This window comes from Carassius carassius, chromosome 35 (assembly GCF_963082965.1).
Source record: "Carassius carassius chromosome 35, fCarCar2.1, whole genome shotgun sequence".
Lineage (NCBI taxonomy): Eukaryota > Metazoa > Chordata > Actinopteri > Cypriniformes > Cyprinidae > Carassius > Carassius carassius.
Window position 1 is genome coordinate 4581993 of NC_081789.1, and position 144179 is coordinate 4726171.

At 39.7% G+C, this 144179-nt stretch overlaps 1 protein-coding gene and 1 pseudogene across 2 annotated transcripts; both read left to right on the forward strand.

The window, feature by feature from the left end:
• The first annotated feature begins 8692 nt into the window (after nucleotides 1–8692).
• Nucleotides 8693–15745, forward strand: LOC132115667 (phospholipid scramblase 2-like; annotated as a pseudogene).
• A 21081-nt stretch (nucleotides 15746–36826) lies between these two features.
• On the forward strand, nucleotides 36827–78024 carry plod2 (procollagen-lysine, 2-oxoglutarate 5-dioxygenase 2). 2 transcript variants are annotated; one of them, XM_059524304.1, is made up of 20 exons: nucleotides 36827–37199; nucleotides 52563–52654; nucleotides 52758–52894; nucleotides 54749–54912; nucleotides 57138–57250; nucleotides 57646–57709; nucleotides 58045–58142; nucleotides 60494–60595; nucleotides 63487–63612; nucleotides 63708–63829; nucleotides 65294–65398; nucleotides 66502–66627; nucleotides 66926–67067; nucleotides 68613–68675; nucleotides 69809–69922; nucleotides 70187–70252; nucleotides 72570–72674; nucleotides 74878–75024; nucleotides 76356–76481; nucleotides 76565–78024. In XM_059524304.1, exons 1-20 carry the CDS (start codon nucleotides 37103–37105, stop codon nucleotides 76718–76720), a joined length of 2265 nt encoding a protein of 754 aa, XP_059380287.1. In that variant the 5' UTR covers nucleotides 36827–37102; the 3' UTR covers nucleotides 76721–78024. The 2 variants fall into 2 exon arrangements, with proteins under 2 accessions (XP_059380287.1, XP_059380288.1); XM_059524305.1 differs by lacking the exon at nucleotides 68613–68675.
• Nucleotides 78025–144179: the final 66155 nt, after the last annotated feature.

A 144179-nucleotide genomic window follows, 5' to 3' on the forward strand; every position in this document is an offset into this window, starting at 1 on the left:
AGTTAAAGCATAGCCAGCCCCTGGGTGTGACAGATTTGGCGTAGTCGGCAGGGTTTCCACCTCGAGTTGAGTAACCAAGGTCGTCCAATGACCGACAACGCGGGGCTTTCAGCCCAACCCCGTGCCATGCCCGTTTTTATGGGGAGCCCCTGGATTCAAAAATATGGGGGGACAGAATCCGAGGTACGATTGTCTGAATGGAAGGCTCAACTAGAGTACTTGGCCGACCTACAGGGCCTTAGTGCAGCCCAGCGGCTTCAATTTGTGTTAAACTCCCTGGATGGAGAAGCGCGGCGAGAGGTGCATGCCGCCCCCGAAGCCGTTAGAGCCAACGCCCAAACCGTGTTCCAGTTCCTCACTGAACAGTATGGTGACCACACCCCCGTAGCTGTCCTTCGCTCCCAGTTCTTCAATTGTAAGCAGGGCCCCCGCCAACCGATTAGAGCTTTCGCCCTGAGGTTGCGAGAGCAATTCGCCCGACTACAGACCCGTCGGGACCACGGGTTGGGAGATGGAGAGACTCTATTGCGGGACCAGTTTCTTCTGGGGTTGAAGGAGGGTCCGGTGAGACAGAGCCTACGTATCCAGTTTCGAAGGGACCCGGGTCTTACGTTCGAAGATCTGAAGAAAGAGGCACTGGCCCTGGAAGGTGATGAGACTGAGGTGAGTGGTTCCCCAGTGTGTGCGGTTGTCAGTGAAGTAGCACCAGCACAACCCGGAGGCCCTGACTGGAAGCAAGCACTGAAGGCTGAACTTTTGAAAGATGTCCGCGATCAGATGTCTGAACTGTCTAAAGCCCTCGTAGGAGAATTGCGCCAAGGACGGGCGCGGGAGGAACCACGGCCGGCGCCCCGAGACCGAGTGTACTCAGAGGGAGGCCGAGAGCCGTTCAGGCGCCCGAACCACTTTAACCGGCCCCGTTTCGAATGGGACGAGCAAGGGCGACCCATCTGTAACCGCTGTGGCAAACCAGGTCACTATAGCCGTCAGTGTGGGCCCCGCAGGGCGTCAGAAGGGGGTTTTTAGGTCGGCCGGCCACTGTGGGTCGTGTGGCCGGGACCCCTCGAGAAGACCCTGGAAGAGGATATGGCTCTAGGAGCCAGATGATTGGGCGTAGCCCCGTGGCGAAGGTGAGAGTGTGCGGCAAGGAGATTCAATGCCTGGTAGACACAGGCTCCCAAGTGACGTTGTTTGCTGAGAGTTTATCCGAAGAAGTGTTTGGGAAACAAGGGGCACCAGGGGCGGAGGCCCCCTGGCTTACTCTGAAGGGCGCAAACGGCCTCGACATCCCATATATTGGCTACCGATTGACGGACCTAGAGGTTCACGGAGTGATGGTCCCCCAGAAAGGTGTGATTATCGTGCAAGACCATTGTCTGGGTGCACATCGAGCCCTGTTGGGCATGAATGTCCTCGCTGATTGCTGGGAAGAGCTATTTCGGGCTAGGCCCGTATCGAAGATACCACCTGCAGAGAGGCCCAAGTGGGAGTGTGTGGTAGCTGACTGTCGAAGGGTGCAAATGAGCCAAGTCCGCAGGGAACAGGAAGAGGTAGGAAGAGTGATGTGTCGTTTTGCTTTGTCTGTCCCCGCAAAAAGTGAGGCTGTTGTGTGGGCGCGAGTACCGCCCCGAAGAGCGGGCCCAGAAGAGTGGGTGCTGGTGGAGCCCCATGTGGATTGTCCACAAGTGGAAGTGGCACGAGGATTATCGACGGTCCGGCGGGGGAGAGTCCCCGTGAGGATACGGAATGTACATCCATACGCGGTGCAACTACATCGGCACCAACGATTAGCCCGTCTGACAACGGTTACATCCCACCAAGTAAGGGAAGAGAGGGATATTAGTTTTCGTCAGGTGTGCCCCACTGTCATCGAGGTGGCCCTGACACAAGTAGACACCCCATGGGGTGGTATGGAGAGGAGTGTGCCGAGCCACCTGGCGGGTGAGTCGTTACAAGGGGAGGATTTAGAGCAAGCACAGACACAGAAGTTACAGGCCCTCCTTCGGAGATGGCAGCATGTGTTCGCCACCCACGACGAAGACTACGGATGCACCCAGGTGGTACAACATCATATACCTACCGGGGATGCAGGGCCCAGCCGGGAGAGGTATCGCCCAATTCCGCCCACTTTGTATACCGAGGTACGTACACTCCTGCAAGGCATGCTGAAGCAAGGAGTTGTTAGGGAAAGCAGCAGCCCGTGGGCGGCCCCCATAGTGCTGGTGCAAAAGAAGACGGGGGCTTGGAGATTCTGCGTGGACTACCGTAAGCTGAACCTCGTGACTAAGAAAGACGCTTTCCCTTTGCCACGGGTCGAAGATTCGCTTGCCAGCCTCACGCAGTCGGCATGGTACTCTACCCTAGATTTGGCCAGTGGCTACTGGCAGGTGCAGGTGGCCGAAGCAGACCGGGAGAAGACTGCCTTTACAACCCCGTTTGGACTATTTGAATGGGACCGGATGCCTTTCGGGCTCTGTAACGCTCCGGCCACCTTCCAGCGGCTGATGCAGCGGTGCTTGGGAGGTCAGTTAATGGAGTCAGTATTAGTTTACCTGGATGATGTGATTGTCTACTCCCCAGATTTTGATTTACACCTGAGGCACCTCGAGGAAGTCTTTCGGGCCATGGAGAAGTACGGATTGAAACTACAGCCCAATAAGTGTCACTTACTACGGAGAGAAGTCAACTTTCTGGGCCACGTGGTCAGTGCGGCTGGAGTGTCCGTAGATCCTGGAAAGGTATCGGCCGTGAAGGACTGGAAGGCCCCGAGGACAGTGAGGCAAGTGCGATCCTTTTTAGGATTTGTGGGATACTATAGGCGTTTCATAAAGGACTTTTCAAAAATTGCTAAACCCCTTAATCAGTTGCTGGTTGGCACAGGTCGTAACCGGGGCCGGGGGTCGCCCAACGTAGACTGGGATGCAAATTGTGAGTCGGCGTTCCAGACATTGAAGCAGGAGCTGCTACAGGCCCCTATCTTGGCATACGCAGATTTCACAAAACCATTCCTTTTGTATACAGATGCCAGCAATCTCGGGCTGGGAGCGGTGTTGGCTCAACGGCAGGACGGAGTTGAGAGGGTCATCGCGTACGCCAGCCGGAGCCTCCACCCAGCCGAGAGGAACGATGCGAACTATAGTTCTTTCAAATTGGAGCTGCTGGCGTTGAAGTGGGCCCTAAGTGAGAAATTTAAAGACTACCTCTGGGGTGCCAAGGTGACGATCATTACAGACAATAACCCATTAGTACACTTACAGACGGCGAAGCTGGGAGCCGTGGAGCAGCGGTGGGTGGCCCAACTGGCCAACTTTGACTATCAACTACAGTACCGACCAGGGCGTGAACACACGAACGCGGACGTCCTCTCAAGGCTGCCCGAAGCGGAAAGCCCCGGAGGGGCCAGCCCGGAGGAGGGCTATATGGTAGGAGCAGTAGAGGCACCAGGCAGCAGACAAGAGGCCGTGCCTGAGAACTGGGGATGGGATCCCCGTCGGTGGAGGGAGAGACAGGCCAGGGATCAAGATGTGCGGCTGGTAAGAGAATGGCTGGAACAGGGCCGACGGCTGACGCCAGCGGAGAGGTTAGCCCAGACGGATACTGGGAGGAGGCTGCTGGGGCAATGGGACAGGCTGGAGCTGAGAGAGGGCGTTTTGTGCAGAAGGGTCAGTGACCCGAAGTTGGGCGAAGAAGTACGCCAGATCGTGGTACCCGCAGATGAGGTAACGGCTTTAGTTTCGGCGTACCACAACCAGTTGGGGCATCAGGGACAGGAGAGGACCGTGTCCCTGCTTAGGAGATTCTTCTTTTGGCCCGGGCTAGAGGCATCGGTGCACGCCCTAATTCAAGCTTGCCCGAGATGCATATTGTTTAAGTCCAGACGGGAGGTCCGAGCGCCAATGGTACCCATCCATGCGAAGGCCCCCCTTCATATCATGGCTATGGACTTCTTGACACTGGGCCGACCACGAGATCGCTACCAGAACATCTTGGTAATAACGGATTTGTTCACAAAGTACGTTTGGGCTATCCCCACCCTCGACCAGACTGCAACCACCACCGCTACAGTTTTATGGCGGGCCGTCTTCCAGACGTTCGGATGCCCGGAGTTTCTGCACTCCGATCAAGGAGCCAACTTTGAGTCCAGGGTAATTAGAGAACTATGCCAGTTGTACGGTTGCACGAAAACTCACACCACTTCGTATCATCCTCAGGGGAACGGCGGCTGTGAGAGATTCAATCAGACCCTATTGGGGCTGCTGGGGACCTTGGACCAACAACGGCAGGACGATTGGGTGAGTGCCTTGCCAAACCTCCTACAGGCCTATAACAACAGTATACATAGTACTACGGGTTACGCTCCCACTTACCTGATGTTTGGCAGACACATACGAATGCCTACTGACCTGGTCCTAGGAGTGATAGCCGACCAAGAGGAAGCAAGTGTAACGGAGTGGGTGGGGCGCCATCACCAGCGCTTGCATTTCGCCTACGAGCAGGTGTCGAAAAGGATACAGACGGCAGGAGAGAAAAGTAAGCGGTTGTATGATCGGACTGCTAGAGAAGCCCCTCTACTGCCAGGAGAGAGGGTGTTGGTGAGAGATAATCGGCGGCAGGGGAAGGGGAAACTGAGTGACCGTTGGGAGGCCACCCCTTATGTAGTCTGCCGGCAGCAGAGGCCGGGGCAGCCGGTCTATACCATCCGGCCAGAAGGGAAGTCAGGCCCCGACCGTGTGGTGCACCGGAACATGATTCGCCCATGCCCTAACTACCCTGAAGCCGTGGAAGAAGTCCCCACGGAACCTGTACCAGCGGCCCCCTGGATTGAAGGTTGGGCTGTGGTACCAGGGAGACCCGTGGTGGCACCACCCCCGATCGCCCCGAGAGAACCAGAAGCAGCCCCTGAACAAGCTGAGCCCGATTCACCAGTGAGACGATCCCAGCGAGAGAACCGAGGCCGACCCCCTGCCCGCTATGGGGAGTGGACAGCCCGAGGACGTTCTAGGGACTAGAACGGATTGGCGGGGGAGGATGTCACAAGGTGACGATCTTTAGGGGCGGAACCAAAATTCGGGAAGTTTGGTTCCGCCCGGAAGCGTTTCCGCCCGGACCGGAAAAACAGAACACCGGAACTTCCGGTAGCGCCGTAAGAAGGAAAATCAGGGAATTCGATGCACCTGTGCCTAGTTAGGGACAGCGGTTGGTGATTGGAGGATACGCTGGACAAGGCAGTACTTAAGGCCAAGTTATTTCCCAGTCTGGGAAGCTCTTTTTGGTGTGTGTGAAGCACTGGGTTGTGCCCGTCTTGGTACGCTGCTGGTAGCTGTCTAACTCTCTCTCTCCCTCAGGCTGGAATTGTATGATTGTGAAGACATCGCGAACCTTAAAGGTTGAGAAGTGAACAGATTATACGGCGAACTGAGACGACGTGAAAAAGGGGATTGGAAGTGGCATTGATGTGAGTACTAAGAGCCAGTCGAAAGTGCCCTGTATATTGACCTGGCGTTGTGTAGATCTCTCCAGGAGGAGGAGGGCGGCCCTACCCCTAATATAGTGTGGTGGGAGAGCCGAAGGAATACTTATTGAAGTAGTCACAACGACGACATCACTAGCTAGGCCGCATATTCCATCGCCAGATCCGAACCAAGCGAAGTGAAGGAAGACGGGTGTCCTTTCCGTACACTGAGTGTGGTGGGTGAGTCTTCGTGCTGTGAAAACCTATAATTTTGACGTGGTGCTGTATATTGCTGTGGGCTGCTGTGTATTGCCGTGTGTCCTGTCAGATAAACCCCCGCCTTCACGCACTTCGGCGTGGGAGGACAAGGAGATTGCTGGTCCTAGCCTAGTTCAGTACAGTATATGTTGTGAGCGTGCTTCAGATCTCCGGAGATAGCACGGTACGCTGTGTCCAGCCCAGAGGTGAAAGCCATCCAAAGCAGAGTAACTGTGTTTTGTGTCCAAGTTGATACCTGTGGAGAGGAAAGGAAAGAGAGTGAGTAACACAAGGAGAAACAGAGGAAACCTGTACTTACAGTGCGCTGTGTTCAGCCCAGAGGTGAGAGCCATTCAAAGCAAACTAACTGTGCTATTGTGCCCAAGTTGATACCTGTGGAGAGAAAAGGAGAGAGAGAGTGAATAACACGAGGAGGAATAGAGCGAACCCTGTACTTACAGTACGCTGTGTCCAGCCCAGAGGTGAAAGCCATCCAAAGCAGAGTAACTGTGTTTTGTGTCCAAGTTGATACCTGTGGAGAGGAAAGGAAAGAGAGTGAGTAACACAAGGAGAAACAGAGGAAACCTGTACTTACAGTGCGCTGTGTTCAGCCCAGAGGTGAGAGCCATTCAAAGCAAACTAACGGTGCTATTGTGCCCAAGTTGATATCTGTGGAGAGAAAAGGAGAGAGAGGGAATAACACGAGGAGGAATAGAGCGAACCCTGTACTTACAGTACGCTGTGTCCAGCCCAGAGGTGAGAGCCATTTAAAGCAAACTAACTGTGCTATTGTGCCCAAGTTGATACCTGTGGAGAGAAAAGGAGAGAGAGGTGAATAACACGAGGAGGAATAGAGCGAGCCCTGTACTTACAGTACGCTGTGTCCAGCCCAGAGGTGAGAGCCATTCAAAGCAAACTAACTGTGCTATTGTGCCCAAGTTGATACCTGTGGAGAGAAAAGGAGAGAGAGAGTGAATAACACGAGGAGGAATAGAGCGAACCCTGTACTTACAGTACGCTGTGTCCAGCGAAGAGGTGAGAGCCATTCAAAGCAAACTAACTGTGCTATTGTGCCCAAGTTGATATCTGTGGAGAGAAAAGGAGAGAGAGTGGGTAACACGAGGAGAGACTGAGGAAACCTGCACTTACGCCGCTGCCTGTGGAGAAAGAGAAAGCGAGTGAGCACCCAAGGAACGAACTGTGTGAACCAGTACTTACTGTGAGCTGTAATCAGCGAAGAGGTGAGAGCAAAACCAAGCTGAACTAACTGTGCCTGTGTGTCCCAGCCGTTGCCTGTGGAGAAAGAGAAAGCGAGTGAGCACCCAAGGAACGAACTGTGTGAACCAGTACTTACTGTGAGCTGTAATCAGCGAAGAGGTGAGAGCAAAACCAAGCTGAATTAACTGTGCCTGTGTGTCCCAGCCGTTGCCTGTGGAGAAAGAGAAAGAGCCCGTTGCCTGTGGAGGAAGAGAAAGCGAGTGAGCACCCAAGGAACGAACTGTGTGAACCAGTACTTACTGTGAGCTGTAATCAGCGAAGAGGTGAGAGCAAAACCAAGCTGAACTAACTGTGCCTGTGTGTCCCAGCCGTTGCCTGTGGAGAAAGAGAAAGCGAGTGAGCACCCAAGGAACGAACTGTGTGAACCAGTACTTACTGTGAGCTGTAATCAGCGAAGAGGTGAGAGCAAAACCAAGCTGAATTAACTGTGCCTGTGTGTCCCAGCCGTTGCCTGTGGAGAAAGAGAAAGAGCCCGTTGCCTGTGGAGGAAGAGAAAGAGAGTGAGCACCTCGAGAACGAACTGTGTGAACCAGTACTTACCGTGAGCTGTATTCAGCGAAGAGGAGGAAGAAGGAGGGCGCTACGGATACCTAAGACTCAGGCCGGGGCCCGAGTCCCACGCCCCGGATCCCCGTGGCCCCCTTGCTCCCTGACCTCTTCCCGGCCATAGCCCATCTGGAGGGCCGAGTCAGAGTTTAGTTTTAATTGCCCTTTCCCTATTCCCCAAGCTATTTTTAAATATTTAAATAAAGATTGTTTTATCACTTACTTGTTCTCGTGTTGTTTGGCCATTGGGTCGGGTTTGGGGACCTCCTCGAGGTGGAAGTTGAGAAGGGGTGTGGCTTAGTTAAAGCATAGCCAGCCCCTGGGTGTGACATAGCGACGATGTAAATAATAGTTTCAGTCTGCAGTGCAGAGATCTTCATTAATTAAAATGAAAGTTTGTGATATCACGATGAAGTAAGACAAGTAACAGCTTTTAAAGGGAGTTTGCATATGTGAAATTGAATTTATACAACAGTTTTATACATTTTTGATTTCATACAAAAGTTAATATTAAGTGACTTACATTTTAGGAACATTGTTGTCTGATTGTAGGCTACTCTATTTTATCCATGAAAATTATTTCAAATTCACAGCTGTGCCGATGTGCATCTCCAAGCAAACACAGGCTGTTTCATTTATGAATGAATCTCCATTTTTGAACAAATTTAGTGAGTCAATGAGTCAATGACCCATTCATACAGACAGTCACTTCAGCCGTTTGAGCGAATCAATTGGATGAATGATTCAGTGACAAAAACTATGGGGCGCCGTTTGTAAAGCGGCTCACGCTGAAAATAACAGCAACATTTTGTCACATTTAGCTTCAAACAATGTTTAAAAAACTGGTATGAATTTTTGACTGTCACATTTTAGCACATTTACAACATTATTTGTCAACTTAGAGATATTTTAAATAGTTAAATATTAAATGTTTCTCTCAGGTACATCACCAGTGTAAGCTTCACGATGAATACTAATGCATCGCTCTTACCAACGTAGTTCATAGTTATAATAAAAATTTATCTTGGCCTCATCTAGTTATTTTGGGAAAAACGCTCTCCTCTACATTTCATTTGTACAAAATTATTTGCGATGCTAAAATTTCATTGACCAATATACAAATCTTTCTTGTCTTCACCACAAGGAAAAGGCAGCCATGCAGCTTATGAATATGTACTGTATATGGTTCCCAATCCAGGAATACCAGGTTGTCCACCAGGATTAGAGTACTTGACACAGGTTAGTTCATTTGCAGACTTTAAAGGCCTCAGTTAACATTTTAAATGATCAAATTCATGTTTGGACGGCTCACCAGAAGAAAGCCTGTTCTAAAAAAACAAAACAAAAAATATGGCAGCACAGTTTAGGTTTGACAAATGTTTAGTTGAATAATTTAATAACTAATGACAGACAAAGCAGAATCCCAGTTTAACAAAAAAACAATTATATTGAATTTATTCTATGTCTTGTGATTATTTACATATCTAATTGCCCATGGTTTAATTGGAGATGTGTCATACCAGCATCACTATGAATGCAAACTGAATTGTTTTAATTAATTAGCAAATAGGTTATAATGAAAAGCAAAGATGTCTGAAATGCATATAGTATCTAAATCTTAGACGCACTGCATTAAAAAAAAAAAAAAACACTGGGATTCTGAATTTTTATTTTTTATTTCATATTACATATAGCTCATGCATCATCATCATCATCATCATCATCATATTTAATTCTGCACATACTAAACTAATTTCTAAATGTCACAATTTAAAAAGTAAATGTATCTTGCCATATGCAATATGTATCTATAATTAAAACACATATTTATTTATTTACTTTCCCTTAGGTAGATCAACTTCTTATCAAACAGAAAGTTGAGCTTATTGAAGGTATGCATAACAGTGTATTACAGGCATATCGGGTGCCGTTTGTAAAGCTGCTCATGCTGAAAATAACAGCAACATTTTGTCACATTTAGCTTCAAACAATGTTTAAAAAACTGGTATGAATTTTTGACGGTCACATTTTAGCACATTTACAACAATATTTGTCAACTTTGAGTTATTTTAAATAGTTAGATATAAATATTAAATGTTACACCTAAATGTTAAATGTTAAATGTAAATCTAAATGTTAAATCTAAATGTTAAATATAAAATCTAAATGTTAAATCTAAATGTTAAATCTAAATCTAAATGTTAAATATAAATTTAAATCTAAATGTTAAATATAAATGTTAAATCTACATCTAAATGTTCAATCTAAATGTAAAATCTAAATGTAAAATCTAAATCTAAATGTTGAATCTAAATGTTTCGGTTAAAAACTAAATATTTAGGTAATATGCAAATTCAAAATGCCGGAAGTGCCAAAATAAAAGCTCGATGAGGTCAGTGTGTGTTTATAGCATCGTGTTAAATAAGGAACGAATAAAAATCATCTCATCCGAGGAAATTGACTCTTGGACATGGATTATCTTGATAATGACTACCTAAAATAATAACCACATTTGGAGAAACTGTATTTGAAGAGTACGCTAGTGTATGTAGATATTAATGTTAGGGAACAATGTGAGTGATGTGTACGTTTAGTAGGAAAACATATTATCTGATCCACACTCCGGAACAGAAGAGGGCGGTATTGCGCCAATAAGCTGGATGCCAACCGCCGTTAAACTGGAAAGAAGACGAATATGACGGCTTGCTGTGAGTTACAATGGTGAGAATATATTTTTTTTCACGAAATAATTATTTAAATTTAAGAGTACAAGTTATTTTCATACAGTGGTATTGATTTTGGAGTTAATAATCTATTAAATCTAAGGTGTAAAGTCAGCAACATATAAGCAAAAGGTGTAAAGACGCTATCCTCCGGTTTCACAGGCAAGACTAATTGAGCCATGGCCTGATCCTGGCTTAATCTAAACCCTGTTTGTTACTTACATAATATAGCATATTTGTGATTGTGCTGTAAAAACACGTTTTATAATGAATAACTAACAGGGGAGCTCCATTAAGTACACGACTCAAAAGTGGATTTACATAAACCATATATACATCTTGAAGACTATTACTAAATGTCTATCATCTGACAGGATAGTCTTTGATAAGTATTGCAGGTGAGCACATTTAACAGACATGAAACATGCATCTGAGTTCACTCATTGTTGTCAACACTGCTTTAGATGAGTGTAAGTCATGTAATCAAACAAATCTACGTACAGTAACTAAACACAGGTTATCTATTTTATTTGTCCATTTGCAATATTGATAATTTTAGGAACATTTGTTTTGGATAAAAAGCGAGTTACATCATTTACTAACTCAACATGCAGATGCAGTATATCACAGATAAATCACAGAGGAGACTGACTCTTGTCTGGATGTTTCAGGAACAGATTATGTTTATCTGCTGTAGAGTGACTGATGAAGGAATGCTGCCATCAAAGGATTTGTGTAAGTACACTACAAAAATAAATGAAACATTTTAATTAGTGTAATTTCAAAGAGTTATAACAGCACTTTTCTTATTGTTGATTTCTGTGCATTTGCTGCAGATATTTTGTGGTGGAGCAGGACCTGCAAGGAAAGGGGAAAAAAAGAAATACCTGAAACAAAAGAATAAAGTAATGACTTTTTGTATTGTGTGTGTGTGTGTGTATTTGTGTAGGTTATGAAAATGTCTGCAGACTGGTGTGTGCACTGAGGATGGAGAAGTCCACTGCAGCATCCGAAAATGGTCCAGAGATATGGATGAGATGCTCCATCACTCCAGCTCTCACCAGCTCTCATCAGGACCAGATGCTGCTGTGGTCTCTTCCTCATCGGTGGCCCCAGAGCAGCGAGAGCATATAGAGAAAGACAAAAAGACACTGAGGATTTGATTTTGGTAAAGTTTGTTCTGCTGGTTTCTGTTTATACAATGAAGGCTGATTTTCAGAAGCTTCAAAAAGCATCATCAAAAATTGTGATGGAGATTTTATCTGAAGTCATTGACAGTGCTCTTATTACAGGGGCCTACAATCCTCTGATCGACCTGGAGAAAAGAGCCGTGCTCACAGACATACTGCTGGTTTTGAACCAGTTCAGTGGTTTAGCCCACTACAACAATAATAGATTAATGCATGTACTTGTAAAATATGTGTAAATGTTTTAAAGGTAGTGGTGCTCGTGGAGAGCAGGCACACGATTGTTTGGAGCAAACACAGCAGTCAGATTGTCCTGCACCTGTTCTTCTGCTCTTGCTTCAAGGTTGTGTGGTTGAGAGAGTCGACATCATGGTCTTCCTCATCCTGTTGCTCAACGACATCCCCGTTGAGAAGAGTGAGACTGTGAAGCACAGCACAGCAGCAGAATTGGCACAGCTGTGTTGAGATGATAGTAAGATGTGGGGTTCACCATCTGTAAATACATGATTGTTAGAACAGTAAGTTTGAATGAAGCTTTGTTTCATGTGTTGTTGACTTGTACATGTATGCATTTATTGTGATGCTAAATTTTATACATTATTTTAATCATTTAGACATGTTTTTTGTTGTCAGTAAATAAAATATAAATATTTTATCTATTCATGTATTAATTGCTGACTGAAAACTGATGCATTCACATCAACTGCATTAGTGTATATTCAAGTATAGCCACGAAGACATATGTCACGACAGAAAACACATTTTGCTTCTTTTACTAAAATGTAATTTTAAGGAAAAAAATGTATATAATTATTGGTTGGCATTTATCATCATTATTGCATGTAAGTGTTGGGGTGGGCAAAGGATGCAGTTCATTATGGGGTAATCTTCATTTTTGAGTAGTAATACTTACATTTTTAGAGTATAAAATCATCATTCTTCTCCAAAGGTGAGATCTTCGAGCAGCTGTTCGACGTGTGCAGACATTGCAGAGTCGCTGAGAGAAACTGTACTGGACTGTGGAGTTAGTGATGCTGTGAAGTGGTACTGCACCTGTACCTCTTTTTATTATTATTGCCAAACTTATAACATAAAAGATCAGGGTAAGACGGTTGTATTTAACAATAACAATCATAACGCCATACAACTGTAAATAAAAATGTAACGTGTTCATCATATGAGATCCTATACAAGAAAAAAAAATCACATAAAATAATTGAAAAAAATATTATAGAGATAACGATTTGGGGTTTTCTAATTTTATAAAAAAAAAATCACATTAGTGGAGTTAAAAATATAAAAACTACAGGAGCATTGAGCAGCAAAGAGCGCCCTCTCGTGGCTGTAGACGGTCATGTTTTTTCTTGGTTCATGTCAAATTAATTTTGATAAGTCGCAGGACCAGCCAAACTATGAAAAAAGTGCGACTTATAGTCAGGAAAATACGGTACATTATCACAATTATCCATGTCCAAGAGTCAATTTCCTCGGATGAGATGATTTTTATTCGTTCCTTATTTAACAGATGCTATATACACACACACTGACCTCATCGAGCTTTTATTTTGGCACTTCCGGCATTTTGAATTTGCATATTAGCTAAATATTTAGTTTCACCCGAAACATTTAGATTCAACGTTTAGATTTAGATTTAACATTTAGATTTAACATTTAGATTTAACATTTAGATTTAGATTTAATATTTAGATTTAACATTTAGATTTAGATTTAACATTTATATTTAACATTTAGATTTATATTTAACATTTAAATTTAACATTTAGATTTAGATTTAACATTTAGATTTAGCATTTAGATTTAACATTTAACATTTAGGTTTAACATTTAATATTTATATTAAACTATTTAAAATATCTCTAAGTTGACAAATATTGTTGTAAATGTGCTAAAAAGTGACCTCATTCATACCGTTTTTTTTTTACATTGTTTGAAGCTAAATGTGACAAAACGTTGTCTGCTATTTTCAGCGTGAGCAGCTTTACAAACGGCGCCCGATACAGGCAGACCTATTTTTGCCCACATATAAATATGTATTATGTAATGAATACGATCTGTATGGTTTATGCAGTTTTGGCAGGCTTCGAGAGCAACAATAAATTTGAGATCCGTAACTCCATGGGTCAGAACGTGTTTTACGCGGTGGAGAACGACTGTCTCACCCGTCAGTGCTGCGGCCCCACAGCGATCCTTCACCATCCGTGTCCTGGATAGCTTCGGACAGGAAATCATCACAGTCAGCCGTCCTCTCAAATGCACGTCCTGCTTCTTCCCATGTTGTCTGCAAGAGGTGATCTGCCTGGATGGCAAAAAACAGCTCTGAAAAGTTCTGGTTCTAGTTTTAGCTCTGAGAAATACATAATTTGCAGAGAAAATAGAGTATTTATGATTAAAGGGGCAATTTTGTTTATACCTTATTTTTCCTGTCTCAGCTGGAGATCCAGGCTCCTACAGGAAACACAGTGGGATATGTTCTACAGCAGTGGCACCCTTTCCTCCCCAAGTTCACCATAGAGAACGATCAGCAAGAGCCTGTTCTGAAGCTCCAGGGGCCGTTCTGTGCCTGGAGCTGCCTGCCAGATGTGGACTTTGAGGTATGACATCTCCAGCACCTTGTTATCAAATGGTCACAGACAACAACAACTGCTAACTCTCACTGAAAATGAATGGCTTTGTTGCTGTATCACACAGCCCTTAATTCCCTTGAAAGCTTTGTGAGCAGCCGGTGAGCTGAGACTGATGTTTTATCAAAAACAAAACTTATTATACTTCACATAAAGAACATAAAGCCTTTTTTATACCCTATTTTCAGCATTATTTTCAATTAGCTACATGGTCTTTTCAAATTCTTTTTTACTCTAATATGAAAAATAGCAATGATTTGCAATGTATTTATACAGTATACTATTTGTTGTGTCCTTTATTTATAGTTTTTATGTACTGCTTTTATCTCACAGTTTTTCCCCCTCCTAAACTCATAAACTCACAACTGGAAGACATAAACTCTAAAAACTAAAAATAAGCAAACAAAAACACCATACACTCACTTTTTTATTTATTGCAATTCCAAGTTAATATTGCACAATTTTGCCATTTGTATCTTGCAATTCTGACTTTTTTCTCTGAATTATGAATGAATATCTTGCAATTGTTTTTTTTTTTTTTCTTTTGCTACAGAATTAAAATAAAAAGAATAATAATAATAAAAAAAAAACTCTTACAATCAAAGAAAAAAAAGAAAAAAAGAAAGAGTTGTTACATATACATTCAGAATTGGAAGAACAAAGTGAGAATTGTTTCTTCTCCGAATTCTAAATTTAAATCTCACAGTTCTGTTTGCAATTCTGCCAGTATTGTGAGATATATAGTGTTAATCACTTTTTTACTGATATTTTTCTCAATACCTTTTTTTGTGACACAGTTGTTACAACTTATGGGACAATGTGGTTAGTTGTCATGAACATACTACAGATATTACATAAATTAATAATAATGATGACTATAATAGTTACAATAATCTGTTATATGATTAAACCATAGACAACCATTATTCTTTGCGTTGGACTTCTGTAGAATATGTCAGTAATAAGTGATTAATAATTCAGTTCTGTTAAAACAATAGCATTTAACTGGAGAGCCTCAGATTTGATTTTTTTTTTTTTTTACGTCTACTGGCTATTCGGTTCTTTCTATAAATGGCCACCAGGGGGAACTGTTGTTGAGCGGATGCAATATTTCAAGTAAATATTAAGCATGGATCTGCATTGACTTATTAGTTGTTTACATGTTATCATGCCCCCTTGAAGATTCTGACCATGGATGATGTCAGCATTGGAAAGATCAGCAAACAGTGGGCAGGACTTCTCTGGGAGGTATTCACAGATTCAGACAACTTTGGGATCCAGCTCCCCATGGATCTTGATGTGAGAATGAAGGCAGTGATGATCGGAGCCTGCTTTCTCATTGTGAGTACAGAGAATATGGTTTGACAGTATAGCTTATAAATTACATATTTGATTGATTTTTATTTTTTTCAGGACTTCATGTTTTTTGAGACAAATAACTAGTTGCAACGCAGACGGTGTTGTAACTGTGGAAACGAGTGAAAATAGAAGATGTTAACCCTTGCACATCATAAATCTGTGAAATTCAATGTGAATATGAAGCCAGCAGTGTAGAAGAACGGTGATTTTAGAGACTGTGAAGAAGCTTCCGGTGTGTGTTCAACTGGTTATGCTGATTAAAGCACAATATGTGTTTTTTGTTGTTGTTGTTGTATTTTTTTTTCTATCTGTAACAAATTACTATAACTAATTAATACCACAAATTGCTAAATTATACATATACAGTACAGACCAAAAGTTTGGACACACCTTCTCATTCAAAGAGTTTTCTTTATTTTCATGACTATGGAAATTGTAGAGTAATGAAGGCATCAAAACTATGAATTAAAACATGTGGAATTATATATGGAATTATTTACATAACAAAAAAGTGTGAAACAACTGAAAATATGTCATATTCTAGGTTCTTCAAAGTAACCACCTTTTGCTTTGATTACTGCTTTGCACACTCTTGGCATTCTCTTGATGAGCTTCAAGAGGTAGTCACCTGAAATGGTCTTCCAACAGTCTTGAAGGAGTTCCCCGAGAGATGCTTAGCACTTGTTGGCCCTTTTGCCTTCTGTCTGCGGTCCAGCTTACCCCTAAACCATCTCGATTGGGTTCAGGTCCGGTGACTGTGGAGGCCAGGTCATCTGGCGCAGCACCCCATCACTCTCCTTCTTGGTCAAATAGCCCTTGATGCCTTCAGTGTGACTCTACAATTTTCATAGTCATGAAAATAAAGAAAACTCTTTGAATGAGAAGGTGTGTCCAAACTTTTGGTCTGTACTATATATATATATATATATATATATATATATATATATATATATATATATATATATATATATATATACATGATTAGTTATTTATTGTGTGATTTACTTAGCTTATATATTGTTTGTTTGTTTTATTCTAGTGTTTGATAGAGCTTTACATTTTGTAATACTCAGTGTCTCCAGAAGAGGGCAATGTTGATCTTTAAATACACGCAAAATCTTCACCGTTTTAGATCCTTAAGTGATTTAGGTTTGCAATTTAAACATATCTACTGTAAATGATGCTTCATGAATACCTGTTATAGTTATAGTAATGTTTGACTAACACAAAATACATTTTTACCATGAAATTTTATCAGGAATTATATATATATATATATATATATATATATATATATATATATATATATATATATATATATATATATATATATATATATATATATTTTTTTTTTTTTTGACAAATTACTAATGCCAGTGCTATGTTATCTAGTGCAAAATAATTTTATATACTGCACGTTTGTCTAATCATTGTTTAGGCAATGCACTGTTATTTGTCTTGCCTCTAGTTATAAACCAACATGCTTTGATTGTATTTGTCTTTAAACCAAAAAAAGAAAAGAAAAGAAAAGAAAAGAAAAAATAAACCACAAAATCATGTCTTGCATAAACCCTTAACTAGACAGGGATATTTGGTGGAAACTGAACTTTTCTCCTCCAGCTACAGTCAACAAGTCAGCAATAATGCTTCCTAAAGAGCTGTGAGTTATGAATGATGATGAAAGAGAACATGGCTTTATGTCATACAAAAGCTGTTTATAGGTTTGAGAAGATTTGATATTTGTAGCATTTAGCAGAGAGTGTTCAGTCAAGCATGCCATGAGTCTAGCTCGGGCTTTGAGCTGACCTCGGCTTGTGAAGAAATTAACATTTTAAAACCGTATTAGCGTGATGGAAACACATGAGGCACTGAACTCTGATCTGGAATGCAATAAAGAGAATTATTTAGCTGAGGATTCAGTCCTCCTTGGCTCTAATATTCAGTTCTCATCCTGTGTCCTACAGGATAATGCCAAGCACATCAAAGCAAATACTGCGCATATGCCATTCATTATGTATTAATGCTTGTTTTTTAATAGAATTATATTGAGTTGGAAACTAGAAAGTCTATAACGGCATCCACTGTTTCTGGAAACTATTAGAATTAACTGTTTATCCCAAATGAAACATCCATCATCATTTACTCACACTTATAGTTTTCTAAATCTATTATTTCCTTTATGAAACGCAAAACAAGATTGAGCTGTTCTCAGTGAATGTAGAAAAAAGCATCATTGATTTATTTTACAATGAACATTTTGCTGAACAGCTGGCTTTCACCGAATAGAGAAGAGCAGCTTAGATATTTTATTGTAAATATCTCCTGTTTGTGTTCCAGAGTAGAAAGGAACTCGTATGAAGACTGAGGGCAAATGATGACAACACTGCAGACAGGTAGTTTTACTGTAATGTTCTATTACAATGTTATCTGTACTGTTTCTTTGTACCAAATGCTATTTTATAGTCCATTACACTTCCATGTATATTTAATCACCAATGTCTATGGGACACTGGGAGCTTATATTCACTTGTAAGAACTGCTTTCAGGGAGCAAAATTAATTTAGACTTGATGAAATAATATCGTCTCTTTTGGAAAGATTTTTGGAGGATCAGCTGTAGCAGTCTTGTTATTAAAAGGAAGAGTTTTCAAGTCAATCAGATCAACTTGCCTTTATGGTTTCCTCAAAATAACAAGACTGGACAGAGCCAAACCAGTCTGCCAAGTCGGATGCTGACGTGAAGGTTTCCTCATGGATGCTCCTGTGGAATAGGGGTGAAGCTTGGTCTGTGTGCACTATATTCATTTACAAGACTTCGAAAGAATGGATTATAATAGATCAGGTAGCATTACAGGCCAGTGTTGCAATGCTTTACCACAATCCGCTACGAGGAACAAAAAATCAGATGACTGATTGAAGCAACCCTGCGCCCTTTGAAGGGCCTGCCTTTTTTCGGTAAACAGTATTTATTTCTGGCTACAGGAGCTTTCCAAAGAATATACCAAAACCTGTGTTAGGACCAGTATGTAATCATATGCAATGACCCAGATTTTATGATTTGAACATTTATCTTTATAACTGAATCATCAAAGCTTTGAGAGCCATTTAGTACTTTTTTGAAGGAAAACTTGCGCTCTCCTTCTCTGCATGACGCCAACACTTTTAGATTTTTGGACGAGGAGTAATGTATACAAAGTCCTGCAGCTGTACCAGATTCTCCTGTGCTGGGAGAATGGTCCAAATAAATCATTAATCATGGAATGTGCCAAACCTTAAGAGCGGGCTTGGGTTGAAACAGCTAAATGTTTTGTTAATCTGCGATCGGTGTGAGAAGAACATATCTGGCTTGTGTCTCCTCTCGTGTGTTATGACAGTGAAAGAAAATAGTCCCTGCAGGACGTGTCATGTACTCTCATATAGAACCTAGCAGAAGATTTTCTGTTGGTTCTGGAATAATCCTTAACCAATATATAAACCCCTAAATCAAATTAAATTGGTTGATAAGAATGTTGTTTAGGCCTCAAAGAAAAGTCTTTCAAAGGAGGAATATCATTCCAATACCAAAAAAATAAAAAAATTGATCCAGGAATGCCTCCTACTAGCTACATCTTGGTAACCCACCCAAAACAATATGTGACCCTGAAGCACAAAACCAGTCATAAGTCACTGGGGTATATTTGAAGCAATAGCCAAAAATAGATTGTATGGGTCAAAATAAATAAATAAATTATATATATATATAAATAAATAAATAAATAAATTATATATATATATATATATATATATATATATATATATATATATATATATAATATATATATATATATATATATATAATATATATACGTACACACACACAAACCCAATTCCAAAAAAGTTGGGGCACTGTACAAATTGTGAGTAAAAAAGGAATGGAATAATTTTCAAATCTCATAAACTTATAATTTATTCACAATAGAATATAGATAACATATCAAATGTTGAAAAAGAGACATTTTGAAATGTCATGCCAAATATTGGCTCATTTTGGATTTCATGAGAGCTTCACATTCCATTCCAAGTTGGGACAGCTAGCAATAAGAGACCGGAAAAGTTAAACATACATATAAGGAACAGCTGGAGGACCAATTTGCAACTTATTAGGTCAATTGGCAACATGATTGGGTATAAAAAGAGCCTCTCAGAGTGGCAGTGTCTCTCAGAAGTCAAGATGGGCAGAGGATCACCGATTCCCCCAATGCTGCGGCGAAAACTAGTGGAGCAATATCAGAATGGAGTTTCTCAGAGAAAAGATTCAGAGAATCTGGAACAATCTCTGCGTAATGGTCAAGGCCGGAAAACCATACTGGATACCCCATGATCTTCGGGCCCTAAGACGGCACTGCATCACATACAGGAATGCTACTGTAATGGAAATCACAACATGAGCTCAGGAATATTTCCAGAACATTGTCCATTTCCAAAACATTGTCAGTGAACACAATCCACCGTGCCATTAGCCATTGCCGGCTAAAACTCTATAGGTCAAAAAAAGAAGCCATATCTAAACATGATCCTGAAGCACAGGCATTTTCTCTGGGCCAAGGCTCATTTAAAATGGACTGTCAGGGGCGTGTCAAGAGCATTTTCAGTGTGGGGGGGGCATGCTGGGGCACTGCCTCCAAATGGGATGGCCGCCAGTGACCAAAAAAAAAAAAAAAGCTAAATTCTACAGTATAATAGGCTACGTAAATCCTAATGTTTTTTTGTTATTTTTTTAACTTGAATAAAGTTACTTGTAAACAAATGCAGTAATAAAGCATATTTTTGATTTAGTTTTTTGTCATCCCTGTATATATCCATTAAGTTAAATTTGAGAATAAATCATTTTTTTCTTTTTTTTTATTTGAAAGAAACTCCCTATATCTTTACTTCTTTTCATGGCTTGGCACTGCTGTCTTCCCTGCCTTCAAAAGAAACACTTATGTGTGTCTGTTATTGTCAATCTCAAAAAAAAAAAAATTCTAATTGTGAATGAAATGCACAGAATGCATCCATGTAATTTCACGTGTACTGTAAATAACTAAGTTAGGCCTCACAATTTAACTGACTATCTCACTGACTTACTCTCATGCATTAACAAGTAACGTGTCACCGACTATTATTATTATGGAACATTCTGTGCATATTATCATTTGGTGCAATCTTGCTATGTGGTCACTGTCACAAAATAAACTGATACAAAATATTCAAGTCAACATGACTGTTTATTGTTTATGCTTTTATATGCTTTTATTGTGTTTTATTAAATGTTGACTGAACATTCGATTGAAATCAACCACGCGAGCCAACGCGAGCAGAGCCAGACGGGGTAAAAACATTGATCTGAGAAAACCATACAAACATATTAAACCATACATGAAAGGTTACCTTACCAGCTCTTTGTTTGGTGTCTTGTGATGTGTCATTCTTGAATGACGAATCTTTAAATTAAAAAAAATAAATTAAAATTAAAATTTAAGCATTTAGCAGACGCTTTTATCCAAAGCAACTTACAGTGCGTTCAAGCTATCAATTTTTACATATTATGTGTTCCCAGGAATCGAACCCCCAACCTTGCGCTTGATAGCGCAGTGCCAACTACCAATTGAGCTACAGGAACACAGTGTGACTAGGCAAGAACGAGTCGTCTCTATGACGGCGATATCACTTTGATTGTTTTTTTTTGTTGTTGTTTTTTTTTTTTTACAGTGGATTCTAATCTTCAAAAATTACCTTGTTGTATGATTTATGTCTTTTGAGTTCACCCTTCAGATTAGACTATAGAACTGTAGTGTTACTTGTTTATTAGGATTCAAAGTGACCAATTTGTCAAGTCTGTCTAGGAAAAGCAATTATTATACCGGCAAACTAAAATTTTGATTAAAAATTAAACTAGGCTATAAATACTTGGATTATTATTGTAGTGTGATCAACGTTTGCGTAAGTACTAGATGTGTTGGGGAAGTAACACGTAACATTTTAATTACATCTTGCTAAAATGAACGAAATGACTCGAAAAAAGATTCGTTCATTTTGCTGAACACGACTCAAAAGTACGAGTCGGTATAATGATCCGAACTTCCCATCACTAGTGTCTCGACTTCCCACACTTGATAAAGTAAAAGTCCAAGATCGCATTGAGCGTTGTTTCTCTGACGACGCTGCACTTCTTTGAATCGCGAACTTCAGTAGAGTCTAGAGTCTATAGACTGATTGGCCATAAAATGAACCAATCACAAGACATCTTATGGGGGGGCACCTGGGGTGGCCAATCGAATTTCAGGGGGGGCTGGTGCCCCCTCTGGCCACCAAACTGTTCTGTGGTCAGACAAATCAAAATTTGAAGTTCATTTTGATAAACTGGAACACCATTCATCCGGACTAAAGAGGACTAAAGAGAGTTGTTATCAGCGCTCAGTTCAGAATCCTGCATCTCTGATAGTATTACACATCTGGAAAGGCACCATCAATGCTTAAAACATATATCCAAGTTCTAGAACAACATATGCTCCCATCCAGATGCCGTCTCTTTCAGGGAAGACCTTGCATTTTCCAACATGACAATGCCAGACCACATACTACATAAATTACAACATCATGGCTGCGTAGAAGAAGGATCTGGTACTGAAATGGCCAGCTTGCAGTCCAGATCTTTCACCCATAGAAAACATTTGGTGCATCATAAAGCGGTGTAACACTCTTGTTTTGTCACATATATAAAAGGAAAGGGATCCATTCAACCCGAGAGTAGAGAAGAATATATTTAAAGGTTTAAACACCCATAACAGCACCAATATCAACAAAACATAAAAAAAAAAGAAAATTTGCATCTTGTTAGAGCATTTAAGCCCAACCACAACATGTTGAGTTAAATCATAAATAAAGTCCATTTCTCACAACTCCCACATAGTCAGGTAAGTAATGAGTATCTCACCACATTCCGACAGTTAAATTGGAAATCCACAAAAGTTCAAAATACAGTGCCCCAAACCATAACCAAACATCAGTCCAAATAAGCAAAGTCCTGATGCAGTGTCCTTGTTCGTCAAAGGAGGCCTAAAGAAAACCCTACTGAGCTGTAGAACCAAAAAGGTTCCTCATAATAGGGTCTCATGCATTACCAAGTTGAGCAAACACTCAAAGCCATGCCAGTACCTCTACCAAACAGTTTTACTCGTCTCTCTTAAAAGGATAGCCTTCCTTTCAGAAACCTCCCTAGAATCCCCTTGAGGTGGGGAGAAGCATTACAGTATATGACATGTAACAGCTTTTCAGAACTGTTACAGAGGAAGATGCGACAAAGAAGACCTAAGAGCAACTAAAAGCCTGTATTGGACAAGAATGGGACAACATTCCTATTCCTAAACTTGAGCAACTTGTCTCCTCAGTCCCTAGACATTTGCAGACTGTTATAAAAAGAAGAGGAGATGCCACACATTGGTAAACATGGCCTTGTCCCAACTTTTTTGAGATGTGTTGATGCCATGAAATTTAAAAGCAACTTATTTTACCAATAAAATTATACATTTTCTCAGTTTAAACATTTGATATTTCATCTAAGTTAGAAAAACATTTGTTAAATATAAGTTTTTGTTTTTAAAAGTAATGACCAAGTGGCCAGCGGCAGACAATGAGCTGATCATGTCCTATGTTTGATCAAATTACCCTTCTCAAAACATCACGAGTTGCCTTAAATAAAATCTAGATATACTGAAGCATATAACAATGTTTAGACTTTAAGCCTGCGCTATAATAAATGTGCGCTATATATCAAAGGTTGTACGGAGAGTGGAAGCTAAAGCACGCTTTGCAGTACATGTAGGCACCAGCACCACCAATTGCATTTATTTCTTTTTTTTCAGTGCAAACAACTTAAAATAGCTTACGCCGTAATTTTTGCTCATACAGGTAAGAGTAATACATCATTTGGAACTGTAAAGGGTGTACTTGTTTTTGTGTGAACTCACAATAACAACAAAATGTTGTGCTTTTATAAAATAAAAAAACAAACATGATTCGCTTTCTGCCGTCTTATCTTGAACAGGAGCGCTTTACAAAAATTAATCGAAATTCAGTGAATACATGCCTCAGAGACATGATAAATATATCTATAGAAAGCTATAAATTACCACTTAATGAAATAAATCAAATATAAATATGATTTAATTTTAATCATAATTCGTAAAGATGCACTTTGGAAAAGCCTAAAACTGGCCAGAGGCCTGGCCTGCGTCTGAACTATGATGTGAAAATTGTCCCCAAAGCCAATGGACTGAAATGCAGGGATCTAGGCAGAATAGATCTGCTACTCTGCTGCTGCAGCAGAGCAAGTACTGAGGCTCACTATTACAAATACATCCACAATATGCTGCTGTATGTAAGAAATACTGCTACTGCACAAATAACATATGTGAAATAACCTCATAGCATACATTAATCACCCTTTAGCAGATCTATACAGGTGGAGCTGGGGAAGGTAGAGGGATTCTAAAGGGCACTGCAACTACTAAAGCAAGCACTAGCCAAATGTTTAAATGTTGTGCATCAAGCTCATTGGCTACTGATATAAAAATAACCAATCAGCTGTGCCATGTGATGATGTAATTATATCATATTTAGTTTGACCTATCAGAATGCTACATTTAATATTTCACACCAGAATTTTGGATATACTGTTTTACTTTCACTTAAATATTATTTTAGCAAGATATACAGCACTTAGTAAGTTCATAATACCCATACTGTGACTTAAGTATGATTTCTCTGTTCCTTTTATTCTGAACAGTTCTGATACGGTGAATAAGAGACTCATACTTCAAAGCTTAATAAAACCCAATGTATAAATTGCTTTTATCTTTAAATGAAGACATTTTGACTATCCTAATTAATACTTTATATCAGAACACCCCTACACAAGAGTGGGACATTCACATTACCTCAGCTTCAGATTGGGTTCTTTGCTTTAATGACAATGCACTCTAAAAGTTTGATTTCATACTAAAACAGACATTTGTCTTATTCAAATGTCATGTAAGTACATTGACTTCACTCCACATCTATACATGTTAATTGGACTGCAATTGGCCTCGCCCTTGTGAGTGTGTTCTGAAACACAGACAGCAAGCAAATCCTCAAACATTTGATTACACATTGTGTCACGTCTATTTGGAAAGACTGATGAAGACTAGCTTGACTATGCAAAAATCCACTGCAGCCCAGTTATTACCTCCTCAGTGAAAAAGAACACTCCATGAAAGTGTCACATTTCAACACTCTGTTATGACCATGTGTAGCTATTTTACATTTCGCCAAACTGGTAGTGAAGTCGTTTGAATTTCTATGATCTCATTTGTATGTTTTTGTACAATCTGCTGAACCCCCACTAGTGGTTAGTTTTAGGAGTGGCGTTGGGGTGTTAGAGCTTCATGCTTAATTTTGGTAACCCTTTATTTTATCTTGTCATTAATACACACTACATGTACTTACTGTTATATTAACAATACATTATGCATAATAACATGCAAGTAACCCTAATCTGAACCCTAACATACAGTGTTAACATGCAGTGCTAAGAACTTCATTTGGACAACTTTAAAGGCCATTTTCTCAATATTCAGAATTATCAAATTCCAGATATTAAAATAGTTGTATCTCGGCCAAATATTTTCCTATCCTAACAAACCCTTTATCAATGGAAAGCTTATTTATTCAGCTTTAAGATAATGTATAAATCTGTTTTGCAAAACTGACCCTCATTAATTGTTTTGTGGTCCAGCGTCACATTTTACATTTTGGCAAATTGTTGGTGAATATTGTATTTATTTGTTGTTGTTTTTTTTTTTTTTGGTAAACATTTGTAAACTTTTCTATGATTTCATATAGGATCTGCTCATTACCCAGTGAAGGTTAGGTTTAGGAATGGTTAAGGTGTTTGAACTTTTTTTTTGTTTTGTACAAATCAAATCATAATCAAAAATTATACAAAATCACAGAATTGTAGAAAAAAAAGAAAAAAAAAGTTTTCTCATCATTTTAGGTAGGTCAGAGTGTATACCCATGTACTCTAATCAAACCTACAGGAGAAACATGTTGTGTTGGTTCATAGAACAACTTTTATGCCTAAACAACAGTCCCAACTTCTTCTCAAACATCAATACTTAAAATTAATGGGAAAAGGTGAAAAGAATGTTCAAAAAATACCCTGGGTTTTTGCTTTGTTTTCATATTGATGTGCTCTCTCTACAGTCATCATTCAATATATTTAGGCATATTTCCAATGCTTTTATTGTTTTCTGTAGAACTTTCTCATGAGACTGGGTTGGTCAGCGGATATACATCCAGGCAATCTAATTGAAACCTCCTGGATACACATATTGTGTTGGCTCATATAGTAAATATATGTAGTTAATTAATATTACTCAGTATTTTAATGTATAATTGCACTGTAACAAGGACAACATCCTTTGAAAACAATGTTTTGTAAAATAGTTAAATTTTTTCATGAGATTAGTTTTGTCAGAGATTTTATATAACATACTCTATATGTACTCTAATCCAATACCTCCTAGAGAAACTTGTCTGGTAGATTCTAGAACAACTTTTCTGCCAAAACAACAGTACCAACCACTTTCCAAACCCCAATCACTATGCTTACAATCAGTGAGAAATAGATTAATAAGAAAGTTGTTGTAAAAATCTGGTTTATATGAGTGCTGTTCTATGACCAACAAGGATACTGATCCAGAAACATGTCTTATTTGACAGAATCATGCTATTCAAGGAGATATATTTCATCAATCGAGAACATCATAGTTCACATTTGATCTATGATACAATGAATTATAGTACTGTGCTTCAAATTAACACAGCCTAACACATCTATAACTTCCCTAAGAAAATGCTTTTCACAATAGACTAACAGCAGAGTTAATAGGTTATATAGTGCCATGGCTTCATCATCCAGTATGTATTTGCACGTCAATCAGGCTACTATGGGCTTCACTCTTGTATGCATGCTCTGCAAGACAGACTGGCATGAAAATCCTTCAATCATCTGATTACACGTTATGTCAAGTTTATTTAGCCAGACAGATGAAACTATAGCTAAACTACACAAAAAAACCACAGCAGCGCAATTATAACTGTGCATTCAAACCTCCTCATTGAAAGAGAACATTCCCTGAAGTGTCAAAGCCAACATAGTACCATGGCCACTCATAAAAATTTGAACATTTTGGCAAATTGGTGGTGAATTCATATGAATTTCTGTGATCTCATTTGTATGTTTTCATAAGATCTGCTGGTTGAGGGTAAGGTTTAGGTAGGTTGACCGCATGTTCTCTTTTTCCTGGATATGCCCTGGCCGGGATTTTTAAGTTGCCTAAAATGTCTGCGTTTTGGCTTTGCTGAAACTACTTTTCAGCCATTACATCCAACAAGTATGAAAGCAATAGGAAAACAAAGCCAAAACCTGAACATTTTAGACAATTTAGAAATAGTGTTCAGGGCATGTATGGGAAAAAGACAATATATGTCACTCAATGCAAGTGACCAAGAACATAGTAGTCTGGGTTTGAGTGCACTTCATTCATTCATGCATAAATAATACGTACATACATGCACACAACATGTAAAATAAATAAATAAATAAATTGTTTTTTTCCAAATCCGAGTCCAAGTACATTAATTATAATAGTATTATCCTTCAAATTAATACAACTTAACACATCCAATACTTTTCTCATTAAATTAATTTCCACAATAGACTAACAGACCTAAATTGTACCTGGCTTCACCCAACTTGTACATAATTGGCCTCAACGTTGTAAGCATGGTCTGAAAGACAGACATGCTTGCATATCCTTCAGACATTTGATTAAGCGTTGTGTCATATTTAGAAAGCCAGATGAAAACTAGCTTGACTGTGCAAAAAATCTGTGTTTGGATAGACAGATAAACCTACAGTATAGTTTGACTACACAAAAAACCCACTGCAGCCCAGTTAGCACCTCAGTGAAAGAGAACATTCCATGAAAGTGTCATATACCCTTTATCATGACCAATCATAACTATTTGTGACTCTGGAGCACAAAATCAGTCTTAAGTCACTGGGGTATATTTGTGGCAATAGCCAAAAATACATTTGCATGGGTCAAAATAACTCTTCAAAATGATTAGGACATTAAGAAAAGATCATGTTCCATGAAGATATTTAGTAAATTACCTACTGTAAATATATCATATATCAAAACTTACTTTTTGATTATTAACATGCATTGATAGAAATTAATTTGGACAATTTTAAAGGCAATTTTCTCAATATTCAGAATTATCAAATTCCAGATATTAAAATAGTTGTATCTCGGCCAAATATTGTCCTATCCTAACAAACCCTTTATCAATGAAAAGCTTATTTATTCAGCTTTAAGATAATGTATAAATCTGTTTTGCAAAACTGACCCTCATTAATTGTTTTGTGGTCCAGAGTCACATTTTACATTTTGGCAAATTGTTGGTGAATATTTTATTTATTTATTTATTTATTTTGTGTTTTGTTTTTTTGGTAAACATTTGTAAACTTTTCTATGATTTCATATAGGATCTGCTCATTACCCAGTGAAGGTTAGGTCTAGGAATGGTTAAGGTGTTTGAACTTTTTTTTTGTTTTGTACAAATCATAATCAAAAATTATTCGAAATCACAGATTTGTAGAAAAAATAAGAAAAAAAAGTTTTCTCATCATTTTAGGTAGGTCAGAGTGTATACCCATGTACTCTAATCAAACCTACAGGAGAAACATGTTGTGTTGGTTCATAGAACAACTTTTATGCCTAAACAACAGTCCCAACTTCTTCTCAAACATCAATACTTAAAATTAATGGGAATAGGTGGAAAGAATGTTCAAAAAATACCCTGGGTTTTTGCTTTGTTTTCATATTGATGTGCTCTCTCTACAGTCATCATTCAATATATTTAGGCATATTTCCAATGCTTTTATTGTTTTCTGTAGAACTTTCTCATGAGACTGGGTTGGTCAGCGGATATACATCCAGGCAATCTAATTGAAACCTCCTGGATACACATATTGTGTTGGCTCTAGAACAACTTTGCTTCCAATACAAATATTTCTCAAACCCTGTGTTCTTATGTCCCCAATCTTCACCCTGTTTAGAAAAAAATATGGTTTATAAGAATGCTGTTCCAAAAAAAAACTGATGCTGATCCAACAACGTCCCACTTCACAGTAAGCCCCCAGAGAAATATGCTTAAATGACTAAGTCTACATTAGGTCGGAGATACAGTAAATGATAGTATCATTCTTCAAAAAATTATATAACCTAACACATCCATCACTTTTCTCATTAAATGAATTCAATGATAGACAACACTAGCCGATACTAAAATACCTGAACACCCCTACACAAGAACAAGAGATTCTTATTTACCTCAGCTCCAGATACTTTGTGCACTTTACCTTGATTTATAGAGTTCAGCTGAAGCACACAAATCAGAAATGACGGCAGTGTGAGTTTTTTTATTTTTTTTTACTTAAGTGCAATTTGCTGTAGAAACAACATACTGTATGGAATTTCCTGTATCTGTATGTGAAGACCACACAGTCAAACAGAGGTCCTACAAACATCTGTGCAAACAGTGCTTGGAGATAGTCTCCAGTGGAATGGTACATTGAAAACTGGCTCTAGATACAGTGCAGCTGAATGAAAACTGCAAGGTTTAGTCATCCACTCCAGCTGCGTTATTGTTCAGAGTTAGCGAATGCTGTGGCGGGACTCTCATCTTGGGTCTCGTCCACATGTGATGTGCTCCCCTGAGATTTTCTCAGATATACATGGAATTGACCATACAGTTCCTGCTTATAATGCACATTCCTCCCAAGGCTTGTCCTCTCTTTTTCCTCCTGGAAATGGAGATGGTCAGGGTGTATAAATATATCCGAGCATCTTATTTCAGACTGGCCTCTCTAATGATCACTTTTGGTATTATTCTATTGAGAGACTTCTCATGAAGCTTACCCTGTATAATTAAACTTAAAATGAAGAAGTCTCCCAGAGGACAACTAAAGTCATCCAGTGGAGCCCCTCCTTGGACCCACCAAGTTTTCATTCCTTTATAACCATCTCCTTGGTCAAACTTATTGTTCCATTGTGCGTCCATGTCTCGTACTATCACTGAAATGTATAGTTTACCAAATCCATATGACTTTCTTTATTCGTTTACCAAAGAAACACTAAATTAGTCCATAGGAACGTTCATTGATTGAAAGCCGTTTAATGTCAAATGACAGCTTTATTTCAGGAAAATTAAATTATTCAAACATTTAGTATGAAGACTTTGCTTTAGGTTTGATGTCAACGATATTGTAAAAATAGTCAAATAGTACCAATATTTTTAATTATGGGTGAAAAAAGTACAAACTTTTAAAAAGAGAACTCATTGAAGAAATAATATACTTTAATATATATACCTGTACCTACGTGTGAACCGAATGGAAGTGTGATTTTTTTTTTTTTTTTTTTTATCCACTTAAGAAAGACTAAAATATATATGCAATTTTATATTTACTTCTATTGTCAGTGAAATATGGTTAGAGTGTACAACCGAATACTGGCCTTTTATTTAGCTGATATACTATTATCTGTAATTAAAGGTTTTATCAAAAGAAAATAGATTTTGAGGATACTACAAGTGCGCATCCAATACAATTAAGCAGGCTTCTTTTACTTCACAAGGGTAGTCTTTTAATACAAATTAAGTTTCTGCCATGTGTGGCCAATCAGACTCCATATATTCCAACCTATATTCTTCCTTTCCAAAAGTCTGTGACCAACACTGCTATATCATTGTCTTCAATGTCGCAAATGGCACCACTGTGGATGCATAGATTGCCCCCTTTCCACCATATGAATGATGGGTTCTTGAGGATGCTTAGACAAGAAGACAAATGTGTTTTCCTGGAGGTCAAGCTTTCTTCCTGATTTTGGCTGAAATGTGGGATTTCCCGTCTTAACTTCACTCAAACCAGTGCACAGATGTGGAAATGAGGTGGTCAGACTGAAAGCGCATGGTCTGTCAGAGGCATTGGTCTTCTGTTGTTGCCAGTTTGTAATTAACACAAAGTGGCACGACCAAAGGCACGCATTTGAAACAAAAAGCTATTATTGGAAGTAATTATAGTAAGGGATTCATCAGGTCCATGAGATCATGTCGTTGTGGATGGTTGACTCGTCATCATAATCAAGAAACCATTCGCCAGGCCTGCCAGTACCACAGAAAGACACTTATATGTATTTTTGGTTTTCTCCATGCACATGGGAAAAAGAACTAGGTGGGCTAAAGCTTTTAGGTAGTCTTACTGAATGATTCGAGACAAAGGGTCCAAAGGTCTGTTAAAGTGCTTAGTCCTGATTCATTTATTGGTTGTACTACTGCCTGACTCTGTCAACCACATCAAAATTCACTTGACATTTTTGAAGAATGGAAATATAGATGGAGATTCATGACTGCGTTCATTGCCTGCAGACTTTGACATCGCTTTAAACTGATGTCTTTGCCTTTCAAGGAAATTACGACAAGAAACACTTAACATTTATTTTCTTCCTCCTGTTTGGGGGATCTTGTGCATCATCAGATATCGGGAGGAAAAGAAACCATCATTTTTGTCTGCAATACAGGAAAATAAACAAATAAATAAAAATAAATAGGGCTTATCTCACAAAAACATGTTAAAGGTAAAATTTAATCCAAAAATAATATCATGGTGCTTTGCATTCAGACTTTATCTTCATGTCAATTATGCACATATTTCCCCAAATTATTTTTTGTATGTAATACTCATTACTATGAAATGTTACGAAATAATATTAATATACACTTATAATATATATTATTGTAATGATGGTCCACTGAACGTGACTTGGACAACAATATGACACAATAAAAACCCAAGTTACAATTATATTAGATTTTTCTGAAATAGATACATACTATATATGTGTGTTTGTGTGTATATATATATATATATATATATATATATATATATATATATATATATATATATTGTGAGCCGTGTCCCGGGCACCTATCAGCGTCGCCCTGGCAACGGAGGAGATCCACCTGCACACAATCACAACGGGCTGATCGGTCCCAGCTGAAGACGCTCAAAGGGTGACTACAAAAGCTGCACCCAAGAAGACACGGGTGAGAAAGCTCTCCAGAAGATCGCCAGCTAATGTTGTGTCTCTTATCTCTCCAGAAAGCGAGTGACCGACCAGCCCGCCACCTGAGCACCGGACACCGATTCCCCTTGCACTCAGTCGGCAGGCAAACAGGATCACGAAGCACCGAGGACGAGCACCGGACACTTCTGGCACCTTCACGTTCACAACCACTAATAAATACACCCTCCGGGGCTTTAAACTTTCACTACAGCCTGCCGTGTGATTCTTCAGCCCGCGACACTGGTGGAGAATGCAGGCAAACTGCTGAAGAATCACCGGCGTCACCACTCCAGTTACTCACCGGTTTGTTTGTTTTTTGTGTTCCCTTCTCTGTGTTTCGTCAGGCGGTGACTCCTCCCCCAGCCATGGAGGAACTCCTTAAACACTTGACGGAGATCAGTATTCGACAGCAGCAAATTGTGGAACATATGGTCTCAGGTCGCCGCACTCGCCGCCACCTCTCCCGTAGTTGTTGACATCAGCCCCCAACTGTCGGCCGCCCAGAGGACGGAGCTCCAACATCTGGTCGGTCAATTCTCTGATGTGTTCTCTCCACGTCCCGGGCGGACCCGCATACTCCAGCACGACGTACGCACACCTCCAGGGACCATTGTGCGGCAGCGGGCCTACCGAATCCCGGAGGCCCAGCGACACGCCGTCGAAAGGGAGGTTCAGGAGATGTTGAAGTTGGGAATCATCGAGCCCTCCCGCAGTCCCTGGTCCAGTCCCATAGTCATGGTCCCAAAACCGGACGGCACCCTCCGGTTCTGTAACGACTTCCGCCGCCTTAACGAGGTCTCCGAGTTTGATGGATACCCGATGCCCCGTGTCGACGAGCTGCTTGAGCAGCTGGGGAGAGCCCGGTTCATTTCCACGCTTGACCTCACCAAAGGCTACTGGCAGGTACCGTTAACAGAACCCACCAAAGCAAAGACCGCCTTCTCCACTCCCAGTGGCCACTGGCAGTACCGGGTTCTCCCCTTCGGGCTGCACGGAGCTCCAGCCACGTTCCAACGGATGATGGACATCTTGCTGAGACCCCATCAGGCTTATGCAGCGGCCTACATCGATGATGTCGTCATCCACTCGGAGACCTGGGAGGACCACCTGGAGCGGCTCCGGAGGGTGCTTCTCGAAATGCGGCGGGCTGGGCTCACCGCCAATCCCAAGAAATGCCACTTGGCTCTACCTGAAGCAAAATACCTCGATTTCTGGGTGGGCCGGGGTCTGATCCGTCCGCAGGAAGGAAAAGTGGCAGCCATTCTCTCGGCCCCGAGGCCCACCTCCAAGAAGCAGGTACGGGCCTTTTTGGGATTGGCAGTCCTGGAGCTGAAGTATTATCTCCTGGGACGGAAATTCACTCTCATCACCGATCACGCCCCTTTGCAATGGATGGCCCGGGCGAAAGATACCAATGCCCGGGTGACGGGGTGGTTCCTGACGCTCCAGGACTTCCACTCCGACGTGCGGCATCGAGCTGGAGCCACCAACACCAATGCGGATGGACTCTCCCGCCTGTGGACAGCTTTCGCAGGTCTGTCAGGTTTGATTCCCCCCCAGCCCCCACTTCCCTACTCGCCCGAGGGACCAGGTCGACGCTTAGGGGGGGGGGGGGGGGGGGGGGGGGTAGTGTGAGCCGTGTCCCGGGCACCTATCAGCGTCGCCCTGGCAGCGGAGGAGATCCACCTGCACACAATCACCGCGGGCTGATCGGTCCCAGCTTAAGACGCTCAAAGGGCGACTACAAAAGCTGCACCCGAGAAGACATGGGTGAGAAAGCTCTCCAGAAGATCGCCAGCTAATGTTGTGTCTCTTATCTCTCCAGGAAACGAGTGACACTTCTGGCACCTTCACGTTCACAACCACTAATAAATACACCCTCCGGGGCTTTAAACTTTCACTACAGCCTGCCGTGAGATTCTTCAGCCCGCGACAAATATATATACATACATGTGTGTTTATTATAAATAATACATATAAACAATACACATAGATGTATTATGTAAACAAAAAGTGTTAAGATATGATTAACAACGATTCATATTTTGACAGCACTAATTATATTATATTATGTTATATTATAAAATCATATAATAATCCATTAAGACAAGACTAAAGGTTATTACAATGTAAAAACAATCTCACACTGTATATTTGACTTCCCACGCAAAACACATGCAATTTAAATTCTAACATCTATATTGACTCCCAGTAAATAACTAAGACCAGATGTGGTAGATGAATGCAAAGCCAGTGTGTTTCTCACTGTATAATACAGATTTGCTTTCAGATGTTTATGTCAGTAGCCCCATCTTCCATCCCCAGACACATCCCAACGAACCCCTCTGTCTCACAATGCTGTGAAATGTCAAGGGATGTATTGAGTCTGCTTTATTTGTCATTCCTTCCTTCTATCATTTATCTCCTTGTGCTCTATCTGCCTTGACAAAGACTGAAACAAGTCCTCTTAATGGACCACACAGAACTGTGAACCTCTGGTGAACCTTTATTTTGAGTATTTGCACTGCTCATGGCTACACATGCATGATTGAAACTGAATCTTGTAAAAAGAATGAATGGGAATACATTGGCCTCAGTGACATTCATCAGTGGTTATTAAGAGTGTTGGACGTGAACCAGATTACCACATTATAACACTGTGTGCAACAACACCATATGTCTGAAAGATGGAGTCCACAATAAAATCCATAAATTGCATGGTCAAGATCCAACTCTGCCATATAGTTTTTGTTTGGCATGAAGGATCTTTCTTTTTAATGTACTGCAGTGTCATTGTGGTATAATAAATGGAGCTCAATTTATATGCCTGCAGGGAAAATTATATATATATATATATATATATATATATATATATATATATATATATATATATAATTATTTTTTTTAATCCAGCAGTAATCAAGCGGTCAGTTGATGTATGTGGGCAGCATCAATATGCTTGTTTTTCCAAGTCGGGAATTTTTGACATCAGTTGTTTTAATATTATTTCATTAAAACACCATTTAGTGCATTCACTAAGTTTATTACTCTGTTTCCTTGTGGGGGCTGTTAACTGGTTCTCATAATGCAAGTAGTATATATATATATATATATATATATATATATATATATATATATATATATATATATTGTGACGCGTGTTCCGAGCTCTCATCAGCGTCGCCCTGGAAACAGAGCAGGCACACCTGCACCTGCTCATTACGGGCTCAGCGGTCACACCTGCAGCACATCAGGGATGGGCTTTATAAGCAGCGTCGACGAACACAGAGGTGAGAGATGTCTCCAAAAGACTCGGCTAACAATTCTCTGTGTTTCCCTCCAGACAGCAGCTTGTGACCGCCAGCCCACAAAGGACACGGACTTCACGGACCCACACAGCACTGCGCACCAAAGGAGAAGAGAAGGCAGAGCCCCGAGCACCGGAACCCCCTCACGTTGGCTATTTCCCCCTTCACCATCACAATAAAATCCACCCTTCGGGGAACTTACCTTGATCCTCATGTCGTGTGCTTCACCCCGTCACACTGGTGGAGAATGCGGGCATTGCAGTGAAGAAGTCACCGACCAGGATCCCACTACATCACAATTTACTTGGTTGGTTGACGCACACCTTGCAGACATACCTGCGCCTACTCATCATGGGCTGAGCGGCCACACCTGCGTGCCATAAGCCGCTACAAATATAAAGCCCGCAAGCGGGCACAGAGGTGAGAGATGTCTCCATGAGAATCGGCTAACATTGTCTTTTCCCTCTGCCCTAGAAAGCAACGTGTGACCGCCAGCCCCAAAACCACAGGAGAGCACGGACCCACATTGCACTAGAGCACTCTCAAGACAAGATGCCGAGCACCAAACACACAAACCACCCCACAGCATTGCCAGTTTCTCACAGATTCCTTTAATAAAATCCACCCTTCGGGGAACTTACCCTCCTTCTCTTGTCGTGTCCTATATATAATATAATAATTATAGTCATAGTTATTAAATATCACAAACACATATTTGATTTTGTTTTTAAAATAAGCTGAAAACAACTGTAACCTCTTCCCTTTAGAGGACATCTCAAAAGGTGGGCTGATCTTAGCAATTTTATCCACAAAGTTTATATATATATATATTTATGTGTGTGTGTGTGTGTGTGCTCTTGTTTTTGTGACATATCAGGACACAACTCTGTATAATGACATGGGTATGACACAGATATTACAAGGAGAGGGTGACTTATGAGGACATAACCCATGTCCCCATTTTTCAAAACGCTTAAAAATCATACAGAATGAGTTTTTTTTTTTTTTTTTTTTTGAGAAAGTAAATGCACAAGTTTCCTGTGAGGGTTAGGTGTAGGGTTGGTGTAGGGCCATAGAATATACAGTTTGTACAGTAAAAAACCATTACGGCTATGGGATGTCCCCACTTTTCACAAAAACAAATGTGTGTGTGTGTGTGTGCATGTATAAACTCTTTTTGCTAAGTATGTCTAAAACACACATTTGTTTTTGTTTACTTCTGTTTACTTCCACACTTAAATAAAAATAAAAATAAAGAGCCAATGATTTATTTCGACCGTAAATGTAACCCTTTTATATTTCAATTAAAGCATTATTATATGTTTATTATTTTTTTCTCATAATGTTTCTCCCATGTTAGCTGCTCCCCACAATGTAGATGATTTCACGTTTTATGGTCTTTGTGGGGACATCTGGTGCTAACAATGTATGAAAACCCCCAACCACCACACACAGTACAGGTGTTTTTTCTTTTTTTTTATGATGATTCCCCCATTCTATTGGTAGATTGCACTAATCTTTGTTTTAGAAACAAACATACTTAGATTTATACATTTTCCTCAGTTCGTTTTCTTCAAAATATGGTCAAAGTGGTCAAAAAGTGCAATAGGTTTTAATAGACTTAATTTTAGCTAATTTTCAATTTTAGCGTGAAAGTCTCTCTCTCTCTCTCTCTCTCTCTCTCTCTCTCTCTCTCTCTCTCTCTCTCTCTCCTCTTACAGTGAAAGCAGCGCGTGAGTCTGGGTGTGAATGAGGGCGGTGCAGGGGGCATTATTTGAGCTCGTGTTTGAGGACTGCAGGAGGAGGGGTGCTCAAACACAGCTGTACTTGTTCAATCACACTCACTCCTGTCTCCCTGTCTGGGAAACATCGAGGGCACCATCACAGTCAGTTCGTTCTTAAGGGACTAATAAACACATTTATTACTACTGAATTTCACTAGAAATTACTATACTTAGGTGATCTACTAGAGAGCTTTTATTGCTGACCACGGGGGTTTCCAGGACTCCCCGCGCACTGACCAGCAGAACCACACAAAACTTCGCAAACTTTTTCGTTCCCATCGTCTCCGAGGACTTCACCAAAGCGGCGATGGAACATCCTTGGTGCTTTTACGCGTTTATTTTAACGCTGATGTCCTGTGTTCATTGTTCCCAGAGCATCGAGAGAAATAAGGCTATTCCAGCAGGTAAGAGTCCGTTACATTGGGACGCAGACTCTGCTGCGTCATTCACACTGAGCGCGGCGCGACGCGACGCAACTAGTCTAGAACGCTCACGTTATATAAAATAGCCTAATTATGAAACGGTTAACTATTTTGACGATGACACTTATGTATCTTTAATAACCCTTTAAATCATTAACCAATCAATAATTTAGCTTTCACATATATATATATAAGCTTAACATATAGAAGAAAAATAAAAATATAGAAGGAAAAAAATCCATGCTATTTCAATTTGAATGAACATTAATAATCTTTAATATTTGAAAACTAGGCTACTGTAAAATGTTACCTTTCAGTTAGGGATAGCAGAGCTACAGTCACATGGGGAAGTTGTCAGTAGGGGACATTTTAAGACATTTTTGTTTGTGTGTGAATTCTGAAAACTGAGATTCAATGTCATACTTCTGTAAAAAATATTTTCAGTAACGAGTGAACACTTCATTGACATATATGAAACAAATCGTCTGTTGGAACAAGTTTTGACTTTAATTATAATCTCTGTTGACCTTAAACAAGTTTAAGGTGTTTCTTGTGTGTTTCATAATTGTTTTACTCTATACATTTAACTGAAAAACCATAATAGGCTGTTTAATGGTAGGTTACCTCATAGAGTGTTACAATATGCATCACTCATGCAATAATGTTCATTATTTATTTAGTTAATCAGTTAGTAGCCCATACTTTAAGTCTTGTGTCTATATATATATATATATATATATATATATATATAAAAGACTTTCATAAATAATCCACTCTGGGAAATATTGACTGGAGAAAAAAAGTGTGACAACTTGCCCCGGATTCCCCTACAGTACACCTTGCTTCTTGTTGGGACGTGAGGAATGTCAGATAGACCTTTTTTCACACAGTCTTGCTGTTTGGGAACTTGTGCCTGTGAGATTTAACACTATGCTGTCCAATCTACAGTTCTTATAGTCGTGTAGTGCAATAACTAAAATGTAATAAAATTGTAATGCACACAGTTAATGCACACCCTAATGAGTTAAGCATTTCTTTGAAGCATAGAAACTTTTTTAAATTACTTTCTGGATTACATTAGGTTGTACAGTAATTTGTTTGTGATGGTAAAAACATTTACAGCCTAAAACGTGTTTATTAAATAATTAAAAGACATATGGTTTGTGAACAGTTGCTTGTGCCTTTTTAGTTACTGTACAGGGATACTGTCTGGGTCATAATTCACAATATAATCAAGCAATGCTAATTTTCATGTGTCATTTCCTTGACATCAAATGTCAGTTAGTCTCTAAGCATTACATGTAGATCAAGCTGTGACAGAACTTTATTGCAAGCTTTACTAATGAATTCCCGTCTGAGAAGAATCTTTCTAGAAAGGTCACTGGGTAAAACTTTCCAAAAGCAAAACCCCAAAGTGCAGCCATGTGTCACACTTGAGAACTGTACGACTGTGGTTTCACACAGATGGAGGGCAAAGGTGTGTATTTTGTATTTATAGGCTATCTGTGAGGCAGAAACATCTGGCGTTTAGTATAACACAACTAAAGCACTGTTTTCAAGAAGTTAATATTCTGTTTCACATTTAAAGCATTTGAAGGTGTTTCAATACAAATCAATGAGCCTTGACACCTTAAGTATCATCCATTGTCATAGCAAAAAAAAAGAAGAAGACTTTTCACACAATCTATTTTATAAATATGAAGCTTGTATTGTTCATCATGGACAGATGCCCAGTAATTTCAAAATTTCAGTATTCGGTACCGATACCAATGAAAATCCACGGTTCTCGGTACCAGTTTCGGTACCAAAAGCAAAACACAAAAATATTCTAATAAAAAAAAGAAAAAACTTTTTATCACTAAAAATAAAACCAATACCAATCTTTCATACTTATTTACAATTATGTTTAAAGTTTTTCTACAAGTGATATAATTATGAAAAACAGTAAACAAGTTTCACCCAAATTTAATTTGTCTTTTAATTAATGAAATGTAAACATTTAAATTTTAAACATGGAAAACATTTTTGTGATTTATTTATTTAAAAAATAAAGTTTTATGAATTTTTTCCACTGTAGTAGCAGTATCACATACATTGTACTAAATAATAGTAATATGTAGCACAGTGCCTTTGTGAAAAAAATGAACTTTTATTTTGACGGGCTACCTTTATTTTGACACTGGTTTTACTCAAATGAAACGGTAAAATGCTTGTGAAGTGACTCAGAACAGTTCTGGTGATGTAGTTTATGTATTTATGTCCTCATTGAGACGGCAGATGCTGAAATTACTGCAAGCGTCACGCGCTTGAGTCTATGTAGTAAACAAACCATTCATTCGTTCACACAGAGACGCGCAGAACCTGCAGGATTCATATTTCGACCAACTTTTGCGGCTTAACATTTAAAGATAATGGTCCATACGGAGATTTGATTAATTTATGCTAACTTTGACACATTCCGTGATTGTCCATATTAAAATGTAAGTTTCATTATCATGACTGGATTTTGAGATTCCGTCAGCGTTTTCTGCCTCGCGGAAATCATAGCGCTGTGTGCGTCAAGAACCGGGTTGAGCGGGTACTTGGTACCACCGGTACTTAAAGAAACCTGTTACCGTCACATTTTCATTTTTTTAGTACCGACTTGGTACCGAAGTACCGGGTCTTTTGACAACACTAATGCCCAGCATGAAATACCATTTGTGACATATTTTACTTCCATAATCAAAAACAATTTTGAGTGAAACCAGAAAGAGTGGGACTTAATTTAATCAATCAGGCTACCCAGGCTCGCTGGAAATGCGTGACACTTCCTACATTTCTGCAAAGCAAAACAACAGTTCTACATACAAATTGCTGCAGTTTCCGGTTGAAATGAACATCAGAGGCAGGAAAACTCTGACAACATTTATTCCTCTTCACACAGATTATGATTTACAAGGCCAGAGATCTATTTAAGCAAAGCCTAAGTTTCGCACAATATATTGAAGAATATTATGTTATGACCTCAAAATGATTTAAAAATGTTATACTTTTGATGTTATCATCACATATAAAGCTTCCATGTATGGTATTTCCAACACAGAAGCACTCCTGTATGAATCCTGTGAAACTATGGTTCGACAAAACACCTCAACCTGCGCTAAAACTTAAATGTTAAAATAGATAAAATAGCACAGTTGCATCAATGCTTCTGCATTTGTTAATACTGTCAGGTAGGTTTAGGGTTGGGTTTTGTGTAGGGGGTTATGTTATTTTCCAACATGATAGAACATTGACATTTAGTGACACTCCCTGAACATATGAATTCTGCATCGCAACACGTTGCTGAAGAAACCTACCTGGTCTCAAGGCAAAAACTTACCTGTACCAATAAGTACATATCACTGCAGTTTTCAAAAGAAATGAACACTAGAGGCAGTAAAACACCAACACCTTTTATTCCTTTCCACACAAATTTACAGAGTTTCAATTAATAAAGCATAATTTTTGCACAATTACTTGAAGAATATTATGTTATGACTTCAAAACTATTTTAATACGCTGGGAGATTTGAAAACTGATGCTTTTGAATTTCAGCCTCACACTTATCCATCTTCATATCTATGGGTTTTCAAATAGGTAGGTTTGTTCGGTAGCTATTGCAGTACAGAGATGTACTTGAGAGGTGAGGAGCTCCATTTCAAATCCCATGTAACTATGGTTTGACAAAATACTTCAAATCTGCATATGTATAAGTAAGTTCAAATGGCACGGCTGCATCAACAAATGTTTTTTTTTTTTTTTTATATATCAGTTTTGCAGGTTTAGGGTTGGGTTTTGTATAGGGCATATTTCCAACACAATAGAGCATTAACTTTTAGTGACACTTCCCGGATATTTTACTTCTGACACAATACATACCAGAAGCCAGGTAATAAAAATACAGCAATCATACCTATATCAATGTAATAAAAACTTGCCAGGGTTCATGTATTGAACCCGTGTTTTAGTGCCACTCAGTGGACATTTCTCTTTGAAACTATGGCGAAACGTGCAGTAAGTTATGTAAAAACGGTGTTGCAGAAAAGTACCCAGAGGCACGTATTTTTATGAGACCAGGTTGGAAAAAATGCAATAAAAACACTACAACATGCATCGGTACCTACATAATAAAAATGTGGTCACAGTCATGCAATGAACACATTTTAGGACCAGTAACTGGACATTGCACTTTAAAACTATCGCAAAAAATGCAGCAATGTATGTAATATCGTAATACACGTATTTCCAATGAGCATGGACTGTGATCTGAAATTGGATTGGATTGACAATTAGAGGGGTGTGGCTGAAAAATAAGAGGGCTTGATGACATCAGACAAAAGGTAAGTTGTTTTAGAAATGTAGCACGTTTACAAAAATTTACATTTTGATTTGGTATTACGTCCACTGATGAATCACAAGAAATAACACTATCTTTTATGTTGACTTTAAACTCTACCACGTAGCATACGCTGTCGATTAAACCACTGACACATACCGGTCTCAAGAAATGCGGCTGTAATGTCCAAATTTAAGGTGCAGAGCAGATTAAAATCTAAATGGGTTTCTTAATTGACCCTGATTTGAGGTTTGGTGTACCTTTGTGCACAGTAATTAAGCTAGAGTCATTAACAGTTGGTATCTAGATGATGCATGCTGTCCTGAACACAGGGGAAGCTATAGAAAGAAAAATACATGCCTTTATGTAGACAGAAAGGGAGTAAACGGCACAGGAAATGTCTGGCGTTTGCGGCATGACATCACCCAGTCTTTAAACCTATCCGTCAGCCCGAATATCCTAGAAACTGAAGTGTTTAAATGTGAACAATCTGCCTCGTGTCTCTTGAGGTCGTCTCTACTCAAATGCCTGTGGGAGACCTATCACCTCCTGTGAGTTTTCAATGTCCACCCACGTTTAGACTTGTGTGAACCCTTCACAATGAAACATTGGCCTGTGAGTTGAACTGCAGTTTAAGATTTACGACTTCCGAGTCCCAGTAAAAGAGAACATATATGCTTGTCTATAGTGTTGACTGCTGGACCTGGCAGCCCTAGACTGTAATTGGCCTTGTGCAACATGGTGTCAGTCAACCGCACACTTGATTAAAGAAGTCTGTTTTATATAAGCAATTTAGATGGATGTCGGCTGTGTTTGTCAAACCGTTAAATAGTTATCCGAGCCAAAAGACAAAAAGACAAAAGTACAGTTGTGTAGTCACATCAAAACTTTGTGCCACAACCCTTTGTTCTCTAGCCTGTGGTTTTACTTATTCTCTAATCAAGTTAAATAACAAGGCGACAGAGCGAACTTATCATCCATAGTGGTTCTCACTTAGTCCTTCTCTTAAAAACTGATCACTTATAACACACACTATGTGGTGATGACGTAGAAGGACTATTTGAGAAACACTGTGGATGAGTTCACTCTGACGCCTTTTTATTATTTCCATGCACACCGCACTATAATGTGATGCATGCAAAATACATAGTTTTTGCATATTAAGGTATTTCATTGCCCTTTAATAAGTAATCTGAATGGCCTATATATGTGCAATATTTTAAAAGAGTCCTCACTAACTGAGTTTAACGCCACAGTTATGTTAGAAAGCATCTCATTCTTGTTTCTGATGTGGTGCGTCGGTCTCGCCATGGGGAGCACGGTCCGGAGCGCTGTATGACTAAAGCATCAGTTCAATTCAACTTTAATGCAAATATATGAACTTACCTGTTTGGAATACTTTATATTTAAAGTGTTAGTTCTTGTCCAATATTAGTGTTAAACTGTTGGACTTTAAATTAAATCTACTATTGATTTTCACCATTGACTGATTTTGCAGAACATTTAGATTAATAACTTCTGTGCTCAGATGCGGCAAATTTGTCACAGGACACATGACCGCTGCTTCTGACTATATATGAACTAGCAGTTTTAAATACAGTATTTTTATATTTAACGTTAGTTTATCAGTATGCCTGAAAGTATATTTTTTCGCTTATTGGTGATGGGCTCTATCTCGTGCACCTGCGCGGTTTAAAACACCAAATAGTTATTCCATGACAAGATAAAAGCGTCTTTCTCTTGCTCTACCCATGTATGATAATATACTGTATCGTCGATCTCACGGGCTGACGATATGACGATCTGAAAATTGACCATATCGCCCAACACTAATGTACATCACCTTAATTAGCCATCCAATTTAAGGTATCATTCATATCTGTACCGTGTGGTCCGGGACGAGTTGCTGGTCAAAACTTGGCAAAACCCATGGCGATGTGAATTCACTTCTGGGAATTTTCAGTCAACGGAAAAGTTGAGGAAAGCTCAGTTGTATGCAAATGAGGATCTGGACAACAGCAAATTTCTGTGATGTACATGACATGTGTAATGTTAATACTCATGTATATTTCGTTCATTTTTTCAAATATAACACTTGAACACTCTTTTATGTCTGATCTAAAACCCAACTGTCCTCATGTTTTGCCACAAATAGCAATCACGAGTAAATTTGCTTTCATCTTTGCAGGACTGTAATATGAAGAGTGTACAAAGTAACAGATCTGTAGCAATAGCAGGAAGGTGCATAGCCAATATAAACACACAGATATCTATTTGTATATTATGCAATCCATGACTAAACTTGCGTCATCGTTTTCAAAAGCCTCAGTTTTCACAGTCCACACTACAACATGAAAACTGTGTTTTCAAATGTTTCCGCTTTGGAGAGCATTTTCAAAATGCTCAGATTTCCTTGATTAAAAATGCTGTCTCAGTGTGGATGGAAGGCCAAAAGGGAGAGAAAAAAAGATGCGTTTTCAAACGAAAACATATTAGTGTGGACAAGGGACATAATCCCACTATCATCTGCCTCCACCTATCTCCATCTATGTTGTGCCTCTCCCCAGGTGAGGTGCCTTTCTGCCAGCTCTGATGTCACTTTCCTGCTCCAGGTGATCTTTGGTCTTCCTTGTCTTCTCTTACCATGTGGTGTCTAAGTGCCACTTTCATAATATGGTGCTGGTCCATTATTAATACATGTCCAAGCCATATCATCCATATGCGCTTGAGCTCAACCGCCACACTTTGACACTTTGTTCTTCTGTATAGCTCTACTTTTGAAATTCTCTCGGGACAGAAAATACCACATGTTGTTTTCTCAAGCAAGAGTTTTAAGAGATCTGCTTGAAGCAGATCGCTGTTCCTATGCCTGTACCAAACTGTAACCAGCAACAGCCACTATTACGAGAAAAACCATGTCGTTTTTAGGTTAGCATCCTGTGTCATTACATACTGTTTTTGGTTGGTATAGATGTCTTTGGTCGGAGTTGTGCTTATATTTCACTCGATCCTGGCCAGGTGGGTCCACATGTTTGGTTGAGATGACAGCATTCACACATATAAGTGTACATTACTAACAGAATAATCACACCAGAGTTTGTTTTAATCAAACCAAACGTGCGAAATCTAAATAAAGTTTAAGAATATCCAACAGTGATAGCTTACCATTGTTTTTCATATCCTTATTCAACCCCTATAATTGTGTGCGGTCTCCAAAACAGGTTACGAGGATTTCCAGAATCAGACTGAAGCTGTTCTTGAGTTTGGCTTTGGCATTCCAACTCCAAGTCAACTCTCAACTCTGCTCAGCACAGGAAGTGACTACAGTAATTGAAAGCATTAGATGACGGCAGGCACAGTTTTGGTGATGTCAACCCAGTGACCCCCTTTTATTTATTTGTTCTTCAAACTTGTGATTGTTTTTCCAGCCAAGGGGAAATAAATAAGAGTTACTGGTAAGTTAAATCCTCAACTGAACTATTGTGGCCAAGCCCATGTTAAACCAGATGCTTATGACATCATGCAATGTTCCATTCTAGAGGCATTTACAGCTGCACTAGAGGGGAGTAATCGACACACAACCCCTCTTGCTAGTGTACTGCTAGATTCGCTGCTTATAGACACAGGGGCATGTTTAAACAATCAAGGAAATTTCCGAGCCCTAAGAGAAAAAGCTTTTCTATTTTAGTTGCGGACAGCTGAAATAATGTCTGACTACAATAGCCCCACCACCCTTTTCCCCTCAGTTTGTTCTGTGCACAGCCTTCAAATTTGGTTTCTGGTCCCTAAATGATAACACATTTGCCAGTCACCTGGCTTCAGGCAGAAATATTTAGAAAGGGTAATGGAATATCTGCATGTCTGTGTTTACATACAAGTATCTCGTTGTCGAATCCCAGCTATCTGTGGTTACATGAATTCTTCCGATCTGACATCAGCCTTTGTTTTCTCAGTGTAATGAGGCATAAGTCTGAGCTCTAAATATTTGTGTGTATATATGTTCTGGCAGTTGATTTTGGTGATTTTGGTTGGGATTGTGTTAACACGTACATGTTAAGCGGGCAGAACAGGGTATTCCCTACACCAATTCGGAAGTGCTGGTCGGCTGGAGAAACACAGTGACATACTTACGGTATGAATGAATGGGCACTGTGGTAGAGTCTGGCTTTTGAGGGATCAGACCGCCTAATGAGGTCAGTTATGTGACTCAGTAGAGTTTTCATGCTTCCCAGAACTGCCTTAAGTGAGAACGCCTCTTTTACTATCTGTCTTATTTGCTGCTGTTACTCGGTCTACTTGTTTAAACTGACTTGGTTTGAAATAGATTTAGTTGATGTTTTAGGTTTGGCTTAATTAAAAAAAAAAAAATTACAAATCCTCAACTGTTATTATAACTATTATTGCACCATCCTATTGCACCATCTTGAGCACAAATTTGACTTACTGCACTACAAAGTCAAATTTTGTGCTCAGGATGGTGCAATAATAGTTATAATAACAGTTGAGTATTTGTATTTTTTTTGTAATATATATATATATATATATATATATGTGTGTGTGTGTGACCCTGGAACACAAAACCAGTCTTAAGTTGCTGGGGTATATTTTTAGCAATAGCCAAAAAAAAAAAAAATGGGTCAGAATTATCAATTGTTATTTTATGCCAAAAATCATTATTAAGTAAAGATCATGTTCCATGAAGATATTTTGTCAATTTCATAGTGTAAATAAATCAAAATGTTTTTTTTTTTATTAGTAATTACATTGCCAAGAACTATATTTGGACAACTTAAAAGGCGATTTTCTCAATATTTAGATTTTTTTTTTAACACTCAGATTCCAGATTTTCAAGTTGTATCTCAATCATGTCCAAACCTAATAATAAACCACAATACATCAATAAATCAATCGAAAGCTTATTTATTCAGCTTTCACATGATGTATAAATCTTAATTTCGAAAAAGTTACACTTAAAACTGGTTTTGTGGTCCAGGGTCACACACACACACACACACACACACACACACACACACACACAATATTAACTTTTAAACAATAATAATAACATGTCAATTTAAAGGCCTGTTCTTCTGCAATAAATGCTAAAATTCCAGTCCTGAGACCTTTTTGAATGTAAAATTTTCCCTGCAATGTAATAACTTCAAATCAAAATTAGATTTGTTTAATTAACTTTTATTTAGGTGTATATGATAGTAGTTTTCCGCAATCATTTGCATGACTGTACTTATCTTGGAATTAAGCCTAAGCAGACACTGGGACTCATTGAAAAATGCTCATGCTCATTGAAAAAAACAATATATATAAAATACACACACACACTCACAAAGACAAATCTGCACTATTTGGCCATGTGTTGGCCATGTGTATTTTGTGACATTTTATATTGTTTACAGTATCAGCAGTTCATTAAATTATGATGAAACAATGGAGAAAAACATCATAAATGTGTAGAAGCACTGGGTAGTCAAGAATTCTACATTTTAAAGAGCCACTTTAATTGCCTGCATTTTAATTGTGGAGTGATGTTCCACAGTCCCAGATAAAGAAGTAGCCTGCATTATTCTCCACAATCAAGCAATCAAAACTAAGCTTAACAGATGGGAAATGACACTATGCGGACAGTAATTTATTTATTCTTTACAGGATGCTATTAGTAAGTACAATTCATTCTTAGTTCATTCCCCAGTATGATTTACCCACCTGATGTATGTTGATTCTCCAGAGCCAACCAAAAAAAAGTGTGAAAGGCCATGTTATTGTAGGCTGAGAGCTTTCTTAAACACACTCTGTCTCTAGAGCCCCAAGCATTACTTGGAAGATAAGCTGAGGGGGCCACAGAGTAAACAAAATGTGTTCTCTAGTTTCCCAGTCATATCGTTGAGAAAACAGTTTCTTTAAGGGGGAGTCTTTCTCTTTTTCTTTGACTCTGAGTCTCCCACTGAAACTTGAGTGTTCTGTGTGGTAGAAGTTCTGAGTGTATCACGGTGGCCTTCTAGTGCAGTGTGAGAGTTTATAGAGACGGCCCTGACTGTGCGCAAGGAACACTTTTAAAGCACCACTCTGAGAAAAGAAACAGCTTGCCTGTCAGAAGCAGCATTCCTCTGGACCTCAGCAGTTCACACCGATCTGTCAAACACTGTCTCCTCAGGTAGGCCCAGCCTATGTGGTACATACAAAATAGCCATCTTTTAATAGTCCAAACAGCTTTTTTTCCCACAATTTTTTGCTTCAGCTCTAAAAACAGTGTTCCATACATCAAGGGGCGGAAAATTAAATTCTTCAGAGTATTGGACACTGACCTCTCTGTCTACACTGAATGTCTGCTTGCACTACTTTAAGCACAATCTGTAGACTCCATTAACACACATTATTGCCCTATAGGGTGCACACTCCCATAATATGATTACTCTGGTTTTGTAATTCTTTCTGTTTTACATGTAGTCTACATGAATCAAAGAAAATGCATCCTAACAGAGTGCTTTTTCACAGTTGCTTAACATTATTACATGCTGTGCAGTAGCATGGTTTCTGTCTTTGAGAAGATATTTTAGAACCACTAATCATGTCTTCCTCAGTTCCTGTGAAGCTTACTTTCACTATATGGCAGATATTAAAGACCCATCAAGAGATATTAATCATTATTTACAATTTTAAAAGCTTTTGAGAGAAAAATAGGAGAAACAGCTTATTATCTTATTATCTCATAAGTTAGAAATTATATTTGGGGATGTGAAACCCCTGACAATAGAAGTATGGTCACATTACACAAATGGGCAAAAAAGATCAATTGTCTATTGCCAATAGTTTAGTAATTTATGAAGCACAGTTCACAGAGGTCACTTTCAAACCAAGCAGATTTCTGCTGCTTACAGTGACATGACTAATGCAGAATATGCACGGGGACATCTTCCACTCTCAAGAAAAATTGCCATCACACGAATTTCCATCCAAATGACTCAATTTTGACTGTAAAAATTTGCCAAGTAACAGTTAATGTGACCATACTTTAAGTATTGTACATGAAACTCCCCATTAATGATGTTTTTTCTAAGTGATCAAACGTTTTATTTTTACATGACTAGTAAGTAACCATCCAGAACCACTCAGAAATGCCCTATACCAGAACCAAGGATCCACCTAGAACACCCTATTAGCAACTAGAAGACCTGAGCAATCACCTTTCAACCCCCCAAAAAACAACAAGAACAACTTTGAAACCACATATCAATGCAAAGACCTCTCTACAACAGCAGGAGAAATGGCACAAGACATAAGACAAATCTTCTTGGCAAATCCTGTATTTGAGCTGAGTGGAATGTCTAAGTCACCTGCTGATCTTCACATCATTGCAGACGGTGCCGTTCGACCATCACAGCATGAGTTGTGCATCATCACATACAGTACTTGTGTGTATATTTGTAGCCATAGCAACTGATTCTCTCTAAGTTTGGTATCCTGGATCCAGCTCTCAATCTCTGTAGCACAGCACAAAAGACTACAGTGCCTAGAGTAAGGTTTACAGTTTTTTGCTGTTATCTTAATATCTCAAGCAAAGTTTAGGTTATTTGTGGGTCAAACAAATTAGTGGGTTTTTTTGTTGGCCTTAAGGGAAGACTAAAGAGAGAGAATTTAACATCCACCCCCTGATTGCCCACACTCATCCATTATGCAAATGTTTCAAGACATGTTGGGTAATAGTCTCCAAATTCTGCAAAAGAGTGGCTTTTTAGATTTTATAGCCATGATTGAATAGAGTCAGATGGATATTATGTTGTGATTGATTATACACTGGAATGGATTAGTGTGAAACTTTATTATAAGTACAAGGAGAAAATATTGAAAGAATCATGCCAGCTGCAGAATCACCAGTCCCGAGGTGTAATAAATTCATGATTGGCAAAGAATGGTGTATGTAAAAGAAAAAAACATTGGCGTGTTCTGGAAATAATGACATCTGGATGTTGGTTCTGACCAAGAAACATCTTGTTCAAACATGCAACCATTGATTTATCTGAGATTTATCCTACAGATCCCAGAGGAAAATGGAAAAAGGTTTGCTCTCTCAAAGCCTTAAAAATGCCATGAAGATCTTAGTTATGTTTCATTCAAGTATCAGTATTGTCTAAGATAATTCTTCTTAAACCCCATAAGAGAAATAAAACAGATACAAATTAGACACTTTTTGGGATAAAGGAAGAATATGGAGCTAAATAATAATAATAATGTGACTAACATAGCCAAGATTATTTGGTTTTGCAAGAATTTAATAAGAAATGTTTGAGTTAATATTGAGATATTTTAATAGAAAGATCAATTTTGAGTTTACTGGGGTCTTGAGCAAGTCACCATTCGATCACTATTTAATTGCTGTTAGAGAAATAACTAAGATAAAGAGATTTTTTTTCTTGCTTATGGGATTTTACAATGATTAAAGACACTTCAGATTTTCTTTACAATGACCCGTGATGTAACCATTGAAAAAGAACTAGATGAAGCCTTGCAGATATCACATTTCAGAGTAGCGGTCCAGACACATCATTGTTTGGATTCCCCAGATGTTATTTTAAACCCAACCTGCTCACAGAAAGGGGCTTTCTCAGACAACAAGGCTCAATGAAACCTGAGCATTTATAGGATGCCGTGTGCATGTACACATGTCATGACCGGCATGACTCTCTAGCGGCCTTCTGTTGAATATAACATTATGGTCTAAGCATCCAGATGTGCAGATTATACATTTACAGCATGTTACAGAACAGCCTGAGAGGAACCAGGGCCTTTTTGTCTGGAACGTAGACAAAAATCAGATGGATTGCAATGAAACACAATAAAGTCTCCAAGGGTTTCAGGCTTTTCTTAAGAAGTCCTCACCCATTGTAATGTGTTCAGACGAATTATGATTCATTTTCTGGCCCTTTTCTTATACATTGGCTCATATTGTATATATGCTTCCATGGAAGCCTTGCAGTTTTTTCAAATTTTTTAGTGCAGACTGTGGAGGTAATTCAGTCAGTCAGAAGGTGCTGGACCCCTTAAAAGTAAATGGCCTGGTCAGTGCTGATAGCCTTGTGGACAATGCACAGATATATAGAGCTGTTGTGCTTTGGGCGTCCTGAGTTTGAGTTCCAGCTTATGGACCTTTACCATTGTTGTCCCCCATATCTCTCCCACTTTGCTTACTGTCTAGCAAATAAATCTTAAAAAAAGTATAAGTCAGTTTTGATTTTTTTAAGCCGATCATTTGCGTTATAATGCTAGTGATTTATCATAGTGCAAACATATGACTATTGAATGCTGATAAGACCTTAGAGCCACAGAATTCAAGCCAAAGGAAACAGGGACTATGGAAAAAACTCCCTAAAATTGTTTGGTAAGGTGAAGAAAAAACATTGCAACAGAATGCAGCACAATCATTCAAGTGTTGATGTTCCAACTTCAATAAATGGGCTGGTTTAAACCTATAACCCTAAAATTTTCTCATGGGATCGAAAATACAGTATTTTCAGTAAGCTATTTTCTTTAAGCGTGAAAATCTTTGTGGTTTTTAAGTTAGTGTAAGCATGAAGTTGAAGCTGAGTTTACTTCAGTATTCTGATGTATTTCCAAGTGAAACAGAATATTCAATGAGAAGAAACAAAGGGCAGGGGGATTGATTTTTGTGCACCTCCTCACTATTTCTTGCTCACACAGACCGACGGTTGGACAGAGGGGTAAGGGTGTTCTGTCTAAGAAATCAAATTGTAATTAGGCTTTTTTATTATTATTTGTTAACACAATATTTCCATTCTTGGCTCAGAAAATACAGAGTTCTAGCACTTTATTCTGAAATGGTTTAGTTGCCATTTCATGAGGTGAGAAATCCTGTTGCCCCCGCCATAACTCCCCATTTTATTGCTGAATGTGTAATAATGTGTTCCATTCCAAAATGAATAAGGCAAAGACGCTGACCTTCCCATTCAACCCAATTTCCACCAGAGATATTTAGAAACCTTCCCACGTTGTTCCTACCATAGATAAAACAAGTTTCAGTGTTTACTTTGTGAGTGGTAAAATAGTTTCTTCTAACCCAGTTTAGTGGGCAAAGATCACCTAAATCACCTGAAAGGCAAATATCGTGTGACAAATCACTCTGATGCCTCTGGAATTTACTTTTACATGTAGATCAAAGCATTTTTCTGAAGGCCACAGCATCATATGCAAAATCAATTGAGGATTTATTCTACATGCTTGCCATTTGTTTGCATTCTTTCAATTGTAAAACCTACACTGTGTTAAGAGAGTTAGAGGATGAACACGCATCCTGATATTTTATTTTTTTCTTAAGTTTACTTAAGATTTCTCTGGGGCTGATTTCCAAACCCTAGTAATGACGAATGACTGAAGTTACCCAGCCCTTCACACCCCAATCTGTAATTTATTTTCCCACACTGCTCTACTAGAGGGTCTGTACCTGCTCACTGGCATGTCCAGCGGAAATGTAGTTGCCGCTTGCGAAACTAAGACCCTCTTCTGCTCACTAACCATCAGCACCACTGTTACCACCATCATATGTAACACTACTACTCAATATATGTCCAGCCAAAACCATTTCAAATCATGGTGATTTTAACTTTACTGTGCATTTATTCTCACAAGAGGAAGGGATGAACTTTTGGGATTCAGTTTTGTGAGTGTTGACATAGGTTTGAGGTTTGGTTTGGAGTAATAAGATACCCTCTACTTCATACTGTAGGCCAAAGGGGACGTATATATTTTGGTAAAGAGGCTCTTTAGGGAATGGCAGGGTTTTGGTCAACTTAAAGAATCCTAGATATCTTAAGATTTTTGAGGAATACAGTCTAGGAATAGTAGTGTTTCTACACTTCCACCCCCCACACTTAGAAAAAGGTCATACTGTTTTATTTTGCTAGATGTCCTTTTTTTTCTAACATAAACTTTTTATTTCTCAATTTTCTTGTCACCAGAAAAACTGCTTGTACTTACTGTTGCAACACAGGAGACTGATGGCTTCCACCGCTTCATGCAGTCAGCAAACTACTTCAAATTCAATGTGAAGGTAAGGTCACACTCTCTTCTCACTAGGTAGATGCTTCATTTCTTCAAGCTTTATGTAGTATGTTGATTGAGATGCTGTTTGAACTGATATATACTGAACACAGGTGCTGGGGATGGGAGAGGAGTGGAAGGGGGGGGGTGTGGGTCGATCCATTGGTGGAGGTCAGAAGGTTCGACTACTAAAGGAAGCCATGGAGTCTCTGGCTGACCAAGAGGACTTGGTGATCTTATTTGTGGACAGGTAATGTGCTTGGCAAGGGTCTTTTGGGGGGTAATATTAACTGGACATATTGTAATAATATTAACTGGCCATAAAGCTGGTTTCTTTTAACAGTTTAATGGGTTTCTAGAGGTTTAAGAAACTTTTCAGATGGTTAGGTTCTCAGAGTCCAACCATGTGTAAATTATTAAAATTACATCATGAAGCACTTTTTTTTTTCTCAGGATGCTCAGCCAATAATTCATGTCCTACTTTATATAAGGTACTTTACTATGTGATAAAATGCACTTATTGGGTACATAGTTTTTTTTTTGTTTTGTTTTTTTACATATATTTACTTTTACAATGAATTACATCTGTTATTAATTTATGTAATTACATGTATAGTTACACTCTGTACCCATCTTTTACACCTTAACCCACCCTTAAACCTAACCATACCACAAACCTTTCCCTAACCTTACCCTTGTCCCGCCTCAATATCAGCAAAAGCATTTTGCAATACAACATAACCACAGTAAGTTCACTGTGCATATTTTATGTAAGTACATAGTAGTTACAGCCACATAATATAAAATGGGACACGATTTAATTTGTGAAAATCCCCTTAAATAGCATCAGATTGACTGTACTGTAAAAATAGTGGTCCACATACACGAGAGAAAAATAACCATTATGCATTTCTCTATATGGGGACTAGGTGTGAATAGACTAATTTGCTACAAAATACTTTTTGGTAATGACCTGCAATTCTATAGTATATATAGTTTAGATATATAGTTAAAATGACTGGCTAAATGCATAGCTTTGTGCAATATAAATCAACTATAACAAATGTGCCGTGGGTTTAAATGCATGACAATTTTTTAACAGCCTCGGTGGGAGAAATCTTACAAATTGTTTGTTCAACAATTTTGTAGACCTACCTTTATAACCACCGCTCTTGCTGAAATAGTGGCTTTTCACTCAATTTATGCTAATCAACCATAATAAATGGCCTGTTATTTAACTTCATCATTCAAGGGAAAATATGGCATGTCAATTTATAATGAAAGTGTTTGCGAGAGGGTTTCTTTGTCATGCAGGTCTAGGTGTGTTCTACAGAAATGAGTGATTATTATGACCACAAAGTAGAAAAAAAGATTAGTGTTTGAAGTTAACTTCACACGTACCTATCACATACAGTGCTGTTTTATCAAGGGGTCATTTATATAAAACACCTCAAATCTAATCAAAACCTCATTGCAGAACTATCTAAAATATGAAGGAGCTATTTATACACACCCATATCTAGAATTACACATGTGTAGGTCCTAAACAGCTTAGAGTTCAGAAAGTTCAGAATACAGAAAGTTCAGAATAACAATATTCACTGATGTAAGACAGACATAGTTATCCTTATGTATAGCCTAAACACATAGGTAAGAAGCTAGCAAATCAGAGTTCAGGGTCTCTGAAATATCTTTTACAGTAATATTTCCTTTAGAGGTGTAGTTCAGACCATTTTGCCACATTAAAGTGGTGTCACATATTCCAGAGATGGATTCTAAGTCATGCTAGAAAAATGGAAATGACTTGTGTGCACAGGTGCTCACCAGACGGGAGGAAACCATGGTGCCTCCCTCACAGTTTACTTCCTCTGATGACATTTATAGTTACTAACGTTACCAGGCATATTAATAGTGTCTGAAATAGAAGACCTAAATGCCTACAAAATGCCCTGCCCTCACTTACAGGAGTTCAGTTAAACTATACATTAAATGATTAAATAAACTGGACGGGGATTAGCAAACATTGTTTGTATGTCAAATTTTAAAAAAAAAAAAACTGCTGATTGGTTGAAAAGCCTATTTACTTCTCTTTTTCCCTCTTTAGTTATGACTTAATCTTTGCTGGTGGACCTGAAGAGATTTTCAGAAAGTTCCAGCAGACCAATCATAAGCTGGTGTTTGCTGCTGAGGGAATCATCTGGCCAGATCCTCTACTGGCAGAGAAGTATCCTTTTGTCCGCAGTGGGAAACGCTTTCTTAACTCTGGAGGTGCGTAAAAATAGGAAATACCAACTGTATAAAATGTTATGTTTTGATGTGAAAGTCACTTCACAGTTACACATCAAGGCTTTGCAGACCCAAAGCCATTTTAAACAAAGCCAGATTTAAACTCATACAGTTCAGTTAAATTGGATTTCCACAGCTCTCATATTGTATCAAAACATGTATATGCACTATTTTACACTGATTATGTATAAAAACCCCAAAAAGGTTTCTAGCATTCATTTTTTCTTGAAAGTTAGAAACATCTATGGTCACTTGAATAAAGTGTTTAAGGTACAAGTTTGTGATGAATGGGTCTACATGTTCAATGGGCTAAAAAAAAAGAGATAAGTATTACAAATTTGAGTTTACTTGATATTTGCATATAACAGGTCATACACATTTTGTAAAGCAAGTTATTTAAACAGTTAGAATGTATATAATAAGCTACCTGAATCTGGTTTAAGGACACTGGTATGTCAGAATGTGTACACTTAATGTGTAAATTGGTTTAGTCTGTAAACATGCTATTTGTTCTTCACATTTACTGCATTTGGGAGGTCATTCTTTACGAATTCGACTCAGGCAGCATATCACTGGTATAGGTCATGGCCAGCTGCCATATTAGCCGTATCATCACAGCGCAGTTTGCACCAGACATTTCTGTGTGGGTTTGTTTTGTCTGGTAGGTCTGGAAGGACAAACGGCGGAATTTCATTATCGCTACAATAAGATAGAGGAAATGTTTTCTGTGTAAACTGGCAAGTGGCGGTCACTCACCCTGTGGAATTTCCTGAGGGCCACCAGGCATAGTGCACTATTCATTCAGGGGTCTTCATGAATAGCGCTTTCATTTGAGTGTGTACGTGTGCATCCATCCATCTTACCCAGTCTCTCTGTTGAAGAACAGTAATGTCAGCCCCTCTTTCACTCAAAAACCCTGTGGTCATCTCTCGTCTAAACTCTGAAGTCCTGGTCCGTCTATTTTAATCTGGCCAATTACTGCTTTGACTGCGGTGGTCACTTTGTCTTGTGTAGTGTCCTGTCAGGGCGTTGAGTCTATGTTATTAACAGGGCAAGATTGTTTGTTTTGGACTTCCTGTTCGATAGCCTGTACATCCAAAATTGAAGGTTGGTCTTATCCCTTCGGCTGCTCCGTAGATTGTGGTGGCTACTGTTTTGTTTCAGTTGGACCAGAATTGTCATGTGGATCAGTGTGTTTGTGGAAATAAGAATGACTGCACGGCACGGCCCGTCTCTTTCCGATCATCCCTTGCTTTGCCCAAATTCAAATTTGTTGAAGGTAGCGTTGTTTTGATCAGTGGGAAAAACATTCTGGATTCTAGATTAAAACCACATGCCATAATGCCTTACATCTGGCTTTAGTTTTTCCTTTGAACCTGGGCATTATGTCAAAGGGATTTACTTTATTGCACTGTAATAAAACAAGATTTGTGTCACCACATCTGAGGTGACCGCCTTCAGACTAAGACGATCTGCTAATTTAGCGAATGAACTAACATTTAAATCATTCTTGCCTGAAAAGATGCCTTGTTTATCTTCGTCTTGCTTTTAGGCGGACGGATAATTCTAGATGTCCAGTAAAATCACATTTGAGATGTGATAGTGGTTGTGAACAGATTGGCACTGTCCATAATTCCTACTGCAGCCTCTGGAAAAAGTGTTGAAGATGGCTTTTGGATCAGCTTATGAATGTAGGCTATAGAAAAAGGTTATTAGGAGTTAAAAATGTAATAGTCTAGGGTGGTAACCTAACATAGCTCCTAATTACTGCCAAATGATGGTATCTAGGGCGCCAAGCCCTACAATTTCCATCTGTGGTCAGAGCTTCAGGAAAATGATGAGAAATCCGTATGCAGGTTGCTACAGAAACACAGAGAGCAAGCACATAGCTGAGGTCCTATATTGATTACAGTCCTCTATCATGACTAGATGTAGGAAGTCTGTGCCATCTGAGGTTAGACAAGGCCACACAACACTTGTTACTTGTAGGTCAGATACTTCTGCCAGACTTTTCCCTCTGGAAAAGCACCAGAATTGTGAGATTTAACGTTTTTAGAGGAGACGTAATTGAAATTGGCACTATTGTATTCAGACATACCACAATGTCAACGCTTCACATAGTCTTTTAAATCCTATACTTTCTTTTACAACACACAGCCTGTAAAATAAAATAAAAATAAAAAAAAACATTACAATGTCTTTCACAGGCCTTATCGGGTATGCTCCATACATTCAGAAGATTGTGAACCAGTGGGACCTTCATGATAATGATGATGATCAACTGTTCTACACAAAGATCTATGTGGATCCACTTCAGAGGGTAAGTAAAAAAAAAAAAAAATCCTTTCATAATTTATTCACTCTCAAATTGGTCCATACCTATATGAGTTTCTTTCTTCTTTTGAGAACAAAATAAGATATTCTGAAGAATGAAGAAGGATTTTGGATTGAAATGGGTTTGGAACAATGAAGATGCATAAATGATGACAAAATTTTTATTTTGGGGGAACTATTCCCTTAAGAAACTCTGTGAGAACATAAAATGTGCTTGCGACTTGACCACATGCACTTATAAAACGCCTACAAATGTATCATACCACTCAAACACAGCAAACAAACCGGGTAAAAATACACAACTATAAACAGTTTACACAGAGACAAAGGTCACACGGTCACTTTTACACAAACACTGCTGTATTCTGTTCTTTATTTTAGGAAAGACTTAATATGACCTTGGACCACAAGTGTGAGATTTTCCAGAATTTGAATGGAGCTGTGGGTGAGTCAATCCAAGATGGTGTATAAAGTTTGCTAAAAAACATTCATTTTTCATATATTGCATCATGCATAGCTGATGAATAAATGGTTGTCAGAGTTTGATTTAGATTTTGCATCATAACAATTTTGGTTTTGGCATCACTAATACTAGGGATTTGAATAAATCCATAAATGTAACTCATCTCTTTTTGTGCCACAGACTCGAGTAACGCCTCTAATCATGTGGCATAGTTGAGAAGAGGTCTAGTCTCAGGGCCCAGGCTTACAATTAAACACTCAAAAGAATTAGACAGATGTACTGAATCTAAGACTGCACAAATCTATTTCTGAATTTAGATGAAGTTCTCCTAAAGTTTGGAACGGAGCGTGTGCGAGTGAGAAACACAGTCTACAATAGTCTTCCAGTCATCATCCATGGAAATGTGAACACCAAGGTAAATGTCTTCCTTCTATTCATGTCAGTAAAAAATGGGGACAGTGTGGAAAAAAAGGCATTTTTCTATTCAGACATCTTTTAATACATACTGAGGTCCTGGGTGTCCTCTGAATTTAGGTTTAATGGGGTTTTCAGTTGAACATTGGTTCAACTGTGGCACTCGGTGGACTGATCCAAATAAAAGCATGTTTAATCATTGTCACAGATACTGTAGGTAAAACATATGTCTGTCAGTAGTAGAACTTACATATTTGTACGTCTAAATTGTATGGGCATTCAAGTCATACATTCCGCATTTATTCAGTTTAATTTAAACAGAAAAATTCTGTCTTCCAACTTCCCTCATGTTGCGCAAAACTGATAGTATTTTCCATTAAAAATACATTGAGTTACTTTCAAAATGATGTCCCAGACTGTAATTATAGTTTGTGATAAATACTAGACAGTACTTCAGCCAAAAATCTTGCAGTCATTGCCCAGCTGTATTTGTTAAACTGTAGAGTTTGAGATTTTAGCTGGATGTCTGGGAGATAATGTAATCTCACTCAGACCCAGAGCTTTTCCTTGTGCACCTCATTGACAGATTAAACAAACACAGCACTGTGTGGAGTCATCTTCTCCTAATACGCAACCATCTGTGTTGTTTCTAATAAATAATCATCCACCCAGAGCTCACTCTTAAGCTCTATGATTAATTCAAGCTGCCTTGTATCCATCCCTAAGATCTTTCAGGGTCTTTAACATGCCCTGGGGATTACACATGTTCTCGTAAATACTCAAACAAGGTCCAATAAAAGTAACAAGGCTTGAAGATACACAGTAGTAGCTTATGACCAGAATGCAAAGCCAGTGGATTGGTTTATGGCTTCTCTTCATTTGGAATCAGTGAGCAACTCCTGTTTTCTGTTAGTATTGTTCAACCAATTGACCTCAGAACACTTGAGATGATGACCCACATCTCTAAGGGGTTCTCAGTCTTAGCAGCTATAAACTATAAACGTTAAACTATCTCAAACTATCTAACATGGATGAACCTGGGATGAATTAGAAACACAGCTGGATAACATCTGTAATGTGGTTGAGACTGGATCGAATTGAAGAACCCCTCCTTTCTATTGCAGTCTAACTTCCTGTAATCGAAAGCAGCATGACAAAAGAGTGTACAGCTGTCCTGGCAAAATCTGGATCCAACAACCAGTCAACAAATTAACAAGGAATACAGACTTGTCTTCCAGGAATCAAAAACTGGAACAAGTACAGGCAAATTATGGTGCAATATACCTTCAAAATATTAATTCATAAACATATGGAATGGGGCGGCAGTGGCTCAGTGGTTCATGTAGGTTGTCTACAAACCGGAAGGTGGGTGGTTCAATCCCCGGCTCCACCTGACCAAGTTTTGAGGTGTCCTTGAGCAAGACATCTAACCCCAGCTGCTCCCGACGAGCTGGATGGCGTCTTGAATGGCACCGCAGTCGGTGTGTGAATGGGTGAATGTGAGGCAACTTGTAAAGCGCTTTGGATGCCCATGTGGTCTGTTGAAAGCGCTATATAAATGCAGTCCATTTACCATTTACCATATGATATATGTACGACTTTTTTGGAGAGAAGTGCTAAATTATCTTGTCATTGTGTCTTGCCATACTCCCTTAGTTTTACAGTTCATGACAGTAGTCTTCTCTTCTGTATGACAAATATACAGTACTTTAAAGGTAACTATAGCAAATGATTGTTGGTGTAAATAATATTTGATGTGGTGTCCCATGGGCTTCACAGAGGGTGGGTTGCTGTAAAGTGCACAACTTTATCACATCAAAGTAAATATTTAAGGTTTACTTTTTCAGCAAAATTTGAGGCAACCTGTTTATGGTTACAAGTAAATTTGTTTCACTGTCCTGATCTAAGATAAAACATAGTTGTTTCCCATAAGCCAAAACGCTTTTGCAAGAACAACAACATCATTCCCTTCGGAACGTTTATTGCTCGATCTGTCACACTATTTAAATACAAAATGAACATCAATGCAAAATGTTCCTCCCTGCGACGTTGTCCTGTAAATTCTCAATTGAGATAAAGTAACAGATCAGCAGTGATTATAGTTCTTTTGGTTTGTTGTCCTGACCAAAATTTGATTTAACTACTCCAAGCTGGGATGGAGTATGGGTGTACATTTCCTATCTTGGATCATAAATCATCATCTCGACCTTGTAGAATAAATATTTTAAAGGTTCTTTTTAATGTTTTAGATTATTATTATTATTATTATTATTATTATTATTATTATAATTGAATAGTACTATAAAAATAAATACATACCTAAATTGTATTTTTTTTCTCTCTCTCCCACAGATATACTTCAATTACTTGTCCAACTACATCCCCAATGTGTGGAATTATGAGCAAGGCTGTACCATCTGTGACCAAGACATGGTGGATTTGTCTCAGCTTAAAGTGAGTCATCCAACGAAAGCAACAGTAGCTGTTTTTGTTCCCTTTTTCTCTCAGCACCAGAAAGTTATATCTTAAAATTGTCATTTAAAACAATGAAACATTTCCAGCTCTATTAATACATGCCTCTATATGCTGAGTGAACAACTAGCTATTCCTAGTTTTATACATTCCTTAAATTATAAATGCCCTTGAGGATCCACTTGAGGAAGAGGAAGTTGTGCACTGCTGTGGTGCAGGAAATGGCTTTTGGTTTTAGGACGGTTTCACTTACTGGGGTGATGCTGTCATCCAGACCACTCTTTAGCGGGTGGCTCAGTGTGGGGTTTTATCCACAGGGTAACTTCAAGTGGTTGTCCTGAAAATTTGTTGTAGGGTTCAGCTAAGATTGGCAAAAAGGGCATTTACTTCTTTCCAATAAGCTTGAGTTACAGATGATAATACTGACACATTTATCAGCATTTGATAACAGACTGCTAAGGTTTTCTGAGAGGATTTCTAGAATGTTATGAAGTTTGCGGTGAAATGCAGCAATGGATATTTTCTTTCATATCAAGATTGAATGCAACTGTATCAGTGAGTTTTCATTTCATGTCGACATATTTAGGTTGGTTGCTCGTTGACATTGCAAGAAGCTTTTTAGGTTGATCTGTGTAGGTGCTCAATAGCCCCAACCAAAAGATCTGGATATGTCTTGGACCATCTGTCACAAATCTATAGAATTTTTAGACTGTTTTATGGTCCTCCAGGCAGAAATCATAAGTCTAGTCACTTAGAAAACTATAAGAGCATCAGTCCCCATCAGTCTGCATGGTATGAGATGATCTATCCACAGTACAATCAGTGCAGGGCTGCATTTATCAAAAGTATTGTGAGATAAGCTGATCATATAGAAACCACTGGAGACAATGGATCTACCATCTACTGTACTTAGGCTTATTATGCTTTTGGGAAATGCAGCTCAGGATAGTAAGACCAGCTACCTTATTTCCTATCAATAAGCATCAATTAGGAGGTTATTTAGGGAAAAAGTGTTACCAAACAATGCAATTGAAAAGTAGAGTAGTATAACTTTTTTTTTCTTTGTCTGGTCTGGAAATATAAATAAATAAATAAATAAATATATATATATATATATATACTATATTTGTCACAGTGTCTGGGTTGTGTCCCTGGGTTTCCACTAGATGTCCCCCTTTCTCACGGTGTCTGTCACCTTATCACTTCCTGTTCCCTTATTTGGTCACCTTCCTCCTTGTTGAGTAATTGATTGTTCCCCACCTGTCTCCTGTTCCCTCATTATCCTTCTGTGTATTTATACCCGGTCTGTCTGAGTCTGTGTTACGGAGTCCTTGTTTAATGTTAATGTTAATTCATGTCCGTCGCCTTGCCTTGCCTTGCCTTGCCTTGCCTTGTCTTCGTGTTTTGTTTATGTTTGGATTTGTTGGATATTGACCCCTGCCTGGACTGTTTATTCTTTGGATTGCCCCTTTAATAAATACATACCTGCAATTGGTTCTCTCTCCTGTGTGCTCTGTAACACCGATTGTGACAATATTTTATATTAAAGAACTATTGGACGAGAACTTTTTCAATTCAGTCATTGCTAGTACCTCAGATGACTGGTCAAGCAAAACAACAAGCCTTTTTTAACACATCAGACACATTTGGTTTGTTTCTAGGTAGCACTGAAAATGGTGATGAGACGAAGCCCAGAGTCTGTTGTTTGTCAGGACGAGGGAGTGGTTGGGTCGTACCACTCTCATCTGCTCAGTGGTTTTGGGTTGGTTCTTGAAGAAGGGAAAAGTTTTTAGAATCTCACACTGCATATACTGAGGTTGAAAGGCCCCAGTTAAAGGAAACTGTACCGGTCTAGACTCCGCAGAATCCCCTGGGTCTCCTGTTTAGTCCCTGCTCTTCTGTCAGTAACAATTTAAAGACTTCTGGCTCGATTCTAGGACACTCCCATCAGAAACCCAGAGCCAAGGTCGGAACTGGGAAATTACATGGTGCCACTCAGGTCCCGTTTCATCTAGTGAGCTGTGTAGACTGGTAAAGAACCACAAAAGTAGTGGTGACAGATCTATATAACCTTAAGCTCAGTGTCATGGGAAAGAAACTTTTACATTTCCAGACCTCCAGCAGCGCTTCTTGCAATGTAAAAATTAGGCTGGATGGTATATTATTTTGCTATATCATTTTAACCATGGTAGATAATATATTCGTTATCCTATATTCATATTATTCACATGTGAGAGAGAAACAATAATGTGAAAATACAGAGCAAAAACACAAATAAGTCAAGAAAAGGAAAACCTTGATATTAAGGGATGTTACGGAATTTTACATTTGTATATTAACTATTTTACTAGTTCGGTTTTGCAGTTCATGTGTAGTTCATCCATTCAGAATTAAGAGCTTTATACTATTTGTTTTTATACTCTTGAGTTTTTGGTGTTTCATTTTAGTGTAACATAATGTTTCACAGTTTTTGCTGGACAGAAAATAATATTAGATTAATTATCTTTCATTTATCAAATGAATTCACTGCATTATAAAAATTAAAAAAAAATCACTACAACAGGATTATTAAGTATGTATGTATTAGTGTACTAGCCATCCATCCAGGATGTTTCCTTGACTTCGGCCCAAGACACTGGGATAGGATCCAGCATCTCCATGACCTTACTAAAATAGTTACTAAAATAGACAGTAAATAATATTCTCAGCAAAATATTTATATATTGTAATACACAATTACTTTGCAATACAAATACTCTTACTGTGATATGTTTTGGAAGTGTATCACCCACCCTTAGTGAAAACATTGTGATTAACTCAAACGCATGAAAAAATTGTAATATTTGACTAGGCTTTTCTCTCTATCTAAACAGGAATTTCCACAAGTGACTGTTGGTATATACATTGAGCAGCCAACTCCATTCCTGCCAGAGTTTCTGGAGAGGCTCCTGAGTCTAGATTATCCCAAAGATAAACTGAATGTCTTTGTTCATAACAGTGTGAGTGTCTAGCTGACAAAGCAATGAGAACCATTTGATATTTTGGATTTTATTGTCTGTCTTTGACCTTGCTTGTTCCACATCTTGTTCTTCAGGAGGTTTACCATGAGAAGCACATACAGAAGTTTTGGGAAGAGAACAAGGATGTATTCCGCAGTTTTAAAGTTGTTGGCCCCGAGGAGAACTTAACTCAAGGAGAAGCAAGGAACATGGGAATGTAAGCTTCCCTTTAATTTCAGAGTAACTCTCGAAAATATGCAAATAATGAAGTAAATTACAATGCAAATGTGAGTAATTCAAGCTCTAATTTGCTCCTGATCACAGATAGACGCAAACCCTTGCCACATGTCTGCAAACTTTTCAGCTCCTTACAAATAAAAACACATAGACAACATCCGACTCACCACAAAGCAGTAAATCTGCCTCTCTGATAGCAATGTACCAAGAAAATACAGAAGAAGTGAACCCTTCTATTTGCTTTTAGTTTAGCACTCCCCAAAAGACTGCTGCTGTCTCCAAGATTCCCATCCCAGCTCCAAAACTAATCTGCTTGCACATTCCTGCTTTCATACAGTTACCATAAAAGCTATCACAACCTCAAACCAAGTGACATCTATAAACAAATGCTGCTAGATATGCTCATTTGACTTTTCTGAGCAATTTTTTTTTAAAACTACCTTTAACTAGCTGGTTCTAATAGTAATTGTTGCTGCTTGTTTAACTCTTTCCCATTGATGAGTTGTCTCGTCATTTAGAAGACAACGCTTCCCCGCCATTGACAAGTTTTTACAGCTTTTCGTATTTTCACTGTTATACACTCGAGGGCACTATTACACATCTTCTGAATGAGTACAAAACCCTCCTGAACGAAAACACACTTGAACAGGAAAGAAAATCTAGTGATCTCTTATGTAAACAGATGCATATGATATATATTGCAATCATCAACAATAAACAGCGAATATAAATGAAAACTATAATGTTACAGAGTAAAAAGATGATCCAGGAAGTGGTATATGGTTGCGCAAGCTTTGGAAGTGTTGACGGAAGTGATTTACTGGATTTATGCTTTGATAATTGTACTGAATATTATACAGATGTAGTTTTTGATAAAAATATTAAACTTCAGTACATGATTGTTGGATTGTTGATGAGTTTTGCACAGACAAGTTTAAATAACTGACGTCCATTAGCTTTTAGTGGATGTATTTTGTCATATACTATCACATATTTAGGGCTGCCCTACAGGATATGCAGTAAACACATAGTTTATCTATCTCATCCTGGTGCTGTTTTCTTGCTGCATGTCTGTGTTTGGCATCAGTGGCTGTTGACATGGTGATTTCACTTAAGTTGTTTGTCTTGATTACTTGGTCCAAAAAATGCTGGTTTGGTTCCTGCAAATATTCAAATATTTAACAAAGATTCAAAGAATGATACTCAGAGGAACATCATATTGCTCATATATTGGTATTTAACTGTTCTACCTTATTTGTCTGAGTCTGACCGTTATTATTCAGGTCTCTGACATTTGAATGCAGTTTGTTACATTCCAGAAAAAAAATGAAAAAAGAAAGTTCTGCAGAATTAGCTCAATTCAGTCTTACTGCTGTTCACCAGAAACAACATTGCCCTGAATTTTGCTATAATTAATATTGACAATCTTACTATTTTCTAACAGGGATTTGTGCCGGAAGGATCTTTCTTGTGATAATTACTTCAGCATTGATGCAGATGTGATGCTCACCAACCGACAGACCCTAAAACTTCTCATTGAGCAAAACAGGTAGATTCCTTTTAATCAATGCCGAGCATTTCAATGCTTTGGAATCTTCCACAGTAACCGTTTTGTCTGAGGGAACAGACTTGTGCTAAAGCCACTCTAAAGCTAAAATCACTCAAGGTTTAAAAATAAGCACGGGTGGCTTCCTGTTTTCCCATGGTGCATAGAAACGGTCTGCTCTATATCGCATGTACTTTTATAATGCCACTGGACTTTAAATAAGAAACAAGGCTGAACTCAGTCACATTTAACGTGACAACCTTAAGCGCTCTGTCGCATGACTATGGAGGAAGCCCTTTTTCAGATATTTTAAGAAGGCTTGGGAACTCTTTCTGCTGGCCTCTGGCTTGTGGAGTGAAATCGTATTGGGGAACTGTAGAAATGTGGAATTTTACTTTCTTGCTCTCACATTGTTGACCAACACTATAATTTCCACTAATGTGTTTTGAATGACATGTTTACCTCAGTAAAGTGATATTCTGTATGCTTGTTGAGTTTAAGGTCACAAAAGAGGTGAAGATCTTGACTGTGTTACTTCAGGGTCACTCTCAAGATTATAGGAACAATACCATATAAAACTGCGCTCATGTGCCTGAATAAAAGGATGCCCTCTTCACAACCTGACAAGAATATATTATTACATGGATCATGGTAACCACTTATGTACCATAAACTTTAAACCAATCCATCCATCCCACCTATTTTCCACAAAACTTATCATCTGTAGGGTCACAGGGATGCTGGAGTCTTTCCCAGCATCTCAGGCTACAGTCAGGGGACATTCTGAATGGATGGCCAGTGCACTATAGGGCTAACACACAGACACACCTATTGGGGGGATTGTGAGGGAAATGAAAGCAGCCATAGGAAACACAGGAGAACATGCAAACATCCTGGAAACTTACTTCAGTACAAACTACAGCAAATCTAAACACGTTTTGTGTTTTGTGGTTATCAAATAGCATCATCACATTTTATTTTCTATAATTGTAGTCTTTTTGTGGTGGCAAAAAAAATCTGCATTATTTCTTGCATAATAGGCCTATCATAGTGCATTTATGGACTGTTGCTGATTTTTGTACTGATTTTTCCTTTTTCCGCATTAGAAAAATAATTGGCCCTCTTGTCACCCGTCATGGAAAATTGTGGTCCAACTTTTGGGGAGCCTTGAGCCTAGATGGTTATTATGCGAGGTCTGAGGACTACATTGACATCGTGCAAGGAAAGCGTGTGTGAGTGTCTTGGAGGATCTGATCCAGAAATTACTGATATTTCACTGTATATAATCTTACTGGAACATTACGGAATTGCATTTATTCTTCTCTAAATCAAAAAGAGTATTATTTCCAACTCAGATTATTTTTTAGCATGTCCATTATTATAAAAGTGATCTATTCTATCCAAAGTCATTTTACTTTTTAGCATGGCCATTGCTCACCAGGCCATGTCTTTACCAAAGTCGATTTTTAAAATACTATTAAAAATATGTGATAGATGACTATTTTCTTTTGTCTTTCTTTGTGTAAATAGTGGTGTGTGGAACATCCCCTTCATGGCCCACATCTACCTCATAACAGGCCAGACTCTGCGGAATGAGCTCAAAGAGAGGAATGTCTTTGTCTTGGAGAGATTGGACCCTGACATGGCCTTGTGCAGAAATGCCAGAGACTTGGTATGACCGCTGGAACACAAAGCTGCACAATTATAGCAATTAAAGTATTTAATCTAGATCAGCAACATTTTTAGCATTTATTGTATAATAGTGTAGAGTTGTAATTATTTAGATGTGCAGTGTAATTTAATATCATTTGTTGCTGTTTAATACATGTAAATTCATGATAACTATTGTTTTTTAATTTAATATTGTTTAGTATTATTTTAAGCTCCATCAATAGCATTTGTGTCATGCTGTATTACAGTGGAAGACACCAGGACAACTGTTACAATATATAATTAATGTTTCAAAAGTATAGTCACAAAAGGTCATGGATTTTGTTGATGAAGCTGTAATTGGAGTAAGGGAGGAAGAGTAGGTATGGAAGCCCTTTTGCACCTGTATATATATATATATATGTGTGTGTGTGTGTGTATATATATATATATATATGGATATATATATATATATATATAAGAAGATATGGATAATTCTGACCATTTATCTCACGAGTCTGACTTTTTTTTTTTTTTTTCAGAATTGTGAGATATAAACTAGCAATTATACAACCCCAATTCCAGAGAATGGATTGGGATGTTTTATAAAAATGCAATACAATCAAGAATCTGTGATTTGTTAATTCTCTCAAAGAAAAGATTTCCAAATTTCAACTCACCACCGTAAATGTATTTTGTAAATATGAACAAAGTTTGATTTTGATGGCTGCAACACACTCCAAAAAAGTTGAAAAAAAGTTAAAAGAGATCTTTTCTTTGTACTTTTGTAAATTAAATAAAAGTTACAGAGAATGAACAAACCATATTCTTTATTTTATTGCATTTGTACAAAACATCCAAACTTCTCCGGAACTGGGGTTGTAGAAAAAAAAATCAGAAATTGCTTTTTTATGTTTTTACTCTGTGGCGGAAAAAGGCTTTCATAATACAGACTCATACAGATTCAGTAGATCATCAAGCAGTTCACCTCAAAATCAGCAATTGTTCTATATTAGTTTGCATTTGACAATTCAGCCTGATTTATTAATGCTTTGAAACATCTGATGCACCTCTGTGACCAAGGTGTAACTGACAAGTATTCTATGTATATCAATGTGTTATTGTGAAGGCATGGCACATCTGTCCATTTATGGCAGCCTCTATGATGCCTTCAGTGTGTTCTCTGCCCATCATCCTTTCCCTCTCTCCAATTTTCAAATTCATAGTGTGACCTTGAACCTATGGGAATGTTTGGCTGTGTGCTTTTTGCTCCTCCTTATAAAACCTACACCACTAATAACTAACTATGATGTTTTTCTAACTGTCTAGAGCTAACTGCTTAGGATACCTAAAGACAGCGCATAGCAATTGTATGAGCAGAAAAAAGTGCACAGGCATCTCTGTTGTTCTGATGGAGTTTAATATCGTACATGTGCTGTGTCCCTGTCTTCCTTAATATTCTATTTTCTTAATCTATCTCTTTATCTCTCTAACTCTCTCTCTCTCTGTATATTACTCTGTTTATTTCTCATTATATAATTTACATGGTGCTTTTCCTTCGTTTTAGACAGTACAGAGAGAAAGAGAATCTCCTTCTCCGGAATCATTCCATATGCTCAGACCCCAACAGGTTCCTCTTATTTTGATTATCATATCATGCATAATTTAAGATTTAAATGTTTTAAAGCAAGACATCACTTTTCCAAATGGTTAGAAAGTGATATTCCAACCAAACTAAATTAACAATTGTAGTAAATAAGGGCGATTTTGAAGAAAAACGTCTACTTACATTTGATATGTGCTTGCTTGGGGTTCATACTGTATGTGTAATCTCAAAATCACAAGCATTGTTGTCAGATTACAAAACATATTGTCCCAGAGGACTGGATGAAACAATTTTGAGATTAATTACTATGCATGTGGAAAAACCATAAACCCCCATTTCATGCTCAATGCGGTTGTTTCATGGTTTTTCTATTCCATAAATTTATGTGGATGTGCTGGAGGGCATTCAAACATTTGATTTAAAACTACGGCCATTTTTGAAAATACATCTTGCACTAACAGATGTGTTCTCCTAACAAGTGGAACCCTTTGGAAAAGTGATGCTATTGAGATTGATAAGCTACATCTTCTTTTTTCTGATGGGGTTAACCTAGACAAAGCACCAGATATTATATATACATTGAGCCATGCATTTTTACACAGTATTCCATGCAGTGGTGGAAAGGCCAATGAAGGGTCTAATAGATTTCCTTCATTATAGTTTTTCCCCTTCCAAGCACACTAGTACCAGTAACATGAAACTTACCCTCACTACCTTGACTTATCTCAGTCTAGGTATTTTTGTACCACTTGTTACATTTGAATGTTTGCATTGGAATGGACAATTAGACTAATATGTTCGAGACTGGTGCGAGACATGTTTTGGTAAAGCTTAGACTGAGAGTAAGTCTGGATCTTCTCGCACTTAGGTGCAAGAACCCTTGTCCCTGTTTCTAGTATAGTAAACAAGAATGTTAATTCCTGAAGTTGCACTTTTCCCAGCACTTCCCTATGTCCCTATTCCAATCCCTCTCACAGCCCTTCCCAACATCGGTCCTCAATGCTGATAATGTGGGATTTGTTTTCATCATTGACTTTAAATGATTTGCATGATGTGTTTTGTTTAGTCCTCATTTTACTTTGTTTTATTTTCATTCGACTTTTTGCATTAGAGACATAATTTGTAGTATCTAACTACCTTTTCTTTGTCCGCCACAGGGAGTTTTCATGTATGTCACAAATCGTCATGAGTTTGGAAGGCTTATTTCGACTGCCAACTATAACACATCTCATTATAACAATGACCTTTGGCAAATATTTGAAAACCCACTGGTAAGTGACTAGATGATTTGTGATCAAATGTTTCCTGTGTACAAAGTGTCTGGTACACTACATAAACAACAGGTTCCACAAGTGTCACAACATTTGTCAAATCAATATTGATGTGGAGTGCTGACAGGGTAAACATACAATAAATCTGTGTTGACCTCCATATAGGTTTAAGTCCACCTGCCGAATGAATGCAGGGAGCTAATCACTGTTTGCAATGCAGGTCAGTCAATAGGCAAAAGTACTAATCCTCATTCTTATTCACAGGACTGGAGAGAGAAATACATCCATCCCAACTACACCAGAATTTTCACTGACAACCTTTTGGAGCAGGTGAACACACATTCACATTTATTTAATTAGCAGATGCCTTTTGGGTAGAGCAAGAATAATCATTCCACCAAGGAGATTTAATTAAAGTTAATATTCCGGAAAGGTTCATTTACTTACCAAACAGGGGTGTTTCCTATCGTTACCAATATAGTTCAATTGAACTAATGATTATAGTTAGCTAACAATGGTTTTGGGAAACGCACCTTAGGGATAAGGATAGATTTGCAAAAGTGGAAGCAGGTAGGAGGGAGCAAATGCAGAAACATTGGTTGTTCTGTAGTCCTGGTCTGATTGAAGACCAAGTGAACAAACATTTTTTTGAAAAAAAAATAAAAAATAGCAGAATTTTAATGAGCATTGCAGTATTCCATAGTCTAGAGATGACTGGACAAAGTGCTGTACAGAGTACTCAGATAGGAACCAGACAGAACCTGATCTTTTGGATAAAGTACAGTGCAAATCTGCATGACTGGGAAGCCTTTACAATGGTATGCGAAGCTGAAATGGTCATCAAACAATCAAGTTGAAAGTTGAAACCTCCAGCTTCTTGCCTGATCTGGATGCTATGTTCACTGATGGGCCTTGCTGAACGATGTTACTGAATTATGGGCTTCCTAGGAAAAAAATACCTTTGTCTTTGCTGTGGTTGAGTTAAGAGTTGATGTTCTTTTAACCAGGCCAAGATGTCTATCAGGCAAGCTGTGATTCGGGCAGCCCAAGGAAAGAAAAAAAAAAGTAGAACTAAAGTTACATTTACATTTACATTTAGGTATCTTGCAGACGCTTTTGTCCACAGCGACTTAGACCTGGAGAATACATAAAGCGATTCTTCTTAAAGAGGCAAACAGACACAATAAGTTTTATAATTCCAAGTTCAGCATTTGTTCAAATAAGAAAAGGCTAGAAAGGGAAGGGATAAAAAAAGAGAAAGACAAAGTTTTTTTATTATTTTTTTTATTATTATTATTATTTAATTTAAGACGAAGTCAAGTAGCATCAAAAAATATGAGTTTTCAGTTGTTGCTTAAAAATTGTAAGGGATTCGGCATTCCAGATAGGGGTGGGAAGATCATTCCACCAGCCAGGAATGGTGAAAGAGAATGTTCTGGAAAGTGAATTTGAGCCTCTCTGTGATGGTACCATGAGGCGTCGCTCACTAGCAGATCTCAGACTTCTGGAGGGGATATAGATTCATAATATTGAGTGGAAGTATTTGGGGGCTGAGCCTCAGGCTGTTCTTTATGCAAGCATCAATGTCTTTAAGTTGATGTGATCCGCAACCGGTAGCCAGTGCAAGGAGATAAAGAGAGGTGTAACATGGGCTCTTTTGGGCTTGTTGAAGACCAGTCGTGCCGCTTCATTCTGAATCATTTGTAGAGGTTTGATTGTGCTTGATGGAAGTCCAGCCATAAGAGAATCACAGTACTATGTTGTTGGCAAAGTAGTGGAAGGAAAATCCATGGGTCCATGATGGGTCCAAGAAATGTTGTGTATATTGAAAAAAAGAGGCAAAACACTGATCTACAATACTGCAGATTTAAGGTCCTAGCCAATCAAACACACCAAAATTAGCTAATCACTGTGTGTTTGGATTTAGTAGATTTTTTTTTCAGGCCCGGGTTTTAGAGCAGGGATTGAACTGAAGTCTGCAGGACGGTAGCTCTCCAGAAGCAAGGTTGAAGATACCATTCTCTAAAGTCTAGTTTGGCTTTTTTGAGATTGTTTATCCACAGATCCTTTAATCAACCAGGAAATTAGCTCTCCAGGAGCAGGAGTTGAAGGAGTTGTAGATCCATGCCCTAAAAAATCTTCATGGGAGGCAGGACTCAAACCAACGGTTTCCAGTGTTCCCAGTGTTGAGAAGGTTGATTGGATGGTCTGTTGATTCAGTCTCAATAGTCACAAACTAGTGCAACAGAACTAGGACAGATGATCTGGAGGCATCATCATTAAGTATGCTTATAATGTTAATAAAGTTTAATTAATTTGGTTTTATATTACAGTACCATTCTTCATTATCTACCTGATCCCTGCATTGGCTGCTTTTGCTACTGTACCTTTTAGACTTTTGTATGCAAATGACTTATGTTATGATTGTCAGAATATTGTGTGAGGAAGTAAATGAAACTATTGTTTTGCATGATGCCACCTTTGAAAAGAAAAGCATTTGTTCTTTGCATGACACTACCATTGATGTTTGTATGAGTTTTGATTATTTAGTGTGAAAGCATGTTATGCTTGAATAGCCAAATTTGTGCTGGATGTTAAGGGCAAAAAATGACCTGATGATACTAAGCACCTGTTTATGTTTCTACAGCCATGCCCAGATGTTTTCTGGTTCCCTGTGCTCTCGGAGAAAGCCTGTGATGAGCTGGTGGAGGAGATGGAAAACCATGGTTCATGGTCTGGTGGAAAACACAAGGTCAGATAAACCTGCTAGCCTTAAAACAGTCTGCACACTTTGTACAGGGATCAGCCATGAATGAAAAATACTTTAAAAATGTGTAAATACAAAAGAGAAACAGATTTTTAGGTAACAATTTATTTTAAGGCAGCGGTCCCCAACCCCCGGGCCCGGTGTCATTTAGTACCGGGCCGCACAAGAAAGAATAAACTTACATTAAAGCTGCAGTCGGTAATTTCTTGCAGAAGAACATTGTAGCTGGAGCTACTTCTCTCTGTTTACATCTATGGCGAGTCACGCAGGTACTGTGCTACTCTGCAGCGTTGCCGACCCCAACCAGACTAAAATAGTCAGAATATAAACAATTATTATAGGTGTACCGTAGTGATTCAGGATAAGACAAAAACACGGTTTGGAAAATGGATTCATGATGTACTCGCTCATATATATTTTTACATTTTCAACACAAAACAACACTGTGGCACAAATGACGGCGTCCTTAAAAGTATATTCTGCCGGTGTTCTGGACCCTGAGATCGCCACAACAGCACTGAAAACCATGTTGCCATTTCCGACATCCTATCTGGGTTTTCTACAGGGACAGCAACCAAAACAAAATTACGGAGTAGACTGAACACACTTCAGGTGTCATTGTTTCCTGTAACCCTTAGATGGGACCTTCTCATTGCAGAGAAACAAGCTCAAGGCTCCCATTGATTTAGCGTTATGGTGAGCTAACATTTTCATGGACTTAATATTCGTTTTTGTGGTGTATCTTATTTTTCAGGCATGTTTAAACATCACCATTGCGACCAGAGTTAGTGAGCGTTACTTTGCGTTCACACGGCCGCCGTCGAGAGCGTCAAAAATAGCTCCGGCCGCCCTGCAGAAAGATTTGTGAGCGCTTTGACGCTCTGACACTTATCTTGTAATTAAAGTGGCAGCAAAGCAAACAAGCTTTTTAAACTTGTTTAGACTAACCACAATGAGGGTAACGTTATAAGTTAACCTCATTAAATATTGTTGTGGACGAAGTATTAAGATCCTTTACCTAATAATGTATAAAGCACTGTTAAAATACTCTGATGCAACTAAAAGTCCTGCAAATGTCACTTAAGTAAATATAATCAAGTACAAACAAGTATAATCAAGGAAACTTGTTTAAAAGTAAACTGGGACTACTGTACTATTATTTATTATATGATTAGATTTTTATTCCTATATCGTTACTGCACATCAGCAACTCACCAGGAACATGAACAATCTCAGACACCTTGGTCCATGTATATATATTTTTTTTCCTTATACGCAAACAGGGACACATCATAGATTATTGCAAACCCTCCACAGCAATAATCAACCAGTCCTCTATTTTGCTTGATATGGTCGGAGCTGCGTTCTCTGGAATCCTCTCAAGCGGTGGACTTCTACGTTCCGATTGGTTGCCGTAATTAGCATAAAGTTGCCCTGATTTCAACTCTCCTCGATGCTCTCAGCGGCCAAGTCGCACCGCGCTGCTCCTCGCCGCTGCTCGACGCTGGCTCACATTGAAAAATGAATGACTTCCAGCCACTTTGACGCTCTCGACAATGGCATGTGAACACACAGTTAGGGTTAGAGGGCAGAGGGTATGTTATTCATGTTATGTTGTTGGTGCGATGTTACAAGGACGCTGCTAATAAAGTTGCATACGAATACACAGTGGATTCATGTTTATTATTATATTTACAGTTTACCACAGTTTTTATGCCAGTCATATCATTATTTTTTGTGTATTTATCTGTCACACATTAAAGCCCGGTTCGTGAAAATATTGTCTGACATTAAACCGGTTCTTGGCGCTAAAAAGGTTGGGGACCGCTGTTTTAAGGTGTCTTTGTTACATGTAATTACTATTATAATAACAATTAATTATGCATAATTACCTAAGCCAAACCCTAATCCTAAACCTAACCATAGTAAGTACATGTGGTTAATTAACATTACTCAATAGTTAAATGTATAATTAGACTGTAACAAGGACAATTAAAATAAAGTGACTGATTTTTATTCTTAGTAGACAAAAATGTTAAATATTTAGTCAATTATATATGTTTATTTATTTATTTTCCAGTGGACATTACTTTTTAGATGACTTTACACAGTAGCACAAATGCTGATAACATTCAAGGTATTTTTTATCATTGACTGATTGCCCAGTCATTGTGTTTTCTCTCTGCAGGACAAGCGTATCACTGGAGGCTACGAGAGTGTCCCGACAGATGACATTCATATGAAACAGATCGATTTTGATAAGGAATGGCTGCACTTTATCAGAGAATTCATCTCCCCTGTCAATCTCAAGGTCTTCTCTGGCTATTACACCAAGGTGAGCCAGTCTGCATGGGTCTGGACAGAGTCATAATGAGCTGTTATATCAGAATGTCTGATCATGTGATGAGGAATTTCTCTCTTCTACCTCGACCTCATCTTTTTGTGAAGCATTTAATCCTTTAATGCCTGCTAGGATGAAACCTAGCAAGCCTGTAAAGAACATGGTTATATTTCACCCCCAATTTAGAATATCTTAAGATTTAGGGTCATTATAATCATTAAGAATCCTTTGAGTGTGAGCAAATTGAAAACATAATATTGTTAAACACTTTTTTTTTTTTTTTTACTTTGTGGGGCGAAGTATGACCCAGAAATTATCTTGATTGGCCTCTGGAAGTTCATTAAGTCTGGTTGATTTGACTCATGGCTTCACACGCTCAAATGCAATCTCTGGATCACTGAGCTGCGAAGTAGGGCATATTATTATTATTATAATTATAATTATTATTATTATTGTTATTATTATCATTATTATTATTATTATTATTATTATTATTATTATTATTATTATTATTATTATTATTTTGTATCATTTGCCCAGTTTAAACTAATTTTGTATTTTGTCAGCCACCGGGATCTTTTTAGTACATTAGACATATGCATGATTTCTGAAGGTTTATTACAGCAGCCAACCAAAACACAGCTTGCTAGATGAGCTTTATTTGGTTTTTGGTTGACGTGACTCATGGAATGAGTCGAGTCATCTTTTTCTCTGTAATTTTCGACTTTCTCTCTTGCTCTGCTCTTTTAGGAGGGCTCTGTCCACTGTTAACTGGATACGCGCTGTTAGTCCTCTGGTTGATTTGACTCATGGAATGTGAACTCGTGTTGGCACCATGAGTTTGAGTTCTTTGTGGGTCATCCATTAAAGGGATAGTAGACCCAAAAATTTAATATATGACATTATTCATACATACAATTGACATTATTCATACATACAATGTTATGTTTTCAGCAGAAATCAGAAGTAGAATTTAGAATAACGTTCACTAAGGTTTTTTCCATACAATGGAAGTACAAAGTAACCAAGTCTGTTAAAAGTACAGTACCATATACTTCATATGGTCCATACTGCACCATTTCAAATCTTCCAAAGCCACAAAATAATTTTATGTGAGGAACAAAACAGACATTTTATCTATAATCTGTCACTGTTTGGAAAAGACCTACTTGAAGATAGTACACCAATTGTTTGTCCCACAGAAAGAAAGGAAAGAAAAGTAAAACAAAACAAAACAAAACAAAACAAAAAAAATCTTAACCAAATCTGTCAGATACTTTTGAGAGTTGGATTTTGATTGCATCTCCAATATGTTTTTCTTTCAGGGTTATGCGATTATGAACTTTGTGGTGAAGTACACTCCAAACAGACAAGCCTATCTAAGACCACATCACGATTCCTCAACATTCACTATTAATATTGCCCTCAACAACAAGGGCTTAGATTTCCAGGCAAGTTGATACACTGGCCTTACATTTCCTAAAATAGGTTTTGAATGCATTGTTGAATCACAGCTGATTTTCTTCTATTTCAGGGTGGAGGTTGTCGATTTCACAGATATAACTGTTCCATAGAGTCTCCCAGAAAAGGTTGGAGCTTCATGCATCCAGGTAGACTCACCCACCTTCATGAAGGACTACCTACGACCAACGGTACACGCTACATAGCAGTGTCCTTCGTTGATCCTTAGACTCACATATAGTTCTAGTAGTTCTACACTAGGAATTTACTAGCCTCGATATGTTTGTGTAGTTTTAACTGTTGGTCTGTTTTTACTGATTATGGATTATGTGTTGTGTGTCTGTTTGTATTTGCTGTCTTTTTAAACATTTACTACTGTCGAGAGAAAATGATGTTCAACAGAAGTTTAGTCAAATCTATGGATGCATTCACACAAAACACACACGCAGGCAGAATTTCATGCATATAGACATTGTTTCATTAATCAAAATTATATGAGAGATTAGACCATTTTATTTCTGTTTGGGCAAAAAAGAAAGCAGGTGTATCAGTAACTCTTCATTTAAATAACTTTGTTTCAGGGTGTTTAGCATTAGCACTCATTCACAATGACTGCCTTCAAGTCCTGCTAGAAAAAAAAGAAAAATAATTTAAAAAATCCTTGTTACTAGTTTGGAAATTGTAATTTTAATATGATATGCATTTAAATTATTCTCATTGGAATAAAATGGACACCATATTTTTTCTTATATTTTAACATGCCAACAAATACACAAATATTTTAGTGCTATTGCAACAAAATTAAAAGCAAAATATTCAGATTATTAGTGTAATTGCACTTTATTGTTGCATTTTAATCATTCTTATGTTACTGCAGAGAATGATGCAAACATTGTGCACCCCTGTTACCCTTACAAACATTATAAAGTGTAGCTTTCTGGACAACATTTGGGCTATTCTTTCTCAACAGAATATTAAATGTCTAAAAGCTTAAGTTTCTGTTGGGATTCTTTAAATGGCAAACCCCTAACCCAATGTGCACTCAGATGCTCTAAGCTCAGAAACACAAAAAGAAAATAGGTAAAAAGGAAAATGAGCTCAAAGTACTGTAAAATACTAGATTTTTACAAATTGGAGAGCTGTTAGTGTTAATGTTATAACTTCAGTGGTTCCTCCATGTCGCAGCTGACCATGATTTTAAAAGACATGAACCCTAATTACTAGGGTTGCATGATATGAAATAAAAATATGCTGTCAACAAAGTAAGTATAATTTTGTATGTTTGCACAACAAAAAACGGCAGGATTTAAAATGAATCCTTTGTGATTTTTTCTTTGTCTTTTCTTTTTTTTTTTGTGGACAAAGTTTTCTGAAGGTGTCTTTACTGTAAACTGCCTTATTTTCTGAACTGAAAATGTCCCGGAGATGTCAAATGTTTTACAATCTCTTGTTCCATACAAATGTTTCTGCCAGGTCAGTCTCTTAACTTATTTTGAAATTGTGGAAATAATAAAAGATGTTTTTAAAGAGAAATGACTGTCTATATTTAGTTAATAATAAATGCATTTTGCTGATTTATTATTATTATTGTTTTAATACAACAAAAATATTATCAAGCCAGGTCAAGAACAGTCCAATAATTTAACTGCTAAACATGTAAAAATACAGTGGAGTTTTTGAAAAATTAAAACATTTCTTTTTACACTTAAAGGGATAGTTCACCCAAAAATGAAAATTTTATATTTATCTCTTTAGCCCCAGGACATCCAATATGTAGGTGACTTTGTTTCTTTAGTAGAACACAAACAGAGATTTTTAACACAAACTGTTGCAGTCTGTCAGTCTTATCATGGATGTAAATAGGAATCATGGCTAAAACATAAACACAACTAAATTAAAGCCCTGAAGCTTGTGACAATACATTGATGTGTAAAGACACAAAACAATTGGTCTGTGCAAGAAACTGAACAGTATTTATAGATATTTATACATTTTTTTTTTTTTTATCTCTGGTTCACACAATGTCTGAACTGTTAGAACTCTCCTGAGCACATTCTCAGCAGCAGGAGCGTGAGGGGCGTCTTCTTCTTCTTGCTTTATGGCAGCTCGCAGACTTATAATTGCATTAAGACCACCTATCTCTCGGAGTGTCAATGGTCCATTTGAGAGATAGGTGGCGGTAATGAACTTATAAGTGTATGATCTGCCATATCTGTCTTGCACAGACTGTTCATTTTCTGTTTTTACACATCAATGTGTAGTCACAAGCCACATGATTTAATTTGGTTTTGATAGTGTTTTTTTATTGTATGTTTTAGCTGTGATACCTATTTACCTCCATTATAAAACTGACAGACTACAATGGTATGAGTTCAAAATCTTTGTTTGTGTTCTACTGAAGAAACAAAGTCACCTACATCTTGGATGTCCTGGGGGTAAGCAGATAAACATCAAATTTTCATTTTTAGGTGAACTATACCTTTAAGCAAATATGACATGCTGACATCACAATCTGATTGTCATACTAGTGTTATATAGTACACGTGTGAGCACTAACATGATTCATGACACTTGTTCTGTCAAACCATGCAAGTCTCCTTAAAATCAATCAGCACAGATTAGAACTTAAAGTGTTGACAGAGAGAACATGTAAACAAGAAGCAAACTGCAGATTTACTGTACACAATCTATGAAACATGGTCAGTGACACATACTTGAACCAATATTTAAGTTAGATTGATGAGATGTTGGAATTTTACCATAACAATTAAAGGAATGTGCCAGGGAGCTGATACTGTAGTTCCTCCAATGCAGCTGAATAATCTTAACTGGAATCAGAGCTGAGTTTAAACCTTAAAATAAGTCATAACAGTACAGGTGAGCAAAGCGATTAAACAATCTTTATTATCAACAAATAAAAGTCACGATTACAGTTATACTTGTATCAGTAGTTTCTATCTTAGATCCGCTACACATGTCACTGAAAATGAATGAATGACAATGATTTGCAGTTACAAAGAATCCCAGTGTAAACGCACCTTCAGAGACCACACAAACTATATGAAGTTTGAAAGTTGCCATAGCAAAGGAAGGTGGCGGATATGCCCTCTGATCCTTTCTTTCGTCTCTTGGTTGGGGTTTGCTGGGAAGAACTCCCTGACCTGTTCAATGTTTCCGTCTGGGTTTGTGGATTTGAGAAGCTGCTGAGAAATGCAGCGAAAGAGGGAGGCATGTAGGTCAAAGACACGAGTGCAACAGCAGGGTAGAGAAAGATCTCTTTGTGGCTGTTCTCCCCCCTGTACTTGGGTCTGAAAGATGACATTTATGCAGACCAGCATCACAGGAAACTCGCAAGGCTAATAAACTTACAGGTTTGCTGAGGATAACTTATCAAACAGAGCTGAGAGGGAAAGCTGTAGTCAAGACGATCAGTATGAAAGGTGAAAGCAGACAAAGTGTAAGGTCAGATCAGGCCACTTGGTTAGACTGATTATTTTTTGACACTGCACATTTTAAGTAAGTAGTTTAAAAACACAGGTTCCTTATACACTTCCTTATGCACCATGCGCATGCCAATTGCATATTCAGTCTATAGCAGTGGTTCCCAACCCTGGTCCTGAAGGCACCCCAACACTGCACATTTTGCATGTTTCCAAATACACCTTTTTCAGGTTATCAGCTCATTAGTAGAACCTTAACGGTGCATTTTAATCGGAACATAACACCGAAGGGCACTTTGGAGTGAAAACAATCATGGCTGCCATAATGAAGGGTTTTTCCAAACCAAAGTGCTCAAAACTGGCCACTTCAAAGGGCCCTTTGGAATTAAAGATTTCGAAGAGTACAACTGATGGACACGTCGGGCTCCCATGATCCTCTGCGCAGATTCTTTGGATGATGACGGCACCTCAGTGTGGGCACGTGATGATGACGCAGAAGGGCACTTCAAGAAAGAGTTGTTTGGTCCCCTACACCCTTCAACCCTTCGAAGCTCTCAATCCGGAGGTTAAGGCATAGGGATGATCCCTTCTGAATTAAACACAGGGTAAGACCTGAAATTGGTGTGTTAGAGAAAATGTGCAGTGTTTGGGTGCCTCCAGGACCATAGTTGGGAACCACTGGGCTATAGGAATACATGTGAGCAAGGACATAGTGTTTCTTTACAAAGTGACATCGCCAACTACTGCCCTGGCATGCATAATGCAGTGTTTTATTCATTTATTCACATTTCATGTGAACAGGATTGTTTTGGCAATGTTGTCATCTGTATGCAAAACTTTTCGAAAACACATAGGGATTACCATTTCATTCTTAGAACAACTGATGCATAACTGCCATCCTAATTATATATTTTCATGCATTCTTAAAGGTCCCCTTCTTCGTGATCCCATGTTTTAAACTTTAGTTAGTGGGTAATGTTCTTGTTAGAGTATAAATTATATCTGTAAAATTCTAAAGCTCAAAGTTCAATGCCAAGCGAGATAACAGAATAGATACAGAATTCACCTACAAAAAACGACCCTTTTGGACTACATCCCTCTAGTTCCTACAGTAATGACGTCACTAAAACAGTTTTTTGACTAACCTACGCCCACATGAATACACAAAAAGACCACAACCGGTAAGTGTATTTTATTATTTAAGTTGGTGCGTTTAACAGTTTCTGTAACTTATTACACAAAGGGCAATGCTGTTTAGCTTTGTTAACTAGATGTTAGGGCTGTGCAAAAAAACTAATGCGATTTTCATGCGCATCTCGTCAGTAAAAACGCTCCTGTGATTATAAGTACATCTCCAGCACATGCTCCTGCCCACTTGCTTCTCAAAACTAGTCCAATCGCGTTTACAGGAGGGCTGCGTGCGCTCAGCTGCTGTCGAATCACAACATAGGAACCGCTGGTCCAATCAGAACTCGTAACGTATTTCTGAAGGAGGGACTTTATAGAACAAGGAAGTCATCAGCCCGTTTTTATGACAGTGAAAACAGCGGTATTCAGATAGGTGAATTGTGTGAAAAATACAGTTTTTTTTATACGCAAAACAAGAACACATGTTATATTGCACACTGTAAACACAATCAAAGCTTCAAAAAAGCGCGAAACACGGGACCTTTAAGCAAAATTTAAAAGGCACTGAAAACATATATTACATTTTTGGCACAGACAAAGAATTTTGCAAGTGCACATTATCTGGCAACATGCTTGAGCAATTTCTGAGAAAATGTATCATCCCCCTACTTCCCCCCATGTTTGACAAATCTTAAATGTGTATATGCATGTAACTATGTAGGAAGACACTACCATCTAGTTGCAATTTATGTCGACAGTTCTACTTTTGTATTGACACCTGCCTTTGTGTGTCACAGTCTTCAGCTGATGTGCCCGGGAGGGCCAGCAGATGACACTGTCTTTTTGTGAGTGTTGTGTGTTATTTGGTGCCATGTGCTCTCTCCTGTCTATTTTCTGACCCCACCCATCTTGTTACATCATTATTGTTTTAGTTGCCACACCTGTGTCTCCCTCGTTAGGTTCCCTATTTATTCTCCTGGTGTCTGTAATCCTGTGCTGATCTGTTGTTTTCCATTGTGGTGTTATGTCTGTTTGTAGTAGAGTTTCTAGTCTGCCTGTTTGTCCCCCTCGGGGTGGTTTTTGTTAGTTTTGTTTAATTGTTGTATTAAAAGGACCATTCTGCCTGCATTTGAGTCTTCGCCTCTTTCGCACCGTGACAGAACAGATCAGCCAGCTTGAAGACTCAGCGGCAATGGGAATTTTTCTTTACCCGGCTGCCAGACAACAGAGGATCCAGACCCTGGCCAATGGACCACATCCCTGACCACAAGACAATCGCCCCTTTGGGCTGTATGCGGAAGATACAGGCCAGGGGCTAGGGCTTGAGGAAAGCACCCTCATCAACCTGTTTCTAGCAGGCCTGGATGAGCCTGTCAACAGGGAGGAGCTGGGGGAGCTGGATATGTGGTCCTACTGGGAGATGGTTGACCACATCATCGATTTGAGGGAGGTGGAACTGCTTCCAGAACCTCCTCAGGTCGTGCCGGCTACTTCCAGGTTCTTGGGGTCATTCTCTGGGCACCTCGGGCTTAGACGCATCGTGAAGGATTGTCCGCTGATGTCGGTGAGGAAGGCAATGGCTGCTCACAATCCACCCATGGCAGTGAGATCTGCTCACAGTTCCCCTGAGGTGGCGGCGGTGCCCACTCGCAAAGCCCCCGAGGCGGCGGCTGTCCAGAGAGCTCCAGAGGTGGCGCCGTCCGCTCAGGATCTCCACGTCTCTGCGGAACTTCCAGAGCCTTGTCACGTCTCTGCTGTACTACCAGAGCCTCTCCACGTCTCCGCTGTACTACCAGAGCCTCTCCACGTCTCTGCTGAACTACCAGAGCCTCTCCACGTCTCTGCTAAACTACCAGAGTTTCTTCACATCTCTGCGGAACTTCCAGAGCCTTGTCATGTCTCAGCCGAACTTCCTGAGCGCTCAACTTATCCTGTTGTGGCCATGGAGGCCATCCAGTAACTCACCGCCTGCCCTGTCATGGCCATGGAGACCATCTACCACCTCCTCAGGGCCACGGAGGCCACCCTTAACTTGTTCATGTTCTCTATTTCAGGCTTACCTAACCAAACTTGCTCTCCTGTGCCATCGATCCCACTGTGGTGGTCTTCGGAGCTGCCCTGGTGGGCTTCTGTCTCGACATCACGGATGTGGTGGTCCTCTGCGCCCCCCTGGTGGTCTTCTGTCTCGACCACACGGCTGTGGTGGTCTTCTGCGCCGCCCTGGTGGGCTTCTGTCTCGACCGCACGGCTGTGGTGGTCCTCTGCGCCCCCATGGTGGGCTTCTGTCTCGACCGCTCAGCTGTGGTGGTCCTATGCGCCCCCCTGGTGGGCTTCTGTCTCGACCGCTCGGCTGTGGTGGTCCTATGCGCCGGCCTGGTGGGCATCTGTCTCGACCGCACGGCTGTGGTGGTCCTCTGCGCCCCCCTGGTGGGCTTCTGTCTCGACAGCACGGCTGTGGTGGACTTCTGCGCCTCTCTGGTGGGCTTCTGTCTCGACCGCACGGCTGTGGTGGTCTTCTGTGCCGCCCTGGTGGGCTTCTGTCTCGACTGCATGGCTCCAGGTCCACCTCCTCCACCCTGGATTCCTGCCCTGTCGGCTCTGTCCTGGGCCCCTGAACTTTCTGTTCCCTCCTGGCCTTTTTGTTTTGTTGTTGTTTTGTTTTGTTTTTTGTTTTGTTTTTCTCTCTGTTTCCCTCTACGGGCCTGGCCCTCCATCCCTCCCCCTGATCCACCTCTGTTCCACCTCCCTCCATGATTCTGACTTTGGAGTGTCTGGAATCCACTCCTTAAGAGGGAGGGCCAGCAGATGACACTGTCTTTTTGTGAGTGTTGTGTGTTATTTGGTGCCATGTGCTCTCTCCTGTCTATTTTCTGACCCCACCCATCTTGTTACATCATTATTGTTTTAGTTGCCAAACCTGTGTCTCCCTCATTAGGTTCCCTGTTTATTCTCCTGGTGTCTGTAATCCTGTGCTGATCTGTTGTTTTCCATCGTGGTGTTATGTCTGTTTGTAGTAGAGTTTCTAGTCTGCCTGTTTGTCCCCCTCGGGGTGGTTTTTGTTAGTTTGGTTTCATTTTTGTATTTAAAGGACCATTCTGCCTGCATTTGAGTCTTCGCCTCTTTGCACTGTGACATTGTGTTACTTATTATATCTGATAAAGTAGCGTACCTGGTTAAAAAAGTCAAAGATTTGCCGATGGGTTTAACATGTTATGTGAGTAAAGCTTTAAAAACACTGTGTAATTTTTTTTGTGACAATAGCGGCACCAAATGAAATTCCAAAAATACTTAAAGCTTCAAAAAAAAAAAAAAACTACTTTAACACTTTCCAAATGTTCCATGTTAGCTTTCCAAATCTTCCAGGTAGCTCCATTGTAATGATAAAAACCTTTGTATTCATCCGGAAGAAGGAGGCGGGAACCGGCGGACAATCCAATAACATTTTACAGTTTTTCTCGATTGGTTTGGCTCATTTCTTGAAACCGAGATGACATTCTCAAAATAACATGGACAAATCTCCAAACCACCTTGCAATTGTTCACAACAGAATTTCATTTTTCATTGGTTTTATCAAATTGCAAATGCTTTAGTACATGTCTCAAGTGACTCTGTGCTTTTTTTCAAATGATTATGTACAAGTAGCTACAGTTAGCACAATGAGCCCACATTTAGCACATTTTCCAAATAAATAGATCTTGCTGATCTAAACTGATTAGTTGATTTTTCAGTGAAATGGTTACTCTCTCCAAAACATATCAGCATGGTTTCATTGTGTAAGTCATCATATGCACAATTGTCTGTTCAACTGTCAAAATTAGTCAAAGATATAATACCATGAAATAATTTCTTGGAACATTTGATAAATTTATGACAGTACTTGACAATCAATCAGGTGAAATTAGAACTAACGAAGGAGCAGTTTCCCACATCTCAGATGACCAAGCAAAGTTTAGTTACCTGACAGGTGTTGTCTATGATTATGACTGCTGCCAAAAGTATATAGACAGAGCTTGGCCCGGGGCCAGTTTCATTTGCAGTGTGAACATGGAAGCACCTCGCCAAGTACAACAGCAACTTCCTGCTCGAGGAAGAGGAGGAAGAAGAGGAAGAGGAGGAGTGAGAATGCGTGGAGGAATAGGGGGAAGAGGTCGAGGAGCACGGAGGCACCATGATGTCCCAGATGAAATCCGGGCCACCCTTATTGACCACGTTATAAACCATCGCCTCACAATGGCAGAGGCAGGTCGCCGAGTGCAGCCTAATGTGCCTCGGTCTACAGTCTCTTCCATCATCCAAACCTTTCGCAGGGAAAACAGGTACAGAACTATTCTATTGAACTATTCAGTGTTGGTGTGTGTGTGGGCCTAGAGTACTGTAATATCTTCATGTGATGTTATATGATACTATAAAAATGACAAAGAAAAAAAAATGGAGAAAATATTGTGAATAGAATTCCAGTCACTGTGCAATGCATCACACTTTTAGTACCATAAAACAGCAGTACAATTACATTGGTAACTCATTTTGTAACAAATTTACAGTGTTGACCTTTGACTTGTATGTCTAGGATTGGACGACAGCCTCAAGTGGGTGGCAGAAGAAAACTTCTAAATGAACAACAAGAACGAGAAATATGCAACATGGTCATTGCAAATAATGCCATCACACTGAGACAGATTCGTAATGCAATCCTTCTAGACAATGTAATGTTCCAAAATATAAACTCTATCAGCATCTCCACAATAGACCGGGTATTGAAGAAACATCAGATGACCATGAAACAGATTTACAGGGTACCATTTGAGAGAAACTCTGACAGAGTGAAAGAGCTGCGGTACCAGTATGTGCATGTAAGTCAACTACTGGTTGTCTATCATTGTAACACTATTACAGTAAGACATGGTTACCACTTTTTTTGTTTTGCTTTATCCTTTTTACCTTCAGAATCCAGCTTTGTGTGACTAGAGCATTTTGCCTAGAAATTGTCTTCAGTTTTTCACTCCCTCTTTTTACAGTACTTTAGATCCTCCCTGCAGTATCTGTCTCTACTTGACTGATTAGATTTATTTGTATTCTATTGTAGAGAATAATGGCATTAGAAGGCAACGAAACCTCTCACATCCTAGTGTTCGTTGATGAAGCTGGCTTCAACCTGGCCAAAGGTCGAAGGCGTGGCCGTAACATCATTGGCCACCGAGCCACTGTGGATGTCCCAGGCCAGCGAGGAGCAAATATAACAATGTGTGCCGCTATATCAGAAAGAGGTGTGGCCACACACATTCCCAGTTTAGGGCCCTACAATACACAAAAGCTCCTCAATTTTTGGACCACCTTTATACTGATCTGATCCCGGAAAATAAGATAGGTGAAGAAGGACCTCAGCTACCACATTATGTCATTGTGTGGGATAATGTGAACTTCCACCGTGGCCCACACATCAGAACCTGGTTCACCACCCATCCCCGGATGCTAATGGAGTTTCTTCCACCTTACTCTCCTTTCCTAAATCCAATTGAGGAGTTTTTTTCAGCTTGGAGGTGGAGGGTGTATGAGCATCAGGCTCAAGACCACAGGGCCCTGCTGCATGCAATGGATGCTGCATGTGAGGACATCACAGGCGATCAATGTAGGGGATGGTTGAGACATTCACGCCGTTTCTTCCCTCGCTGCATCGCAAGAGAAAATATCCGTTGCGATGGCCTAACAGAGAGCAGCGCGTCGATGGCCAGGAGGATGAGGATGGTGGCCAGGAAAGAGAGGGTGACAATGGCGACCACTGAAAATATTACTGTACTATAGTTCTGAAACTTTATTTACAGTATGGTAGGCTAGAGTTTTTTTTTGTTTTTTGTTTGTGTTTATAACTGTTCACATTTACAGAATCCTGTATATGTTTTCTTTTCACAGTATGTTCTCTAATGTTAACATTTCTTTGTACGAATAAAAATGTTTACAGTTTCCTTGAGTATGAGTGGTTTATTGGAGGCTGATTTTACTGTAAAATCTTTTAGTTTTATTCATAGTGGTATTCTGTTGCTAGACCTGTGCCTCAGTGACAAAACGTCTAAGCATTTTGACTTGCAGTGCTTAAACAATGCCAAAGGTATAATGCATTTTGGGGGCATTGACTATTTATATGAGAAGGATATTTAGTTTTGACACATGGATAAACTGTTTTGGGAGAGATATGAGCTTTTGCAGGGGATCCATGGTGTTGTGCTAAACCATCCAGGTTATTTTGACAAAAGCACTAAATGAATGCACATGTGCCAAGGCAATTGAGAAGGATCTGTGCTATTTTGACTGTACTGACCTTTTATATGGGAAAGGAATCTGCTTTTGAAGCATGGAAGAAGAGTTTGGGGAAAGATATTTGATTTTGCTAGTGAGCTATAATGTTGAGCAGAACTGTAAGACTGTTTGGCCAAATGACCTTATGGTTTTGAGAATGTCATCTCGGTTTCAAGAAATGAGCCAAACCAATCGAGAAAAACTGTAATAAAACAAAATAAACACAAAACAGCGCACCAGCCCCTCACGGACGACAGGTGCGCACAAATAAAAACACAAACACAACTAAAAGCCCAGGCCTGGTCCTCTCTCGTCCTTCACTGTCGTCGCTCCAGTTTTATATCCTTCCATCTCCTACGTGGGACTCGAGACCGGCGGTGGGCCGCAGGTGCCACTGATTTGCCCAATCACTGCCGGCCTCACTCGTGTTCCCACGTCCCTCTGCCCCGCCCCACTCGCCACATCCATTTTTCAGGAAATCAGTCTAAGAAGGGTTTACCTACCTTAATTCCTAAAACAGCTATTAAATATTTTACATTCATTGTGTCCATTTAAGGTCAAAAACAAGAAATCGTGATTTGGACATACCAGAGAATCTTTGTTAAACGTGTAAGTCAATTGACTTGTCCCTCTAACTGCAGTGGCCACTGGCAGGTAATGATTACACAGGTCTGACCATATAAGGACATTTATGTTTAAGAAGAAATCCAGACACAAAAATACCCTTTCCATTTCTCTAATTACACTCTGACACTTTTATTACGGGCTGGAGCAGAGGTAAATCTGGGTCTTTAGAGTTATCACAGGGTGGAACCACCCTGTTTTCTGAGGCAGCAGGATGAATTCTTTTGTTAAGCAGTTGGCAGAATGAAGGATGGTGCCCACAAACCAGTGCCAGCCATCCAACACAGCAGACTAACCAAACAGTGTTTACTTACAGGCTGGAGTTTAGGCATTGAAAATATTCTGCAATTGATGGCATACCACTAGAGGAAAAAAAAATGTACTGAAAATGCTAGCATGTTTTGGATACTGGTCTACTATGTTCTGGAGTTCATATTCTCTCTCTCTCTCTCTCTCTCTCTCTCTCTCTCTCTCTCTCATATATATATATATATATATATATATATATATATATGATCATCTCTACTCTAGACTGGACTGCCATGGGAATTTGTAATGGTCTAAATTGACTAGTCTTGTTAAGAAATGTCCTTAAAAACAATATCCAGTATAGAAACAAAATAAAACACCTTATTTTTCAAGTTCTATATTAAGAAATCTAATTAATTATGTAACCATGATTGGATTTAGTCTTAGTTCATTCGGTAAAAGTGGATGAGATCATTCAGATCTTCCTGGTTTGGAGAGAATGACCAGAGGTCTGAAACTCAGACATGACATCAGGCATGTGAGAGGAGCAATGTAGACATTTCAGACATTTGAGGAACAGCTCACCATCTACTGAATGAGACCTGAATTGACTCAACTCCCCTTATAATGTCATTTGGGATGGTAAGTGTGAATGGAAGGCCTTTGTTGTATCTTCAGTGCGGAAACGCTTGGAAAGCTTGGGGGAAAAGATGAATTGGTGAGTGAGCCCTTATTTTGACACATGGAAAAGTACTAATGGAGAAAATGATGAATAACAAAGTCATCTCAAGGAGGTGCAGTCCTATTAAAATAACAGTGAGTGTTAATGTGCCTGTACACATGATTGTTTGTGTGTGATATGGATGGTGCTTTTGGGTGTTCAATAAATATTTTTTGTAATGTAAGCATCAAGACAAAAACAGACTCTCTAGCCATGTTAAGCAATTGGTTTTATGTGATTTTAAGTTTTGAGTTTGTAAGCAGTAGTTACCATGTGATGTGTGCTCAAGTATTTCTTCTCATAATTTCTATTTTATTCTTGTAATTTCGACTTTATTCTCCAAATGTTATGACTTTAATCTCGTAATTTTAGATTATTATTATTTATTTATTTTGACATGGCACTAAAACGCCATTGTAAATAAAAATATCTGCACTCAAAGAAAATCATGAGATTCCCCACTGGTAAATAAAACTTTTTCTTCAGATACACAGGTTGTTAAAGAGAAACTTGAATACTTAAGTTGTCTCTTAAAGAACTGACTCATTGTCTTTTGCTTACACGGACAGAAGACTACAAAACAGCATCCCGATAAAACAAGTGGCCTTGTATATCCTATGGCTCTACACCAATCCTACACCTAACCCTAAACCTCACAAGAAATTTTGTGCATTTTTACTTTCTCAAAAAAATTCATTCTGTATGATTTATAAGCGTTTTGAAAAATGGGGACATGGGTTATGTCCTCATAAGTCACCCTCTCCTTATAATACCTGTGTCATACCCATGTCATTATACAAAGTTGTGTCCTGATATGTCACAAAAACAAGAGCACACAAATACTGTACACTTCAAAACCATGGAGCACTCTCAAATACTGGCTAGATTTTATTAGATTTTATTATATTTGCCTACAAGTACTTTTAGTGATGTTGACAGTCACGAAGGGTATCGCTGAATATCATAGGACTGCTTTATCCATAAGGATACATTCAATGTAACCTCCAATTTTGCCAAAATTTGGTTGTCATAGATGTTAACAATATTACTACCTACAATTGGAGACACCCTACAGTGCTAAAACAAACCATGTAGGTAGGCTGCTCATTTTTGAAACATAAATAAAAAAAAGCACAGTCTTAACATAATGTGCAGTCTTGCTCATGACTTCTCTACCAAACATTGGCTACATTTTTATTATTATTTTTTTTTTTTAACTTGAGATTCTTTATTATAACCTATCATGTGCTCATACTAATTAAGCTAAACTTGGCATTTAGTTTATTTGGACGATATCAAAAGTTAATAATCTTTTCAAATGTTTTCCTATATTGTATCTTGGATGCTCTTTTGGGAAAAAAATAAATAAAATAAAATGCCTGTGGACAAACAAAAAAGGTTTTCTCCTTTTGTTGTGCTATTTTGCTTACGTGGCATTATCATATTTCTCCGAGACCCAGGGTGTGACATCACACTGACTTCCAGATGGTTTAAAGGACATTCAGCCTCTGGGCAACACAGCCAACACCCCATAAATGTCTGCTCATTCTTTTTATTTAGTGGGCAGTGAATGTGGGCAGCTGCCACTGGGGCCCTTTAGGTCCATTTCAGACCTCTCACGTGCCGTAGAGCTAAACACAGACACCACAGTGTGCAAAATATGTGTTAAAAATGCCTACTGCCCTCATAGTTAAGACCAGTCATTTGGCTATAACGCCCAGAGCCATTACTACTTTTTCAGGTGAGTGGTATATCCTTTTCTCCTAAACAGTAATTAGGGTTGATTGTATGCTTGTGAGTGCATCAGCTTATTTACTTTCCAGCCATGAGGATTGTTTTAAATGCAGGGCAAAGCCCATTTTGCCAGATTACACAGCAACACTGGAAAAACAATCTAAAAACTAGAACACTCCCAGACGTTTATCCTTCAACATATGGAAAGACACAAAAGAAGATATTTACCCACAAACAGTTTCATGAGCAAGGGAGCGTTGCACTGTCTCCAAGGCTGTCTTATTTATTTATGTATTTATTTAAATACCTACCCTCTCTTGAGTGGATTATGAGTCTAGTTGAGGGTAAAAGGGTCGATGATAAAAGTTTATGATGCTGACATTGAGGTGTTTCTGGAAACTGGAAAGATCACATGCGTTTTTGTGTGTGCAATCATAAAAGCATGATGCCTACAGGTTCAATCTGTCAGCATGCTGTGCCAACCGCGGCCAGACATTGAGTACATAGAAAATCTGTCGAGTTTGTGTGTTAAACAGTCTGTTCTGACATAGACACTTACTTCATGTGGTTTTACAGGATGAATGTGCCCAATGAAGCCTTTTTTCACAATAGTGTTTCTCTTTCTGTGCTGCCAGACGATGAGGAAGATGAAGACTTCGGGGTGGATTTAATGTGTTTTTCAAGCTCAAGCAGTGAACCGAAACAGTCCCCCATCAAATCTGACGGTCTGAGTCAACAGGGCCGTAACTCCACAAAGTGAACCTTGGCGCTCCTTTCTGCCTGATTTGGCCTTTGTCTATCAACCGGACCACATGTGTGCTAGCAACTGCAAATGACCAGACAAAACTAAATCTTGTCTTCTGTAATTCAACCAACGTCCTGTGGGAAAACCTTTACGAGAACCAAAACAGAATTTTCAATCAAGGCAGCTGAGTTCAAACAGGTTTATGAAGGTTCTTTGAGGTATGTCAAAGATATGAGTCTGAAGGATATAAAGGCAGTAAATCTGTTCACCTGTCTCTGATAAATCATTATAGATTGTGCATAACAGTGGGGAAAATCTGCATGTGTGAGGCACATCCCTGTCATGTTTGTTTGCAGTGCTGTCAACTTGTGTTTGTGTTGATATGTCTTGTGTCACAGCTGTCTGCTCAGTGTTTATAACTGATTATTGCTGCCCACCCAGGAGCTGTCTCTGGAGACATCAAAAATTAGCACTTTACACACATACACATCAAACATACAACACACATACTCACAAACTATACACCCCATACAATTGCAATTATTGTACCTTTATCTTATCAAAACACCAAATTCCCAAACATTGGATAAACTGACCCTTTGTTGTGGTATAAAGCCAAGGCACACCATTTACAACTGAAAGACGTTGTCCTGCGCACATTTAATGACATTTTCTTGTTTAGTGTTGTGTTGATGTGCACTTCACACAACTGGTTATGAATGAAGTGCATCAAGTACAACATTGATTGCCATCCATTTTCCTGGAGGCACACCAACAGTACAAATATTCAAACTCTTCCTAATCAGAACAAGTGCTTAAATTCCCTTGCTTGTTAGTAGAGATTCCAAGACTTAAAATAGATGGTTTAGATAAGTAAGGTTTCCAAAATACAGTACAGACCAAAAGTTTGGACACACCTTCTCATTCAAAGAGTTTTCTTTATTTTCATGACTATGAAAATTGTAAATTCACACTGAAGGCATCAAAACTATGAATTAACACATGTGGAATTATATATGTAATTATATACATAACAAAAAATTGTGAAACAACTGAAAATATGTCATATTCTAGGTTCTTCAAAGTAGCCACCTTTTGCTTTGATTACTGCTTTGCACACTGTTGGCATTCTCTTGATGAGCTTCAAGAGGTAGTCACCTGAAATGGTCTTCCAACAGTCTTGAAGGAGTTCCCCGAGAGATGCTTAGCACTTGTTGGCCCTTTTGCCTTCTGTCTGCGGTCCAGCTCATCCCTAAACCATCCGGTGTCCGGTGACTGTGGAGGCCAGGTCATCTGGCGCAGCACCCCATCACTCTCCTTCTTGGTCAAATAGCCCTTGATGCCTTCATTGTGACTCTACAATATTCATAGTCATGAAAATAAAGAAAATTCTTTGAATGAGAAGGTGTGTCCAAACTTTTGGTCTGTACTTTATATATAAATGGTGTACCTCTAGGATTAGGGTTGTGAACAATTTATTGGCCCTGATTTTTCACAATAATTTTAGTTAAATTCAGGCTTTCTGCAAAGCAGTGTATGAAGGAATAATGTAACGCTCAACAACAATTTGAAATATAAAAGGTAAAGTTTAAAATATTTACCATGTTAGTGGATGTGTTTATGACTCATTATTACGACAAATCTGGTATGTACTGCGTTTTAATTCTTCATGTTTTGATGTGTACCGCTTACACAAATGTAGCAAATACATTCTTTATAAGCTTTCCATTGAAAAACAGCGATCTGTCGTCGATGCTTGAGGCTTAGATCTTTATAATGATATATATTTTGTCCCGTTTCATTTAATCTATTCGTAAAATATTGACACGTGCGAACACGGGCAGTTGAGGACGCCAGTGCCGAGGTGCAGGCTAAGAGGTTAACATTCTATAACTGCCTTATAGTTGGGAAAGTACAGCTAGCAGTACTTTAGCAATTTAATAGTCTTGAGTTTATTAAAATGAAACTGTTACAAATATTTGAATAGTACACTTACTGTATGTAGAACTTCATCTTCTTTGAACTCACATTGAACTTTGTACATACAGATGCTGTATTATACTGTACTAAAGTACTGAATAAGTCTTTCTTTTGCTACATGTAAATGTCTATTTTTCTGGCAAACTCATCTAATCTATTTCATCTGCAAATGCCTTGCCTTGAATGTATCAGACTAGGTGGCTGCTGACATTCTCTCACAGTATTTGTGGCAGATGCCCAATAAACTGGACGAACTCCATGGTAGTGGTGCTAACATTCCTCTATGCAGGTGAAAATAAACATACTCCACTTGAGTCAAAACCGAAGTCAAAAAAAGGGGAAATGAATAAGGGGATGTGGACAACTGTATGTTTTTTTTTTTTTTTGGCTTCTGCTCCTGCCTCACCTTCTAACATTTGTCTTCCAGTTTCACTGGTATTTGGGACATTGCTCGTGCCTGACTAGTCGGCCAAATTTCAAAACAGTCTGAAATCTGTAGCAGCATCTGTGACTAGTCACAGCACGTCTCACAAGTGCTTATACTAGACTAGAAGACCGTCTGGAATGGGCACATGCTGAGAGTTGGGTACAACCCGGGGCTTTTTGTTGCAGACTAAAAACATGAATGGGCGACAAGCTTCAGTCTTATAATGTTTGCTTGGCTTAAGATAAATGTCTTACATGAATCAGCTCCCTCCAAATTTAGTAAATGAGATGGCTGTTGAATTATCTGGCAAGAAGAAATACCAAATACTTCAAACGGAAAGTTAAGGAACTGTTGGAATAATTGTTGGAATTAATCAAACATTCAGCATCAGTAATTAAAAAGCAACATACAGACATACAGTGATAGAGTATATCATCAAATGGGTAGATCTAGCCAAGAAACCCTCATGGAAGTGCAATTACATTACAACATCCAGGCATATCAGATTTTGTGCAAAGCTGCTAATCATGAGTAAACCCTAAATTTGAACCCTCCAGAAACCATTGCAACTGTGGATCCTGAATTGAAGACTGAGGTTCTGTCATTTGGCAGGTCTAATTTACTTTTGGGATCTGTGCCTTTCCCTTTCTGTTCTTTCTCTCTCTTTGCATAAATTTACAATCTTGGTGATGAATGCATAGCATGAACCGTATTGCGTTATGTCCGATTTTAACAACAAAGGCTTTTACCACAATAACCATGCTATCCTGTATTCCTACTCTTTTCCCCCTCCAACTCCCTGTCAGTCTAGTTGGAAGCATCTTATTTTAGCCCCATCATTACAGTAAGAACAGATGCACTGGGCTGGTCCTTTGCTCTTTTTGGATTTTGAAGAGCACAATAGCTAAAGGCAGTCAGCAAGGTCTTCCATTAAAGCACCCACTCGAGGAGGAAAATGAGCTGGAGAAAAGCAGTCAGACTAAACAACAATAGGTTGCCACTTCAGAACAAACAAAGAGAATGGAGAGGAAGCAGCTGAATCCGTTTGGCTGTTCTGAAGCACCATCTCTTTCTGAAGTTGCTTCTTAAATCCTCCTTTTCTCTGAAAACCAATAAAAAAAACTTCCAACTTCACAGAGATATTTAACCACAAGGTTTTATTCTTACCCAGGGTTTTATACAGCTCTCTCTCCTTCATTTATTTATTTCCCAGTTCTATTGCTCCTGCCAAACACTGTCGTATTGGGACTAATGGTTGCTTCTGATGGTGGCCTGTTTTTCCTAGTGAACATGTAAGCAGCATACTCCGACTGTCCCGGTGCAAATTCTTGGCAGCTCTCTGATTTCTTCTAGTTTATCAGACCAGCCCTGCTCACATTCCATGATGTCATTACCTTGTGCAAGTGGAATTTCCTCCACCCAACTCAGCACTAACCACACTAAGTGATGTTTAATGGATCAAGCTGTTCTCTGGAATTATTACTTAAAAGCATTTGTTTCCATATTTACCGCATCGAGTTGGATGGTACAGTAGGTTCCTGGAAATGACTGGACGTATTACTAGAAATGAGTGTCATAACTGCAGGGTAATGAAGCATATCTTCCAAATGGCTGACAGGTAGCATTCAGTACAGGTACAGGTTGATGTTGAAGAAGCACATCTTTTCAATTTATACAAGTGTTTTAAAGGGGTCATATGACGCCATTTCAATTTTTCCTTTCTCTTTGGAGTGTTACAAGCTTGTGGGGCATTAAGAAGATCTGTAAAGTTGCAAAGAATAAAGTCTAAAATCCAAAGAAATATTGTTTATAAAAGTTAAGTCAACTAAGCCTTCCTAAAAAGGCAAATTCTGACACACAACCACATGTCTATGGCATGATTTAGGAAGATTTGTATAATGCCACCCAAATGTTCTTGCAAAAAAAGTGTATCTTTTATTCATCGCTGATGCCATGTTGTGGAGATGCTGTGTGTTTCGTTGTGAAAGCAAAACTACTTTATTTGGCCTTCCAAAAGAGGACACAACTAGAAATCAGTGGTTACGTTGTATTTACAACACTGTTCCAGTACAGTTTAATAAACTGGATGCAGCACATTTTATGGAGGACGAGGACTGTTTCCTGGGAGAGTAGCCTACAATGCTACTTTGCAAGTATAGTCTGGTACTTTTGACTTAAATTTTCATACTTAAAGAATTTGCCACTGATGATTCAAAAGTGAGTTCTGAGCAGTGTAGTGAGTAGAGCTTGTTGTTTGTTATGCCTCCGATCACAAATACAGACATGGCTTTATGTTTAAGCAGCGCGATACATGTCCATAGTGTCATTGTGTCACCTGCCAATAACGTCATATCATAAAAAACATATGGAGACACCAAAGATGCTTTAATATGTTGTGTGTTTTAATAGACCAGTGATGACTGCACAGAATAGCTTTATAACTGAACTTTCAAACGTATCTACTATGATAAAACAGCACTGTTTTTTCCACCACATACTTTCAACCGGAAGGAGCGGAAGTGGTCGACTGTGTCATAATAAAAGCTCCACTTATTTCGAGCCATGTGTCACGCTCGTTCAGCGTCTCCTTTCACTTCAACGGCTTTTTCAGCCTCACCCTGCTTCATCACTCAGCTTCAAAGATGCAGAGATGATTAAATCAATCTAACTTAAACATTCATTTCCTAGATATGGATGTTATAATATGAATCTAATTCCATAAACCTCATCAAATATTCAGAGGAATTTAATTATTGAGAATATTAATTTCTTATAATTCCCAGATACGTTTATTTTGGCACAACTGAAACAATTTTAACCATTATGGGGAAATAAGCTTACCTTTGCAAAGGTGCTCAGTCTGGTTTCTAGGTCATTGCTTTAATGAGTTATGGGTGGTTGATAAGGGACTGCGAATGCATTGCTACAGTAGGTAATTGCTTACAAATTTAATGTAAATACTACAATGTTCTGGTCTAATACAGCTGCTCTGTCTGTTGGATTTATCCATTTTCTTATCATCCATTTATCACAATTCTTAAACAATTTATATAACAACTCTCCTCAATAATCCACACAATTCCATGCATCATCAATGTCCACAGAACAAATTGTGCACTCAAAGTTGAATTCTTAGCAATAAACCCTTAATACTAAGTACAAGCAAAAGTAATAATGATGTTTGCCTTAGCACCACTAATGATTATAAACCCATGTTGGGGAGCTGGTCTGCAGAAGACTGTTTTTTATTGCTAAAACTTTTCATGCGTCTGAATTGCACATCACTGCATATTGTAAAACCACATTGGACAGTGAAAAGTAAGAAGGTGTTGCTTATTACAACTGTAATAAGAGCTTTGGTTTTCTCAGGGTAAACTGTGAACGAGCAAGTAGATTTTACACATTTTTCTCTATCCAGAACAACACTGCTGGGTAGGTCTAAATTCACGAAATAGACCTGGGTGTGAGAAAGAGACAAACATATTACCACTGCAGTCACCCAGCAGGCCTGAATCCACCCACAGCCTGTGGGAGTCCAGTATGTCTGCTTTGAGAACAGTGAACTGTGGGCAACTCTGAAAGACTGAATGAAAGCCAAGATATTATCTGAGTAATGTATTTCATGACTGGTGTTCAGTTTCACATGACAGTGCTGACCAAGTGGAATAGATTCTGTTAATGTAAAGAAGAAACGGCTGCGAAACCCATTAGAAGGAATGAGTTTACATCATAGCTCCAATCTTAGACCGAGTGTAACATCTTTTTGACATTGCTGAACATTTTGAGCACATCAGTTGAAAAGTCTTGATGCAATAGTAGCTTTGGCCATTATGTATTAGCAACAAAATCATTTTAATAGTACAATATCAAGTTTCTTCCCATTTTCTATCCTTGAAATTAGCATGTAATTAAAAGATCTTGTTAGCTCCCTGTAACAATTTCTCCAGACATGCTGTTAACACGTGCAAATATAATTTAACATACACAGCAGAACTTGAGGTTATAATACGTTTTCTGATATTGTGGATGTTTAGATGTAATGCTATTTTTTTACCTCATGTGAGTTTTAGCTCCCTATATTATACATGGTGAACATGAGTTCACCAAGTACAAGATGTTCCTGAATCAACATCCTTGTTGATCCTGGAACAACATTTCTATCAACCAATCAGAATTATGAGAAAACTTTTCATTAAATAACTGTCAACAAAAGATGTTGTTCCAGGAACATGTCTTACTTGGCAAAATCACGGTGACCATTATATATATCTGTACCGTTTCATATGACCAAATGGGAATAAATGGAATATTGTCACCTTTTTTTTTTAATGGAAGATCTTTCAAAAATTTTTAAAGAATGTAAGACCGGATGTATGTTGGGACTATGGTGCTGATTATTTAGTTATGTCTCTTTATAGGGCAGTTTTACAACAACTGATTTGAGTTTGTTCAAGCTACAGGATGGTGTGCAGTATGTTAAATTTAACCCTAAAAAGACCACCCCTGTCTTAAATGATCTTACACTTAATGAAAAGATATTCCAAGGTATTGTAGCATGTTCTGAAGAGGAGTTTCAGCAATGATCTGCACATCACAGTAAAGATTTACATTTAGATTTGTGTTCTGGAGTTTGTGATATGGAGATGCACATTAGGAAGTCCAGGTCAAGGCTCATGAAAGTCTGTGCATTGTCTTGACTGCACATGATTCAAGCAAAAAAATAAAATAATAAAATAAATAAATAAATTGTTGCCAGGACTAGAGATGGCTGAGAGAGGTGAAATATTCTAATGTATTAAGAAAAAAAAAAAAAAACTACATGAAATCAATAACTCACTCCAATGAGAGCATTTAATAAGATCAGTGCTTTTAAAAAATATTTTATAATGGTAATCTCACCTGCTCATTTAACACACTAGTAAAGACATTCAAGCAAGTAATGTAGCCCTTTACAACGGATATCAAATTAGATGTATCCTATATGCAAAAGTTCTACTAATGTCCTTGAGAAAAAAAGTACAGCAAAAGCCCAAAGTATAAGAAATTGTTTAAATCCAACTGAAAAGAAAAGAAAATGCTAGAGGTTTTGAGTTGGTTTAAGCTGGTCTCCCAGCCTGACCAGCTGACAAGCACACAAACCTCCTCTAAAACCAGCAGACCCACCTGACCAACAAATCAGCATGGTTAAAAGCTGCAGAGAAGTTGTCCACATAGGGTAATGCACAAATATTTTTGGATAGTCTGCAATAAAACTCGTCAGATTTAAGCAGGCCTCCACGAGGTGTCACTGTATGTACAGGGTAAAACACTAACAACTATACACTCCACTTCACATTCTGCCCCCTTGAGGATAAGTGACAGAAATAGGACCAGTACATCAAAATTAGGACCATGTACCACATTAATTTAAAATCATCCTTGCGTTACAAAAGAAACTAACATAAAATAAACAAACTATGGCTTAGAATGTCAAACACTGGTGAAGGATTTTTGTTATGAACAATGGGCATTCTTCCCTTTTTTACTGTTACACCACAAGGAGGAAGCAACGAGCTTTGAATCAAAACTTTGCAACTGTGTCCCTTACTTCACATAAATATTATTAGTCATGTTTGCTATGGTAACCTTATCAATTATTATGACTCATACTTGGGTTTACAAGTTTGACCAAACAATATGGGCTCCTGACATAACCACTAGTAGTAACCATCTAACAATGCCCTGACAACCTCCACTCACACATTCTTGAAAGAAAAATAAATAGCTTTCTTGAGAAAACACATTAGCTGTGATGCCAGGTAGTTTTTTTTTTTTTTTTTTTTTTTTTTTTTTAAGAGATCCTCTGTTATAGTTCTTTCTGAAGGAGGAAGAACATGAGCTCATTAATGAACGCTTTCCAATAAACGTGAGATATTAAAGCTAGTTTTTCTTGATGACTTTCATTAATTTTGAGAACTTGCTCAATAGGTTTCCTCTGGCAGATAATAAATACATTAACAACGAAGAAGAAGATTTTTTTTTTAAATCAAATAATTAATGGTGAACAAAAATGCATTAGCTTATATATACAAAAAACACTGACACACGTCCCTTGAACTCCCCTGTCCTGCAGACAGTCATGTCTGTGACTTTTTAATAATCCTGGAGGTCTTGATTAGCTTGTTCAGATGTGTTTGATTAGGTAAAACCCTCTGGGAAAATGGACCTTGAGGGGCAGAGTTGAGAAACCACACACTAGGCTGATATCTGTTTACATTTATACAAACCGGTATCTTTTTGTTTTCAGTGGAGAAAAGGTCAAGCTGAACAGCGTGGACATGGATAGATAACAGAACCACCTTTAGAAAGTGTGACTCAACTGAACTGAGCAAATTTATATAAAGATTAAGTTTTAAAGTTACAGATCAAACACAAATTCAAATTCTGTAATTATTTAGGTGTAAATTAGGACACTTTTTACCACTGAGATGACTTTAAAAAATGTACCTGAAATCTTCCTAACACATGCATGCTGTTCCAAACAGACTTCTTCTGCAGAATAAAATGGAAGATAATTAGAAAAATGCTGGTAACCAAACTGGGACTTTTCTAATTTCACTTTTTTTTTTTTTATGTTGTGCATTAGAATGTCATACAGGTTTGAAACAACACGATGATGAGTAAATAATGACAGAGTGACTTTTTTCCAGATATTGTAAAGTCACAATGTCAATCATTAAAAAAAAAAAAATCCTGGCCAAAAAATGTGGGCCAGGCCTGGTTGAGCTGTGCTTGAGAAGACGAAGAAGAGGAGCTGCTTTAGTACTATGTTGTCACTATTCAATGTTTTTTCCACTCTGGTTCCAAAACCCCTTCGTTCTGCCTTTCTAAGGTGGACAAACTTAATTTTTTAATATAGTTTCTTAACATTATAACCCCAATGTTCATCGGTGTGCTATATATTTTACAGAGCACAGCTTTCAGAACCTAAGAGAATACAATGCCAGCTACAAACACAAGCTTCTACTGTATCTGAATAATAGTTTCACTGCAGTTTATGTAATAGGCTAATTTATCATTCCGTGTCAACTCAACCAGATGTCCCCGGCTAAAACTTTTGATTTTACTAATATTTATTCTGAATAAAGATAAACATGCATATTGATGAAATCCAAAATATTAAATGTCATGGAAGAATATTTACTGAGTAACCCACTATTTTGTAGAGGGAGGTCAAAATGGCATTTTTCACCTGAGATTCAGAGCCAAATTACAGGGGGGAAATGACTTAAGAAAGATGGCAGCATAATTATGTCACTTTTACACATATATTGGTAGGTATATTAGTGAAATATGTTGAATTTAGCCATCTTTATTGCATTTTGTGCCAATGGTGATCAGTCAAAAGTGGGGAAAGAGCAATTTTCAAATTTATATGTTTATTTTTTTCTCCAAAGTTTGCAGGCCTGTAACTGTAACAAAAGGTATTACTGTAAATATATCTTAATGCTCTTTTAGATATTGGGCCAGGGACGTGCGGCCAGGGTAGGCAGGGTAGGCAGTGCCTCACCAAAGGAAATGTTGACATTACATTTATTAATTCCAAGAGCTTTATTATTATTAATTGCATTAATTTTATTCCAAATATTATTTTTTGTAACAAAAATTTTCAGGAATACACATAATATACTCATTTTGCCATTGTTTGCTCCTAAAAACCATTGTTTCATGCAGGAAATTCAAAAGCCATGGCCATTGAGGCAGAGTTGAGCGGTGCCTCTTTGGTCCATAGAACGTAGTTTATGTAGATTTGTGCATGCGCAGTCAGTTCTCATGCTGTCTTGAATTATCAACATTGAGGCAGAGACCGAGCTTGCTTCATGTCACGTGATCTACTCGCTCTCACTCAATCCGCGCGCTTCCCGAATACTAGCATCTAGTATACTTGCTTGATGGTGTGTGCGCCTAGCAGTTTGTAGGAGCGAATAAGCTGTTTTTGTACTTTAATGCTGTACTGCTGACGCAATGTTTTCTGACTGTAGCCTGGTGCGCCGTCACCAGACCAAAAGTGTGTGTGTGTGTGTGTGCGCCGTGGCTGTCTGTGCGCGTTTGCGCATTTTGATGGAGTGACTGGCCTGCCGCGCCGCCTCCTTCTCTGTGTCCCGCACAAAACATTTGTTTGTTGTATAAGTCATAAGATAGATGTGTCCATTCATATTCAGTGGTCAAAAACCAAATGTGAGTCACTTCGCAAAAATATGATAATTATTTTATTTTAAAGAGGAATGTCTGAAAAACAAATAATGTTTAAAATAGAAATGTATCTCGTTTCCTTCTGTCAAAACAACTGCATTGAACATACCGTCAGAGTGCCATAAGTATTATAAGTTTGTGAGCTTATAACTCAAGAAGTCTTAAAGATATCAAGATGCTTCTTGGTTACATATGTAACCCTCGTTCCCTGAAGGAGGGAACGGAGACGTTACGAATGGGATCTCGCCCGAGAGCCCAATCACCTTTGAGTGGTAGAAAATGAGCCAATGGTACACAAAGTACCTTGGTCTGCGGGATTTGCATCGCGAGCTCCGCCCCGCAGAGCGGGTATATAAGGAGCAATGCTAGCAACTCGCATTCAAGTCTTCGCTAAGGAGCCGAGCCAGTGACCCGGCCATTCAGCGGAACAGAAATGTGGCAAAGGGACGTAACGTCTCCGTTCCCTCCTTCAGGGAATGAGGGTTACATACGTAACCAAGACGTTCTGTTTCATTCGGTCACGTTCGACGTTACGAATAGGGTCCCTTACAAAACGCCACATGGCTGTCTTCCAGCCACCCGTGTGAGTGATAGCACCCTGTCGTGAAGCCAGCAAGAGTGAGGGCCTATAACTTACACAAAATACACTGGGTAGCATATTCCAGCTGGACGTATGCTAGCAGGCTGCCTGCCCGTGGAAGGACTTACAGAAGGCAGGTATCCACCAAGATGGATATACATAAGAACTCTGAGGTACCAGCCCGCAGGGTGGAAGTTTCAACAACAGAGCTGGCACAGGGCTTGCCAAGGGAAAGACACATGCTGCGGAGAGACTTACTGTGGACATACACAAGTGGGATTTCCCACAAAAGGGGAATCACAACACATGGAGGCACCTAGTCCCACACAGGGCTGACCAAAGGGCATTTACGCAAGTGTTGGACATTAACAGTGCTGGAGGAACCCAGGGTTCTGATTGAGGAACTCACCTGAGGGGAATAGCGCACGCATCCAGTCTGCGGAGTGGAATGGCGCAGCAAGCAGATTGACACCGAGCAGGTCCTTACTGGCCCGAAGGGACGAGTACCTGGGAGGACACGGGCTCTACACAGAGATTATAAAATCTTGCGAATGTGTTCGGTGTCGCCCAGCCCGCAGCTCTACAGATGTCTGTTAGCGAGGCGCCATGTGCCAGCGCCCAGGAGGAAGCTACACTCCTAGTTGAGTGAGCTCTCACCCCTAGGGGGCATGGCAGGTCCTGATAAGCCAGGACAATAGCATCCACTATCCAGTGGGATAACCTCTGCTTGGAGAGACAGCCTTTCCCTTCTGCTGGCCTCCGTAACAGACAAAGAGCTGGTCTGAGGTCCTAAGGCACTGAGTTCTGTCCACGTAGGTGCGGAGCGCACGTACTGGACACAGCAGCGCCAGGGCTGGGTCTGCCTCCTCCAGGGGCAGGACTTGCAAGTTCACCACCTGATCCCTAAAAGGAGTGGTGGGAACTTTGGGCACCTACCCAGGCCGGGGTCTCAAGATAACGTGAGAGTTAGCCGGCCCGAATTCCAGGCACGCTTCGTCAACTGAAAATGCCTGCAGGTCCCCGACCCTCTTCACCGAAGCCAAAGCCGTCAGAAGTGCAGTTTTCAAAGATAAAAACTTTAGCTCTACTGACAGCAAGGGTTCGAAGGGAGCCCTCTGCAGTGCCGATAGAACCACTGCGAGGTCCCAAGAGGAGACTTGCTGAGGGCGAGGCAGATTGAGCCTCCGTGCTTCTCTCAGGAACCTGATGATCAGATCGTGCCTCCCAAGAGACTTACCTTCAACAGGGTCATGGTGTGGCGAAATGGCAGCCACATAGACCTTGAGGGTGGAAGGAGACAACCTTCATTCCAACCCCTCCTGAAGAAAGGAAAGCACTGACCCGATCGGACATTTCCAGGGGTCCTCACGCCGTGAAGAACACCAAGTGATGAAGAGTTTCCACTTAAAAGCATAGGCGTGTCTGGTGGACACGGCTCTAGCTGAAGTGATGGTACCTACCACCTGTGGTGGCAAGGTACCTAAACCTTCCGTGACCCATCCAGAACCCACACAAGTAGGTTCCACAGATCGGGACGCGGGTACCAGAGGGTGCCCCGTCTCTGAGAAAGAAGGTCCAAAAAGGCGCAACCATGAGGACCTGCTCCTCGTCCTCCCTGATCTTGCACAACGTTTGTGCAAGAAGGCTCACTGGGGGAAACACATACTTGCGCAGGCCCAGCGGCCAGCTGTGTGCCAGGGCGTCCGTGCCGAGAGTGCCCTCGGTCAGGTAGTAAAACAAATGGCAGTGGGAATTTTCTGGAGAGGCAAACAGGTCTACCTGACGTCTCCGAATCGTTCCTGAATCAGCTGAACCGACTGGGGGTGGAGTCTCCATTCCCAGGGTCGAGACTGCTGCCGTGAGAGCTTGTCGGCTGCACAATTGAGCCTGCCCGGAATGTGAATGGCACGAAGCGACCTCAGATGCTTGTGACTCCATAAGAGGAGATGGCGAGCGAGTAGCGACATGCGGCGGGAGCGTAGACCACCCTGACGATGTTGATGTACGCTACGGTCGCAGTGTTGTCCATACAGACCAGAACGTGCTTGTTCTTCAGCAGGGCCCTGAAGCGGTGCAGAGCAAGCTGTACTGCTAGCAACTCGAGGCAATTGACCTGCCACTGAAGTCGGGGTCCTGTCCAGGAGCCCAACACAGCATGGCTGTTGCACATGGCACCCCAGCCCATGGCAGAGGCATCTGTTGACACAATTACATGTCTGGACACCGGTTCTAGGGGCACGCTGGCCCATAGAAATGAGGGGTCCAACCACGGGGTGAAGTTTCAGTGGCAGGCCTGAGTGATGGTCACTCCGAGCGTGCCCTGTTGCCATGCCCATCTCGGGACTCGGTCGTGAAGCCAGTGCTGAAGCTGTCTCATATGGAGTAACCCGAGTGGTATGACCACCGCCGCGGACGCCATATGCCCCAGGAGCCTCCGAAACTGTTTCAGTGGAAACACTCTCTTGCCCTCATATTGTCTCAGGCTATTTAGCAGTGACTGCGTGCGCTCGTTCGTAAGTCGCGCGAACATGGCGACCGAGTCTATTTGCATACCGAGTAAAGAGATCCTCTGCACATGGGAGAGCTTGTTCTTTTCCCAGTTGACCTGAAGACCCAGTCGGGCAAGATGTCTGAGCACCCTGTGCTCGCACAACTGCTCTCGAGAGTGAGCTAAGATCAGCCAGTCATCGAGGTAGTTGAGGATACGGACACCTTGTTCCCTGAGAGGAGCCAAGGCTCCCTCCGCGACCTTCGTAAAGACGCGGGGAGACAGGGCCAACCCGAATGGGAGAACCTTGTACTGATATGCCTGCCCCTCGAAAGCAAACCGAAGAAACGGTCTGTGTCGAGGAACAATGGAGACATGAAAGTACACGTCCTTCAGGTCGATCGCTGCAAACCAATCCATCGGACGAATACATTCGTAAATGCGCTTGGGCATTAGCATCATGAACGGGAGTCTGTGCAGAACTGTGGCGTATGTGAGGGGGTGTGGCCCGAGGAGGTTGGCTCGTCGGGGAAGCCCACACAGTAACCCTCAGATCACCCTGGCCACCAGCCGAAGTAGCTCTCTTACGAGAAGAAGAGCTAGAACGGGGTGTGGCAGAGAGGACTCTATACCTTTTAAGGTAATCGAGTCTCGATTTCAACGCCGAGATGGTCATGTTCCCGCAATGAGAACATGAGCCATCCACGAATGCAGTCTCAGCATGCTTGAAGCCCAGACACATGACACAAAGATCCCGGCCGTCATGAGGAGCGATGTATCGACCGCACCCAGAAACACATGGGCAAAATGATATCTTTAAAAAAACGCAAATCGGCCCATATCTCTTTGTGAAAGAAATTTGCTTTTTCAGAGGTGTTGAAGCGCTCAGGGGAACGCGGGAGCGTTGATGACTATGGACCATTCTCCCATGAGGCCCGTCCTGGTCTAATGGAACGTCAATTATTTTTTCCAAGGTTAACTCTGCGGAGGCAAGTTGTCAGGGGCCTGAGCTGTCTGGCCAGACAGCTGAAAATGTAGAAGATGATCAGGAAATCATTGGAGAACTCACTAATCTCTTCACATCACAGACTAGAGAGACGGCACAAAGATGCACACAGCACCTAATGCCTTTGGTCCCATTTTTTGTGTCAGATAAATGTGACAGCTATGGGATTTCACCATAATAACCTCTCTAAGGACCCTGGTATCTGTGTAACTTTCCAAAGCATCCACAAAACTGCCCACAGAACAGACAACTGCTATACGAGTAGGAAGATATACTGTTATATAATAAACAAAAGCAATAAGCAAGTCCATGCGTTGTTGTTATGTACACAATGAAAAGCAGAAACGTCCTTAACCCTGGTAAAATCACTGTAGCCCAAACCCAAATGGCTTATTTGTTTTAAAGATTACAACAACTGTAATATGTTAAAGACACCAACTGTCAATATCGATAGGGTAACAATAAAAATAATATAATTTTATAATATAATTTTGCCAAGCAATTAGCCTAGAACCTCTCATGTGTTGAGTCAAGGTTTCAACACACCTATCAGCTGAGAAGTCATGCACCATTTTGACCTCCACATGAAAAGCACTGCAGATAGTGTTGTCACGGAAGGGTGATTTTACAAGGTTGCTAGGTAGCAAGAAAGAGAGAATTGCATACAGTAAACAGTGACAGCTGTGAAAGAAAACCAAAAAGGTAACATGCATTTGAGCTTAGAACAGAAACGAGTCATGGCAACTGAAAACAACAACAATAAAAAATAAGGTTTGAAAAGGTGGGTTCACAAACTCATTTAAACTTAGAACTAGTTTAAGATATGATCATTAGTACTAGGCCACAGGCCCCAGCAAGTAAAAAAAGTGTACCAACGAATCCCAACTGATCCACTGCTGTTACATTGGAACATCCTAAGCCTTTGGTCACAATGGTTCTGATTTTTTGTTTACATTTTTTTTCTTTAATAATTTGTTTGATGCAAAATTCTATATATCTGTAGGTATGTCTGGGCTGTTGTACGATAAATAAAAAATTACACAAACAAATAAAATATCAGTACAATTAACTATAAGGGTTACAGTACAGAGTTTTGACACTGCCACAACATCATGAGCATGAGCCAGACCTTATGATGCCAAATTATTTTTGTTGTTGTTCACTCAAACTTACCACCCCCCCTCAAAAAAGTAAATATATAAATAATAATAATAATAATAATAATAATAATAAGTAGCCTGCTGTAGTCGATATCAGATTTACATTTAGGGTAAGCCTACTTTGAAACATGCCATGATTCTAAATGGTATGGGTTAGGGTTAGGGTTAATTGTAGAGTTAGGGTTAGGGGTTAGGGTTAATTGTACTAAATGGCATCCCCCAAAAAAACTGAGTATATGACAGTCATACAATATTAATGTCACACCTTTAGTGGTACTTTGTAGACAATCTCTTTACCTGGAGAAATAGTTGACAGAAAATACAAAACCGATTCCAAAAAAGTTGTGACACTGTACAAATTGTGAGTAAAAAAGCAATGGAATAATTTACAAATCTCATAAACTTATATTTTATTCACAATAGAATATAGATTATATATCAAATGTTGAAAGTGAGACATTTTGAAATGTCATGCCAAATATTGGCTCATTTTGGATTTCACGAGAGCTACACATTCCATAGAAAACATTTGCCGCATCATAAAGATGAAGATGTGACAAAGAAGTCCTAAGACAGTTGAGCAACTAGAAGTCTGTCTCCTCAGTCCCCAGACGTTTACAGAAAGAAGAGGGGATGTCACACAGTGGTAAACATGGCCTTGTCTGAACTTTTTTGAGATGTGTTGATGCCATGAAATTTAAAATCAACTTATTTTCCCCTTAAAATGATATATTTTCTTTTTGTATTCTGAATAAAATATTGACATTTGAAACCTCCATCATTGCATTCTGTTTTTTTTTTTTCAAACTTGTAAAGTGTCCCAACTTTTTTGGAATAGGGTTTGTAATACAGCCTCGATGATCAGTAATCCACTTCATCCAGTTGCTCTCTGTTGTATCACGCTACCCTTTAAAAAATATAATATTCAAACTAAATCATTAACTGATTCAGTCATTATTAAGGATTTAATATGTTCATTGAAAAGAACTGACTCAACAGAATGATACACAGATCAGAAATCACTTGTTATCAACAGCTGACAGAAAATGCAGGTCATGATTGCTGAAATATTAAGAAAATTTGTCTTAAGTCAATATATGTATTGATTATTCTAAAAGTCTCCAGCACCAGAATGAGTGTTCAAACGCACATTATTACTTACTGACTTGTCAAAGTCATGTTTTAAAGGTAGTGTCCTATTGCTAAATCTTACACATGAGCATCATTTTCTACAGCAACTACTAAGCTACAAGATACATTTTAGTTTACTAAAGCTTGCAGATAAAAAGAACTTGTACTGCAAAGATGACGTGGGTGTTTCTATTATTTGTCCTGTGGCACAAGCAACAAACACTAACCTTTCATGAACAACTGACTCTCATGAGCCGGTTCTTTTCAGTGATTCAAAAAATGCATCGCAAGTAGCGTTTTCCAATTCATGAACTAATGAGTATGTCGAATTTAACGTAACAATTAATGATTCACCTTTTACTTCCAGTGAATGTTTGTATACGTAGCTCCCATAGTGGCAAAAACTAAATACTGTGATCATATGTCGAAAGGGAAAGTTCTGCCAAAAACTTGAAAAGTAAAATTTTGTCATTTACTATGACAGTTTTTAATCATGGAACATTTTGAAAAACATCCTTTTTTTCAAAAAATAATAGTCAATGGTCCCCAAAACATTTTGGCTACAAACATTATTCAAAATATCTTGCTGCTGACTTGTTGCCTCGCTGACTTATCGGGCAATAACTTTGCAGGCAGCATTTGCACAAGGAGAACTCATGAAACTGATTCCTGACAGGATTCTAAGGCAGTGTAATGGTTTAATGATCTACAACAAAACAGAGTGAACTTTGGTGAAAACTAAGCAAATATTTAATACATAAATAGTATTTTCTCACCTGAAATAACATCAGAAGTAAAAAATATACTTTTACACATACTGTAAACCACTAACCGCAACTTTCAGATGGCATGTTTATATTTTAGCTCAGCTGTCGCAGAATGGAACGTACAGGATTGTGGGATATCAAAGGCAGTGAAGGAAACATCTATGCATCCTTCAAAAATCTATAAGATGAAGGCATCTCAGGAGACAGGAGGTGAAGCTTGACGCCTTCCTAATTTGAAATGCATCCTCCAAACTAAGGCAGCATTTTTCAGCTTTTGGACACAGCCCACAACTGCACACTTACTACTGTGAAGTTTCTAGCTCCATATGTTGTCATCAATGTGTAAAATTGCATGTTTGGGACATTTCGCCTTCATTTTTCTACAGTGGGAAGAAATAGAGATATGTTGTCTGTAATTTTTTTTTTAAATGGGCTAGCCTTCCATGAACCACTTTTGGTACTGTAGGTACTAACCACTGCATACTGGAACACCCAACAAAAGTTATGGAGATGCTCTGACCCAATTGTCCAGCCATCCCTATTTGGCTCTAGTCAAAGTCAAAGTAAAAATACTTTTTTGGGAGTATCTGTACTTTACTTTTACTATTTCAGGCAACTTTTACTTTTACTCCACTACATTTCCTAATTAAAATGTATACTTTTACTCCTATACATTTCCCCTAAGTATATTTGTTACTTACTACAAAATAGTCAGAAGAACACAGACTGCAGGAAAGCAGGTTTGATGAATCAGTGGTCTGGGGTTTGCAAGTTAGATTCATAAAAAACACCTTTGCTCCTGTGCAAACAAGTGCGCGCCGAGCACAACCGTGGATGATTTAATTCCCATTCAAGTCGAGTCAGGGGTGTGCGATACAGCATCATCTACGATAATATGGTACGTGTTGTTGTAATGATGTGCCACCAAATATCACCAACCACACAGAGTGCATGCACATTGATTTATTAGTCTATTAAAACTCAAAATTCATGCATTCTAAATTGTAAATGGCAAAAATTCTTCTGTATGCTTTTTATATTTAAATAATTTAATGTAGGCCTACTTAACTTAATCTATATCATACAAAGAGTACCGTTTCTGCAGATGCATGAACACATTAAATTAATCATTAATCATTTTATGCAAGTTCAGTAAAGCAATAAATGACTTAAATTTTAGACATAATATTGCTGGTTTTTGCCAACGGAAATAGTTCCAAACAGATCCCAGCACTGTTTTGCGTCTCTGAGCAATGGACGTTGTTTACTTATTGAATGAATCAGCTTTTTGAAAGAAATCGGTTGCATAAATGATTCTTTGATTCACTCATTAACAAGGTTGCTTTGTTTCTGAATGAATCAGCCGTTTGAATGAATCGGTTGAATCTCAATGACTCACTCATTACCATTCACTTGCAGTCACCTACTGCCGGTTTTAATTTCAATTATTGCAAACATCAGTTTTCAACGTTTTATGTTAAAAACAAAACATGAGGCCTATTTATACATCTGAATCTGCAGTTTAAATGCATCCATGTCCCCTCTGAGATACATAAACTGTGTAAATACATGCTATTTCAGATGCAGATTCCATAAATGTTTTCTTATGTTGGAATGAAAGACACTAAGTACCGGAAGAGTGCTTCTTATTCTTACGCAAAAATATAAAATGGAAGAAATGTTGAAACTGAACACAATCTTGCTACTCAAGCTGTCTATGAAAAAAAAAAAAGTATATGAGGAAGAAGAGAAGGGAAAGGTATATTGTATGAGAGAATGTGTACCTGAAATACTGACATCCCACTTCTCCGGCCTTCCCTCTCATAAACGCTGTTGTCAGCCTGTGACACAGGGACAATTAATCTCTGCACAGAAAAAAAACACAAACGTGCAAACACAAAAGCCATCATGATGACAAGACAAGGCAGTTCAATATTGCAGATTTTCATTGCCATCAAGTACACAAATAGCAGTGATAAACTTGTTCAGGCTGAACAGTAACAGATTGCCACTGTGGGATTTTGTTCATATGTCCGTATTTGAGATTTTCAATTTGGTAAGATGAGCTGTAACACAAATTTGTTTGTTATCAGAATGGAAACTAGTACCCAGAGACAGAGGAAAACAAAGCAAAGATTGAGATGAAATCATGGTAACCCCTTCAAGACCATATTTTTTATTAATTTCTAAGAATCCATGTAAATTTTATTGAAGGTCTGTACTATGAATAACACCCAATACATTTTTCGATAAACAAATGCATGAACATAAACATCAAATGTATCATATAATGACATATTTTCCATGCAGTCAAGAAAGGCATACAAACTTCACGACAAATGAAATTTGATAGCGATTGTTTCCTGAAAACACTATTCTTTGTACACAACAAAGGAGAAGCAGTGCAGATATAATTATTCACTAGTTAATTACAATGGTGTTTGTTAGAATGTATCAGCTTGTTTTTCCAGTGCCCCTTCTATTTTACCTTCTCTCTGTTCTTTTCATGTAATCTACAGTACCGGCAGAGCACAGCGAAGACTTCTAATAAGCCTGAAATCCTCTCGTCTTTCTCCACGAGTAGAGATGTGTATGGGAGAGAGGGGAAAATGCATACCAAATCTGAAATCATTATTTTTACCCTTCAGAAGTGCAAAACAAAGGGCAACAGGTTAGCTGGCGGAAAGTAGACAGAATTTTTACTGCCGTCATTTGTGTGTAGGTGTGACAGAGAAAGATAAATGGAGAAAGAGAAATAAATGCCTGTTCAAGCTGTGCTCATAAACCTGCACATACCAAACAGGAGACATATATACATATATATGACTTTATGTATGGTAAAATCAATGTCAGCTTAAAGTTAGCATGTACCAGATGATAAAGCACAGCATTCTGACAATGACCTTGTACTTCACAGAGCAAGTGGTTGTTCAAGTTGACATGTTCAATAAGCTGTTGTGTAACATGCCGATTTGTTTGAGGAAAATGCACTTATTTGTGAATCCATGAAATCATCAGCGATTATTAATTTTATTAGAGGCTTTCAGAAAGCTAAGAGTTTTCTCAGTGGGTTTACATGACACTTTCATGTAATGGTGCTCCAGAAGCAACAGGTTTTACTGAGATAGAGGAAAATGTTGGAGGTCACCGAGCTAGTAGTCTCAGCCTCAGATGTCAAGGCCATGGACCGTTGGCTATACATCCGATGCATATGGGACACAAAAGTGGAAACACTTCAGGAGTGTGGTAGTCATCGGATTGGTTTAATTATACAGGATTTGTGTATCGCGTTCTTTAACGTTCCACCTGGAAACAAAAATGCTGTGGTGCCAAACCATCTCACAAAAGAAGAAAGCCACTGAGTTTACAACTTTGACGATGAGCGCTTATCAGGATCAACTAAACGCTGGATATTCAAAGGTTTGTCAAATATTTAAAGTTCGCGCCATAGAATCTTTAAAACATGTCCAAGAGTTTTACACACTGGTCTGTTATTGTGGTGACATTTCCAGGCTTCAAAATCTGATGCTGAATAAAACGAACTGTGATTGGTTGTTTGACATGTCGGTCAAATGGCTTCGTGGGCGGGCCTTGACCAATGAAAGCTGCCATAGATTCATAGCTGTGCGAGACTACCGAGCTGGTGTCCAGACATCCACCTAGAAACTGGCTGTAATATTCCGCTTATCAGGGCAAGGTTAAATAATGTGCTAGCAATTAATTTCAGGTGTTTTCAGCTTTTCTTAGTTTTTCCCCTAATGTTGTTGTGTTCAAAAAATTTTATGGACTCAATAGTTGTTAAGTGGTAAACCTGTAAACTTATGATTCCACATGTAATAGAACAACTACTTAAGTTAACAAAGTTCATTATACATATATATTTAACGTAGCAATACTGGAACTATAACAATTATTAATCCTAATTACTAATTAACTATTTTACATGATATGTGTGTGTGGTTTGCATTTCTATTTTATGAAGTACTGCATGAATGAATCTTAAAACATGCTTTTTGCATTCATCATAGAAAAGCTACAAAATAATTTAATACATTTTTACAAAGACTGCTATGTTTAATTTTAATCAGCATTTTCAAAACACTAGTCTATATCAATTACACCCCTAAACACACATACACGCACACACATACACAAAGCCTGAAGCTAGAAGGAAATAATTTATCATTACCAGCCTTCACTATGATGGAATACATTCTTGACTGTGGCAAAGGCGACATTATTCTCCCTTAAACTCTTGCGATTTCTGTAACTCTTTCTTTGCTGTAGCAAAAGTCTCCTCAGGATCAGAAATGTGAATCTTCCTCTTCCTCATGGCACTGAGTGATGCCGTGAAGGCTGAAGTCTTCTCCGGACTTTCTTTACTAATCTTCTGTGCTACTGGAAATGAAAAATAGAAAATGCTCAAGCAACACAAGCCCACCTCTATAAATCAGAGTGTGAAAAACATGATTTATCATCTGCCTGTGGATAGTCCTTTTCAGCTGGCTCTATGAAATAACAGTGCACATAAACAGCCAGCATAAAAGGGCTACAGCCGCACCCGAGAGAGTGCACTACACCATGAATCAGTTTATTAACGTCTGCCGGTGGCACAATGACTTTGGAGGTGAATTTATTCATTCGTAAAGATCTGTTTACGACGTTTATCTGCACTCTGGTGCCAGACCACTAAAATGTAACAGACAACCCAAAGTTAAAGATATGGCATGAGGGGTTTATAAAGAAATGACATTAGGGGGAGACATTAGCTTTGTTCAAAAAAACAGCAAGCTGCCTCACAGTCAGCTGCCTATATAGGTGGATACATTCTAAGACGGTAATTTAAACACTGTGAAACACAAATCATGCTCCTTGCCTGAAGTTGTTAGCATATTGCTAAGCTAATGATACAATACTCTATAGTACACAATAACATTTTTTTTTTGATATCATCAACATTTTCAAATACAATTTAATGGAAAAGTGAATATTTTACTGGTATTTAGTACTGAAATTATGTGACTTTGTCTTAACGCACCATACTGGATGAATTTTTTTTTTTTTTTTTTCCTAATGTAGCCTAATGTATTTTAGACGTCATGCCCATGGACCATTGGCTAAACGTCTGATGCATATGGGACACAAAAGTGGAATGTACTCATTTTCTTTTTTTTTTCATCTCTCATGGATTCATTTTGGCATTATGAACAACGCCATAGAAACAATTAACAATTTCCGAGTATAAGAATGTAAACTGAAAGTCTACATGAATGAAAAGTTTTCTCACAATTATGATAATGCAAGCCAACGTAAAGGCTGAACTATTCTAGCTCTTGTTTAAATTTATCCCACCATTGACATCTGTTGTCTTTTGAGGCATTGCAACAATAAAACAGATTTGAGTTCCTGAGCTCCTGCACCGAGCAGCTGAGCACACACCTTGATCTTCCTCTGAGTATGTGACACACAGGGCTTTGCTCATATGTTATGCCTTCTAAATAAACTCAACAGATGTCTCCCTTCAAGGTAGGTGCTTGATAACTAAACGAAATGAAAGGGGCTGGCTAGCTGTTTGAAATATCAAAGGAAAAATACTGGCTAACTAATCATTCCATCAGTTTGTTTTTATCAGATTTGATCAGTGGAGCTCAGATATAAACAAACTCTGTGGAGAAAAATAATTCTACTCTGTTTGAAGCTCAGCATACAAGCAAAAATGGGGTTTTGAGTAATATTTGACATGAATCATATATTAATACCCTCACATTCTTATTTACAAGATGTCTTTCAGTATTGCGAATTATTGTTGTTAAATTAAGAAACAAAATTATTGTTATTATTATTATTATTATTAATTTTAACTTCTAACATATTCCTAAATCCTTGACCTCATTAATAATGAAGAACAAAATCAAGCACCAAAAACAGCCCAAAGACTCCAAGTTCCATTTATTTGAAATATATTTATGATAATTATTGATTATGATTATTTTATTAATTCATAGACTACATGGTTGCAAAAATATTTTAGTTAATAATTGTAAATCTCGTCAAAAAAAAAAAATGCTTTGTTGACTGAAGTTTCATAGACGTTGTTCAATACCTTTTTTTTTTAAATAATACATTTTTGGGGCCTTTTTAAAATAAATGGTAGTATCCCGTTCCTATAAACCATCTTCAGATATTTCAGTCTGAGCAGGAAGCTGATGTCTCTGAATCTGTCTTGAAGGGTCAGAGCACAGCAGGGGTCTCATAATTGTGTGTTGAAAGAAAAATGTCATCTGTCTCTTCAGAACCGTTGCTGTACCTGCCAACCGAGTCCCTGCTTGAGCCTCATCAACAGAACAGCTCCAGACACACAGAAATGACTGCAGATTTATTAAAGGCTAATTCAACTGCACACTTAAAAAACACGGTGCTCTCGGGGTAGCATTCCAGCAATCAAATCTCGGCTCTTTCAGAGAATCTGTCAGATTATTTTAAACAGACATTTCTGTGAAATGGTGTTTTCAAGGTCTTGGTGATTTATTTATGACACTCTTACAATTTTATTTTTTAATCGATTTTTGACTGTCCATCATGTGGTAAACCACTTCTTCTTCCTTCTCACACCCCACAAATATTAATTTGCCAGATGCATCTATTTAAAGCAGCAGTAGGCTATAAATAGTAACAGATTTTTTTTTTTTTTCGATTTATAATAGAAATCATATAACTTTGTTGTTGCTTGTGTAATACTCAATTCAATCCAAATCCTGTTACCTTCTATGACAGCATCCTAACTAAAATGAAATTTCGTAAGTGAGTGATTTAAAACACTCTACACTACAACACAATGCAACACAAATACAATCCAAGTTATATTTAAAATTTCCTGGCTCTTCCAAACTTTATTATGGCAGTGAATGGGGTTTAACATTTTGAAGTCCAATAGTTTGGTGCATCCATCCATCATAAAAAGTATCCCCAAGCAGCTCTGGGGGCTCAGTAAAAGCCTTCTGAATCGATGCACTTGTGTAAGAAATATATACATATTTAAAACTTTATTAATTGTAATCTCTAGCTACTGCTAACTTTCGTACAATTTTGTATTCGTCTGACTTTATAAGGTCTGCCTGCAGACGTGTACTTTCAGACACCTGCAATTCTGCAAGTGACATCACTCTTTGGTTATAATTTATTTTAAGGTGTCCTTGTTACAGTGTAATTATACATTTACATTTATAAAATTTCTAAATTTCTTAATGTGCATTCATATCTGCTGGCATCTATATAGTTTGCATCACCAATAAGATGTATATTGAATTTGCTCTATATCACCCTAGTCCGTTATACCACATTAGGCATTTTGCTGTATGGGATGAAAAGTAGAATTTTCATTTTTGCATGAACTATCCCTTTAGTTGCTAATGATGTTTTTGTTGTTGTACTTTTATTTTACTTTTTTTTTTTTTTAGCCTGTAAATGTGTTTCAATTCATGATATATTTAGATTTGTGTAACTGAACTCTAAACCAAATCAATGAAGTCTGATCTGTGCTTGACAGGTAACTATGTGACAGAGCTGATCAATGAAATTGGCTGTGTGTGGGATTTTGTTAACTGGTTTGAGGGAACATTTAAAAATCTATGATGTCTTAAAACCACTCTGTCAAACACTGCCACACATTTTTTTGCAAGGAGGCATGCTTGGAGTAAAGCCAAATGGAAACCTAATAACAAAAAACTAAAATAAAAAACGAAATATCCATGTAATAAAGCAAGAGAGACCATCTCAGAGGTTGGATAAATCCATTTTCTGCAGTGCAACAGGAGTAGAGTCCATCTGGTTCTCTGATCAGAGCTCCATGCTGTGTCAGGTGCTTGGCATGGCTGATTGCTTCTTGTGTGTACTCCGCAGTGGGTGATTATGAAAATGCCTCACAGTAAGTCTGTCATGTGGCACATAAGTGTTTATCTGAGCCTCTGATTGCGGTGTAAGGACACGGTTTGGTTGTCAGACCTGATTTCGATAAGGTCTTTGATTACCCATGTGGTAAATGGTGACCTGCTAGTTGGGGAACCATGGAACAATTTTAAAAAATCTCATTACTTTTTAACATCTTGCAGAGTGGCCATGGAGATCACCATCATTCAATCTACCATGCAGAAATAGCACAGAGGCGACAATCTATAATGGTTACTAAGAATCAAATGTAGGTTCTAGGAAAACCGTAATAGTAGCATGACAGAAAATGGCTAAGAGATGATTCAATGAGCCTTACAGTCAACAGTTTCTGATAACAAATTTCTTTAACATGTTAAACTTTCACACAGTGTTGGGAAGGTTACTTTGGAAATGTAATAGGTTACAGATTACAAGTTACCCTGTTTAAAATGTAATAGTAGTGTAACTTTTTCAATTACTTTATTAAAGTAATGTAACTAATTACTTTTGAGTACTTTTTGATTACTTTTCTAAATTTGTGAAATTTAAAGAATAATAACTAAAAGCATATACATCAACTCAAATACAGTTATCTAATAAGCATGTGCCATATTCTGTGTAATAAACTCCTGAAACATTGGTGTTTTTTTTAAACTGCTGTCTCTTTGTATATGATATGATGATAGTTTTCTCAAAATAAGTAAAATGCACATGAAGTGACACAGAACAGTTCTAGAAATTATGTTTATGTGCTCGTGTACTCCTATATTGAGGCAGCAGAGGTTGAAAACACTGCGAGCTTCAGTAGGCCTATGTGTAGTAAATTAAACCATGTCTTTGCCATTAATTTACAGGAGGGGCGGACTGGGAAAACAATTCAGACTGGAAAATTCAAACTCATACAAACAAATTCATGGAAAAAACTATTTTTGGTATTGACCTGAGATAAAAAAAAGGTTTAAATCTTTAATTTGGGGACATGCTAAATAATTAAAAGTTCTCTCCTGAACTGCACCTTCACTTCCATTTTTCTCTTCAGTCTCTTTATTTTGCCTTGTTATCCATCTCTCTCATGACTTTAATACTCAAGATTGAACAAAACTATACTTTAAAATACAATACTCTACAATACTACAATATCTTTATAGAAAAATCCTAATACTGTAGGCCTACACGAGTCATGTTTTTCCCTTACAAAAATTGACCATGCTTTTTTTAGCCTATATATAATAACCTTGTTTTGTTTTGTTTTTTGCAAATGGATTTGTATTTATTTTTAAATAACTCAATTTGTAAAATCATTTAAATTTTTTGGTTACCACAGTTAAACAGTAGTAACTATTTTTTCTGGATTTATAGTAATATATTAAAACGTTAATTTTCGTAAGGGTTGTGTTGTTGTCTGTCCGTAGTTCCCCCTTAAACTATAAAAAAAATCTGATTGTTTTTCAGCTAAATTACTACTGTAACATTACAACAGATAATAATGATGTCCTTTATATAGTATTTTGAGTGATGACTGATGAGCAACGTACTGCTGCTTGATTAAATAAATAAAAAAACAAAGACAAAAAAGCATCTTTACAGATGAAACTGACCTGAAACCCTGAACAGTAGTTCTGCTTCTCTGCTCCAGCTGTGCGCTTCCACAGTCCACTCTCTCTCTCGCATTGATTACTCGGAGTCTGATCCAAACCGTTTGGCGGAGGCGCGGAGAGCGCGCGAGTCATGACTAACAATTCATGACTTATTAGAGATTTAATTATCAAATGGCGGATTCGCAAATGATCGCTTTACATTTGGCAGGCAATTATACAATAATGATATTAAAATAGTGGGCAAAATCGGCTGCCAGGCCACCGGGAATTGTCCCGTTTCTCCCGGTGTCCAGTCCGCGCCTGATTTCCACAGACACGCAGAACGTGCAGGAGTCATATTGCATTTTTGGGGCTTAATATTCACAGACACTAGTCCATGTCATGTTTTGATTCAAGTGTACTGACCTAATTTTGATTTAGTCATCCAAAAGGTGGTATATTCCGTCCGCGTTAGGCATTTCGTTTTTATGACTGGATTCTACGAACCAGACTGTATTTCCGCTTCCCGGAAATTATTAGGGGGGTATGTCTCAGAATAGTCAGTGCAATTTGGGAAAGATATCAGTTAAATCTGTATGTGGATGTGTGTAAATATTCAAATGTAGCCTAATCCACTTTGTAATCGTTCAAAATTTCATAAGTAACTGTAATTTAATTACTCATTTTTTCTTAGTAACTGTAACTAATTACAGTTACATTAATTTTGTAATTAAATTACGTAACGCCGTTACATGTAACTAGTTACTCCCCAACACTGCTTTCACAAATCAGAGTAAAAATTAATCATGTTTGAATTTGATTACACATTGTTGATGACAACCATTCCATTCCTAATATATTATTGCAAGATCCATATGTGAGTACTCCCTGGCTCATAAAGTTAGGGTAACAATAGGCTATATGTGACATTTCTGAACAAGCTGCTGAACAAGTTATTTTTTCACGAGTGCTCTCTCAGAAAATGCCAGTTGGGTATTTGTTGAAGCCAAGAAACTAATTGAGGTGCTTCAAATAAATCAATATATCTAGTTGAAAGAGACTAGACTGTGACTCATGTCTGTGTATCTGTTAGCCTTGCAGGATCTTAAATTATGAAGATGCGCTTGCGATAGAAAACAACAGCTGAATTGGATCCAGCAGGGCCAAGGTCAGGTTTTCCTCTTCTGCCTGGAAGAAAACGATTCAGAGGAACTGAGTGACAGCTAAAAATAAGCTCAAACCAGCATGATTTTCCATTCTTGTTTAGACTGGTTTATATTGGTTTGGTGCTGGTCACTAGCAAGATGGGTCAAGCAGAATGGCCTGTAGCTCAATGAAGGTTTGTTGGTTAAGCTCGTAAGTGCAGAGATCAGCATTCAGATATTAACTTATGCTGACAATTGGGAAGGAGTATGTTTAGTATTGAATGTATATTTGTAGTGTACTTCAAATCCTAAAATTGTATTTTAAATCTGTACTTCAGCTGGTATAATATTAACATAATAAAAAGGTAATTTAAGTGTATATAAAGAAAATACACTTTCATGACATACTGTACATAATAATGTAAATTTAAAGTTTTCAATTAGTATTCTAAGTTTTCTAAGTTTTGCGAAGTTAGGATATTGAATTCAAAATATATAGGCTGTTTAGTCATTATCTGCCACATTCAACTGTATATCTTTGCAATGATAAAACACACTAACGAAAATCAGAGGACTTAGATGGTGTATAACCAGTTCCGTGCAAATCAGAAAAACAGCTTTGAAGAAGAAGAAACAGAGTATTTACACTTTAAGTGCAAATAGCCCGCCTTGCACTTAGTGTAAATAGCCTCTATCAGTAAGAAAATATGCTATTTTCACTTAGTGTAAACAGTCTCTATCACTATTAAAAAAATAGTGCAAAAAGAGCAGCTGACAAAAATAAAAGTTCTAGGCAAGCAAATGTGACATTACAAGCTGCTTACTTTTAATCGGTTGCTAGCAGCCATGTTTGTTTGATTATGCGAGTGATATCTGAAGAATACATTGGTATTTGCTCCAAAAACAATTCCTAGCCATTTGTAACATTTTTTTGTAAAGCATCAAAGTTATACCTCCCCCTATGGGCACAGTTTAATGTAACTTGGCGTGTATCTTCAGAATGTCCTGTGGTCCATAAGTCACAAGTTTTGTGAAGTTCGGACATTGCATTTACAACATAAATGTGTACTGTATAAGGTATAAACATTTGTTATGTTTGTATTTCGCGATTTGCAGATAAAGAAGAGTTTATAAAAGTATACGATGTTATAGAGATTCATTCACAATACAAATTCACGCAGTGTATAAGCAAAGTTGGTGTGCACAAAGAAGCTCTTGCAGTTTATGTTGAAGTAGTGATTCTTGTCTATCTCCGTTGTAAGCCATCAGTATAATAAATGAAAAAGAGTGTACACAATAAATCTTCAAACATGTCAGAAGCAGTTGTTTCAAAGCTCACCATAGCCTGTCAATTAAGCTTGCTTTTCATGCACCTGACAGTATTCTTATTACAGCCAGAAGCAAACAAATAAAATCCAAGCAAATGGGAAAAACATGTATTGTGTCTTGTTCCCTTTACAGCAACAGATGAGCTCCATCATTGCTTTTTTTTTTTTTTTTTTCCTCCTCGTTTTCTTTTTTTCTGCATTAATCTCAGTTCAGTGCTTCATCCCTCCAGGCCATGGCTGTGATATTGCTGTTTACCGGGGGTCTGCCTGATTAGTAATAATGGTTAACCTTTTTTGGGGTTTGGCAAAACATAAATCAATGGGGCGGTTGATTAAAAAAAAAATGTTTAGGATAAGGGTGGGGGCACTGGAAGTCAGATTTGTGTGAAAAAATAAGAGAAGGGAAAGATAATTATAAATCTTAAGCCTAGAGTTAAAAAATGAGGCATGTTGCCTTTTGCACATTTAAGTTTTTTTTATTTATTTTTTTAAATAACATATTACATTATTAAAGGGTTAGTTCACCCAAAAATGAAAATTAGCCCATAATTTACTCACCTTGAAATCATCCTAGGTCTTTATGACTTTCTTCTTTCATGCGAATCCAGTCAGAGTTATTTAAAAAAATTGTCTTTGATCTTTCAAACTGTTTGATGAAACTCAGCGGGTTTTGTACTCCATCACATCCATTAAAAAAAGTGTCTCACACGGCTCCGGGGGTGAACAAAGGTTTCTGTAGCGAATCTATGCATTTTTGTAATAAAAATATCCACATTTAAAACATAATAATCACTTTAATCTTGCTTGAATTCACTGTAAAATGGAAGCAGTTCATGGGCAATAACGTATGAGGTCAGCATTGCGCATGAGCTGGGTGAGTCTTGTGAAAACCAATGTTTGTTAACAGGAGTAAAGGAAGCAAAGTTTCCTTACTTAAGCAAAGGAAAAGCAGTCTCCTCTTGGTTTATATCTAAATCCTCTGACATTCTTCTTTACAAATCCTCATTTTGTACTTCTAATTAGTGACAATTGTTTTGTTTTGATCCCTTCGCTGCATTTCTGCATGCGTCCCTTTTGAGCAGTGCATGCGCAAAGCTGACCTCATACGTCATTCCCCCGGAACTGCTTTGTTTATAACAGTGACCACAAGCTAGATTAAAGTGTTCATTACATTTTGCATCAAACTGCTTGAAAGATTGAAGGCAATTTTTTAAATAACTCCAACTGAATTTGTCTGAAAGAAGAAAGTTATATGATGATACTCATTTACTTGCGACCTGGTGAAATATACCAATTTGAAAAACTATCAGAATGCATTGTCAATATAAAAAAACTGGATGACGAGTAATTTCTTACTGGGAAATTCTGAAAATTCTGTGTTAATTATAGGACCTAAAAACTCTGCATGTAATAACCTAGAACACTGTCTAAGACTTGATGGCTGCTCTGTCAATTCTTCGTCATCAGTTAGGAACCTAAATATGCTATTTGATAGCAATATTTCCTTAGAAAGCCATGTTTCTAGCATTTGTAAAACTGCATTTTTTCATCTCAAAAATATATCTAAATTACGGCCTACGCTCTCAATGTCAAATGCAGAATTTTTTTTTGACCTCAAGATTAGATATTTTAATGCTTTATTGGGTGGTTGTTCTTCATGCATAGTAAACAAACTCCAGCTAGTCCAAAACGCAGCAGCTAGAGTTCTTACTAGAACCAGGAAGTATGACCATATTAGCCCTGTTCTGTCAACACTGCACTGGCTCCCTATCAAACATTGTATAAATTTTCAAATCTTGCTTATTTCATATAAAGCCCTGAATGGTTTAGCACCTCAGTATTTGAACGAGCTCTTGTTACCTGATGTACTTGCTACTTCATTAGAAGAATGGAATCTACCCTAATATTAGTCTGTTTCTCTCTTATTCCGAAGTCACCGTAGCCATCAGATCCAGTCTGTATCCGATCAGAGGGTCACTGCAGTCACCCGGATCCAGTACGTATCCAGACCAGATGGTGGATCAGCACCTAGAAAGGACCTCTACAGCCATGAAAGACAGCGGACACCAGGACAACTAGAGCCCCAGATACAGATCCCCTGTAAAGACCTTGTCTCAAATGACCCCCGGGACAAGACCATGGGATACATATCATTCTTCTGCACAATTTGACTTTGCTGCAGCCTTGAATTGAACTCCCGGTTTCGTCTGGTCAGAGGAGAACTGGCCCCCCGACTGAGCCTTGTTTCTCCCAAGGTTTTTTCTCCATTCTGTCATCAATGAAGTTTTAGTTCTTTGCCGCTGTCGCCTCTGGCTTGCTTAGTTGGGGACACTTCATTTACAGCGATATCGTTGACTTGATTTTAAATGATTGCACAGATACTATTTAAACTGAACTGAGATGATAACATCACTAAATTCAATGAAGAACTGCCTTTAACTGTCATTTTGCTTTATTGACACTGTTTTCCTAATTAATGTTGTTCAGTTGCCTTGACGCAATCTTTTTTAAAGCGCTATATAAATAAAGGTGACTTGACTTGACAAGACTCTGCGCACTTTTTGAAATCCTGTACGGTAAGGGTTACTGCTTTCTCTGACTTGGTTAGACCCCAGTACCTTGGGCTCCACTTAACCAGTGTGTCTCTATTTACACACTTTGAAGCATCACTCCCCTCAGCATTGAGGGTTATTTTGAGTTCTCTCCCCTACTGAGGAGTTGGATTCCTCGCTCAGTGGGCTGTACTCATGGTAATTAAGCAGCGCCCGCTTTACCAAAATAAAAAGGGTTGCCTATGAGCACGCTACTCTTTTCTGAATTCGGGGTTCTACTCTCATGTGAGAGTTGAGTTCTCTATTTTTCCAGAGCACCTGGAGCCAGCAGCATCAGGTGAACTAGGCCCTTCCTCCACCTCTCTGATGTGCTGAGGTTTTTGGCTAGCTTGCAGTACGCTTAGCCTTCTGATTCTAACAATCCTGCAGTAGGTCGAGCCCCCTCTCTCATTGAGAGCTGGGTTATGCTTCCTCAGCTAGGTAACCTACTGCTAGCCATTCCAGCATTGGAACATGCTGTAGGTTGAGCCCCCTCTCTAGTTGAGTGTCTTGCTCCCGAACACATAACGGAGCGCGATCTACAAAGGGCGGATCGGACCGATCTCCAAGTTCTTCTGCAACGTTGCATGAACGCTCGTATGGAAGGCACCTTGGATTCGGTGTTGGAAGGAAAGAGGGGGGGCTGGTAACCCAAACAAACCTGGAATGGCGACAGACCGGTAGCAGACGCGGGGGCGGAATTGTATGCATACTCAGCCCAAGGAAGCTGTACCCAAGACGCGGGGTTACGAAATGCGAGACTACGCAACAGCCAACTGATAGTTTGATTAGCGCGTTCGGCCTGACCGTTCGTCTGTGGTTGAAACCCGGAGGAGAGACTAGCTGAGGCACTGATAAGGCGACAGAACTCCTTCAAAAAGAGGGAGGAGAATTGTGGCCCTCTGTCAGACACTACGTTCTCCGGGAGACCATGGATCCTAAAAACGTGTTCTACGACCGTCTGACCGGTCTCTCTGGCTGAGGGGAGCTTAGGGAGGGGAATAAAGTGGGCGGCCTTGGAAAAGCGGTCTATAACGGTGAGGATAACGTGGTTACCTCTGGAGGGAGGGAGACCAGTGATGAAATCAAGTGCGATTTGCGCCCAGGGGCGAGACGGCACGGGCAAGGGTTTTAGATACCCAGCAGGGGGTCTATTACTGACCTTCGTCTGGGCACTGGACAGGACGCGATAAAGCGGCGGATGTCTCGTTCACGGGAGGGCCACCAAAACCTCTGGCGAATGGCGGCAATGGTGCCTCTGATCCCCGGGTGAGCAAATAATTTAGATGAGTGTCCCCACTCAAGGACAGCGCGATGAGCGGATGGAGGAACAAAGAAAAGCCCCCTAGGGCAGAGTCTAGGCATGCGAGTGCCAGACAAGGCGCGTTTGACCAAGCGTTCAATACCCCAGACGGCCGCGCCCACTATGACCCGCTGAGGAAGGATGCCCTCTTCAGATGGTATGGACTCAGAAAAAGGAAACTGGACAGAGAGAGCGTCAGGCTTTAGATTCTTGCACCCCGGCCGGTAGGAGATCGTAAAGACTCTTGTTACCTGATGTACTTGCTACTTCATTAGAAAAGACTGGACCGGTGCTGTAGAACTGTTCACTTTGGCTAGAATGCAACCATCTAGGGCGAAGATAGAAGTGGGATCCCGAAGACTAACGAGAGGAATACCCTTTTCCAAAGCCCAGCTCCTGTCCGTAAAGTTCCCCTCCACTCCAGAGTCTATCAAGGCTGGACAAGATGCAGTGGATTCGGCCCAGCGAAGAGAAACAGGGAAGGTGGTCCGGAAGTGCGGTTGAGGGTCCATAGAAGAGGCGTTCACCAGTCTCCCTCTTACGACTGGTGAGCTCTGGCTTTTACCGAGCAAGCCGCGGTGAAGTGCCCCTCCGCACCGCAGTGGAGGCAGAGGCGGTTGATGACCCGACGCTGGCGCTCAACAGCTGAGATACGGATCCCTCCCAGCTGCATCGGCTCAGGAGCGATAGAGACTGTAGGTGAAAAGCAACCAGTGTCTGACGGGGTGGGCGTGGTGTGAGCGCGGCGAGCCCATTGGCACAGCTCAAAGCACTTCTCAACTCATAAGGTGGAATCGATCAAAGTATCAAGGCGCGTCGGGACCTCTCGGGACAATACCTCGTCCCTTATCTCGGCATCAAGCCCCTCAATGTAACGGGCCACCAGGGCTGGCTCGTTCCATCCACAAGAAGTAGCGAGAGTGCAAAACTCCACAGAAAAGTCGGTGACAATCTGCCTCAAATCGGCGTCGGCATTCCATACAGCCGTCCCCCACTCACAGGCTCTTCCCTTGAGGAGCGAGATGATATAGGCTATCCGTGAGCGTTCTCTGGAGTAGGAAGACGGCTGGAGTGAAAAAACAACCTCACACTGAGTAAGGAACGGCAGACACTCCGTGGGTTCACCAGATTAACATGGGGGGTTATTGACCCGCGGCTCGGGTGAATCCTGGAGGACGGGCTGGGAAGTGTCCCTCCGAAGTGAGTGGAGTTGCGGCATCAGATCGGTCACCTGAACGGATAATGAGTCCACCATACTGAGAGCCGCGGCGAGTTCCTCCTCGTGCCTTCCCAGCAGCGCTCCTTGCATCTCAACAGCGTCCCACCTGGTCCATTCCTCGTTGGTCGGATTATTCTGTGATAAATGAGAGGTGTCCAGAGACAAAAGCAGGTACAGTCAATTCAATTCAATTAAATTCAAGTTTATTTGTATAGCGCTTTTTACAATACAAATCGTTACAAAGCAACTTTACAGAAAATTATGTTTCTACAATATTTAGTAGTAGCTAGTAGTTTGTGCACGTTTGACAGGATTTTAGAAAAATAAAAATAATAATAATAATACAAGACGTAGTCAGCTAGATGATGAACTATCAATATTATTAATTAATAGTAATTATATGATGCAGTCACACATGCAGCAATAATTGTTAGTTCTGTTTGTTGATTCAAGGTTAGGATCATCTGGGGTCCTCTGAGGGTCAGCATCATCTCTTCTCAGGTGTTCTGGATCCAGACTGGAGCTTGTGTAAATCCTAGTTACCACGGGATGTAAATCCTGTGGCAAAACATAGAAACAAAATAGAGACATCATTAGCATAGCTGCTGATCCAACAAAGTAAAATTAGTTTAACCCAAGCTAAAGAATAAAAATGCAGATGCAACTACACTCACAATTTAAGAGATACATTATTCAAATGCTTGGCGAAAGAGATGCGTTTTTAATCTAGATTTAAACAGAGAGAGTGTGTATGAACCCCGAACATTATCAGGAAGGCTTTTCCAGAGTTTGGGAGCCAAATGTGAAAAAGCTCTACCTCCTTTAGTGGACTTTGCTATCCTAGGAACTACCAAAAGTCCAGCGTTTTGTGACCTTAGGGTGCGTGATGGGTTGTAGCGTGGTAGAAGGCTAGTTATGTACACAGGAGCTAAACCATTTAGGGCCTTATAGGTAAGTAATGATAATTTGTAACTGATACGGAACTTAATAGGTAGCCAGTGCAGAGACTGTAAAATTGGGGTAATATGATCATATTTTCTTGAACTATGAACTAGCTTTTCTGCATCAGAAACATATAACATGTTTCGTAGCTTGGCAATGTTTCTAAGATGGAAGAATGCAGTTTTTGTAACATTGGAAATATGATTTTCAAAAGACAAATTGCTGTCTAATATAACACCCAGATTTCTGACTGTAGAGGAAGTAACAGTACATCCGTCTAGTTGCAGATTGTAATCTACAAGATTCTGTGTGGTGTTTTTTGGTCCAATAATTAATATCTCTGTCTTATCCGAATTTAATTGGAGAAAATTATTTGTCATCCAATCTTTTACATTTTTAACACACTCTGTTAGCTTAGATAATTGGGAAGTTTCATCTGGTCTCGTTGAGATATATAGCTGAGTATCATCAGCATAACAGTGGAAGCTAATTCCGTATTTTCTAATAATATTACCAAGGGGCAACATGTATATTGAAAATAGAAGGGGACCTAGGACGGATCCTTGTGGCACTCCATATTTTACTGATGATAAATGAGATGACACCCCATTTTAGTAAACAAAATGGTAGCGATCGGACAGGTAGGATCTAAACCATCTTAGAGCCTGCCCTTGAATACCTGTATAGTTTTGTAATCGATCTATGAGTATGTCATGATCTATGGTGTCGAACGCAGCACTAAGATCAAGTAAGACTAGAAACGAGATGCAGCCTTGATCTGACGCAAGAAGCAGGTCATTTGTAATTTTAACAAGTGCAGTTTCTGTGCTATGGTGGGGCCTGAAACCTGACTGAAATTCTTCATACAGATCATTTTTATGCAGGAAGGTGCTCAATTGAGCAGACACAACTTTTTCTAAAATTGTAGACATAAATGGAAGATTTGAAATAGGCCTATAATTTGCCAGTACACTAGGATCTAGTTTTGGTTTCTTAATAAGAGGCTTGATAACCGCCAGCTTGAATGGTTTTGGGACGTGACCTAAAGATAACGACGAGTTAATGATATTGAGAAGCGGTTCTTCGGCTACAGGTAACAGCTCTTTTAGTAATTTAGTGGGTACAGGATCTAATAAACATGTTGTTGGTTTAGATACAGTGATAAGTTTATTTAGCTCTTCCTGTCCTATATTTGTAAAGAACTGCAGTTTATCTTTGGGTGCGATGGATGAAACTGAAGTGTTAGACGCTGTAGAATCTACATTCGCTATTGTATTTCTAATGTTATCTATTTTATCAGTGAAGAAATTCATAAAGTCATTACTATTTAACATTGGTGGAATATTTGAATCAGGTGGCGTCTGGTAATTTGTTAATTTAGCCACTGTGCTAAATAAAAACCTTGGATTGTTTTGGTTATTTTCAATGAGTTTGTGGATATGCTCTGCCCTAGCAGTTTTTAGAGCCTGTCTATAGCTGGACATACTGTTTTTCCATGCAATTTTAAAAACTTCCAAGTTAGTTTTTCTCCATTTGCGTTCAAGACTACGAGTTACTTTCTTGAGAGAGTGAGTATTACTGTTATACCATGGCACAGTACGTTTTTCTCTAACCTTTTTCAATTTGATGGGGGCAACAGCTTCTAATGTATTAGAGAAAATAGTGCCCATGTTGTCAGTAATTTCGTCTAATTCATGTGTATTTTTGGGTACAAATAGCAGTTGAGATAGATCAGGCAGGTTATTTGCGAATCTGTCTTTGGTGGCTGGAACAATAGTTCTGCCCAGACGGTAACGCTGAGACATATAGTTAATATCAGTTATACGCAGCATGCACGATACAAGGAAATGGTCTGTAATATCATCACTTTGGGGTACAATATCTATAGCAGTAAGATCGATTCCATGCGATATAATTAGATCTAGTGTATGATTAAAATGATGAGTGGGCCCGGTGACATTTTGCTTGACTCCAAAGGAGTTTATTAGGTCAGTAAACGCAAGTCCTAATGTATCATTAGCATTATCAACGTGAATATTAAAATCTCCCATGATTAGCGCCTTATCAGCTGTAACTAGAAGGTCTGAGAGGAAATCTGCAAATTCTTTTAGGAATTCTGTATACGGCCCTGGTGGTCTATACACAGTAGCCAGAGCAAGAGATACATTAGACTTCTTTTGCATGTCTGACAGTGTAACATTTAGCAGAAGTATTTCAAAAGAGTTAAACCTGTATCCTGTTTTCTGGGTAACATTGAGAATATCACTATATATTGTTGCAACACCTCCGCCACGACCAGTCTGACGGGGCTCATGCTTATAACAGTAGTTTGGTGGAGTAGACTCATTTAGACCAAAATAATCATTTGGTTTTAGCCAGGTTTCAGTCAAGCAGAGTACATCAAAACTATTTTCTGTGATCATTTCATTTACAATAACTGCTTTGGGTGTGAGTGATCTAATATTTTTGAGCCCAAACTTTAAAAATTGTTTTTGTTCATTTACTTTACATTTTTCTGGTTTAATTACGATAAGATTTTTTCTAGATCCTACATTATATTTTGACCTCACTATTCGGGGAACAGACACAGTCTTAATAGTTTTTACAGCGCAAGTACTTTTATCATTTAAGCGGGTGGAACAAAACTTATCATAATAGTTTTCAGAGAATTGTCTTACTAGTCACATGGAGCGAAGTGTCCTGGAGATGTTGTCAGAGAGCAGCTCCGCTCCGACTCTGCTGGGGTGTAATCCATCAGCGCAAAACAGCCTAGGACGCTCCCAGAAAAGATTCCAGTTATTAACAAATAGCAGTTTCTGTTCTTTACACCATGACAACAACCATTCATTTAAAGCAAAAAGTCTACTGAACCTTTCGTGTCCTCGTCGATACGTGGGCAGTGGTCCTTACACGACGATCGTCGCCGCAGGCGTCGTGCTGCGAACCGTCTCGATCAGGCTGCTGAAGTCCCTCTTCAGCGTCTCCGTCTGCCGCAGCGTGGTGTCGTTAACCCCGGCGTGAAGCACGACCGCTCTGGGGCTCTCGTCAGCCTTCAGGATCGCGGGTATCTGCGCAGAAACATCGAGAACACGAGCACCAGGCAAACAATCAGTATACAGCAGATCGCTGTATACTTACCCCGGACTTGTGAGCGTCAGCCCGGGATGATTCCAGTGTGGCTCTCCGCTCTCTCAGCTGGGCCTGCCTCACCTCCAGGTCGCGAATCTGCTTTCCCACGGCCTCGAGCTCGAGCTGCACAGAGTGGAGACATTCATCTGCCATTAAAGCAAGTAACAGTGAGTACAGCAGTGGTAATGTGTGTGAATAGAGTATTAGCAATGTAAGCGCAGTTAGCTGCAACCACGCCGCTGATGCTAACGGGCTAAAAGCTAATAGCGGACCCGGGAGATCAAAATAAAACTAGTGATAGCGAGGCGCTCTGATTGTTTTTGTTGTAGAATACAATAGAGGATATATTCACACGTTATATAAACGTAGACGATGATGTATAAAATTGATTTTTGAGTTAAAAATAGTCAATGAAAAGAATATAGTGACAGAGCTCAAACGCAGTACAGCCGCCAACAACAAACAGGATTGGATATATCTTGTATATCAGTCTTGTTTAATGTCTTGCTGATGATATCCAGTCTTGTTGGATATATAATGATATCCAGTCTTGTTGGATATCAGTCTTGTTTAATGAGAAAATAAGAATGTGCCGCCGGCTGATAAACAGAACTGAGGATTCACAAAGTAAAACAGGGTCCTTGACCACTTCTTCAAAGGGGAAACTCAGGATTTCAGCCGGAGGTCCGGGCGACTCTTTGAATGGCGAGACCAGGGGCACAGGTGAGAAGCGCAGTTCTGTGCAACCCCTCTACGAAGACCGCTGGGTACAGCACAGAGGAGGTAAGCACAACTGCTACACTAAGGCTCTACAAGAAACACTGAATAAGACAGAGCTGGACTAGACAAGAGAGGACAAGACAAGACTATAATGGAGTAACCATTACACTCAACTCCGTGCATCTAGTTTTAACAATAATCTGCCAACACAGACACGAAAAAGAGAGCTAGATATAGCGAAGGCAAAGGAGGCAGATAGCGAACAGGTGTGATGATGAGAGAATGGAATTCAGTTGACGGTAATGAGGGGTAAGAGTGAGAGTAGAACAAAAAACAACCAGCAGAGGGAGGAGAGGGATGAAAGGAAAAGAGAAGTAAAGCCAGGATCATGAAACCTTCAGCTAAGTAAATTACAGCTAGCTGTTCCAGCCTTGGAACATGTGATAGGTCGAGCTCCATTATCATTTGAGAGCTGGGTGTTTGCCCCTCCCCTCAGCTAGATATTTACTGCTAGCCACTTCAGCATTATACCATAGATCAAGTTGATGACTCTCAAACATATTGGTTTTGGGATGCACCATTCCATCTATGAGCTGCTCTTTCAGAGCAACTAGAGCCCCTTAGAACGGTATCTAAAATCCATATTATGGCAAGTGTTTACGTGAAGCCCGTGCACCCTAGTACTCTGCGTTCTTTTCTAAAATCCTATATGCTAAGCTGCCCTACAAAGGCAAAAGTCGTTAAGTCGCTAGAGTGTGAAACTGTGAAAAAATGACTTAAAAGTTTTCTACTTGTCCAGCCAAATTAATTACGAGTAGGACACTGGGAATTTTACAATTAGATGTTTTAGTAATGAAAATTATCTACATTAAAAAATTGTGAGCTCAAACTTGATTTTTACCCCTATTTTCAAGTAAATGTACTCTTTCATTGCATTCTCTGCAAAACATGAGAAGTCAAAAGGCAGTAACTTCCACATCATCAATATTTGGTTGATAATCACCATTTACAAAATCGTTATAGTAACAACTATATAAAATGTAGTGATCATGGGCTGTCTCATATACTGTAGGCTATTGTATAGTAGTGTGATTTAGGGCTGCAACTAACGATTATTTTGATAATCGATTAATCTGTCGATTATTTTTACGATTAATCGATTAATCGGTTTATGTACTTATATTTTAGTTTTTTCCATTTTCCCCCCAAAGTAAATTATTAATAAAGGGTCTTTATAATTCAGCATAGATTTTTAAGAGATTTTAATAATTTTGCATTGTCATATCCTCATCACAAATATACCTGGAGTTGTTTTATTATGTGTTAGTAATCCTTTGTCGAACTCTTCTGCAATCAGAACACTGACCCATACTCTAGCAAATTTCACAAGGAGATTTCAAATAATGTTTTCACCATGGCAGTCCTTAGAGCTCCTAAAGTAGTTTAACATCCCGAACAAAGCTTATTAAGGAATCTTTCAGAACATATTTTCACAAAGAATAAGGATAAAACAGAATAAGATTGCAGTGCGTTGTATTTTATTATTTACTGGGAAACAGCTTTATAGCTTATGCTGTGAAATTGTAAACAATCCTTCGAATAAAGTGCCAATGGCATGAAACCTGAATGGAACTCACAATTTAAAGTAAAATCCATCAGAAGGTTGTCCAGAAAAAACGGACACACAAAAAACCTGCTGTGTGAAAAAGAGCAGTGAATACTTAGAAAAAAAAGTGCATTTCAAATATCTTTAAACATTTACCTCTCTCATTCAGTCATAATTAGGCTGCACGACTGAATTATGAACTGGTAAACGACAAACTGATCACAGAACATGTTTGTAAAGCTTTAAATGTTAACTGTTAAAAAGCAATGTTATCAGCTTTTACGACTAAACATTTGCAAACAACATTGTACTGGAGAATCTGCACAAATAAAAGGCTTAGGGGCCGTTCACATATCGCGCCTAAAAACGCGTGGAAAACGCTAGGCGCACCGCTTTCTCCTTCTTTCCAAAACGCTCGGGCAGAAGCGCCCCTGAGGCGTCTGCCTTTGCTAAGCAACCATGACGCGCTCTCTCCTAGAAGACGCGGAAATTTCAGCAAAGGATAAATGGATTTGCAGCCCAAAAAATCGATTGCAGTAGCTCTGCTACTAAATTTATTTCAAAATGGGAATCCATATATAGCTATGATCAGCTGTTCCTTCATCTTGGCTGAGCTTTTAACGTTGTTACGGGAAAGTATGAAGCTGATTATTTAGTTCTTGTCACATGACCCGCGGTGCGCTTACCGCATTCTGAAAAGTTGAAATGTTTTTAACTCGCATACTGCGCGCCTGCATTGGAAATAACGAACATGAGCGCGCAAAAGACGCGATATGTGAACGGTCCCTTAAACAGTTCAGTAGTGCAGAGTTTACAGGTTAATCTTCTTTTTTGAAGGCTCAAAATAAAGTACTCCCACATCCTGCTGAATGCTGCAGACGCAGTTCGGGAAGCACGTGACATAAAACGAGGCCAGCTATTGGCTATTCGCTACTTCTCCTGTTGTACCGGCTGAGTAAATCCTCCGGTGGCTCATTACTGCCACACTTTGGTCACCGCAGATTTGAAATATGCACGAAATTAGCCGCTTACGGCAAATAAATTATTTAGCAACGAATCGATGACTAAATTAGTTGACAACTATTTTAATAATTGATTTTAATCGATTATATCGATTCGTTGTTTCAGCTCTAGTGTGATTGTATTAAGTTTTTTTTTTTTTTACGTAACAAGCAGACTTAAAGTGAGACACGAGTGAGTGGATAACGTGGATACCAATTAATTTGCTAATTTATTTTATTTTGAGCATCCCCACATCTAGTGTGTATGGGAGGATCTTGGAAGAAAGACATAAAAGTTTGGCACCGCAGTCAGTCAGCAATTTACTTTTCCTTCTTAAGCCCCTTTCACACTGCATTTTGGACCCGGAAAATTGCCTTCTGTGTGAAAACAAACACGTCCCGGGATTGATTCCGGTATTGATCCTTGGTCGGGGACCTAGTAACATTGCCGGGTTCAGTCCCGGAATGAGCTCTGTGTGAACAAAAGCCAGAATTAATGCCATAAAGGGTGTGTCGTAGTGATGACATGCGTAATCATTGCCAGTGTAAGGGGCAAAATCTAGTGACCTGGGAACAATTGCCGGGACACATTACCCGTGTATTTTCTGGAATCACAGTGTGAAATGGGCTATAGTAATATCCCACATAGCAAACGGACTTGGCACACATGTGGCCTCAAGGTGGCACTGCTGGCCTCCTGTCGGCAATGGCGTTTACCCTTTCAGCCAGAGCTGGGCCACGTGTGGCAATGACGGCATGGCAGAGATCTGGCAAACAACATGAGGGTCAATTGTTGGTGGGAGGAGTGTATATGAATAATTGCGATCATAGTAATATACAAGGTAATAATATGAAATATTAACATTCCCAGACAGCAATATAGTGTTGGCCCAGATCCGGTCCACATCTGGCCCGCGTGAAATCCATTCAGGCCGGCTCTGGGCCAACACTGCTTGCTGTATGGGTTGGGTCTGGGCTATATAAGGTTCGGGCATGGCTCAGATTTGGGGATTCTGGTTTACTTAAGGCTGAGAATTGGCACCAATAATAAAACCTGTTTTGGCCCAGATCAGGGCCAGCTAAGGCTGATTAACTGGCTGTGATTCGGGCTGATTATGGCCCATGTGTGGCCCGAGTCTTTAATCCAGTTCTGGGCCACTTCTGGGCCGTCATTCTTTGCGGTACTTGGGCTGTGGGAAAAGTCATTGTGTGGCCCGAATCTGGGCCAGAAGACATTTGCTATGTGGGATGGAGTAAGCAAAGCAATAAGGCCCTGTAATCAAACCAGTTAAGCTCAAATGCTATTTTGGTGATTTCCATTTGCCATTTTCCTACCTAAATTAAAAAGCTTCTCATTCCTACATGCAGAGGTGTAAATACAGAAATTTGGTATCATTTTAAAGGAAACCCTTTGAAATTACATAAAACACTGTTGAAATTGATAAAAATGATTATATATGTTGTCTGTGTTATAATAAATAGGGAAAAAAACAAGGCGATTTTTTATTTTATTTTTATAAACTGAAGTTTGAAATTGTATAGCTCAGGCAATGAAGGGCCTAGCAGCTTCAGACCTATTTTATGTGTTTCCAGCACATGTCAGTAATAGAGGAAAAAGGAAATTTGTTTCTATCATAATCTATGCAAAAGTTATTCCATTCCAACTGAAGGAAGGAATAATACCCTTTTTGTATACAATTTCCGCCTACACAAATATGAAATGTTCCTATACATACATGCAGAGGGGAAACATGCAATATCTGTATATTATTTTACAGAAAACACTCAGAAGTTATATAAAAAGCTGCTGTTTGTGACAAATAGTATTATTTATGTTGTTTCACATAGGATGAACCACCTCAATTCAATGTGTTTTTTTTGTGTGTGTGTTTTCTGAACAGTCTTTGAAAGATGCAACTCAAACTGCAAACTAGCAAACTGCTTTAAATTATTAAATATATCTGGTCTATCACAATCTAAAATAGAATCCACAATCTCCAGCTTAATATCATTTCATTTATGTCCATTCTGTATCGGTGTAATGATTAGGAATTCTGACCTGTCTCCATATTTTGTGTCTCTCCTCTTCCTGCATCCCGTCTGTGTGTTTTGACGCATTATCAGGCTAATCCGCGAGCCGGACGCTGCTACACGACGTTCGGAACGTCAACAAACTAATATATGTTCATCCACACAGTACTGTAATAATCCATGTGTATTTACTGTACTTTCACTGATATGCTGTCACGTCTGGTGGTTCAAGAAACACGGAGAGATCCAAGTGCAGGTATGTGACTTTATTAAAGGGGCAATCCAAAGAATAAACAGTCCAGGCAGGGTCAAAACCAGAGAATCCAAACATAAACCAAAACAGATAAGAACACACAGCAAGGTCAAGACAACGGGTTTAACATGAACATTAAACAAGGACTCCGTAACACAGACTCAGACAGACCGGGTATAAATACACAGAAGGATAATGAGGGAACAGGAGACAGGTGGGGAACAATCAATTACTAACAAGGAGGAAGGTGACCAAATAAGGGAACAGGAAGTGATAAGGTGACAGACACCGTGAGAAAGGGGGACATCTAGTGGAAACCCAGGGACACAACCCAGACCCTGTGACAGTACCCCCCCTCTACGGAGCGGCTCCCAGACGCTCCACGACAGACACAAAACAGAGACCAGGAGGGAGGCGGACAGGTGGAGGCTCAGGGGGAGGGACGGAGGGCCAGAAAAAAAAAATCATGGCGAACAGATAACAGAAGTGTAGACACAAAACAGAGAGACCAGGAGGGAGGAGGACCGGAGGAGGTTCAGGGGGAGGGACGGAGGGCCAGGCTCACAGAGAGGAACAGGGACAGACATTAACACAAAAACCAAAGGAAAAAAAAAAAAACAACATGAAGCCCCCCAGGGCGGAGCAGAAGACCACCACACCCTTGTGGTCAAGGCCAGAGCCCTCCAGGGCGGAGCGGAAGACCACCACAACCGTGTAGTCAGGGCAGGCGCACCCCAGGGCGGAGCGGAAGACCACCACGTCCATGTGGTCAGAGCGGATGCCCCCCAGGGCGGAGCAGAAGACCACCACGTCCGTGTGGTCAGAGCGGAAGCCCCCCAGGGCGGAGCAGAAGAACACCACAACCGTGTGGTCAGAGCGGAAGCCCCCCAGGGCGGAGCAGAAGACCACCACGTCCGTGTGGTCAGAGCGGAAGCCCCCCAGGGCGGAGCAGAAGACCACCACAACCGTGTGGTCAGAGCGGAAGCCCCCCAGGGCGGAGCAGAGGACCACCACGTCCTCGTGGTCGACGCCAGAGTCCCCCAGGGCGGAGCGGAGGACCACCACAACCGTGTAGTCGACGCCAGGGTCCCCCAGGGCGGAGCGGATGACCACCACCCCCCTGTGGTCGATGCCGGAGTCCAACAGGGCCGAGCAGCAGCCCACCCAGTGACTTGATTTGACTCTGAACGTTCAACGGTGACCCGCCCTGACTCTGGAAGGTCATCAGTGACTGGCCCTGACTCTGGAGAGTCCACTGGGACCTGACTCGACTCTGGAGAGTCCACTGGGACCTGACTCGACTCTGGAGAGTCCACTGGGACCTGACTCGACCCTGGAGAGTCCACTGGGACCTGACTCGACCCTGGAGAGTCCACTGGGACCTGACTTGACCCTGGAAGGTCAACAGGAACTAGCCCTGACTCTAGACCGGTCTTGGGCACCGAATCGGGAACGGCATCGGGCACCGCCTCGGCCTCGGGAACGGCATCGGGCACCGCCTCGGCATCGGGCACCGCCTCGGCCTCCGGAACAGCATCGGGCACCGCCTCGGCCTCCGGAACAGCATCGGGCACCGCCTCGGCTTCGGGCACCGCCTCGGCATCGGGCACCGCCTCGGCCTCCGGAACGGCATCGGGCACCGCCTCGGCCTCCGGAACAGCATCGGGCACCGCCTCGGCCTCCGGAACAGCATCGGGCACCGCCTCGGCCTCCGGAACAGCATCGGGCACCGCCTCGGCCTCCGGAACAGTATCGGGCACCGCCTCGGCATCGGGCACCGCCTCGGCCTCCGGAACGGCATCGGGCACCGCCTCGGCATCGGGCACCGCCTCGGCCTCCGGAACAGTATCGGGCACCGCCTCGGCCTCCGGAACAGCATCGGGCACCGCCTCGGTCTCCGGAACAGCATCGGGCACCGCCTCGGTCTCCGGAACAGCATCGGCATCGGGCACCGCCTCAGCATCGGGCACCGCTTCAGCATCGGGCACCGCCTCGGCCTCCGGAACAGCATCGGGCACCGCCTCGGCATCGGGCACCGCCTCGGCCTCCGGAACAGCATCGGGCACCGCCTCGGCATCGGGCACCGCCTCGGCCTCCGGAACAGCATCGGGCACCGCCTCGGCTTCGGGCACCGCCTCGGCCTCCGGAACAGCATCGGGCACCGCCTCGGTCTCTGGAACAGCATCGGGCACCGCCTCGGTCTCCGGAACAGCATCGGGCACCGCCTCGGGAACGTCCTCTGGGCCTTGAGGAACGGTAGACGCCTGTCTCCTCCTCCTCCGCCCTCTATGTTGGCGAGTCGGTGACACCTTGTCTGGAGACTCAGGCGTTGAGTCGGCCATCTTGTGCTGTGGCTCTGGGCTAGCGGCCAGTTTGGGCAGTGGTGCTGGACTGGCGGCCATCTTGGGTTGTAGCGCTTGGCTGGTTGCCATCCTGGGCAGTGGTGCTGGGCTGACGACCACCCCGCCGGAAGAGACAGAAGTGGCTGGGGCATCCCACCGAAGCCGATGTTGCAGGTAGCGCACAAATTCCCAGAATTCCAGTGTCTCCAACTGCGCCATCTCCTCCTGAGACACTGGATCATCCAGCCCGCCATTAAAATAGTCCTTTAGGGCGGCATCGTTGTATCCCATACCCTCGGCCAGGGACCAGAACACCTGTGCCAGGGCACCCACCTCATTGCCCTCTTGACGGAGGGCGATCAGCCGGAGATACTGAGCTCTCCGCTCCGCCATCTTGGCTGGGGAACGGGAAAAAGACATACCGCTGGATCTCAGTGGGACGGAGTCCTTCTGTCACGTCTGGTGGTTCAAGAAACACGGAGAGATCCAAGTGCAGGTATGTGACTTTATTAAAGGGGCAATCCAAAGAATAAACAGTCCAGGCAGGGTCAAAACCAGAGAATCCAAACATAAACCAAAACAGATAAGAACACACAGCAAGGTCAAGACAACGGGTTTAACATGAACATTAAACAAGGACTCCGTAACACAGACTCAGACAGACCGGGTATAAATACACAGAAGGATAATGAGGGAACAGGAGACAGGTGGGGAACAATCAATTACTAACAAGGAGGAAGGTGACCAAATAAGGGAACAGGAAGTGATAAGGTGACAGACACCATGAGAAAGGGGGACATCTAGTGGAAACCCAGGGACACAACCCAGACCCTGTGACATATGCATCATGTACTGTACTTTTCTGTCAATAAACTGTTTACCCTATTGTTAGCGGAGCTTCCACGCTTCAAAATAAAGAATCAAATATATAAAAGTAACTAACACGCGTATAGCCTCACCAGATGCGCGTCGTGTCCTCTCCACGGCGACGGTGGTCATCCATAACTTGTAGTATGATTATTATACACTTGATAATCACCGCGATGCGTTTCCTCTTTCCGCGTGTGATCTGTGTTTACAAACAGCCGAGAACACAGTATCCCATCGGCCAGCGCTGCCCCGGGGGAGAAAGGAAATGGTCACTCACTGTCCACTCCCTCCCCCCGTTGTTGACGCAGAGGTGTCAAATTAAGCTCCTCTGAGTGGAGCACCCGGCTCAGACTGACAGCTGAAGGGACAAATAGTGCTTTACAAACGAGATCCGATTCGATATATCATAACACAGCCGCTCATGCCCATCATATGAGATAGAGAGCGTCTCTCTCAGGACCGCTTTTTTTCCTGTATGTGTGCACTTGGACAAAAGGCTTTATATCTCACCAGTGGAAGCACGCAGAAACAAAAAAATTTTCTTGTTTGAAAGAAGAGATTATAATCTAAAAGATTATATCGAGTACATGGCTATTTGTGGCTGTTTGCGGCTGACTGAAGCGGTGCTAAGCTGGATAAATAATAATTTGCAATGAGGTGAGAAATTTTACATCGCGATTCTGTTGAAGATCATTCGATCTGTGATTGTCACACAATAAATGATCTACATCGTCAAATTCCTGAGAATGAGAGCTTTCTTGTGATATATGACTTGACTGTTTTGTGAAAAATATTTTAAATACACATTCTTATGAAAAATTATTCGCAATCGTTAGATGGAAATTTGTATGGGGGGGAAATATATTTCTTAGCTTAATTTTACTACTTTATGAATCATAAAACCCCCATTAATGGTATTCTTTGTAAAGAAAACACTCTAAGCTTTCAAATGAACCCATATATGGGCTGATACCATATAAGGAAGGCTTTGCAAATGAAACACAAACATTTTGTATGCTATTTTTGGACCCGGTACCGGGTCCGCAGAGTTGAAGGGGTTTTAATTTGTTTGTTAAGCAGTCTACATATACATATATATATATATATTAAATTTGAATGAAATTTATGCATTTAGCAGACGCTTTTATCCAAAGCGACTTACAGTGCATTCAGGCTATCAATTTTTTACCTATCATGTGTCCCATGCAAATATATATATATATATATATATATATATATATATATATATATATATATATATATATATAGATATATGTATGTATTATTTGTTTTCTTTTTTGCAATAGCCTTTTAAGAAAGCTATTGTGAATGTGAAATCAGTGAGATTTTATTTAAAATCATTCTATTTAGTTTTATTCATTTCGTTTTGTATCTTTGTTGAAATTATATGTAGTGTATTTTTAAAGTTCTCTGTGCTTATTTATTTAATGGTAAAGTTATTTACTAGTTAATCGTTTGGTGCATGTATGCAGTAGGCCTAGCCTGCAGTGTTGTGGTTTTGTTTTAACGGTTAATATTTTATAATGCTAATAAAAAAATACCCAATTTTTTTCATGTGTGGTGCTGTGGTTTAGCATTGGTTACCTCATATTATTTAAAAAAAAAATCATGTTTAAAATCTGTTATTCTGGATGTTAACTTAAATATTTAGTCTAGTACCTATTTGTGTACATTTTTCACAAGTTCTGAGATAAAGTCCGCGGCAGCGGGCGGGAGTGGACACAGTACTATATTTTGTTGAGCCTTATTCCAGACATGGGGACTTGTGACTTGGTGACTTGGACTCGAGTCGACTCGAGTCGCTATTTTTATGACTTGTGACTTGACTTGACAAAAAATAAAATACTTGAGACTTGACTCGGATTTGGAAGTTAAAGACTCGGGACTTGACTTGACTTGAGACAGGATGACTTGAATGACTTGAGTGTTAATCACATTATGTTTTCAGTTTGAATATAAAATATATAAATTATTTAAAAAAAATAAAATTGATTACTCAGCTGGAGCGCAGGCTGAGAATCGCGTTGTCATGTCATAACATCATCAGTCATGCCCTCTCTACCTTACGCAGACCACGCCCACTTAGATCAGATATCACATCACATCAACATCTCAGCTTGAGGGGTACTGAGGGTCATCGCTTTTGTCGTCAATAATTCGCGCCTAAAAACACGTGGAAATCGCTAGTCGCGCCGCTTTCTCATTGTTTCCAAAGCGCTCGGGCAGTTGCGCCCCTGAGGCGTCGAGCACGTCGCGACCGCGTTGCTTCCATTATGAGCGCGCATACCGGTGGCGCATACATGGTGGGATAGGCCACATAGTGCTCGGCTTGCAGACAAGACTCTCGAATCTTATATTTTGCAAGTGCAATACCTTGTAATAGAGGTAATGACTTACGGATGTACTCTGAGAGAGAGATTGTGTGTGTGTGTGTGTGTGTGACAGAGAGAGAGAGAGAGAGAGAGAGAGAGAGACACACACTCGTGCTTCACCTGATGAAGGAAACACAAACTGAGTCTGACTCCAATCACAACCCCAACATTCAGAAACTAATTGACAAAAATCTGAAGTATAATTATGATGAAAAATGAAAAAAAATGATTTGAGCTCCAAACCAAACTCCAGTGTTATTCGGCCCTAAACAGAACCACAAAACTGGCAAATTACTTATCACTTAAGCAATTAAAAGAAAGACAAATCCTTTCAAAATATCGACTCAGTGATCATGATTTGGAAATAGAGATTGGTAGACATAAAAGATCCTGGCTACCGAGAGAAGAGAGACTGTGCAAACACTGTGAGCTGAATCAAACAGAGGATGAGAAACACTTCCTTCTTGTCTGTCCCAAATACAGCACTACAAGAGAAACATTCTTCCCACAGTTTGAAGCTTTGAATCCTTCATTCTTGTCTCTAAATGACTCGGAGAAACTACTCTATATACTTGGAGAGAATGAGACGGCAGTCACAATAGCTGCTAAATATTTATACACCATACACACCATATGAAAGGGATAATTTATTGTATTCAACTGTTTTATTTTATATTCTTAATTCTATATAATTACTATTATTAATATTAGAAATATTATCTGCTGCTGCTATTTCTATTGTATTTTATTGTAATCATATTTTATTCTGTATCTAAATGCTAAATTTGGCAATACTGTAACTCAAATGTCATGCCAATAAAGCAACTTGAACTTGAACTTGAACTCTGAGTATGGGTCACCATACCTGGCCGAATGTCATGTCATGTCACGTCACGTCATTTGAGAGAGAGAGAGAGAGAGAGAGAGAGAGGGGGGGGGTGTTCAGAGAGGAGTCTGTTGGATGTTTAGCTGTTATTTGTTTTATGGACTCAATGTTGAAAATGTAAAACATTTCGGTTGGCAGAAGTGAAAAATAAATAATTTTATGAAGTTACAATTTTGTTTGATGCCATGATGTATTTTACTGAACATGAGTATTTACAATGCAAATCCAAATTATTTTAATTTACTGTTACTTATATATCTTGTCTTTTAACTTTATTAAGATCAGATTCTGCAGGTAAAATTACAATAATAAGGTGACTTGACTTGGACTTGACTTGACTTACTACAGGACTTGACTTGACTTGACTTGACATAACTTGTGACTTGACTTGACTTGACTTGCCCAAGAAAAAAATACTTGGGACTTACTTGAGACTTGAAGGTTAAGACTTGAGACTTACTTGAGACTTGCACATCTGTGACTTGGTCCCATCTCTGCCTTATTCTTATCCCTGTCTAATTATATATTTAAAACTATGGTAGTGAGTTATACAGTTATACATTTCTGCGGTTTGCATTCGAGGGTCAGGCATGGCAGTACAAGGTCCTCCCCTTCGGGCTCTCCCTGTCCCCCTGTGTCTTCACAAAGGTCGCAGAGGGCGCCCTTGCCCCACTCTGGGAAGTGGGCATCAGGATCCTCAACTATCTCGACGACTGGCTCATTACGGCCTGGTCCCGAGAGCAGTTGTGCGATCACAGGGACTTGGTGCTCTGGCACCTCAGTCAGTTGGGGCTTCAGGTCAACTGAGAGAAGAGCAAGCTCTCCCCTGTGCAGAGAATCTCTCATCTTGGTATGGAGTTAGACTCGGTGAGTATGATGGCACGGCTCACCAGTGAGTGTCCCCAGTCAGTGCTGAACTGCCTGAGTTCCTTCAGAGGCAGGACAGTGGTACCATTGAAACACTTTCAGAGGCTCCTGGGGCATAAGGCATCCGCAGCCGCAGTCATGCCGCTCGGGTTGCTCCATATGAGACCACTTCAGCACTGGTTGTACTCCCGAGTCCCGAAATGGGCATGGCGCCGCGGTACTCATTGTGTCACAACAGATGCCTGTACCAACTCGCCCGCCATCTACTTCTCTGGAGTCAGACGTGGCTCAAGCGTTGCACGCTATCCACATCCCGGGGGAGCTCAATCATGCAGCTGATGCACTCACATGACAGCTCACCTTTCCCAGGGAATGACGACTCCATCCTCAGACGGTCCAGCTGATCTGGAGTCGATTCGGGGAAGCTCAGGTAGACCTGTTCGCTTCCCACGAGTCCTCCCACTGCCAGCTGTACTATTCCCTGTCCCAGGCCCCCCTGGGCACGGATGCACTGGCACACAGCTGGCCTCGGGCTCTACGCAAGTATGCATTTCCCCCAGTGAGCCTGCTCGCACAGATGCTGTGCAAGGTCAGGGAGGACGAGGAACAGGTCAGGGAGGACGAGGAACGGTCTTCCAGACCCCCGGAGATGCCCGGTCAGAGTCGTGCTTCCTTTCCTGCAAGAAAGGTTGGAGCGTGGGCTGTTCCCTCCGCCCTGAAAGTGTATGTGGCTGCCATTGCAGCCCATCACAATGCAGTGGACGGCCTGTCCCTGGGGAGGCATGACCTGATCGTTAGGTTCCTGAGGGGTGCCAGAAGGTTACATCCTCCTAGGACACAACTGATTCCCTCCTGG

Excerpts from the sequence above, each read along its gene's own strand:
- plod2 (XM_059524304.1), top strand. The coding sequence starts at position 37,103 with ATGGAACATCCTTGGTGCTTTTACGCGTTTATTTTAACGCTGATGTCC. Across the intron at positions 57,251-57,645 it reads ATGTGGATCCACTTCAGAGG|GAAAGACTTAATATGACCTT; the intron begins GTAAGTAAAAAA and ends TCTTTATTTTAG. Across the intron at positions 60,596-63,486 it reads TGGATTTGTCTCAGCTTAAA|GAATTTCCACAAGTGACTGT; the intron begins GTGAGTCATCCA and ends CTATCTAAACAG.